Below are 121,896 nucleotides of genomic sequence, written 5' to 3'. Positions count from 1 at the left end.
ATAGTTGAATATGATGAACATCGACCCCCAGTAATGCTTGTGTACAAGACAGCGTTCAACATGGTTGGGGAGGGGTAGGGGGGCAGCTGGCACAGGTTACATGAAATAAAAACGGCACTTTACGTTTTTACAGGAAATAAAATGAAAGTTCCATTTACAGTAAAAAATAGGTTTTTACACTTTACAGACAAAGCAAATTTTTATTTACATTTTACATTTTTATCATTTTTTTTTTGATAATTTGAAATTGTGTACGAATTACGTCATTTAATTTGGAAAATGCTTTGTACGCTTACAAAAAATAATATCGTTGTACAAATTACGGACGAATAAAATAGCTGATTACATTTTACACCTTGCCCATATCTAGGAATTTACGTTTAGATGACCGGGTGTCTAAATTGGAAACGTCTGTGAACATATTGAAGGATGAAGTTGAAGAAATTTACGAAAATCGTAATATTCAAGATCTTGACTGTACAGTGATAAACGAAAAGCTGGACAAAATAATCAAACGTATAGATATTTTAGATGACGATGCTGATAGACAGACGTCATTCTCTCGAAGAGATAATGTAAAACTGTATGGGATCACTGAAGCACACGGCGAGTCGTTCGAAGACTGTAAGGTCAAAGTATTAAATCTATTAAATGAACATATCACTGGAAAAGTATGCCATTGGGTTAAACGGGATACTGTCCGTGCACATAGAGTGCCGAACACTCCGATTCAGGGCCGTACACGTCCAATTATTGTGAAATTTCACCATTCCGATGATAAGTTACTTGCACTTACTGGCCGCCCAGTGCTAAAAGAGCGGGGATTTGGAATTGGGAATGATTTGACAAGGCGCCAAAATAAAATACTGAGAAAATTGAAGTCTGATGGGGAAAAGGGATATTTTAAAAGAGGTAAATTGTTTATTGTTCAGGATTCTGATAAAACGCGGTCATCAAATCAGATCCAAAGAAAAGAAGACTAACGACCATCTAGTACTCGCCCTCGAACACGTCTTCAACACAAACAACAACCCTTGAACACTGGAGAAATTTTGCTGGTCGACAATATTGCCGAATAGGAATCCGGCCAATCCCGACGACAATAAACTTTATTTCATGGAATATCAGAGGATTAAAATATAAACGTCAGTCTCCCGAATTTATAAACTTTCTATCATATGATGTTATTTCTTTAACAGAAACCTGGGCTGAATATGTCGACCAGTTCTCTAATTTTTTCATTGGTTTAAAGTGTACAATCTTATTAGACCGCGAAGGTCAGTATTTGGTCGATTTTCTGGAGGTGTATTAACGCTAATTATATAGAAATAGTTTGATTCACCATGTAAAATGTATCAAAACTGACCTACATGATTGCTTATTTTTCCTTTTCCAGAAAGAATTGTTTGGCTTTGATAAAGATATCCTCTATTGTAATGTTTATATACCTCCTCAAAATGCAACACTCTATGGTAATCTTAAATCACGAAATGGAATTGAATTATTAGAAAATTGTTTGATCTCCATTTTATCTAAGTTTGATGACGCAAATTTGATTGAAAACGGTGATTGTAATGCCCGTACGGTGAGTTTTTGCCTAATAGTTATTTTTTTATCGGCGAAAAACTGCGAACTCGGCAAATTTGGTTGCACAACTTCCCTCTATCATATACACCCAGCGACAGCGATGCCAGCTTACTGTGGTTTTGTAATAGCAGTGTTCAAATGACCATGCTTTTTATTTTGGCTACGTTTCGCACTGGTAGGAGATCGCCGGCGCCGACATTGTTACACTGTATCAACGTAATCCCAACACAACTTTGAACTTTGAAAGAACTGTAAATGCTGCCTTCATTCTAGAAAATACTATCGCAAAACGGATGTAAATAATAAATGATGTAAACGAAGAATACGTCCTAGTAATAAACTAAGTGACTTCTAAATACTGAATGTTTTTGCAAACTTCGTATATGGGCCCATTTAGTTATAAACCGACGTTAGCTTCACGTTTATGTCATACTATGGAAACAACCAAAAACATGTTGCTTGTTTTTGAGCGGAGCGGATCGCCAACCAGCCTACCGGCTTGTATATAAATATATACTAGCTATATGTATCCACGGCATGTTCGGCGAAACAAGTACTGTGTTTTGTCTTTATTATTGTAATATATTACTAGCTATATTTATCCACGGCATGTTCGGCGAAACAAGTACTGTGTTTTGTCTTTATTATTGTAATATATTACTAGCTATATTTATCCACGGCATGTTCGGCGAAACAAGTACTGTGTTTTGTCTTTATTATTTTAATATATATTACTAGTAGCTTAGCGGTAAGTGGCTTTCGAGGTAAACTAGCTATATGTATGATGCGTGGTACATCGTGGCCATTTCACAATGTAATCTCATCCTTGCAATTAATTAAATACAAATTTAGTATATTAGCCTTATTTTGACTCGTTGTTAACATAACTCTGTACTATGGTATTGGTGATATATGAATTGGGTGCCATAGGATGGTACTTGATGGCCAACCAACCTAATCCAATATGTAGTTTGCATTGTACGAGTGCAAAATAAGTTATTAGGAAATTGGGATATTAGGATATTAGTACCAGCTGTTTTATACGCATGCGCATTGGCCGATCCTGTCAAATCTCGTCATCTGTTTTGGGGCGTGTCTAACGATGTGAAATTGCTTCAGCCATTGGGTAACGGAATTAACTGGTGTCGGTGTGAAAACCACTGTAAAGTGAATTTGCGCGGTTTTTGCGCTGCCATTTTTTGAATGAGTTGGAGCAGCAATGGAAGCCGATCATTCAATTGATAAAAATCTTGTCCAGAATATGATTTTAAATGGCCGAACTTATAGAGAAATCAGTCTCGTATTGGAAAGCATGTTTCCGGAAAGGAGAGGTGGCGTGGTGAGTAGATTTCCTCCCCGGGAGGGCTTCCGTGCCGAGAAAGAGTGTCGAGCGGCCAACACAGTAAACCAAACTTAGAACTCGCGATACTGGTGCAGACGATTATTCGAACAACCATGAAAAATAAATGGCGTGACTTTGGTGTTGCACATTTAGCACAGAAATAAAAGACACGCCCACAGTTGGACAACCAATCATTTTATTATTGGTCACGATGTTCCGCGGATCATCTCCACGTCATTTGTACACATCACATACACGATGTGCCGGCCATCCAATGGCGGGATGAGCGGCTTCCTTTGTGCACAATCATGAGAGAAACACGACGCACTTGCGAAGCCAAATGTTGTATTTGTCTGGTGGCGCCCTACTATTTCATCAATAACCAAATATACTATTATCCTGTTCCCGAATTGGACATTTTGGACATTTGGAGTAATTTCCAATTCTACGCCAGGTCCTTAGTATTTAATGATTCCACGTATTTATTTGGCCGTTATTTGACAGACGTAAAATGCCATAATGTTAATCCGCGAAAATTTAAACACACTGATACTGATAATGAATTACAAATTTGCCAAAAAATACTAAATTTACTATCCCATGGAAATAATTGAAATCAAAATATTTGACAATATATTAAGTTTTTTGTCGCATGCACACGATTGAAATATCATATAAAATGGGCTTAATATACTAATGTTGTATTTAGTTAAATGTAAGAACGAGTTTACATCCTGAAATGGCCACGATGTACCAAGGATCATGTATCCACGGCATGTTGGGCGAAACAAGTACTGTGTTTTGTCTTTATTATTTTAATATATTACTAGCTATATGTATCCACGGCATGTTGGGCGAAACAAGTACTGTGTTTTGTCTTTATTATTTTAATATATTACTAGCTATATGTATCCACGGCATGTTCGGCGAAACAAGTGCTGTGTTTTGTCTTTATTATTTTAATATATTACTAGCTATATTTGTCCACGGCATGTTTGGCGAAACAAGTACTGTGTTTTGTCTTTATTATTTTAATATATTACTAGCTATATGTATCCACGGCATGTTCGGCGAAACAAGTACTGTGTTTTGTCTTTATTATTTTAATATATTACTAGCTATATGTATCCACGGCATGTTCGGCGAAACAAGTGCTGTGTTTTGTCTTTATCATTTTAATATATTACTAGCTATATGTATCCACGGCATGTTCGGCGAAACAAGTACTGTGTTTTGTCTTTATTATTTTAATATATTACTAGCTATATGGATCCACGGCATGTTTGGCGAAACAAGTACTGTGTTTTGTTTTTAGTATTGTAATATATTACTAGCTATATGTATCCACGGCATGTTCGGCGAAACAAGTACTGTGTTTTGTCTTTATTATTATAATATATTATGATATGATATGAATTTTATTCAGTACAATAGCCTCAGGCCTATGGTACAATAAATAAAAAAAAAATAGAAAAATACATACAGAGGGATTCCTTTAAATAATTGTTGAATCTACTAGTCACAACTGGTTAAGCAGATTGTCTCTGTGTTTAGAAGCGTAGAATACAAATTTTGAAATTTGAAGTACAGATAAGTTGTCAAACTGCATTAAACGAAGAAATTTTTCGTAAGTCTGATTTGACAGATAAAATATAGGTAAATATTTTTTTCTAAGATTCACATAACGTGGACATACCAGGCAAAAATGGTATTCATCCTCAACCAACACTAAATTACATAATTTACAGATTCTCATATTCCTCGGTATGTTTAGTTTACGATCAGATTCAATCCGAAGGTTGTGGGATGATGTTCTAAGCTGACATAGCGCAGAACGTAACTTGTTGTCTTTTATTAAATGCAAATATTTTTCACATCCAAAATCAATCTTAAAATCTCTGTATTTATCGAGTTTAGGATAATTGTTGAGATCTGTAAACCAAGTTTGTTTGTACATATCATGAACTCTTTGGGTGAATAGAGACAAAAATGAACAGTTATCTTCCACGCCTTGGTTTAACCAAACAAAACCAAAACCGTGCGAAAATAGTAGTTCTTTGACTTGGAAAGCCCAACATTTACGGTTGTTTTCCGCTTCTTTATACTGGAAAAGGTAACATTGGTAAACATAACGCTGTGTTTGCATTTTTAAAATTTTCAACCAAAATTTAATAATACGTATGTAACGCAAATGAATTAGTGGTAGTCTGCCTAATTCTCTATAAATTACAGGATTTGCTGTGACTGTAAGCAAATTTAAAATAAATTTACAAAACTTGCGATGTGTTTCCTCAATATTTACCCCTTTGTCAAAACCCCAAACTTCACTGCCATACATCAATATTGGTAAAATTTTACAGTCAACAATCTTTAAATACATTTGTACATCAATATCACTGTATTTTGCTAGTATCTTTTTTAAAGCAAATATTGCTTTACTCGCCTGCTCGGCAATCACTTTTTGGGATATAAACCAGCGACCATTATTCGAAAAAGTAATACCCAGGTAACAAAAATGATGCACAACCGGAAGTTGTTCACCATTGTAGTGCCATTTCTCATAATGCCTTAATTTGCCGGCATTTCTAAAAACTACAATTTTTGTTTTACTAATATTGACTTTAAGTTTCCATTTGCCTGAATACTCTGATAAACCGTTCAGCAGTCTTTGTAAACCAACTGCATTCAAACTAAATAATATTAAATCGTCAGCAAATAGTAAGTAAAACAATTTAAGTAAACCAACATATACACCTGAATGTCTGTGCTCTAAATAATCATCAAGGTCGTTTATAAACAAAGCAAACAGAAGAGGTAACAAAATAGAGCCTTGTTGAACCCCACAAAGACATTTAAACGTTTCCGTCACCCCTTTTGGGCTTCGTACACGAGACTTTATATTGCTATACATAGACTGTACAATTTTGAAAAAGCGACCATGAAGACCATTTTTTAGCAATTTAAAGATTAACGTATAATAATTAATATGGTCGAACGCTTTTTCAAAATCGACAAACACACAATAAAGTCTGCTCTTAAGAGTGAAATATCTATTTATGATGGTGTCTAATATAAACATATTATCTAGCGTGCTATACGACTTACGAAATCTAGCTTGATTTTCGTTCAAGGGCAATTTCTTTCGACCCATTTGTTCAATCTGGTATAAATTATAGAAGCAAATACTTTACCCAGCAGTGATAATAATGTAATTCCCCTATAGTTATTAACATTTTGAATGTCACCCTTTTTTTGTAGCGGTACAATCAACCCCAATACCCAATCACTCGGAAAGTAACCAGCAGACTATAACTTATTAAATAATTTAACTAGTAAAACTGTAAATTTGGTGGGACATTTTTTTAATCAATTCTGCTGGAATGCCATCATACCCTGTAGCTTTACCCCTTTTTCATGTCATGAATTACTTTGTTAACTTCCTCGAGTGTAATTTCGCTCACAAGTTCGTCACAATTAATATGGTTACAATCCTGGTCACTTTCTTGAAAGTTAAAATTGTCCACAAACTGTTTAACCTCTTCGTAAAAAGGGTCCACATCAATTTCACCTTCATTATAACTGAACAGGTTTCGAAAATAACCAAACCATTCATAATATATTACTAGCTATATTTATCCATGCAATGGAACATAACATAACATAACATTTATGTTATGTAATGGGTACACCACCAGTGATGTGTAGTTACATGGGTATATAAACTTATTTAACTTTCGCTTAAAATGTTAATTGTATTGTTACTTATTTTAGCTTCATCGCAAAAATAAAAGAAACTGTTGGTTAACAGATATTTTCAATGGGGGGCAATATCCATAAAAGGTTGTGGGAAGTGGTGGCGACAAAAAACAATGGACAGACTTTCGATTATAGCGGAAGGCACTGTTTAAATGAAGAAGTGGGATGTAAAAACTAACATCTAACAACATACTCTCAACATTTAGAATGTCTTCAAATGTAATCGTAGACAACTGAATGTGAAGACGTGTCCTAAAACAATACACAGAATTATGTAATGCGTTCGTTAGCTGCTTCTGACCTCAGACTAGTAATTGGGTTGTATTACTAGTCTGAGTTTTGACCATGGAGCGACAACAGTGTAATTACATAATTTGGAATTTCACTTTTTTTTGGCTTAGCTTATATGGGTCATGTTTTCCCTTCGACCACCATGCCTTTGAAAACGCTATATCTAGCTAGAGTCGAAATTAAAAAAATCATCTCCGAGTCCGAGCAGAAACATGGAGTCCTTGCGTTTCTGAAGACAAATATTTAGTAATCGTGGTACGGCATTGTGTCGGGCGTAGTATGCGTCCGAGTGAATCCATCAGTTCATGGTTCCCTCCATGGCCAGTCAGAGCACATTAACTATCGCCAACTAATACACGCCGTGAGGTTCAGTGATATCACGTACTACCAGGATGCAACCCAACAAAATCTGAAAGATTTTCGCAACTGAGTGAATTAATAATACATAGTTGTACCATGGTTGTACAGATATACAACGATAATACAATACACCACAGTTCCTCTATTCACATTATGAATATAATCAATGCGAGATGCATACTATCCCGTGTAAAACATAACTTTAAAGGACGGCAGTCGTCGCGCCGCGTCCTGTTCGATATGGGACTCATAGCGACGTATACAACGCGTGTAAAATACATTTTTTTATTTACAGGAGATTCGAACACGCGCTGCGCGACGACCACCACGCTTTAAGGTTGCTGTAACCTCAGACTAGTAATATTACTGGTCTGAGCTGTAACTTCATAGTTACAGAGCTTTGTTGGCAAAACATGCATATGTAAATATGCATATGTAGTCTGCCAGGACACGTGCACTCTGCAATGCGCACATTCTGCTATGGATGCCATACAAACGAAATATAAGTGGTGCAAACATAATACTGTTTCACATTTACATCGTAGTTGTGGCGGTCACTATAAGTTCACTACGTAGTACATCAAAGGGCAAACAAAGGTAAGATTTTGATGGTAATGGTAGCAGAAGGGTCGCGATCATACAGTTTTATTGTTAATGGTCGTCGTTCAGTGTTTTAGATCACCATTGAGTTAAAGCGGGAGGGTCGTCACCTGCGCAGGCGCGGGAATTGAGTCCCAAACGACGATAACAACACACGCTAAAAACGCCAAGGCTCGTGGGTAGACGCTTGTCTGTAAACAATGACACGCAATGGCTATCTGACGCATGCGCAGGTGACGACTCCCCCGCTTTGAAAAAGCTCTACTAGTATTCACATCAATTATCTCCATGCATCAATAGATAAAACCCTGCTTTGTGTCGAAAACTGTTACGTAACTTACGATTCAACAATGGGCCTAATAAGGTGATTTTGTTGTTTTCACTCATTCCATGGAGGTAAAAGAGTCCATGGACATTGGCTATCACGAGGTCACGTGAAAGTTGTAATCAATGCGCATGCTCGTGACAGCGCCCGAGTAATCCCATAACCATTAAAACAGTATTATACGCGTACTGTCTATCTTTAACTATGGAGCCTGCTGCAGAAGAAAACCATTCACATTTTCTTACAAACGCGCTACTCTGTACCGTTGCATCACTGATAGTCTACCTGTTGTACTTGAGTTGGAGCCGTCCTAACAAGTTTCCACCGGGACCGTATGGTTGGCCATTGGTTGGTTCGCTGCCTTCGTTGTCACGGGACAAACCATATAAAGTCCTCACGAAATTGTCGAAACAGTATGATGATGTATTTAGTATCAAAATTGGCCAACGATTAGCAGTGGTGTTGAACGGCCAGAACGCACTCAGAGAGGCACTGGTGAGGAAAGCAGACTACTTCAGTGGACGTCCTACCTTTACTCCTGGTGCGATCGTAAGTGAAGGAAAAGGTAAATGACTGCATTTCATTTCAATTTCTTTGACTGTTACACAAATCTCCACCCTATTTTGTAAACTATAGTTCTAATGAATATTTTAGTGTTGTAGTGATTACTGTAGCTGACCTTCAGTTGCAGACAACTTTCAATGCACCCCCCCCCATTTCGATTATATAATGAACATAGAACAAAGGCGACCATAATGTCGCTACGGGCAACACCTCTGACGAGAGGTCCAGTAAACGCGCACATTTCATTGTTAGGCGATCGAAATTTGCAATTTTCAACTATGGGTGTCATACTACTAATCGTATGCCAATTGTTGACGATTACTTCAGTCGCAGCTTGTTTGATTCATGTTTGATTGTAGACTAAAGAAGCCCCTCCCACAACCACAACGACGACAATAGCTAAATTAGCTAAAACATGGTTAAAACAACATGCTAGCTAAAATTATTTGTGTTGCAGTACTAGTATCATGGAGGTGGAGGTAAAAGACTTTTACCTCCATGCTAGTATACTGAAGAAATCTGAAAAAGCCCAAAAGACTGTATTTTTGTGTTGATTTTGTTTATGTTTGGTCATAATGAAACATACTTGGAGCTTATACTCAAACAAACCATGGCTTAGTCTACGTACATTTTTACCTGTAAATGCCCATGAATATATTCCCTATTTATAGTCATGTCATGCTCGTTTTACCTTAAATTTTGTTTCTATTAAAAAAAAGAAAGCTGTTATTTAGGTTAAAGTGGCCTGACAACCGTCAATCTGATTAAAACAAGGTTCTAGTTTGGATTTTTTTTTTTTTTTTTTAATTTCTTATTTATTTGCTAACAGTTTCTTAAAAGTTTTGGTAATCGCGAAAGACACCAAGTATCTGATCCAATGTCCATAGAAATAACGTTCAAATTCATTTGATCACTGCTATCTTATATTGGCCGACGGAGTGCACACGGGAGTAAACAATTACAATGTACAAGAAAAAAGATCAAAAATTAGCTATGAAAATACCAGGAAAATGATTGTTAGATTCTCCACTCTGAGATTCTACAACATTTTACAATTCTTATCTTAACACTGATTTTTTTTATTTATAACAAATATGTACACTTCCTGCTGCATCTTCGCCAGTCAAGGTTGTTTCTTCAGCCATCGCTACACTGGTATTGAGGCTCCAACTTCACATCAAACACGTAACTTAACAAATAAAATAAGTAAATCATAAGAATTAGAAAACTGCAAACATCATACTATATGTTCCACAAAACAATGCAACAATCAAATCCCAAACTGATTTAATTCACGGGAGCACGTTGTCTACGCTGAACAATGAAGCTAAAATGGTAGGTCCCGGAAAGTACCGGTAGGCACCGGGCGGTGTTTAGTGGGACTGGTCCGGTTTAACTATGATTAACAGTAACCAGGAAGGTATACATGTTAGTTATATGGTTATAAAACAATAACAATGCAAATTCAGAAAATGCAGATTACAGAATAACAGAAAGTACTATTTTGTGCGGAATAATATGTCTGAATGTGCTCATTTTATTGTCATGTCGGAAAATGGTATATCGAAATAGTTATGAATATATTAGTAAATTTTCCAATCTAGAGCTAAGCTTTCGCACACACTTCGTTAGCCCGAGCTAAGGGTTTATACCGCGTCAGATTTATTTCCTATACTGTTTCTGAGTCCGTACTAAGTGTTCACATACGTTTTCTTAGCCCGTGCTAAGTAGCTGTGCGCGAACGCAGCTTATGTTTAACAATAATCGGTAAAACTGCAATGTGTTTCCACAGGAATAATAAATGCACAACACGACGAGAATGGTAGACATCTACGTCGATTCACTCTGAAGACTTTGAAGCACTTCGGAATGGGAAAATCGGTTCTGGAAGGAAGTATATTAAAAGAAGTTCGTCACATGACGGATGCGATCAACATACACAGTGGAATGCCAATAGATCTATCCATCCATCTTTCAAATGCAACGTATAATATCATCTGTTCTATGGTGTTTGGAAAAAGATATCGATACAATGATCAACGTTTCCAAAGACTTTTAACGATGGTGGCTGACTTTTTTAAACTGTCCGGTATAGCCGCAATGACCAAGTATCTGCCAATACTGCGACTTATTCCATGGAATAATATCCTGGAAAAAATTCACTGGAGAACGAATGAAATCAAGCAGTGGATTCAGCCTGATATTGATGAACACATCGAACACTTTGATTTGAGCTCTGAACCGAAAGATTTTGTAGATGTTTATTTAGCTGAGATGACGCGCGACGAATTGAAGGAACAGCCAACATCAATGAACAGCACAAACCTTGTCCGGACCATTATTGATCTATTCCTGGCGGGCACTGAAACCACGGCAACGACACTGCGATGGGCGATATTATACTTAGTATTGCATCCCGATATACAAAAGAAAGTACGCGATGAAATAATAGATGAAGTAGGACAAGACCGTGATGTATCAATGGCCGATAAACACAAGCTACCTTACACGGAGGCAGTTATACTTGAAGTCAATCGTATCAGTTGTATTGCGCCCTTGGCAGTGTTTCACACAACAACTGATGACGTCACAGTTGGTGGTTATTTAATTCCCAAACATACAATGGTTATCCCTAATTTATGGTCGGCTCACATGGATCCTGAAGTATGGGTTGAACCTGATGCGTTTATGCCTGAACGATTTCTTCACAATGGAAAAGTCGTGAATTCAGATAAAATCGTTTCATTTAGTCTCGGTGAGTACTTAATTATTGAATTATAGTGACGTCATTATCGCAATTATTCATAATTTAATTTGACATTTTTCGTCTCATGGATCGATTGTTCCCAGTGTCATAAGATCTACCAGTTCTAGGGATTGTGGGTGCACAACTGAATTTTTACATCATTCCAAAGATACTACTAGTATACTTACCGTATATGAAATGAGGTCCAATTCCCGGCGTTGTACATGTAATCATGCTGTTTAAACAACTAATCTTTGTCTTTATTTCTCACTAGTAATAAAAATAAACTAAAAAATAGTCTACTAGTAATTAACAATCATGCCTATTAAAATACATGTACTACAGTTTTTGATAAATTTTCTTTTATTTTGGAGACTGCATGTGTGTAAAAGGATGTGAGCAAATATTGAGAACGTAACTGTCACGATCTCAAATATGTTACTACAAATTACCTGATTTTAACACAGTGTAGCCTGACGAGGTCGCGTGCGTTGCGCCCTACCGCGGTGCTCCAATGATGCCGTTCGGCCGGAGAGCGCCTACATGTCAGGCTAAACCAATCTCTGTAGTCTGTGGCTAAACTTAATGTTGCGTATCCGTTTCTAACCTATTCATCGGAATTACCCACTATTAAATTAAATTTGTCCGTTTTTTTTCCAGGTCGTCGTGCTTGCGTTGGCAGACAACTTGCCGAAATGGAATTGTTTCTGATTTTGACAACACTGTTACAACACCATGAGTTTAGTATTCCCGAAGGCATGGAACCGCCAACCACGGAAAGGATAGTGGGAATAACAGTTTTTCCAAAACCGTACGAGGTGTGCGTCGTAAAACACTGATATCTTGGCTAGATAAATATGAAATAGATGTCATCAACATTTCTGATTTTTTTTATTGTCATTTGAATAGTGCGCAAAATGTGTGAGCTATGTACCAATGTAATGCATGAGTTGATCCTCGGACGTGTAATACTTACCGTGTTCACATCTATTTTCGTGTCCCTTTACGCCCCTTGAAGGAGTGTATAAGCACCGGCATTACGTAATAGTTACGTCGGCGCATGGAGCTAAAAATGAAAGATCCATGGTCGGCGTAAAAACAGATGAGAACATGTTACGCCGGCGTAAATGGTTTTAAATATGACGATCTTGTAAATACATTGGCGTCCTAAACTGAATGTGGAAGACACGGCCAACTAATTTTAAGTTCGTTTTATTCTAAATTAGGTTGGCTGGCAATGTGTTTCATGGTTACTATATTGACTTGTATACATTGTTGAACTCGAAATATGCCGGTGGCTCCAACCTCGGAACTATAAAACACGAAATTTGTAGTTCCGTGTTCCAACTCTGGCATAGGGATAAAAGAAAATTAATCCCATGTTTCAACAAATTTATATGAATGTATGTTTTTATGGCATTTTACTGCGCGAATGAAAAAGTACACAGAAGACATGAATATACGGTCAGTCAAAACACTGCCCTCTACGAGTCAGTGTCATTGTATGCCTTATCCAGTGGCTGCCATATTTACGTCTCTTGTAAGAATTGCTGGTATGAACGCAAGATCGTGAGTTCCGTATCTTTGTATTTTAAACTACTGAGCGCAAATTACGTTGGCGTCTCTACAGGCAATGCATCAGACGAGAGATCAAGCAAACCTGCATATTTCACTGTTACACGAGACGAAAACCCACCTATTTTCGACAAATTACGAATATCATGGTACTGATTTATAAAGATTACCTGGAGATTAGTGAAGACATTTTTGAAAACCTAGTTAGATTCGAGGGCCGGAAAAGTAAAATTCCCATGTGAATAAACTCACCGTTACACAGGATGTTGAAATGAATTGTGTCAATTTTTAATAAAGAATTTAAAAAAAAAAGTTAAAAATTTGTCTAATTCTTTCAAATTTCGTCTGTTATGTTGTAAGTCATATTTATCGGATCGGCTTACGACTTTATGCAAATGTTCACACATCGTGAATGGTCTATGTAACCACAGACCCTGGGGTTTATGATGTAACAAACGAAATTTTGTGGCCAAACACGTGTGTAATCAAGAATTAAAATTTGCGGTAAAGCCGAGAGTTGTAAATATATAACGTGAACACTAATAAAGCATTTCTGCATTCCGGATTTCGGTCGTGTATGAATGGATTTGAGCCCCGGATGTACGTCAGTAGTTTAAGTTACATTATAGGTACGACCATGAGGGCGCTGTTCATAGTTGGAAGTGATGATGAACAGCGCCCTCATGGTCGTCCCCATAATGTATCTGAGGTGGGAGCATATATTAGCATAAATGATGACGTCACAATAGGATTTCGTGCATAAATTAGCATAAATGAGGACCATGGCCGTAAAGGGGTTCATTTGAATGAGGATGACGTCACAATGGGATATTGTGAATATGCATAGATGAGCATAAATAATGACGTCACAATGGGAATTCGTGCATAAATTAGCATAAATGAGGATATGGCCGTAAAGGGGTTCATTTGAATGAGGATGACGTCACAATGGGATATTGTGAATACATTTGCATACATAAAATTGATGTGAATACGAGGTCGTGTCGAGGTCATCGTGAATACATTTGCATAAATTACCATCATTTTTTTAATTATTTTTTAATTATTTTTAATTATTTTTAATTATTTTTTAATTGGACAGGCGTGGACGAAAGATTTTTCAGAATGTTTCGTAGAGGGCGCTCACACACACGCACACACACACACACACTAATAAATACACATCATTTTGAAAACTAACAGAGTTTATTACACAAAGAAGGGAAATCTACTAATGAGTAAATAATCAAAAAGAATGGATTAAAAACTGAGTAATTGAAATTGAGTATATAGAAAGTATACATTTTGTTTTTGTTTTGTTTTTGTTTTTTGTTTTTTTTGTTTAAGTAAATAATCAAAAAGAATGGATTAAAAACTGAGTAATTGAAATTGAGTATATAGAAAGTATACATTTTGTTTTTGTTTTGTTTTTGTTTTTTGTTTTTTTTGTTTAAGTAAATAATCAAAAAGAATGGATTAAAAACTGAGTAATTGAAATTGAGTATATAGAAAGTATACATTTTGTTTTTGTTTTTTTTTGTTTAAGTAAATAATCAAAAAGAATGGATTAAAAACTGAGTAATTGAAATTGAGTATATAGAAAGTATACAATTTGTTTTTGTTTTGTTTTGTTTCTTGTTTGAGTAAATAAACAAAAAGAATGGATTAAAAACAGTAATATAAGAAATATTCGATTATAATAAAAACAAGAGAAAAACGAAAAACATCGAAAAGTCAATACACACTTTTTTCTAATCAGAATCGCTCATCTGTGATAAAAAGAAAAAAAATAATATGAAATCGATATATATATATACATGTGAAATTTCAAAAGCATAAGTCATCTAGTAAAACTGCGTGGGAAAAAATATTTGTCATAAATAGGGAGGTTGAGTCCGGTCACGTTTTCGATATATCTGTTCACATAAAGGTCATTCAAATGTCTATCACGCGTAAAAGAGTCGGCTACGGAGTTCACAGGTTTCCCCTCGTCATCTGCGCAACAAATAGGGTTAGGGATCAGTAGAAAACTCACCGAGTGTCTTTCACTGTACTACGGAGAATGATTGACATTCTTATTATTCTATATATGTTGTTGTATAATGTCAAGGAGTTGGGAATCCATTTCACGAGTTGATAGCGTAATTTCACAGGAATCTAAACACAGTTCAGGGTTAGATTTATACCTTTGAAACAGAATACGTGTATAACGCTTGGAAAATTTTCCAACCAAATCTGGGTAAATGCGTTGAAATGCGTCATAACACATGGAAATTTTACCAATATCAATCTCAGATAAAGCTTGGTCAATAAAAAACCGGATTTCATCGATCCGGCTATTTTTATCGACGAATCCATAGGATAGACACCAATGTTGACGTTGTGACGGGTGGTCTATTTCACATCCGAGACAATTAGTTTGGATGATGCTACGTACGTGTCTACAAATGAATTCAGCGATGAGTTTTTTGGAAACAAGTTTATCCAGTGGTTTCCTCAGACTGCTGGCTGTGAAAAAAACAAAACAAAAAACAAACTGTAAATGACTATTTCTCTGATTTACCATTTCAGGCATATTCAGTGGGTTTTAAATTCACGGTTTTATCGTTTTAATACATAAAATGTTCTATGCATTAGAAGTCGGGAAATGAGCAACGAATATTTGGATTTTTAAATGAAAACTAACATACCTGATAGCCCGGTTGATTTGCGGGATAATATCATTCAATATTCTGAACTGGTTCGCCCGTAAGGATACACCACGTTTTGTTGGGTGACCATTATAGTGCTCGCGAATGTGAACATTAGTTTGTCCGCGAAAAGTATTCACTGTGACAAACAATTGCTTGACTGGGCAAAGCAAATATGTAAAAATGTCTGTCTCACCTCTCGGTGGAGCTGGTGACGGACGCATTGTGCCACTTATAGCTAGTGCATTCGTGACTTTGCGTCGTTTAATACGGCGAGTTGAATTTTCAGAAACATCGGGCTGTGTTGTAACTGGAGTGGACATTCCAGGAGTGGACATTCCTGCATTCGTGACTTTGCGTCGATTAATACGGCGAGTTGAATTTTCAGAAACATCGGGCTGTGCTGTAACTGGAGTGGACATTCCAGGAGTGGACATTCCAGCAGTCGCGTCCTGTAGGAGACTGCCTGAGAATTCATTGAGGTAGGTGCTGAGCTGGTTCGAAGCCATGTTGCGAGTACGCTCGTCAGTGATAAAATGATTCGCAATACTATCGTCGCGTGTTAAAAAAATTCCCTTTCTGTTACCCCGGATGTTTACATCATGTCAGCATTTTTCCCAACCAAGTCAAATATATTTATAGATTCATCACACACTCACACACATGTTTATGGTAAAATAAACAGGTTTCTTCCGTTCAAAACAATTCATGAATCCAGGGGGGAAATCAAAGTCGAGTTCGCTATAGTGTTGAGCGATGAATGTCAGACCTATGTCGTCATAATCCATTTTTATCACACAAACCACGGTTACTAGTTTGTAACTGTGCACAAACTGACCACACAGACACAAAGATGTTTATAGTAAAATAAACAAATTCACATCTGTTCCTGAATCCAGGGGGTGGGGGTTTATGAATGTCTGTTATCTAGGGCATTTCAGGGTGTCAGATCTGATATCAAAACACAAATCGTTGGAGTGTATTATCCCAGTGACTTCATAGCTTAGCCAGTATTTTTAATCGAGCCACACTCGTTACACGGAATGAAATGGCGTCCACAGATAATATAAGGTAGGGAATTCATTGTTTACTTTTTGTTTTCATGTTGTAAACACTACCTAATAATTCGGGATATGTGAAAAACTGTCAGTTGAAACCAGGGGAAAGCTTCTACCATGAGTCTTTACGTCTTTAAAGAATACTTATCTTTTTATGCTATGAGAGACATTGTTATAAATTGGCACAGAAAATAGAAAGTCTGAGTAGGTAGAAAATGTATAATTAATGAAGACTTGTTTACTAAAAACGAAAACTACAATATTTTCAAATGATGTCATACCGCGGTCATTCGCAAAGAATGCCTTGACACAGCGAATCAAGACTTGCTTGGACTCATTCATCGAGCATACCCCTCAGCTTTAAAACAATGATTATGTGCGGTATTTTCCCAATTAGTTAGGGTGTCTTTTCACTAGACTTGACCTTTTATTTTGTCATGAAGGTCAACATAATGTATAGCGTTACCCGCCAACATGTTTGAACATACCGGTAGCAACGTTATTTTCCAACCTTAGCTCGTTCAAAATCTTTTGTTTTTAATCGGAGCATGAATGCACGCCCTCTATATCTGAGTAAGTTTTTTTTTTTTGAACTGACCACAAAGTTGTAGCTGATTCAAAACTCTTGTCATTTTCAGACAAACAGAAGAAAGCGACAATTCAGATGAAGGGTGATTTATTTATTTATTTATTTATTTATTTATTTATTTATTTATTTATTTATTTATTTATTTATTTCAAATTTTACCTGAGGAAAAAATAAAACAGGATAAAACATGTTTTTTAACTTTTTGAATTTACAGGGAAAGCAATTCACAGCTTAAAACTTTGTCAGACCTAGAACATGAATATGGTTTTATAAGCAGGTGTGTATTCGATATTATATAAATAACTCGTTCGATATGCGTGTGAAGATTTAGTAAACAATATGAATAATAACAATAATATAACTCTTATTTTTTCAGTGAAGACGACGCATCTGAGAAATCACCTACGAAAGATAGTGTTTCGTAAGTTATTTATTTATTTATTTATTTGTTTGTTTGTTTGTTTGTTTGTTTGTTTGTTTGTTTGTTTGTTTATTTATTTATTTATTTATTTATTTATTTATTTATTTATACATAGTTCATGGTCTCCAGCCAGCAGTATAGATACTCCAGATTTCAATCAGAAGTTGAAATGTCTTATTAAATCTGGTTCCTGCTCACATGTAACGTAAGTATACAAAAAACAAAAACAAAAAAAAACAAAAAACATGTGAGGTAAGTTGAAATTTGTTTTTTCGTCTTTAATCTTTGTTGTTGTTGTTGTTGTTGTTTTTATAGTTCTACAAGTACTGGATTTGCAACACCCAAGTCCGCTAAGAAAAATTTGTACTCTATATATGGAGAAACGAACACGCCTTCCCACCCTCCGAGTCCAATAGGGCCTGTTAACCATCCATCTACCTCGGGATATCAACGTGGGGGTCGTAAAGACTATGTAAGGTATGTTTATTTATTTATTTGTTTATTTATTTATTTGTTTATTTATATATTTGTTTGTTTGTTTGTTTATTTGATTATTTATTCATATATTTGTGTATTTATTTATTTAATTTGAAATTTTATTACAGTGATACTGACACAGATGATAGTGACGAGAATATCACCGACAAGATTAATTTCAATCTTGTCAGTAAGAGAAAACGTTTTGTCAAAAAGTTTAAGGTGAGTGGAACGGACTGGGTTGTAAAAGTTTCGCATCCAAATGCCAATACGTTTGATGAAGTGCATAGCGTATTACACGCTACTTTTCATCAACTGCTCGAGCTGGTCACCTCTGACCTTGACGGACGTGACCAAATTCGCATTTCCATAAACGTACCCAACTTGAACAACGAAATTTGGTTACCATTTATACCGGTTGAGGACATGAATGTTGACAAGGTGATGTCAAAAGTGGAGAGGATTCTACAATCTTACCAAGATATATCCCTTGAGGAAAACATCACCATCAGGACAGTATCTGTTGAAATGCCTCTTGGTGCCGGCAAAACACGTGGGAGGAAGCGACAGTTTGATACAAAGATCGCAGACAGGTTGAGAAAATCCAAATCTGTCATTGAAATCGTTTCCGATGACCAGATGTGTTGCGCCAGAGCGATCGTGGTCGCCATGGCACATACCACAAAAGAGGAAAATCCACCATCGGTGTGGAATTCTATAAAGAGGAAAAAAACGGCAAACTACTCTATGCAAACCGTCCGAGCTAGAGAACTTTTACGGAAGGCCAGAGTCGAACAGGGACCATGTGGCATCGAGGAGATTAAAAAATTCCAGAGCGTGTTACCCGATTTCAGAATACATGTATTGTCGCACGATCATTTTGACTCCATCATCTTTGTGGGCGATGCCGCAGAAGATTCCAAAGACATATATCTGTTTCTGAAAGATAAACACTACAACGTCATCACAAAAATGACTGGTTTTCTGGGAAAGGGCTACTATTGCACTAGGTGTGACAAGTCTTATTCCAACCGTTACGATCACGTGTGTCCGACGGGATGTTTGAGTTGTGGAAATCAACTGGACTGCGTGATTACACGATGGCAAAAATGCGGAAATTGTCACAGATTTTTCAAGAACGAAGAATGTTTCGAAAGGCATCAAAAGTCAGTTAATGGGAAAAAAACTCTTTGCCAGTCAGTTCAACGTTGCGAAAAATGTCACAAACTCCTCAAATATCGTGAAGGGTCTCACAAATGTAACGAAGTTTACTGCAAAACCTGCAAGTCTTTTCAGACATACGACCACCTGTGTTACATTCAACCACTCACCGATAGAAAAAAGAACCAAGAATCTGACGATTCGATGGAAGAATTTGAGGAGGATAACTCTGACAGCCATGGTAACTACGTCTTTTACGATTTTGAATGCACGACCGACGAACATTGCACTCATATTCCAGATCTGTGCGTAGCGCGAATTCCACCGAATACGGAGAAAGTGTTCAATGGTTCACGTACCTTGGAAGATTTCTGCGAGTGGGCATTAGAAAAAGAGCATAATGGGATGATTTTCATCGCGCATAATTCAAAGGGGTATGATGGAATTATGATTCTGAAATACTGTCACGATCACAAGATACTACCCGAAGTCATCATGAATGGTTCGAAAGTCATGCAACTATACATCCGTCGTGCAGATATCAAATTCATTGATAGCTTGAATTTCCTGCCCATGGCTCTATCTAAACTTCCTAAGACCTTCGGCATAGACGAGTTACACAAGGGTTTTTTTCCTCACCTGTTTCCGAGATCCACTGGAGACAATTAGAGAGGACCGATACCCGGGGCTCGTTATTTTGACCCAGATGGTATGAAGGAGGTGGCTAGAAAGACATTCTACACATGGTACAATGGAGAAGTAGAAAAGAATTCCGTTTATGATTTACGTAAAGAACTGCTCAAGTACTGTCGGAGCGACGTGCGCATACTCGAGGAGTGTTGTTTGGCATTTAGATCGATGATGATGGATCTCACCAAAGTTAACCCCTTCAGCCATTGCATCACGATCGCTTCCGTGTGCAACGTCATATTTCGAAAGCATTTCCTGACTCCTGACACAATCGGGGTTGTGCCTGAGAAAGGGTACCTCAGCGCCCAGAATCAATCTGCAGATGCTATAAGATGGATGGAATACGAGGCACACGTCAATAACACGCATATTCAACATGTTCGTAATTCCAGAAGGGAGATGAAAATTGGACCTTATTACGTAGACGGATATGATGCTTCTACCGAAACCTTGTATGAGTACTACGGTTGTTACTTCCACGGTTGTCCAAAGTGTTTTCCCAGAAGGAATGAGACGAATCGCAAGAATGAACTCAGTATGACATCCCTCTACGAAAGACTACTGGCGAGGGAAGAGTGGTTGAAATCGAAAGGATACTCGCTAGTCACCATGTGGGAATGCGATTTCAAAAACCTGATGAAGAACAATCACAAAGTCGAGAGGTTTGTCGGAAGCTTAGATATCTCAAATCCTATCAGAGGTAGGGAGGCTTTTCTCGGGGGTCGTACCAACGCCCTGAGTCTGTATTACGAGGTCAAGGAAGGCGAAAAGATAGAATATGTTGATTTTTGCAGCCTCTACCCGTACATCAATAAGACCTCGCGATATCCAGTTGGCCACCCGACAGTCGTAACTAAAGACTTTATCGCCAAACCCACAGACTATTTCGGTATTATCAAGTGCGACGTTTTACCTCCGAGGAGATTGTATATACCAGTTCTACCTTTCAGGGTGAACAACAAACTGATGTTCCCACTCTGTTCCAAATGCGCGGAAACCATGAATCAAGACGAATGTCACCATGGTGTCAATGAACGTCAGCTGACGGGTGTTTGGTGCACTCCAGAATTGGAAAAGGCTGAAGAAGTAGGATATCGCATCACCAAGGTATACGAAGTTTGGCATTATGATGAGTCGGCAACATACAACCCTGAAACTGGAGAAGGAGGGCTGTTCACCGATTACATCAACATGTTTCTGAAAATTAAACAAGAGTCTTCCGGTTTTCCAGAGTGGTGTCGCACCGAGGAAGACCGAACCATGTACATCCAAAGGTACCGCGAAAGAGAAGGTATCGTCTTGGACAGAAGCAAGATAACCACCAATCCAGGTCTCAGAGCTCTCGCCAAGCTAAATCTCAACTCGTTCTGGGGAAAGCTGGGACAGAGATCAAACTTTGGACAGAGCACGTATGTAGAAACGCCCGCCAAACTGTTGGAAATGTTGATGGATAATACAAAGGACGTCACAGATCTTTCTTTTGTCTCTGACGAAATGGTTCTTGTCCAGCACTGCGATAAAGAAGACAACATTACCGAAGCACCCAATACGAACGTTGTACTGGCTGCCATGACGACAAGCTATGCCCGACTTAAACTCTACAGTGTTCTGGAGAAATTAGGTAGTAGAGTCTTGTACTTTGACACAGATTCCATCATTTACATCCAACGAGCTGGAGAATGGGATCCACCGACAGGTGATTATCTCGGAGATTTGACGAGAGAAATAACTCCGATGGATAATTACATCACACATTTCGTATCGGGAGGACCGAAGAATTACGCGTACCGACTACACAAACCGGACAAAAGTGGGAACCAAACGGTGTGTAAAGTGAGAGGGTTCACCCTCAATTACAGAAATCAACTGGAAATTAATTTTGACTCCATGAATCGACTTGTTCGGAGAACAAGCGGTCCTCTACACGTCAAAGACCCTCGAAAAATAACACGCAAGGGAGATAGAATATTCAATAGAGAAGAAGTTAAAACGTACAGTTTAGTGTATGACAAACGGGTGATACAAGATGATTACTGTACCCTCCCATACGGCTTCTAAAAACAAAAAATATATAAATAGAAGCTAGATCGTCGGTTACCCATCATTCATCCATTTGAACCTTGAACAATCACATTGGCATGGGGTCTACCAAATCGGACTTGGTTCTATCACTCGTCTATTCTGGCTTATGTACACTACCTTATTTTGTTTTAAACTGGATGTTGAAAAAGTACATTGAAGAACGTAAAAGGAGACGCAATAACCAGCGAGGTCCTATGATATCGTCATGGATGCAAGTTTGAAACACCCATTTACCTCTCTCGTGTGCGGTCCCACGCAGTCTGGGAAGACGTTTTTAGTCAAACAGATATTAGAACAATGTGACAGCGTCATATCTCCACCACCAGATGTTATCTATTGGTGCTACGGCGAGTTTCAGCCAGCCTACTTGGAAATGATGAAGACAGTGCCTCAAATTCGCTTTATCGAAGGGATACCTCCAGATATTGGTAGAATAATCGACCCGGCTAAAAGAAACTTGTTGGTGATAGATGATCTGATGACAGAATCGGGTAACGATAAACAAATCGCCCAGTTCTTCACGAAGGGATCTCACCATCGAAATTTATCCGTGATACTGATTTTGCAAAATCTCTTTCATCAGGGCAGACAATCGAGAACCATCAGTCTCAACACGCACTACATTTTCCTGTTTAAAAATCCAAGGGACGCATCACAAGTCAACGTTCTGGCAAAGCAAATGTACCCCGGAAACATTAAGTTTCTTCAGGAGGCATTCACCGATGCCACCCAAGAACCTCACGGTTACCTCCTCGTGGATCTGATGCCAGACACCCCTGAGGAAATACGCATTCGAACGAACATACTTTCATCTCAAGTACCGATAGTGTATGTGAGAAAGGTATAAAAAAAAAGACAGTCTTTCATCGTCAGTCATTTCACCATGTCATCCCGCATGCGAAAGAACGCTGATTTTCTCTCTGTATTGCACAAGGCCAACTCGAAACAACAAAAGGGGATAATTGATGGAGCCTCTAGTGACTTGATACAGTGTCTGTGTGAATGCTCGCTCAATGTGTTGAAAGGGAACGTCCAGCTATCACCTAGTCAGAAAAGAAAATTGGCGTTGTACGTGAAACATCTCCGAGCACTGTCCAATAAGAAAACTCCAGTCAAGAAAAAGAAAAAAATTCTGGTTCAGAAAGGAGGTTTCCTGGCCGCCTTGATTGCTCCCTTAATTTCGAGCATACTCCCTCCCCTACTAGGTCTTAAATAGATGGAATCCGTGAAGAAGATGGCTTTAGTCCCTGCTGAGCTATTATCTACCATCCAAAGCCAGAATGCTCAAATGACGAGACCTGTGGTGAAATCATTGACTTCGCTGGATAGAGACATGAACGACATAACGCAAATGGAAGAGTTGCCTGAAGATGAAAAAGTCAAACTGTACCAACAGGTTCTACGCAAGTACTTGTTGTTGCGGGAGAAGAAAAACGAACCGATTCCAATCTCCGTTACGCAGCAATTACCCAACACTGATGCTGTAGCCGATCAGGAATCTCAACCCAACAAAGATGGTGTGCCAGATCAAATTACATCCGAAGTCTTACAAAGTGTTCCCAAGAGCATGCAGAGAAAAGCGAAGCTTCTACTACAGAAGGTTAAACAGAACCAACGGGTCGACTGGGGTGAAAATGGTGAATTAATCATTGATGGACAATCCGTACCAGGCACGCACATCATCGATTTAGTCAATGATTTCTTGCGTAAAAGGAAGAATTTCACCCCCACAGGTTGGAGAGAATTTGCCGAAGTTATGAAAATGTCAAATGTACCTCAAGACCTTGTTGGCAATACAGATCGGTGGTCTTACATGCATACCAACACACTCAAGGGGAGAGTTCCGAAGAGACGTGGACCCCATGTGGTTTCCACTCCCATTCATCCTCGACACACGTGGGTGACGTATTAAATAGAACCTCGTCGCAACCGCTAGATCTCACTTTGGTTCAGTCGGTCGTGATGGATCCACGCTGTCCTGCTTTGCTTTCGTTTATCGAACGTATCCACTGCCTCTGCGCGTGTGAAATAACCACACCCGTAAACAATGACGAAGAAGATGGACACCGTCCTAGACGAACTGTTTTACGATGTCCAAAGTCCTGGAAGTTACGGGGGTTTGAATTCCCTTTATGCTGCCGTAAAAAAAACAAAGAGAGGAAAAAAGATAACCAAGTCGGACGTGAAGAAGTGGTTGAGTAAACAGGATACATATACTCTGCACAAACCTTCTAGACGGTCCTTTAAAAGAAGGAGGGTGGTGGTTTTCCAAGTGGACGAGCAGTGGGAGGCTGATCTATGCGATCTCTCCTCGATATCCAGATACAACAGTGGATACAAGTTCTTATTGACGTGTATCGATGTTTTTTTCAAAATATGCTTTCGTCGTACCTCTGAAAGACAAGAGAGGGGCGAGTTTGGTCGAGGCATTTCGGAAAATACTCGGGAAGGGGCGTCGCCCTGACGTTTTGCACACGGACAGAGGAACTGAATTCACCAACAGACTTTTTCAGAACTACCTCAAGAGCGAAGACATTAAGTTCTTTACTACAGGCAATGAGACTAAAGCCAGCATTGTGGAGAGATACAACAGAACCATCAAGGGAAAAATGTTCAGATATTTCACGAAGAACAACACGTTGACTTATCTACCTGTATTAGACGACATGGTACGTTCTTACAACAATACCCATCACAGAAGTATAAATACCAAACCCTCACTCGTTACCTACGCGAACCAGAAAAAGGTCAGAGACATATTGTACGGTGATCTAAACACAGAGAAAAACGGGTTGAAGAAGAGGAAGATTTATAAACTCGGTGACAGAGTCAGAATCAGTAAAACCAAACACGTTTTCAAAAAAGGTTACTTACCCAATTGGACCGAAGAGGTATTCACGATTGTTGGACGTCTCAACACACAACCACCTGTTTACAAAATTTCAGATTACAACGGCGAAATGTTGGAAGGTACTTTCTACGAAGAAGAACTTCAGAAAATAGTAAAAGACGACGATGCATTGTACATTGTGGAGAATGTGCTGCGCAAGAGAAAACGTAAAGGTCACGTGGAATATTTCGTTAAGTGGCGTGGGTATGATGATTCGTTTAATTCTTGGATCAGGGACTTGCAACGTTTATAAATACCATTCACACACACGATGACCCGATTCATTTCAAAAGATCATCATGTCTGGAAAGGATTTCTTTTTGACGCTCCCTAGTAATGCCTCGCTCGATGTGTTCCCGAACAACACATTGACAAAATACACTGTCAAACTACCGAGAACGCTTTCGCTAGATGGCGATTGGGAAGTAGCATTGGCCGACATCCACTACCCAAATTCGTGGTACAACGTCGTACATGACGAAAATAGGATCTTTTACGATGCCTCACCCAATATGAGAGATCACGGAGAACTGAAATTGAATCCGGGCTACTACAACTCGATCGAAATGATTTTAGATGCGATTCGAGAAAAAGGTCTACCAGATGAAATACTGATGACATATAATTCGAGGTCAAGGAGAGTGACCGTGGCGGTTGAAGAAGGAGCTCGTGTAATCTTGATGGGTGGATTGGCTGAACTGTTAGGATTTCCCTCAAATACAACAATTACAAACGAAAGACGCACTAGTCCCTACCTTGCCGACATTAGAAGTTTGTATTCCCTCTACGTGTATTGCAATATAGTCGAACACCAAATGGTCGGTGACGTTTCCGTACCTCTCTTGAGAATAGTCAATGTTGAAGGAACCCATGGAGATAGCGTCAATCACACTTACAACAAACCATACTTCCTGCCGATTCGAACGTCAACATTTGAGACTGTGGAGATTGATATAAGGTCTGATACAGGGGAGAACGTGCCATTTCAACGCGGACGAGTGATCGTGACGCTGAGTTTTCGCAAAGCTCGTCCTTCGCTAGTGTGAAGAAAAAATGAACAGACATCGACCTTACACTCCTCACGTGGGGGTTTATAGAAATTACTACATGAATCAGATTGGACGAGGATCTGTATTTTCTGGCACGAGACTGCAACGCGGATATGGAATCGGAAGTATGTTTTCTGGATTGGCGAGATCGGCCGCACCTCTGTTAACACAAGGTCTGAAAGCAGTGGCAAAACCAGCGCTCGATGCCGGTTTGGGTATTCTAGGTGATGTTGTACAAGGGAAAAACTTTAAAAAAGCGGCTTCGAGTAGAGCAAAGACTGCGGGTCGTCAAATTACTTCTTCGGTATTGAGCAATTTATTTGGAAGACCCTCTCAAACGGGGCGAGGACGCACCATCAAAAGAAAGAAGACAACAACGAGACGTGTCATTTCTTCCAAGGCTAAGAAGAGGAGAAGATCTCCGGATATATTCGACTGAACATCATGGCTTTTGTACACGAACACTCCTGTGAATGCGCAAAGACGGAACTCGATCTCTTTACTATTCCTCCGACACAGACAAGTATCGAAAAAGGAAGTTACGAAGAGGTAAACCCACTCACGAATATAGCCGATGGTCCGATCGAATTTGTAATACCTTCGGCCGGAAGTGACTACATCGATATTGGTTCTACGCTTTTGCACATCAAGGCTAAAATCACGAATGCAAATGGAAGTAATTTGGCTGCGGACGCCACTGTAGGGCCTGCAAACTTGTGGTTGCATTCCCTCTTCAATCAAATCGACGTGTACCTAAATGGAAAGCAGATTTCGGATGCATCTCCCACCTATTCTTACAGAGCCATGATCGAAACGCTATTGAATTATGGAGGCGATGCCAAATCAACGCAGATTGGTGCTGCGATATTTGAGAAGGACACCGCTGGAAAAATGAATGTTGCAAACCCAAGGGCTGATGATGGTGACGCTAACATGGGACTCAAACGTCGATACGCATATACATCACTCAGTAAGACGGTCGACATGATCGGACGAATACACGGGGACATATTTTTTCAACCAAAGTATTTACTCAATGGGGTGGAAGTTAGACTGAAATTACATCGAAGTAAAAATCAGTTCTGCTTGATCAGTTCAACCGAAAATCCAGCATTCAAAGTAGTCATCACCGATGCTACCCTCCTAGTGAGAAAAGTCAAGTTGAGCCCCAGCGTACAACTGGGACACGTTGAAGCGTTGAAACAGGGTACTGCAAAATACCCCATCGATCGATGCGTTATGAAAATCGCTTCCATCCCCGCTGGTACAATGTCATTAAACAAAGATTTGATCTTCCTCGGTCAGCTGCCCAAAAGGATCATCCTGTGTCTGGTTTCTAATACGTCTTTCAACGGATCCTACGAAACAAATCCATTCAACTTCCAGAATTACGGTATCACATCACTGGTTCTCAATGTTAGAGGCGAGCAAGTTCCCGCAAAGCCATTGAAGACAGACTTCACGGCAGCTGGTGGCAGAAGTTGCATCATGGCTTATTACACTCTATTTACCGGTACAAATAAAATGGGTCAAGACCAAGGCAACGGCATCACTCGAGACGAATATCCCGAAGGGTACACAATCTTCGCATTTGACCTCACTCCCGACGAATCGGCCAGCGATTATCACCTCAATTTGATACAAGAAGGAAAGATTGGTCTTGAGATTCAGTTCAGACAAGCATTGACTGAGACTGTGTCCGTTTTGATTTATGCTGAATACGATAACGTTATCGAGATTGACAGAGACAGAAACGTATTGACTGATTTCTAGCTGCGATGGACACGAATCAACTGAATCGTATTCTGTCGACTAATCCGTACACTAGAAACGTGTTCTTTGGCGTTTATGCTAGAGATCAACTGCCTAAGGCTAAAGTGTTGGAGTATCCCGCAGCGTTCGTATCAAACACCGATGATAGTAGCGGAGGTGGGACACATTGGGTGGCTTTTTATCTGAAGGATCCCTACCGTGGAGAATATTTTGACTCGTATGGTAGTCAACCCTACTACGTGGAATTTAAGAGATTTCTCGATAAAAACGTTTGTACATGGGTCTACAATCATCAAATACTACAAGGTCCGTTCTCTACAGTGTGTGGTCAATACGTCCTGTATTACTTGCTGCGCAGATGTCGAGGGGAACCTATGAAGTCCGTAGCCGACTCTTTTACGCGTGATAGACATTTGAATGACCTTTATGTGAACAGATATATCGAAAACGTGACCGGACTCAACCTCCCTATTTATGACAAATATTTTTTCCCACGCAGTTTTACTAGATGACTTATGCTTTTGAAATTTCACATGTATATATATATATATATATATATATATATATATATATATATATATATATATATATATATATATATATCGATTTCATATTATTTCTCTTTTTTCTTTTTATCACAGATGAGCGATTCTGATTAGAAAAAAGTGTGTATTGACTTTTCGGTGTTACTCGTGTTTTCTTGTTTTTATCATAATCGAATACTTATCCGCATTTGAAAATGTATACTTTCTATATACTCAAAATGTCATTTTTATTCTTATATTACTCAGTTTTTTAATCTATTCTTTTTGTTTATTTACTCAAACAAGAAACAAAACAAAACAAAAACAAAATGTATACTTTCTATATACTCAATTTCAATTACTCAGTTTTTAATCCATTCTTTTTGATTATTTACTTAAACAAAAAAACAAAAAACAAAAACAAAACAAAAACAAAATGTATACTTTCTATATACTCAATTTCAATTACTCAGTTTTTAATCCATTCTTTTTGATTATTTACTCATTAGTAGATTTCCCTTCTTTGTGTAATAAACTCTGTTAGTTTTCAAAATGATGTGTATTTATTAGTGTGTGTGTGTGTGTGTGTGCGTGTGTGTGAGCGCCCTCTACGAAACATTCTGAAAAATCTTTCGTCCACGCCTGTCCAATTAAAAAATAATTAAAAATAATTAAAAAATAATTAAAAAAATGATGGTAATTTATGCAAATGTATTCACGATGACCTCGACACGACCTCGTATTCACATCAATTTTATGTATGCAAATGTATTCACAATATCCCATTGTGACGTCATCCTCATTCAAATGAACCCCTTTACGGCCATGGTCCTCATTTATGCTAATTTATGCACGAAATCCTATTGTGACGTCATCATTTATGCTAATATATGCTCCCACCTCAGATACATTATGGGGACGACCATGAGGGCGCTGTTCATCATCACTTCCAACTATGAACAGCGCCCTCATGGTCGTACCTATAATGTAACTTAAACTACTTACGTCATTATGTTTTTCAGATCGAAATAAAAATGGCCGACTGGTGGCAATTTTTTTAAGACAAATGATGTTTCGGACCCATATCTCTGACATGTCTTGATCAACCACTTTCAAACTTTGCAGATGCATCTTGCATCAATTCGTACATATATAGATGTTTGATATATAACGGTAATAATTTTATTATTCAGATCGGATTTAAAATGGCGGAATGCAAATGCCGTTCTTGTGCCATGTGTATGACTGATCTCAATCAAACTTTACAACTACATGACACAGAAAGAAAACAGAAATAGAAACATCTATTTCCCTTTCTTGGAAGGAAAATACTTTCTTACTTCCCTACTCTAATGTCTGACTCATTTCAGTTTTGTTTACCCTGCAATGTCATTACTTGTTTTATTGAAGGGCAGCTGTCGTCGCGCCACGCATGCGCGAGATATGGGTCTTATATGAACAATGTTTTGTTGTGCGGATCAACGGAAACAAACTGAGACGTCACCAAACTTTAAATATGTCATTTATTCGGTGATTGGAAGGAAAGTTTTAATTAGGTAATTATTATTGTGATTGGAATGTATCGAAGGAGTCACTGGTGGTGATTAGTGCACCACACGCATAGGTCAACACTCGAACCAGTGATTTCCATCAGAAGAGCGCATTGGATTGTTGGCATATACATGTTTATAAAACACAAATGTCCCAGATTTGCGGCGCGACGACCACCGCTCTTTCTAATTTTACTAAAGTTCCACCTCCATGTGTACTAATTTTTACTAATATCTCAGACGTCTGAGCTAATACTCTTGGTACATTAACAAACAGTCAATAAACTCAATTTCATTAAACACGCCCTCTTGTGGGAACAATAAACATATTTGAGTCGTATTGATAAATAATATACTAGTATGTGTGAACAGATTTGAATTGCGATAACCAATCAGTATACCGACTATAATGTCGATTTCATTCGTTTGTTGGCATTGATGAAATGAAGTTGATTGGATGTGATTTTATCAAGTAGAAACTATCTCTGTGTATCGCATGAACACTATGTATTCCTTTAACCGCCTGCATTTTCAAAGCAAACAACGCTAATCTAAAATGAATGAACTGAAAGAAGGCCTTTTAAAAGATGATTGGAACTATAATAGTAGATATGAATTCAGATTCAGAAAAAAATCGCCATGGTATTTTCGTTTCGCATTTATGTGCCCGCTGCGTATAGTTACCCCCAGTCCATGCACGTTAGGTCAATAGTATTCCTACAATGTAGTCATCTACAATTTGGTCAGATCACCCGAAAACATAATATTCATCGATGAACGTAGCTTTGAATGGATTTTGTGTTACAAATTTACGTCATAGAGTAGCTCAGTCGTTAGAGGGCGCGACTTTTAAAGGAAATGATGTATTATATAGAATTTTCAGTGTGTTCTAAAATGTCCTCAAATATTTGTGTAGGTTCGAATTAACTCGGCGTGAAATAGTGGTTAGCGTTTTCGTTTCTCTCCGGGAAGGTTACTGATTCCCCGATCCTCGATAACTACCCTTCTGACATTCTGTGCATAGGTTCCATAAATTTGCGGGAACGGCGATCTACTGGGTGAGAATGTTTCTGTTTCTATCATCATTGAACTCTAACCTTTTGAACACAAAGTCATTTTTTGTCACAGAACAAATCTACATTACAAATATTATGAGGGACCAATATTTTAGCGGGAAAACAGTTAAAAGAGCATACGTAAAGTGTAGTATGTCCACGATATCGCAGATCAATAAAGGGGTTCTTTTTCTGTTAATCTCACAAGTAAACTTTGGAAACCCTGGCGGAAAAGTCAAATTTATCATCAATTTATATAAGCAAGTATCACCGACTTACGTGATAGTAGACAAAATACCTAGCGCCATCTATCGATATTCTACGTATTACTTAAACGTAGTTAAATATTAATGTAGTAAGTTACTGTGTAATCAGCTTCTCACGCTGAGTCGCTCAAGCAATGACCGTCGTCACTGGCTTGAAATAAACACACCAAGACTATCCGTTTATGGAGATTTTATCAGTTTGCTGGCAAGATAAGCTGTTGGACACCGATGTTGCTGAGTTCTGCATAGAGGTATGCGTTGGGTCTCTTGTTAAGACAAATACGGCCGTGACCTTCTGGTCATGGTACTCTCGTGTCGTGTTGATAATGTTTACGGTTCCCTCCATTAGCATAAAACAGAGTATACTGTGTTTACTTTGTACCCGGACATTTTACACAAGAGTGTAGTGAAGATATCTGACGCATGTAACCTGCAAATTGCAGGTCTGGTCCGTATCGGACTTCGTTCACTTTGCTATATACTAGTACTTCCGCACATCATTGCGCCCTCTAATGCACCACCTGTGTTGACACAATGCTAGTTCGCAGCTTAATTCTAACTACGAGGGCGCACTATATAACGCAGATCCATGCGCTAAACATCGATGCGACTAAGTATGCAATCAGTTTTCTTATTTTTAACAATGTTTAATTTTTTATATTTCTTTTTCCGTTTGCAGAGTAAATTTCGTTTCGATGTGACGTCGTAATTTTAGCCAAAATGAACTTTAGTCTTAAACTTTGTCTAACTTTCCTCATATTAGTCGGGACTGCGTCGATGATAATATCGTTCGCTTATTTGAATCTCTACGTACCAACCTCCATCAAACGTATCGTTGAGGCCGCCACTAAAAGTGACGTCATATCCGGCAAGCGCTTGTCTTTCCTGGAAGAGCATTATCGAAAGACTATGTCGTTGGACGAGGCTAAATGCTCATGCAAAGAAGGTGGCGATGCTGACAGGATATATTTCGGCAGTTCCTTACAGGAATACGGCCAGCGAGGAAGTCTGGACAGGGAGGAATGGGAGAAAAAACAAGAAGAGGAGCGAGAACCGATCGTAGTTTGTCCATCCCTTTCCCCGCTTGAGTACGTTGGTGGCGGTATAACGGTAGAACCCAAGAAATATGTGCGATTGGTTGGCCTCAACGCCCATGAGAGTTTGATATCATCCACCATTGAGGGCGACATTGTCATCACGTTTACATCTCTGAAAGAATTCGGCAAGATTTTCATCGAAACTCCGGAATATTACAAGGATTTTGTTTCCACAGAAAACAACGTGCAAAAAAGCGCCACCATGCGGGTTAAACGAGATTTAACATTAATCAATATTATGTTGAAAAACGTCCAATATTACAGTTCATACTATGACGTCAACCACCGCGATGTTGTGGAAATCAAAGTGTTAAATTTTGTTCTTCACGTTCATGTTCATATTCAGCGAAAGAATCCACCGCGATTGTACGACCCCGGTCCTGATAACCACGTGAGCCGAAAGGTTACCGTGATCACAGCCATACACAATTACGTCAAAGTCCGAACACTTTTAGAAAGCGTGCGCAAATTCTATCACAACACCACGATCATTGTTGCTGATTACACGCCCCCTACCGAGACCCAGAAACTGAACATGTCCGGTGTCAAACAGTATTTTCTGCCGGAAAAACACAACAAGTTCGCCGCTATGAGTTTAGCCATTAGTCAGGTTCGTACCAAATACTTTCTCTACCTCGGTGACGACAACGTATTCACCGAACGCACGGAGCTTGAACTTTTCGTAGAAAAGCTCGACGATACCACCGAGAGATTGGACGTCGTCGGCGGGTTCTTCGTCGATGAGAACGGCGAAATTGTGGACGGCGACCGACTGTATATGCGCTTTGAGAGTGCGACTGGCGGTATGGATGGGGACTGCATGCACTTGAACTACGGCAGTTATCGAGCCTTAGTGACGTTCCCTCAGTGTGTTGTAGTCGACGCCGTCGGAGAATTCTTCATGGGAAAAACACTACCATGGTGGGACGTCAGCTTCGACCCGAACAACCTTTCGCTGGGTTTGACATCCGTGTTCATGGAAGCCCTAGGAAAGCTACGCATCGCTCTTTGTACCGACGCGACTGTTCAGAACACAGCGGTATATGACACTGAGGACCACGTCGATAGCGGCGTATCTGTGCACTCAGCTGCCAAGGATTTCATGTTTAAAACCAATTTACACTGTTTCACGATTTAGTACACGTATGAGCTAAAATATTTTACAATGACTGATAAAAAAAATGATCTGAAATAAAGAAATCGTTGATTTAGTGTCAAAAACTATAAAATACACAGGAATATATGGTCAGTAATCTGAAACGTCATAGATTTGACTTAAAATGGGGGAGTCGTCACCTGTGCATGCGTCAGATGGCCATAGCGTGTCATTGTTTACAAACAAGCGTCTACCCATGAGTCTTTGCGTTTGCTTTGCGTGTGTTGTTATCGTCTCTTGGGACTCAATTCCGGTGCGCGCGCAGGTGACGTCACACTAACATCCACTTGCAATTCATCGAAAAACAAGAACACACTATTATATATTAAAATAAAATAGCGTAGTAATCCTATTACCTTCTACGACTGAATGTACCCATTACGCTTGCTTCACAATAATGTTTATTGCGCTGTTATTAAAACTGTATTGCTTCTTGAACTGACATTTACATACAAAAAAATGAACCATGTAGTTAAAGTGTGAGGGTCATCACCTGCGCACGTGCGGGAATTGAGTCCCAAGAGACGATAACAACACGCTACAAACGCAAAGGCTCATGAGAGTTTGATATCATCCAAAGGCTCATGGGTAGACGCTTGTTTGTAAACATTGACACTTTATGGTCATCTGACGCATGCGCATGTGACGACCCCCCCCCCCCGCTTAATTTCGAATAATAACAGTTTTATGAGTTATCCGTGTTGGATCGTAATCGATTATGATAGTGTCTCTAATGGTCATTAATGTAGTTTCTAGCAACCATAAATCCCGGCATGCAAAGCTGTTTTTGAAATTCTGCTTTATGTGATCCGGACACAAGTGACTTCGGATCATGTATGTAATGTTCGACCTTCGAAGTTTGCTTGTGGGATATTTTCCCTGGCGAGGGGGTTACTTGTTTCGATAACTTATGCTAAAGTATGTCCTATAATGTATATATAAACAACGAAATTTTCACATAAAATGAATGATTCCAAATTCTACATTTCTTTACAATTTGCTGCCATACACAACAATTCAACTAGAACTACATAGTTACCATAAAGTGTGGGCTATTGTGTTGTGCTGTAAAAAAAGTCGCGGGAACACCAGCGTTGCCATGGAATGAGGGTAGGCGAGAAGGGAAGCGAAATATTTATTAGTTCGTCTGAACCTTTTTCAATTGACAACCTCAAAGAAGCGGGTGCAATTGAAGCGAGTCTTGGTAAAACACCCTAACCTATTTCATCTGTACGTATGACGTATGCCGGTGACTGTGGTGGAATTTGACATCATCATAGTTACAAGTTACTATCCAGTCTGCATTGTCACTTACAGACAATGTTACGCGATGTACAGGGCAAATACCATCATTTTTACTAATTTGCATATTAATTGTATATGTCTGTAAAAATAAGTACGTTTATACAGCCGTCACATATGATACGTCCCTTTGTCCTTGAATGCAAGGGTCATTAGCAAGAATCATCGCGCAATCCTCATCTCGCAATTCTTGGCAAAAGTAATAATTTTACATTATCAAATAAATTCTCGTATATAGCTCATGTCGTAACGTCTGTAATTGTTTCATATTTTATACACATTTTTAATAATTCACGCACGAAATTAGTTGAAAAACTATGTTTTCTGTTTAGTTCTTAGCGCCAGGCATCCACGAGATATGAGTCCACAGTCCCTCTGATAGAGGGACTGTGCTGAGTCACGTATAAACAAAGATGGCGACTTGATGACGTTACTGAGCTTTAACTAAGTATATTTTAGGTAACTGGAAGGTATCGAAGGATTCACCTGTGTCAATTAGTGTACGTTGCCCAGTGTAATACTCGTACTCGTGATTTCATTAGAAGAACGCACTGTAATGTGGGGAAATTAATGTTCATCAACACAAATGTCGCACACGCGGCTCGACGACTACCACCCTTTAAGAGACAGTGAAATAACAGTACTAATTTAGTACTGTACATTGCCAAGAAATACTTCAGCGAATACATATTTCTGATTATTTTTGATAAAAATCGTTGTTCTGAACTGCTACAATGGGTGATACAATTATCCCATGATCGAGTCGCCATTAACGCAAGGAACTTTACCAGGAATGTGGCAAACGTCAATTTCAGTGGCAGGCAACGTGATTGGCGAAAAATCGGTGGTCGTTGTCCGACAGCAAACTTTGAATGTATTTTTCGTCTATGGGACATGTACAGATATGTATATTGTAAATTGATTTAAAGCAGCAGGGTCTTCACCTGCGCACGCGCGGGTATGAGTCCTAAGTGTTCGCTGGTTCCCAGCGACCTTTGCGAATGGCAAGTAGAACGCAGGTAACTCGTAATCGCCACATTGTCCCATTGGGCCGGTTTTCCGGCCGGAAGGCACGTGACCGAATGACGTAATTTAACAACATTCCAAGTTCCGTTCTGCGTAAACGTGTCTGTAATACTACAATAAAACCATGCTCATACATTCTAACATTCCTCGCTGTTTCTGTGCAAATTTTCAAATTATTCGCCCAACTTTCGAAAGGAAACCCCTGAACGGCCACGAGCGTAAGCGCTGACGTTAGGTAACCAAGGAAAATAAAAAAAGCTACGAGAAAGTGATGGACCACAGAGGGACTGTGGATGGACCAATCAAAATGCCGTTACAAGTTACCGGTCTCTTGTGGCTTGGTACGCCATGACACTTGAGGCGATAACCAGCCAATCCTAAGCGACGATAAAAACGCAAAGACTCATGGGCAAACGTTTGTTTATAAACAATAATCGGTGGTTATTTTAACCAAATCAAGAACATTTCTTTTTAGCTACAAGTCTTGACAAAAAATATAAACTTATGCGGATTCTTTTTGTGTAAGATAAGAAAAGATGACGATTGAAGTGTCACGTGACGGATACCAGGTGTAGGCAGTCAAATTTGAAGTGAATACACTAGGCTTCGTGAAAGTAATAACGATGTTTACGTATCACGTCTTAGTCTTCTTTCCATATGCGACATAATTTATATGTAGCATTTTATTTTAAAATTCAGTTCAACAATAACCAAATTTTCTGCAAGATGCAGTCATCACGATGCAGATATAGTATGTAACCATTGAATAATTCGAATTCCTGTAATTTACAGTTGTTGCTATCGAATCCAATAAATAATTTCTGGGTTCAAATTGAGCGTCATACGACACACGATACGTAATTCTACAGGCTCGTTCCAGACGCACACTGTCAACGGCTCACGTATATTCACCCATATGAACAACGTGACTGCACATTTGCAGGAATTAATGGCACTATAAATCAAGCGTTTACCTGCAAACGATATCAAATAAATACTCATGAATATTCATAGATTGAAATGGATTGTTTTAGTTGTTTTATAACAACTATCTACGAACAAAGACGACAAAATGCCGTTCTCGGACAAAAACATCGTGTGATACAGAAACCCGCAAATGATTAATTGGTATACCTGGCTTCTATTTAGTCTAGTACTGTAACGTATCACTATTCTCCTCAATTGCTAAGAATAACAAAAGTATGAGTACAAAATAAAAGTACATTTTAAGTTTCGTAAAGATATGTTATTGAAATCATCGTTCCGAGTTGTACTTCCAAAGACGATAACATCTTGTCACTAAGACAGACGAAAATCACAAATCACGTGTGATTTTGAGCATGCGCATATCCGAAAATGTATATCTGATAACTAAACGTCACGTGTCATCCTCGTTCAAGGCACTGGTAACAGTTTATACCATCCATTTAATTCTTCACCCGATTGCGGCACAGATAGCTGTTCTAATCTTATTTGCACCATTCCAATGAAGTTTTTACGATCCAATAGCATATCATAGTTACCCCAAACTTTAACCTACGTAAAAAAGATACGAAGAAAAAAAGACGTTATCAATAAAAATCTCGAAATGATAAGAGTTTCGCCATTAATTAAAGGTGAAAATACGATAGCTTTTCACTGTGGATTTTGTTTCTTCGAAGACAGTGCAGATCAAGTGTCGTTAAAAATTAACAATTAATTAACACCTTCGATTGAAATGATAACAGCTGTGTAACAAATAAACAACTGGGTGGACCATGCAAATTACATTTCCCATGACGCACTGGTGCAATCCCTGCGGAGCCGCGCTTTAAGCAAGAAATATTATGCATTGGAATTCCTGCTTTCTGAGTTCTACACAGACGCGCCATGGCACTACAGAACAAAATACGACATTCGCGCGTATCGAGCAAACGACCTGGAAAGCGAAATGAATGATATTATTACCCCCTCGAACACTAAACGAACTAATCATGCTACCACAGCACAGCCTGTTCAAGCTGAGTCCCTGGTTCGCGGGAAAGACAATGACCGACTGTGGAAGGGCAGACAGACTGGCAGACAGCAACCACTTCCCCTTTCTAGCATGATACAACTATTGATGATGACAAGCGAGGTGACGACATCGGAATGGCTAATGATGATCCAAGTAACATTGGAAGCCGTGACAGGGCAGATCACGGTAGATGGCTGAGGTCTTTGATTGATTTGAAACGTGCATGAGTTTCTTGGTTAATTTACATGTACCTGGTGGACTACAGAATCGGGAAGTGGATACAGTATATCAAATGTCGATATTTAATATTTCTAGTCACTGCTACAAGTTGTTAAATTACAATAATATGTACTATCATAATAATATAATAATATTTTGAAGTCAAATTGTATTAAATTTGATATCAATAATGCCATTCTCTGTACATCAGTAGTACTGTTTCCATGGTATGAACAATTACTAATTTCGATATGTATTTACAATTTATTTGTCGATTAATTATATATTTAACGCGAATTCTTTCAAAATGTCGTATTTATGTTCATTTAGGAATTGTTATTTTTTATCTTCAGGGATAATAAAACAACATATGCTAGGTATACTGATGACGAGTAGGGGCAAATACAGACACTGATTTGAGTTGAGTTATCACAATGAATGGACCCAATACGCTATAAGTAACTTAACTCTATCACTCAACTCTATCTAACATCGTTAACAACAGCTACTCAGTTCTAACGTGAAGAAATTTATCATTTAGTGGTTTGTGTTGCTGGTAGGCATGTGCAGCACAATTCGACACTCGGTGTTGTTATTAGTTGCCAAAGCAACGCGAGTATACAGAAATATGAACAAAGTTGCATGAGGTAGGAGGTAGTCGCGGGGCCTTATACGCAGCCAATCAAATTCGAGATAATGAAGACAGACTATAAAACAGATCGCTATCGATGGAAGTTATTGTTTTATTTTGCATATATTTTCCAGCGGGTTGATTTGAATATCACATTGACCTATGACCTCTTTTCTTACCCACAATTACGTGCAGTCATATAAGAATTTCCTTCTGACAAAACATACGTCACATCCGATACAGCTGTATCCATTTGTTATTGGAAAGAAAAGCTATCACTTTCACACAATCATTACTTTTAAGGTGGGAAGTCTTACAATTCAGGTACTTTATACAATTCTGAAATTAAATTAGATTTAGTGACTCACATGTAAATAATATTGTCACTAAATCTAATCGCATCTTGGATCTTATTCAGAGGACGTGTCTCAGAGATTCTTCATACAAATAAAACATGCGCTAATCTAATCTGTCGTTCAGTGAACGAGAGTAATTTGATCCTGCTGAATCGTTTGCTGTTCATAGGGTAAACATCTAACAAGTAGAATGTCTGTTTTTGATTAAATGCATTCGTGGTGATTACGTGATGATTGCGACCTCGATACTCATAAATTTGTGCAATTTAACGAAAATAATAAGGTACTAATTTTTGTAGTGAAACATAAATAAATAAACAAATAAATAAATAAATAAATCGTCGTATCACAATGCATCATGGGAAACTACTAAATATTAAATAATGATTTACCTGTAATATCTTGCCTGTGTACTCCCAACTAAACGCAAACTGTTCTTGAAATACAGGCACAAAGCTGGGTTCGACTGTTCGCGTTTTCTTCTTTCCAATGCACACTCGACCCCACATTAAATACAGCTTGACATACGGAGCTGGAAAAGAGAATACATGTACGTAAGATAATCACATCTTAGTCGGCCCTTCTAATGTATCCTAATATGTCACGTGGTATTCTTGTCCGAAGACGTAACCATGCTCGTCATTTTTGTTCATCCTCGTTCGTGGAATGTACTAAAGTACGATAACTCGGCTTGGTCTGTGTAGTTCAACACATTGGTGGGCAATTACAAATCAAACCAATGCGTTAGTTAGTCATCGCTATATCATAGTTTGAGATAGAAGCGTATAGACCACTTTCCCAGAAGTAGCGAGACTGGGGTGCAGAAAGAAGCCTGCTTTTGTCATGGCGTCAGATACAAACATTTCAGTCCGTTAACAATCAGTAAAAGGGAATTGTATTTATGTGACGTTGACTGGTACAACCACAAGCACAATATCACGTGTGCAAGGGGAACGCCTAAACATGGGAGGAGGGGTCGTCCCCCGAAAGTCTTGCCCCTCGAAATGCAGGAAATAGCGTTTCAGAGGGTCTATATTTAATTTTTTTTTCTCGGAAGATCATGCTCTCGTCCCCCAGGTCGCGCCTTTGATGCGAGGGATGGCGAGCAGATCTCGCTCCATGCAAAATCTCGTGCCGTCGCCTTTGGTTGTACCCCATAATCGGTATGCGCGCGCATGTGAAACGTCGTATCTTCGACTTCCGGGAAAGTGTTCTTTCCCCCGTCCCGCGACCCCCATAACAAATAAGTGTTACTATGTTTGAACCGCACATTGTTGCCATGGAAACCGTGATGTTCATGATACTGATTAGTTGTGATTTATTACTTAAATTATACTATCTACAAAATCAAATTTGTGGTTTGTTGTATTCAAATACACGAACATGGTCGTAATTGATTGTATTCAAACAGGATGATTAGATGTGAGTCAATACCTAATTTATACTATCATTTTTGTGATTTGTTGTATTCAAACTCACAAACATGGTCGTGATTATGAATACATACACGTACACCAGGTTAGTTTTCCACGCAGCTGATTAAATTCATCGACTGAAGGTCACTACAACTGATCAGAATGAATATTGTATGACAGCCTTCGGGGTTTGTAAAGTTGTTTTGGTTTCTAAATGGTTTTATTGTGTCGATGAATATCCGTGTCCATGGAATCTAATTCGGATTTTCACATTATGTATTGTACACGTTTGTATTTACATATTTTGTAATCGCTGTATTCATTTTTCATTACGTGCTCATCTGTTTAACTTTTATAATTTCTTTGAACAGGGAAGAAATGTGTTAATTCCATATATTGGAATTTGCAAAGGATTCGGAGATAGACAATTGAACTATAGAGGGCGCCAAAACAGTAAAAAATCTGAAAACAATCTTCACAGTAATATTAATGGAAAGTCCAGCAACATAACCATACAATTTAAAAAAAACGCGTTGCTTGAAAACAGGAGTGGTTTACAGTCGATGTTAGCACAGGGCTGTATGGAAAAGATGTGAGTTTCCCCTCCAAACGCCCTCTATATTTCAATTCCCTATCCCACAATCCTTTGTAAAATCCAATATGGAGTTATTACATTTCTTTTCTATAAGAGACACTGTTTGAATAGTGTTACTTTTATGACGCATTTTCACGTGATTTCCCGTGAAATTTAACTTGCATTTTAAGGGAAACTGCGGCACCTTGCCAGTGCTTTGGTGAATATATGTGTTTTATTAAATGCATTTGTCGTATTTTCTATAAATTTTATAACGACACGCTGTCAAAAATTAACCCCTGTTGATAGTTTTATACACTGTGGGAAAATATAGAATTTGGAGCAAGTTATATTGCCTTTATTTAAAGCGGGCGAGTCGTCACCTGCGCATGCGTCAGATGGCCACAGCGTTTCATTGTTTAAACAAGCGTCTACCCATGAGCCTTTGCGTTTTTTGTATGTGTTGCTATCATCGCGTAGGACTTGATTTCCGCGCGTGCGCAGGAGACGACCCTCTCGCTTTAACTTGCCGCGAATCTTGCGTTGCTATGCCACTTCTTGGCGCATGACAAGTACCGTTGTCCGATGAATGAACATTCCTCTGGATACCTCGCAATGTAGGCAGCACACAATTGATTAGGCTCCGAGAGAAAAAAACAAAACTACTTATATGTTTATTAATAATTTTACAGTAGTTGAAATTCCCCGTCCGCAAGATTAACTATTTTGTCACGGGTTTTTTAAATATATAAATCTACCGAACGCACGCTGATGTATTTTTTCTATTGTTCATTTTACAAAAAAAAAGAAGAAAAATAACACAACACCTGACTGTAATTAATCGAGAGTTAACATATTAGAGGCACTAAACATATGAATGACGATCGATATTCCACTTTAACGCAGAAACTGATACTGTAAAATGACTAATATTGACTGGGTTTAAATTTCACTGATTTACCATTTCAGGCATATTCAGTGGGTTTTAAATTCACGGTTTCGTCATTTAGATAATGTGTTCTATGCTAAATTTTACATATTCACTGTGTTTTAATTTAGCGCATTTTTCCAGTCAGCGAAATAAGCTAAATTAAAACCCAGTGAATAATTACCCCCTTTACAGTACCCACACACTGCTGTGCTTTTGTAATCTGTTATGACCTTTGTTGACCCGAGCATGAATGTTTAACATCGTGTTGTGCTAATAAAACAAGCAAATGATTGGCCTTCAGGATATCACTGTACATGTTTTCTAAATGGCAGATACGTTTTTTTTTTAAATAACTGCATTATTATATTTTAAAAACAACAAATTGATTCCGACATAACCCACGTTGCCTTGTAATATTAAATTGAAAGCCCCGACTTCAACATTGTGCTACGTGCTGCTTGCTCAACAATAACGGTAAAACCATTTTCACTTATATGACCCCATTTAGACGAGATACGCCACCATTTACACACAAACCGTTTATTAACCCCTGCAGACGATTCCACTGTGCATTATGTCACGTATTTCACGTAAACTGAATTACAGAGTCATGAGCGGATTTAGAGGGGGCCGAGGGGGCCGCGGCCCCCTATTTTTAACAACCAACAGGACTTCGCGCCATCGGCGCTCGCGAACTTGGCCTTCGGCCAACTTATCGCCCCCCCATTCCAGAACCTTAGATCCGCCCCTACGAGTGTTATTTTGTTTTAAGTTGTGTTACACATTAGGAGTGTCCACGTGGATAGTGTCCGATATATATAGATATATACAAATAAATTGACATATAGACAAATTTGGGAAAAACAAAATCAATTGCCATAGCAACCATGACCGAATTATAATAAATTTATACCTTGCGATATTAACGAGTACCACGTGTGTAAGACCACTATAGATAATATATCGCATATTTTTTTTTTCAAACTTACCAGTTTAATTTTAAAGGACATAATGCGTACGTTCATTGACTTAATGGTACGTACTTATTGGTACGTACTAGATAGTCATTCATCAAACGATGACTACTTGGAACACGAGTTGAACGATAAATCACACCCCACTGTGCAGTCCTGCATACACCGTGCGACGGCTTAGTATCATAATACGTATAGACGACCCCCGACCACAGACATGTAGACGTAGGGCAAGCCAATATGCAGTTCAATATGTTGTCATATTATTCTTTTTTAGGCGCAAATTGAATCATAATAAAACGAAATTGCGCTCCGTACGAACAGACAGTAGCACTCTAAGCGCTATTTTATTAGTTCGAGCGCACGCAACATTCCAAAGAGTGAAGTTTTGAATGGTGGATTGTTGTCGGTTCAGTCAATTAAAATATCATGCAAATAGCTTACGCCATCGACGACGAACACTAATAAATTAGAGAAATATTTTTCTCCGCATGTTGTGGACACAATAGTTTTTTTTCTAGTATTATTCAAATAGCGTACAGGTGAGCCGAACTTGATGGCATCGTCTCAGATAAAAAAACAACAACACATACTGTCCTATTCACGTCCTACACAGCAAAGTAATTCACATACTTGAAAAACAAAAGCAAAACACAGGAACATCATCGTGAAATATAATGTAGCTCAGTATAAAGTGAATTGGAGAAGAGAAAATATGAGAAAAAAATGTAGGATTTTTTTCTTTTATTTTGAAACACAGTGATGTTTAGTGAAATGTTTTTTTTCATTTCTCAATACAATAGCAACGACATTGAACAGTGATAGAGAAAGCAATTGAAATTCTATTTGTTTGACGTTACATACAGGCATTACGTAGAAACCAATCTTTTCAACCCACAATGTCAATCATCATATCCATTGCAATCAAATACGTCACATCCTGTCAGGTCAAATATGTATTCATTCTGTGAATAGTTAAGGCGGGGGAGTCGTCACCTGCGCATGCGTTAGATGGCCATAGCGTGTTTTTAGCGTGTGTTGTTATCATCGCTTGAGACTCGATTCCCGCGCGTGCTCAGGTGACGACCCTCCCGCTTTAACGATGTGATGTGAAGCGTGTTTGATTTCCTAGAGTTGCAGAAAAAACGCAACAATTGCATCCACCTTATTTCGTAAAAACTAGTGACGTCATCATAACTCTAAAGATAATCATTTTTTTTAATTTTTTTTTGCTCAGGTGACGACCCTCCCGCTTTAACGATGTGATGTGAAGCGTGTTCGATTTCCTAGAGTTGCAGAAAAAACGCAACAATTGCATCCACCTTATTTCGTAAAAACTAGTGACGTCACCATAACTCTAAAGATAATCATTTTTTTTTTATTTTTTTTTTTGCTCAGGTGACGACCCTCCCGCTTTAACGATGTGATGTGAAGCGTGTTTGATTTCCTAGAGTTGCAGAAAAAACGCAACAATTTCATCCACCTTATTTCGTAAAAACTAGTGACGTCATTTTGTATTCCGTATGGCCACAGCATAATCATGTAATTATTTTGTGACGCGAATGGATAGAGAAGTCGTAATTTGATTTTCCCCATACTTAATACACCCGGGAGATTTCCTCGCAATAATATTCGCATGGGGATTTTTTTTGTTTACTTCGGGCTGCAGAAATAACACAACAATCGTCGCATGTTTTGTGAAAACCAGTGACGCTAGTTGGAGTCTGTTATAAACTCATGACAATCATGTATATATTTTTGACGTGAATGAGCCTGAAAGCTCATACTGTGATCCGGCCACTTCGTTGTAATTTCTGGGAGATTTTCAGGGAATGCGAGTCGCATGGTTTCAGTTCTTCGCGGAAATCAGGGCGCATTAAAATAATGCCAACTACTCCATCACTATTCGTCTCATTGAAGCACTGTGTGGTGTTTAGCAATTGAAAACTGCTGGTGTTATGTGACCTGACTTATTTTTGATTTACATTTCCATCAGCCGAAATGAACGCCCCGCGGGATCGTAGATATAATGACATAAGCCTTTTAAATCACAGTGCGATATTACCACGTTTGATACGATTAGAATAGTAAATGCGACGCACGGATTGCGTTGCCCTAATGTCACCATGCAACATGCAAGGTAGTGTTGACAACAAGATTATTAAATATACGCTAGAATGCTTGAATGAATATCCATTCAAACTCGCAATATAAATAAGTAGCGCCCTCAAGCCACGAAGCGTCACTGTGACGTCAACATGACGTAATAGATGTGTGTAATCATGTCATAAATAAAAGGGCGGTGGTCGTCGCGCAGCACGTGTTAGAATTTCAAGTAAACAATGTAATATACACGCGTTGTACACGGCGCTACGAGTTCCATATCGAACACGACGAGGCGCGACGACCACCGCCCTTTAACAAATGTTCGCCATTTAGAATATTGAAAATGCTTAAAGCAGGGGAGTCGTCACCTGCGCGTGCGTTAGATGGTCATAGCGTGTCAATACGGAATCTAAGACAAACGTATCGATTGCGACAAATATCCCGATTGCGGTCGCCATACCTTATGCATGCAACTGTGAAACACCAGTGTATGAACAGAACTGAATATAATTGATATTACATATTCACGAATTTGTATAACGTATATTTTGTCTCAACATTCATAAAATTGAAATTTTCCTTTCCAGTGTAAAACAACTTGTGCATGCATGTGAACCAGCAGCGACACGAGCGTTTCCGTCTTCTCCTGTGATCACATACCAGTATTATCGACGTATGTCATATTTATAGGAATGCTTAATCAGGAAGTGTTATCGTGATTATGATCGCGGATATTTCATATAACCGTCGCGGTGTTAATCTGAAAGCACCTTTATCGTCACAACGCGTCGTGTTCAATGTGGAACCCAAGCGACATTTTCATTCACGCAGTACATTTTGACGAATGTGACACTGAGAATTACTGAATGGTTCTAGTTTATGTTAAAGCGACTTTTATAGAGGGGGGGGGGGACAAGGGTTATTTTCGTTCAACGTAATTGCAATATTGTTTTGTTCGTACAACGTAAATAGAAAAAATAAATTCCGTAATTCTGTAATCACAGGCTAGACGTACAACGTAATCAATCAAATAATTTTTTCGTACACTGTAAAAATGTGTCATTTTTCTCGGTACGTACAAGAATTTACATCCAAATAAAAAAATCGTAAAAAATAATCCAGGGAAATTACATTTTAGAAACTGTAAAACGACTAGATGACATAATTCACTACAAAATTGAATGTCAAGACGTAAAAGGCCCTCTAACCGAATGAAGAGCATTACGAAGGTAATATGCGCATGCGTCTCTACACACGGCGCAGTAATGGCGGAGAATTTGAGTCTGAGAGCTCTTCGGACCATTCAATGTTCCATTTTTTAACACTGTAAACTGTAAAAACGTCTTTTTTCCTTGTAAATTGTAAAAAAAAAAACTTTTTATTTCCCGTAAAACCGTACCAGCTACCCCCTTGCCTCCCCTCTTTATAGACACTCCAACAACATTCAATATATTAGTTATGATTACCAATTCCATAATTAATATATATATATTACTTGAAAATTATCAGTTATCATTTTCAAGTATAGCGGGGAAAACATTGATCGGAACATATGACGAACGATCTTGACATATAATATTTTTTTTCAAGTATTTCATATATTCTATCACTATAATTATAATCCATTTTAATTCACGGTGTATGTATGATTGGTGCACGGTAGAGTTCAAGTTTACGAGAATATTTGCTCATCAAAATGAATCAGTTAATTAAATAGTAACGTTCAATGTTGGTTTCATATTTCATTACAGTGCTTGACCTTTTGCAGCCGATTCGCGTTGTTTGGTGATTTTGACTATCGCGTTGCATTTGTATGGTTAGTTGTTGTTATACATTTTCAATAGAAAGTCACTTTCCTTTCATGAGTAGAAGCTTATTTGTGAACAACGACATGCTATGATCGCCTGTCACGTGTGCAGACGACTCCCTCGCGCTTTAAAATTAAATGAAAAGGGAAAAAGTAGCTACTGTCAAATGCACCTTAGGCACAAACACTGTTCCTCTGGCCCCTTGGTAACCATGGTATCTCGAACAGTAGACGTGACGAGAAGAAAGAATAGAACATTATTTGCGAGGAGCAGATACAAGTCATGCGGTACTCTCGTTCTCAACGAAATCTCCGCTGCCATTTGCGTTTAAGGTAACTGTAGCTTATAAACGAGACTCATTTGAATGTCTCATAAAATGTATAAATTCCATCGTAGTCACATTTAAATCGGGGAGTCATCACCTGCGCATGCGTCAGATGGCCATAGAGTGTCATTGTTTACAAACAAGCGTCTAGCCAAGAGTCTTTGCGTTTTTAGCGCGTGTTGTTATCGTCGCTTTAGACTCACGCGTGCGCAGGTGACGACCCACCCCGCAAATTCAATTTCCAACCGATATTAGGGTTGGACCATTCTTTGCAGAGGTGGTGACGAAACTAAATTTGACGGTCAGCCAATTGGGATTTTTTTTTTATACGTTTACTGGTTAATGTGTCATTTTCCACAACATTATTCATTGTATTCAGGTCTCGTTTTGCCTTTCTCACAGTTCTTTGATTTCGATCGCTCCTGACTTCCTATTTTTAGTCCAGTAGCTAACCCTAAAAGAAGTATGTTACACACATTAAAAACGATAAAATGCTCCACAGGGAGCGATTCGTCTCTCGCGCGGCAGTAAATACTCTGTCGCACGTTTGATAGCGGTGTTCCATTATTGTTATGAGTGTGAACTGCTATAGGAATTACATTCATTGCCACCCGGTGTGTCACATCCATCACGATGGGTTAACGACCTCGATGAACTGCCGGGCATATAAACGCACCTTTATATATCTTTATGCAAAATAATAGTCATATTTATGTCGCCACAAAACGAAGACTCTCGAATCGCAGATCCTCAATAAATAGTATGAGGTACAGTCTTTATATCTCGAGCGTATTGTGAACGAAAACACGATGCGAATGAAAATATTTGTTGTTTTTCACGAATATCTGTAAATAAAGGTAACTGGATGAGATGGTATTTTCTTCATTGCTTAAAGGATGGCAGTCGTCGTTCCGCGTCTTGTTCGATATGGGACTCATAGCGACATATACTACGCGTGTAAAATACATTGTTTATTTAAATGAAATTCGAACACGCGCTGCGCGACGACCACCGCGCTTTAATAGTAATTAATATGAGCAAATCTTGAAAACTATATCTGATTGTTCTAATGTAATTTTGACAGTGAAACGAAAGCGGAAGTTAGTCGCCGTGTATTGAATAACGCCAAACAGGCCACGAATTAGTAATAAATATATAATTAACTAACGGTGAATAAACAATAATTTTCATAAATGTTAAAGTAAACATGCCCATTACTGAGCCCGCCAACAACACGTATTCAACTGACTGGGTGTAAACATACAGTCACATTTTTTTAAATAATCCGTTTTCAAATTATAAAACCTTTTCATTCTGCCACCTGTTACTAATCTGGTAAACGTGCAATGCATTGTTATTCTTCATCTCCAACACCGCGACATAACAGCGCCGTGTCGGATAAATCACATAAACATTTGACATAAGGGCACAGATTATAATTCAGACTATTTACATTTCCTTCTCGCCAGTGGCCAAAAGCGTCGCGGTCGTGAATTTTCTGAAGCGGGAAACGTTGAAGAGACTTCATCTCGCCAGTGTCCAAACGCGTTGCGTTCGTGAATTTTCTGAAACGGGAAATATTGAGGAGACTTCATCTCGCCAGTGGCCAAACGCGTCGCGTTCGTGAATTTTCTGAAACGGGAAATATTGAGGAGACTTCATCTCGCCAGTGGCCAAACGCGTCGCGTTCTTGAATTTTCTGAAACGGGAACTGCTGAGGAGGCAATTATCTGAAAAATTATGCAAATAGAGAGATGCTCCCCTTAGAAAGTGAACGAGAATATGAGTTTCCCGAGATTTAAAGCAAAATACGTCGTCAATCGGAGGGCATGCATGGGGTATAATTTGTGACTCCTTTGTTTTCCCTACGATAGGGTATGTCAGAATATCTCAATAATGCTTATTAGAAAGAGGGGGTAATTAGGCCTATTTTTACCTTCAGAGAATAATTTTATGTTTTGAAGTTTTGAAGCAAGCCTATCCTACCTCTAGGTTTAAGGTATACTAGTATTGTTAGACTGCGATGTTGTGGACGAGGTCAGGCCAAACGGGTAATGCTAGAACACGATCGCATATTCAATTGTACGAACTACTATGTAGTATTTATAAAATATAACAACGTGCACAGATGGTGTTATTTATATGCAATTATGTTTTCGTATTTCTCGGCAACGAAATGATGGGTGACATTGTCTAGTTCCAGCATGCCCAATCCCTCTTGAATTTTTGTTATTATTGTACAGAGTTGATGTTTAGATTATAGCCGAGTTGGAACGTTACAGGGTCAAAACATTTCGTTAATGATCTAGTATATATCACGGCCACCCATGTATTTGGATGTTCTCATCACGGTAACCTTGGTTACGATGAAGCTCATACGGAGGTTATTTTGGCATGACGTATTGGTGAGTTTAGGTGAGTGAATGACATTCACCGTGTGGGTTCGACGTATGTCATTTAGAACACATGCAAGCTGAGACACGAGCAAAACACTGTGTGATAGCAATACGATAGCAATAATGGAAAGTGAAAATCTGACAATATGCGCACCGGCGTTGCCATGATAACCGGTTTTGCTTATTCTCCGATTTCCACAATACAATAACGGCAACAATTAACGGGGAGAATGAAATATCTAACACGGTAACATAGCAGAATATAGCATTAGTAATTTTGATAAATTTGAAAAAAAAAATACGCATTGAAACTTTTTGTTTTCATTTTTTTTATTTGAAATGTTTATTATTCTATATGACATTGTTAATCCGGATTGAAAGAAAACGGTACGGTTCATTTTACTTGAAGAATCTGTTATTGATTTGCCAGGGCGTAATAGTCGCCGCACCGTATTCGATATGGACCCATGCGACGCGTGTAAAACTCGATGTTTGTTTATCTGAAATTTGAACGAGCTATTAGATATTTAGAAGACGGGCGTTGAATAGTCGAATTATAAATGCCCTCAGAACTCAACTCACTGTGATCGAATGGAAACACACGTCCAGTTACAGTGCAATTGAATTGATTTAAATTAAGTGAAACTGAATAACACACACGGTCAATGAATGAATGTATGATGCTAACTTGCTGTGTTCCTATTTGGTCGATGAGTTGGACTATATCTTCTTTTCAATCGACATTTGCAAATTTAAATGTATATAAATGGCACTTCATTGTCTTTAAATTTATCATAAAATCATTTTTTGAAATAAAGCAAACTTGATAAAATATATTAAAAAGTTGGGCTCACATTTAAGGATATAAAACGCAACAGTTTGAGACAAGCCGGTGTTTGATAATGGATATACAACTTCACACTGATCGCGGCTACGGGTACAGGCTACGCTGTATTTTGGAGAAGGGGGGGGGGTGATGCGTAACATGCATGGTCCCAAAATAGTCCGTACACATGCGTTTTACAATTTACCTAGAAAACCGAAAAAAATCTGTCTGAAAATGGAAATCTAAAAAAAAAAACAGTAGAATAAAAGACCCATTCCATTATCTGCAACTAATAACATAATGCCCTTGGACACGAACACTATAATCCGATTCGCGAATTGCTATACACCGTTTAACACAATTCACCTTCGTATCTTACCGCGTTATATTACAAGTTCGTGTATCAAAATGAGGACTGAAATCTCACGACCATTCAGTTGTTCGACAAGCAATCATTTTACATCCATAAAGAATCCAGAAACGCAGTTCGTTAACAATAACAGATTAAATACATTCAGTAATTACCTAGGCAATGCGTACTCCAATCCGGTAATATTGTCCACTATGATGTACATAACAAACATATCACATAAAACGGGCAATTAATTCGACGTGTGGCTGTGACGTGACACTAATAAGAGCGTCGATCGGCATGTTCCTATAGTGCGTCCAATAATACACGAGGAATAATTCCGAATACAAGGCCAACTGATTTAATATTCAATTAAATGTATCTACGGGGGCAACCAGAAATATGATTACACTCGTAATGCCTCTCTCTTTAATTAGAGATAACATATTAAGGCAATTGAGCGTTTTTGTCGCATCGCCGTGGATACTGTTCTCTATTTTATATCTCCATCGCACGCCGCTTGATTACCAGCCTGATAAAACCAACAAATATAATACGAAAAACGACAATGAAATACAAAAAAAAAAAAAAAAAAAAAAAATACACTTGCGTGAGATGTTATCTTACCAGCTGGGGTTATCCGTCCTGGTTTTGGTGTTAGCCCTCGCGCTCGGACCACTTCGATTATTAATTGACCTTTCCGTCGGCTAAAACTCAGCTGAATTTCACCAAGTTTATTTTCCGCCTCTCGTTGCCGCCCCTCGACAATCTGACCGGGTCCAAATGGGTTCTCTTCAGAGACCATATTACCCATGTTTCCCTGTGCGCTATAGTATGCTGGTTCTCCCGGTCAGCAGTACGGAGTTTTGATGGTACCGACGTTTCGCTTTCATCTAACGGTTCCCGAACACACTATTTTCCTCATTAACACAAGTAACGGCCTTTCTTCCAAAGCAGAAAACGTTCAAACGGTTCGAATTCTGTTACAATCCCGGTGTTGAGTCGAGGATAACATAAATATGGCAGCGCACTGACGGTCTTCTCAAGCGCATCACACGAAGTGATGCGCAGTACGCCGTGCACTGAACATACTGTTGAGCAAATTGCGCCCTCAAGGTACGATTATGCATTAGTAAAAAGGCCTACTGATTGGCGGCTATATTCAAATATATTACTCTTTAAGCCTTAGGCAGAATTTAATCCGGAATTTAATCCAAAACCCTTGGCATGCGATAAGCTAGTTGTCATTTAAAGAATTGAACAGAATCAATGGGTTTCTCTGATCTTGTTTCTCGCTGATTGTAACATTTTAGGATAATTGAAAACATTCCTATATCGTGAATACATCACGAGCACCGCATCTATAAACGTGAGGACACTATGAACGTTGATGGCGTACATGGATGTTTTTTCTGTTACATATCTTTGTTCTACCAATGTAATTCCGCCTCCGTTGGGCGCCTCCATAAAGAAGATATACATTATTATGTATATCCGATACGAGGAATATAGTTGGTTGCTTACAAAACATATTCCTTAAACTCATGATAGTAAATTGACAGTAATTAGTTATCTCATGCTGACTTACCCACTAGTGCCATCCCTGTATCATATACCGACCATATCCATCAGTGCCATGCCACACTGACTTTACCCACCAAGGCGTGGAGCAATGGAATGGATGGATACTGCTAGTATCGATAGTTTCAATATATTGATGTTCAAGTTTATTTGGAACGCGCTTGAAAATTAAAACTCTGTGATACATAAGAGTGTTTGTGACAGCAGAGTGTCACTTTCTGAGACTCATGGGATATCATCACCAAAGGACTGCCAATGAGAATTACACTGGTTTTACACGTGGTAACGTCAGCACCCAGTCACCCAGTCCAGGAAATCAATAATTTTATATAAACCGAGCTTGTCGGAATGAGTTTATAATCTTGCTGCTCAATACTCCCGGGAGTAACTTAAGGTAGAGATGCAGTTTATTTGGCTTGCTTTTTAATTGAGTAATTAGACAATGAAGATGGTATTATATATCCAACATGTTATATATTTTCTGAAAGCTTATTATACAAACTTTGTAAAACTTGTCTTTATTTTAAATATCCAGAATGCGTTTTTGATTTTGGGTCAAAAATATGCTTTTTTGGACAAAAGTGGTTTTAAAAAAAATAGCTTAAAAACTTCAAGTCCGTTTGTGGGTAAAATTACATCACTGGATACCTTGGTATACTACTAATTCAAATGCGTCCACTCATCTCTCTAACGACTTTCAAAGTCGCACAGCATGACCTCAAAGTTCACTCTTTTCTATTTTCGCATAATTTATATATCCATGTTAATTGCGGACTTGTTATTTTTGTTCCACTCGCCGTAATAAACTGTCCGGACGCATTTTGAAGGGGGAACACCTTGTCAATAATATGTGAAAATTTCGAGGCAAATGGCCAAAGCGTCTATCAGCTATTTTAATTTAAAACCCAAGAATTCACCAAAAATAGAAGACGAGAAAAAGGCTAATTTGCATATTTGCGCGTTAAACCGGGAATTACTGCTTTGTCATACTTTGTCATACTTTCTAGACTATTGAAATTGAAAGTTGACGTATAGACATAGACATAGACATTTTATGTAAAATCGTTGGACCAGAACAACTGCTCTTGAATATATAAATCAGAAACACGTCATTCATACCAGTGTTTTGATGGGGTCGGTATACTATAAATATTTCCTTGCTTGTTACGCCAGCCAAGCTCCGGTAAAAACGCGTTTTCTCGAACCATAGACCCTTAGAGGGTCTATGCTCGAACTTACAAGTCTATTATGTCATGCCAAAGTGGATGCATGTGACTATGAATATCACAGCAGTGACTGTGTGCAGTATTTATGACAATAAATAATGTACGAGCTGAGATTTTGGCGGTTAAAGTAAAAAAACATGAACCGGGGAAAGGAACGCGCGACAAATCTTGAATAATTACTACTGTCAATCAAAGTCACGTGATGTTGGACCGCTGAAACAGAATACGTCATAATCTATGCAAGTGATTAACACCACTCATTACCATAGCCACACCTCCAATTCACACTTGCCCGGGGCAAGTGAATTGGGCCTTTAACTTACTAATATACTAGCCGGTAGGTTTGTTGGCGATTCGACAGAGAACACAAACAATCCTTTTGTGAATTTGTATTTTTTTCAAGTTGTCCATTTAACTAGAGTGCAGTTGTGATCAGCCTTTCAAGTTTTTACAAAGTCAGTCCAGACATTAAAGTCACCAACAATTTAAAAAGCTGTTACTGGCAAAAAAACGTTACTCCCACTTTTAGGTATTTTTTTGTTTGACAACAAAAAATGATATCAAAGAATGAAATAGTAACTTTATGCACACAATCAAGCTGAGGAAAATGAAATATATCAAATAGTTTTACTCCAAGGTATGTAGGAGGAGATACATATGGCGCCAAGGTAGATAATTAGATGGCAAGATGGGGACCGCGGAAAGAAAGAGAGAGAGAGAAAGAGAGAGAGAGTCGCGTATTAGAAATAAAACTATAAAATAAAATATGTTTTATATTCCCGCAAAACAATGTCACAATTTCTTCTTGGTCCGTCGGTTACATTGTTCATTGTGGATGATAATACAAAACATGGTCCCACAACGTTTTTCTTTTGTAACAATATTTCGAAACCGAAGTTAACGGTTTTTCAGTAATCTAAACTTTAACGCTACGATTACCATCTTGCCAGCTGAGAGCACTGCGATGCAATATGCAATCACCGCTGCTATTGCGTTTATTTGCACTTAACTTTCCAGTGTCAAAATACGCACAAGTGAAATCCTCGATTAACGAAAAATAGAAAATAAATATAACAGAAATAACACCAAATTCGTCAACAAGATGTTGTTCTTAAACGTCATGCATTCTGGGCTACCATCTTGGTTACCTCGATCAGAATCGTCTTTGTAACCGGCATGCATCAGAGTATGTCCAAGGTCTAGTACTAAGGGTTCGGCTACTTTTTATCGGGATTTTTTGATTTACAGTAGTTTTCTTCTAAAACGACTTCATTTAGAATTTTTTTATGTCTTTGATAATTTGTGTCACCAGCGATTGAGAATTGAATACTGCATAAATCCGTTGTTGGGAAAATCGAAATAGATCTTCATGACGTAAATTGCGTTGTTTTTGTCACGTTGTTGTACTTATTGTGTACTCAGTAACTCCTTGCCTACTTCCATTTGATTATTGTTTTTGTATTACTCACAAAAGCGGTTTATCATCCGATCAGCACATTTTATTATTTTAAATTCGTGCCAGGTGAGAATGACATTTATAAACAAAGCAATTTAGCATGATTGGTTAAAATTCAAACGTCACAGACAGATGGCGACCATGAGCACGGACGAGCGTCCAAGCGTGAAGAGCTCGTTTTAATATTTATTTCTCTCTTTCCCCGACAACTGCGGGAGTAGGATCGTGCAAAAAATAAAGTAGTTTACGGTATGACGTCGCTATTTAGCGTATACGCAATGCTTTCAGTGTTAAAGCGCAGTGGTTGTCGCGCAGCGCGTGCTCGAATTTCATGTAAACAATGTATTTTACACGCGTTGCCCGGTATGCGTCGCTATGAGTCCCATATCGAACATAACGCGGCACGATGTTGGCAATAAACACTACAAATTGACAGTAATGACACAGGAAATGGTTTATTCGATTGTCGCTTTAAGTTAAATGACTGGTAATCGATGAAAATTATGAAAAGAATATACTATGTACAAGACAATGCATTTCTCTTTTGGCACAGCCTGGATAAAATAGATCACCAGAGGGCGCACTGCAGTCTGTTCAAATTGATCTCAAGGAGGCGCAATGTATACAATCAATGGTTGTATTGAAGACAGTTATAACTCCTTTATGTGTTTGTTAATTGTTTTCGTTTTCCTGTTGGCTGGAAAATAATTTTAAGAAACATCGTCTATTCGAGCGTCGATTATCTACATAAATTTTCATTATATTATATGAAATCCTAAACAAGAATCTTAAAAGTCTTTAAAAAAATATATCGATATATAAAGGCGAGATTTCATATAAACACAAGACTTAATACAGTAAACTGATCATGCATGAACTGTTAAAAAATATTAATATGCTATTAGCTGAGATGAAACATATGACAAAAAACGTTTTCATTATTTAGTGAAAGTAAATGTGAAGGTGCATTTACACGAGTAGGTAAAGTGAGTACGAGATTCACACATGGCACAAGTGATCGGATTTGGTATTATAAACAGCGATGAAACTTAGAATAACTTCGTGCATACTTTGAGGTATCCTCGTAATAACCTCATATTATCAGATGGTATTCAGAAAACGTCTGTAAAACTATTTAGTTCATGCCATTAATCCCAAACTACTATATAACATTTTGAAATGCTTGATTACTTAAACATTTTAATCCTAATCCCCCCCCCAATAATTTGTCACGTTTTAGTACGAACACGTATAAATACAGCGTGAAATGGAATAATTAAATTAAAATATTGAAGGAAATAGTTGGTAATACCACGTCAAGTTAAATGTGCGTCTAGTGATTTCAAGGGATTTACCATGTGAAAACCGTTTTATCATACATGGTTCTGTAACAGATGTCTACATTTTCTTTGTAAAGTGCATGTATGCTAAAGGGAAAATTATATACAAATCTAATACGCACGTGTGATTTATATTAGTTTAGTAAGTCTGTCTTTTGTTCACACATCGATTCCGATATGGATCATCACTATCACAGTCGTGAACCATGGAATACTGTTATTCTACCAATTGTTCTGGGAATAGTTATTCTCACCTTCCACAGTGTGTATATACTTAAATTTAGGAGAACAGGCAAGTATGATGTATACGAATAGGATACGGACAACATACAATTATACATATTGAAATGTCTCCATATTCTGCCTTTTGTTATAGACACAATTTTCTATGGCACCAAACAACAGTGATAGAACTAGTAGCTATCTTGTTTGGTGTGATAATGAGAGTTTTAAAACATTTTAAACTGCTCTTGAAAACACTAAAATCTAAAATACTGAAAGGTTTTATGTGATGCAAAATATTAATAATAATTGTAAATTTTTACCGCAGGAAATTAAAATTTATGTGTGCAATCTGTTCAATAATTTAAATATTACTTTTTACTTTCGTATTGTAATGGCTTTAATTGGGTGTGTCCATTTAGCTGTTAACCATAGGTGAATGATTTCAAATGCTCCCGCAGACATATTATTTTTATCTACAATTATATATAATGTAGGAGATATATTGTTGGTTCCCAATAATTTTCACTGAGAGAGTGCTAACTTACACAAGATTTCCAAACCATGCTTTTTTCACGCATGCATGCATGCAGACATGTACTTGTATTTATAATTTTCAAACAAGTACCATTCTATAATGTTTACGTCTAGTAACGGTCAAATTAGATAAATATGACTTTTAAAGCTAGTGATATATATATAGTTAGTTAGTTTAGATAAGTTGTTGAAACGATACTAAAGACTATTTGTACTGTCGTAGAATTGTTGCAAGATATTAGGGCTGTATGTGCCTTTGATACCATCTGAGTTATAGCTGTTTCGAATGAGGGTATATGTTACAAACACACTTATTTGAATTACTTCTTAGTGTTCTGTCAACAAATATATTGCGAATTGTGTTTTTGTAAATTATCTATAGTCCGGCACTGTAGTTTTATTTATTAATAAAGCGATTGATTAGAGATTCAGCTGTCCATCGACAAGTTTAGCTTTGCTTTACATATTCGTAATACAATTCATACCACGTGTAGTGAATTACATGCATCAATATGAACGTTTTTTTTATTATATCCCTGGAATAAAACCCTAACCCATTACAGCTGGCCGGCAGCCCGTTTGCAAATGAGGTTTAATTATTTTTTATCTTGAATTTAACGACCGTTACGCAAGAGCCAACTCAACGAAAAAGTGAAATTCGGATCACGATAACTCGATGAATAAAAGTTTAATCGCTACAAATATTTCAGAACCGCGCTACTTTTTATGAGTCTCCACGGGACTGAATTTTTGAAAAGATTTGTGGGATAAAAGTGTAGATTTCGTGTTTTGGGTATGTTTTGGGAAATTATATCTCCTGACTTATGTATCAAGGTTTGACTGTTATCTTCCTATTCAGCACATTGCATTAACAGTTTACTTGTTGTTGTATATTATATTTCTTTGTAGACTGTAGAGGTATCTCACGAGAAAAGATTTCATTTGCGTATGACAACGTTCGAACTGCTAACTCAACCATTTTGCCGTCTCCGCAAACCAGAATCACTAGAACAGAGACAAAATCAGCGGTTGCTGCGATCCTAAGCTCATCATTTCCAGACATACTCAGCACGGTTTCTCAACATGAATTGGAGGCAAATTTGCCAACTACGATGTTAACTCACGCACAGAAGGAAGACACAACGGTCCTCACATCAATGGTACATTCAACTGAACAGGGCAAAAGAACGAACCTAACCCAGTCTACGTGTAAGTGAATGCTTACCTAAACATTTTCAATTTGGTGACCCAGTTGCCAGCAACATGAATAAATTTGCATCAATATTTTTGATTATGCGAATCATAAAGAAATTGAAAACGAAAGTTTCCCAAAATATTTTATCCGTCTGATTATGCAATGTATTGCAATCTATTTGCAGAGTGTCCTTAAACACCACAGACACGAATTACTGTTATGTTATTAGGTGACAAATTTGCTAAGATTTGAATGATAGCGTAAATACATTTTGTTATTTTTTGTTTTCCTTTTTTTATGAAATGAAATGTACATGATATAAGTTCTCTACTTATGTCTATTTCATGACATTTTGATTTTAGTTCCCAGTCATTGCTCCTACAATTGTGAGCACAGTTGTGAAAACGTCAATGGGTCATTCCAATGCGTGTGTGACCTTGGCTTTGTATTGGATGAAAATAAGGAAACATGTACAGTTGAGTATCAGCAATAATTTAATGAAAGTCAGTTTCAAATGGAGTAAACAAATATTGTACTTTCTTTACAAATGTTTTGAAAAGAGTAGCAGATAATTTATGATTTTATACTTTTACTAACAAGAGAATGCTACGTCAGCGTAATGCCGTTACACCGTGCTATTATTTGACCGTATTAACCGGTCTATCAGCATCATATCCTATTCATAAGCAAACGTTGCAAATAGCGGTCAATTTCGAAGTGTTATCGCATATTTCGTGGATTGTAAACTAATTATAAATACAAATTAGGATGTCATTAGCACATACATGGTCTTACAGGTATGTTCAATATCAATATCATCTATAATCATGGAACGTTGTCTACAACTAGTCTGAATTTAATAGTTCCTGATGGTCGCAATCCAATTGGTCGAAGATGTAACGTTACTCAATTAAACGTTCTGATTATAATTAGCCCATTTCAAACCTAGTTAAATAATATAGCTGATGTAATTTTATTTGCAGATTTTGGGTGTAATATGCATATAGGCATGAAGTTTCCAGCTATGTCTAGAAATATAACCAAGCTAATCGCCGCAGATACAGCAATTGACTGTTGCATTGGATGTACAGAAGAACCGTTGTGTACGTTTTGGACATGGCATTCTAACACCAACGTATGTAACATTAAGAGTGGGGATCTTTCACCAGACGCAGGTCCTATGACAACGATTTCAGGTCGCCCATCTTTGTTAAACGAGCTACCTTAAATATGCTAGTCAATATTCAGTCACAGAGCAAGAAACATAATCTCATATATAAGTTAGTTCATTTGTATAACTGACACGCACTGCTTTTATATGCGGGGTTTACGTGGTCCATATCGTATAAGAAAAAAATCAATTTAGATTAGCAATTTATCACAATTTATCATCACATGATTTGGAAATGATGATAGACAAAAAACACGCGTTTGAAAAAAACACATACGTTCGTTCACAATATCCACAACGATTGATGAACAAAAGTGGGAACTTGAGCTGAAAGAAATATTTTCTTATTTGGTGATGTACTACTGCATTGGGGGCACTGGCCTGTCTATATTATGTTAGTGTAAATTACCCTCAAAGAAACATACTATTGCAATTTGTTAGCATGACTACTTCTCCAGAGAAAAAAAACATTACATCTAATGTTGTGCTCAAGAAAGGTTGTCTTATAGTAATAGTTATAATTTAACTTATTTTACATGTGTATGCGAACAAAGATGTAATTGCTTTGTACTCGAAATTGTTTTGTAACTGTTTGTTGGTAATTCTCTGGAATATAATAGATATGTTAGTGAATTATATGCCGATTCACGTAATGTTCATTCCATTTTTACACTGCTAATGAAAGAGAATAAGATACAGCCGAGTACTAATTCATGTCGTAATATGAGATGTGATATATTCTAATTATAATTCAGTAAATGCTGAAATTGTATACTTATATTGAACATAATTTGTTTTTACGCGGTTTTATTTTCTTTTTCGTGGTTAATGTATATTCATATATAATGTACTAGTAGTATACAGTTTGTTTTTGAATCGAGCTATGAAGACAGGACAGCAGAACTTAGACAGAGTAGGATTGTAAATATATTTAAAGCTGTATTAAAATGCTACAATATTAACACTTTATATGAAAAACATATATCTAATGGTTGTCATTGGCGTATATATATCTAATCACATATTTAAACACAACATATTACTACAACTGTATCGTGCTATAGCTTTGACACCTCTGAGTTACATGTGACATAACTTATGTGTCAACTGTGTTCACATAATAACATGTGTTATTTGGTGCCACACCATACATCAGAGCTTGTATTAATTTGAGCATTTCTATCTAACAACGATTATGTTATGTAATGTAATGTATACACAATTAGACAACTTTGTGGCATGTCACTTTTTAGACTATGCCGCGAGTATCACTTGAGGCGCATCACACATCACACGACGGCAATACGATCACACCAAGCCCCGACATTTAGCGATAACCGATTTATCATATGATCATTGAGATTGTTTTAATTAATAAAATTAATTTCAGTGGCAATTTTTTAAGTTTAAAATATTCCGCAATTGCGCGCTTTTATACGACTTTAAAGTTCAATGTCAAGATTCAATGTGGATACGTGCCATCTCGGTTTGTAACGCTCAGTGGCAGGAAAATCATTGCCATACTGCAGTGATATTCCATGTTAAACGTCGCGTAATGATACAACATTTACATGGCCATATGAGAAAGCCATATATACCCAGATGACAAACATGTGAGCAAAATAACTGATTCAACATGTTCGAGGGACTTCTACATCTTTGCACCCAAGTTCTCGTGAGAGAAGGATTGTAAAAGCTGGATGGTTTACAAATGTTACTTGATGATAAGTCTAGGTTAGTGTGTTGTTAAGACTATCCTAATCTCATATATCATAATTTGAAATGTGGTCACCTTAAATCTCTCGTTGATCTTGATATATCTTTGGAATATGTCACTAATTTAATATATGATTGTTGACAAAAAAAATACACAGCAAATCAAATGTGAACGTGACATTCAGTGATTGGCTTCATTTTACGTTTATTTTTTAACAGATTTCTGTAGAAATTTAGATTTATATAATATTTATATAAATGGAACATCAAACGATTTTTTTGTAGTTGAATGCTCATACACTGCTAAGAAATATACCCTTCAAGCACTTTCCCCGATTTTAGGTGGTGAGAGTGCCTTACACCTAATTGAAAACTGAACCCAATAAAGGACAAACATTTCGACTCGACCGAGAAAACAGTGGCGCATACACTTCTTACTTTTTCAATCAGATGGAGGTATATTGTAAACATATATTCGAATTTTTATTCCAGTTGAATAAATGAATCAAACACGAGCCGATGACAAAATATACATTAGTAGTTGTTCGCTGTCAAAGACGAGCTTTTGCATACACACATACGTATGTAGATATACAAATTCCATTCTCCAAAGAAAATGTTATAGCCTGGACATATTTCTATAAAAGCCAATAACCTGTACACTATTTGTGTGCCGGGTTAGTTTATGCTCTGATTCACATTGAATTGTATTGTCTCCCTGATGGAAGCTTCATTTCTTAATTTCCAAGAGTGCAGGGATAAGTTTATTTAAAAAAAAAGATTTGTTTATAAACAAATAATCTGTCTATTACTTCTATAAACGTCTAAAAATATAATTATCTGAAGATGCAAACATCATGATTTACACAAAAGCTATGTTCCCAAATGAAATAACATTTTGAAATGAGTAGTTACCAACACTTCCTAATCATAATTTCACTCTCAACTTTGATTCCATAATATTTTGTACAGCATAAAGTGCAATAATTACAGTCATTGATTAAATTAATGTATTGAGTGGAAATAACCGGTATGATTTAAATTAGTAATTAATATGATACCAAGAGGCTTACCGTATAACAAACACTTTATCATAAATGGTTTCGCAGATTTCGCAGCAGATGTGATATTTTTCTTTATAAGGTGCGTGTATACTAAAGTTGAAATTATGTATGCACAATGATAATAATAATAGTAAGTCTGTCCTTTGTTTACACATCGACTTCTGACATGTATCATCATTATCACAGTCGTGAACCGCGCAATACTGTTATTCTACCAATTGTAGTGGGAATCCTTATTCTCACCTTCCCCAGTGTGTATATACTTAAATTTAGCAGTTCAGAAAAGTATGATGTATACGAATGGAATATGATCACGATGGTACATGTTAAAATTTCTGCATATTCTGCTATTTTGATGTTTCCTAAAAACACAATATTGTATCTGTGTGTTTTTAAAACATGTTGGGCCAAGATTACTAGTATACTTCAAGTTAGTCGTGAACATCCTAAAATCCTAAATACCGAAAAGTGTCATTCATGCAAATGATTAATAATAATTATAATTTTGTCCACACGAGGTTAAATCTGATGTATGCAACCACTTGAATAACAAACGGATGTGTCCATCTGTTAATAATATGTGTGATGAATAATTTCAAATCCGCCCTGCAGACACACGCTTTTATTCTTCAATTGTTTATATAAGTTTTTTATATTAACAAAGTTTAGATTAGTCGTTGGAACGATACTATAGACTAAGTTAGGGTCGTAGGATTGTCTCGAGATATTAGAAATGAATGAGCCTTTAACACACCATTTAAGCAATTGCTGTTTTGAATGGCGGTATGTTGCAAATACACTTATTTGAATTGCTTTTGTTTAATGACCCACCAAGGATTATAAAATATTAATTGAAAATGACATACAACTGACCTGCGTGCTGTGTTTTTGTCAATTATCCGTAATTTGGCTTTGTATATTTTTTTAAGCAATTGATCGGAGATTGAATCGTTCATCGACATGTATAGGTTTTCTTATCATTTTTGTAATTCAATTCAAAACATGGGTGATCTATTATATGTATCAATAACAACATTTTTCTTATATCCCTAGAATTATCTTTAACAGTTTAGATTGTATGTAGTGTATTGCATGGAGAATGAAAAACTTCTATTCAGCACATTTAATTATGTATGTAGGTAGTCGTTAACAGTTCTGTTGCGCTTGTATATAATGTGTTTATGCAGGATGTAGAGATATCTCACAAGCGGTGATTTCGTACGTATATGACAACGATCGCACTGCCAATGCAGCCATTTAGAAGAACCCAGCAACCAGACATGCTGTGATTCTAACCTCGTTATTTTCAGACATAGGCAGCACGGTTTTTCAAAGTACATTGAAGGCGAATTTCCCAACTACAATGATAACTTATACACAGAGGGAAGATACAACTGACTTCACATCAATGGTACATTCCACTGAACAGGTCAAACCAACGAGTAAACGTGAGCCTACGAATAAGTGAATAGTACCTAAACATGTTTTTCAATTTTATGTTATCAATTCAATTTGGTGTCAATAACATGATTACAGTGGCATTTGCCCATTATGAGACCTTGTCAAAAGTTTGTGTAAAAATGCAAGACCATCAAAGTTTCCCTATAAATATTTCATAGGTGTAGCATTGCATGTTATCTTTGTAATATATTTTGAAGGTCTTTTTAAACAACGCAAATCTGAATGGTTGTTATATTTTTAGATTGTAAAAAGAGCGGGGGGCAAATGTGCAAAATTGTTAACGATAGCGTTTATACATTTTGTTCAGTTCTTTTCTTTTTCAAGAAAACCATGCACTGATTTAGATTGAATTGTATTGAAATGAAATTTACATAATTCCCTACTCATTATAGTTTTTATTTTAGTTAACAATCATTGCTCCTGCAATTGTGAACACAGTTGTGAAAACGTCAGTGGGTCATTCCAATGCGTGTGTAATCTTGTAATATTGTACTTTCTTTACAAATTATATCGTATTTTATCGACGGTAAGATTATTTCGTCCGTTCTGAAACTAACTATGCACAGATCGGCAACTACACATCTAGTTACCGCGATACACCATGAAGAGTAGTTAGCACAGCAGCGATTATCGAAGTGACTGGATTTTACAGCAAACATTTAATATTGAGCCCAGAATACTGAAATATGTTTCTAAATAATTTACCATGATGTACACCTTGTTTTTATAAACGCCAAACATACACTATAATTGGAGGAGGGGTATTTTCGTTCAACGTAATTGCAATATTTTTTTGTTCGTACAACGTAAATTGAAAAAAATAAATTCCGTAATTCTGTAATCACAGGCTAGACGTACAACGTAATCAATCAAATATTTTTTCGTACACAGTAAATATGTGTCATTTTTCTCGGTACGTACAAGAATTTACATCCAAATAAAAAATCGTAAAGAATAATCCAGGGAAATTACATTTTCGAAACTGTAAAACGACTAGATGACACAATTCATTGCAAAATTTTCACTGTAAACTGTAAAAACGTCTTTTTTTCCTTGTAAATTGTAAAAAGCCCTTTTTATTTCCCGTAAAACTGTACAAGCTACCCCTTGCCCCCCTGTATAATGCTATGAAAAGCATGGTACACGTACAAAATGATAGGAGCATTGGACGAGAAATTGATGATCACATGTTCTATATGGCGAACACCTATTGGCCAGCTTGAGACGCGTCATACTCCATCTATTTATTATGAAGTGCGCGTTAAAAACGTCCCACGTTCTCTAAAAGTGGGCGTCCATGTCTTGTACGCGCTAGATGTACGTATTCTAAAACCGAGGAAGGCACAAAACAAAAACATGTCATCACCGCACTGTGTGTAGTACTGCTTTTTCATTTCTAACTCCAATGTTATTAGTCCCCGTTCGGACGTAGTCCAAAAACGGGGACTTATGTTTTGCCCTGTGTGCGTCCGTGCGTGCGTCCGTGCGTGCGTCCGTGATCACCTGTATCTCGAACATGCATGGACCGATTAAGTTCAAACTTCACTCATACATCACACCTTATATGGGACATATGCACATGCATTTTTATCATGATCCGATTAACGATAGCCGAATAGCGGCCATTTTAAGGCCGAAAATGCATCAAAATCGCACATTTTCACCATTCCGGACCCGGATCTCAGTTATGCATGGACAGATTTTGTTCAAATTTGGTACATACATTAAACATAATAGGACCTTGATGCACGTCATTTTTTTTTGGATCGGGTTTGAAATGGCCGACTGGCGGCCATTTTGTTTTAAAGAATTCAGTTCTGGATCCGTATCCGAGACATGTCTGGATTGATCAAGTTCAAACTTCACACACACAAGGTACATCATGTCACAAATATGTATGTGCATTTGTTTCATGATCTCATTAACGATAGCCAAATGGCGGCCGCTTTAAGGCCGAAAATGCATTGAAATCGCACATTTTCACCATTCCGGACCCGGATCTCAGTTATGCATGGACGGATTTTGTTCAAATTTGGTACATACATTAAACATAATAGGACCTTGATGCACGTCATTTTTTTTTGGATCGGGTTTGAAATGGCCGACTGGCGGCCATTTTGTTTTAAAGATTTCAGTTCTGGATCCGTATCTGAGACATGCCTGGATTGATCGAGTTCAAACTTCACACACACAAGGTACATCATGTCACAAATATGTATGTGCATTTGTTTCATGATCTCATTAACGATAGCCAAATGGCGGCCGCTTTAAGGCCAAAAATGCATTGAAATCGCACATTTTCACCATTCCGGAACCGGATCTCAGTCATGCATGGATGGATTTTGTTCAGATTTAGTACAATGTGTTGTACATATGCAGGTGCATTTCGGTCATGATCTGCTTTGAATGTATATGTCACTCAAATATGAACGGAACGGGGACGTGTCATTGACAATGACTTGTTAATACATAATTTAGCCAGAAAGGAACATATTCATGTATTATTTTTTTTTATCTCTAGTATTGTACAAACCCAAGCACTTTAGCCTACCGCCCTTGTTTGAAAAGTGTCGAGATAATGAACACTATTCAATACGTGCTTCTGGTGCAAACACATTTTATTTGCAAAAACATCTTTCAGTTTAAAAAATACTCATTTGCGACTTTAAGTAAAACACTCCACGTTTTTAGTTATAAAACATTTGCAGTGATTTCAAAGTTGGGGCAAGAATGTGCCAAATTTATTTGCCAACTGTACATCATGCAATCACGACAATGTGCGTGAAGGGTATGTACCTCGTGTTTGTGGCTGTTTTAGTTTTCGAACGGTTTCGAAATGACCGATCGCTATACCACCTGTATAGGCTTTAGTGTCGAAAATTGTGGATTAGGTTTCATCGAGAGACCTTATTTACCTAACAATAATACTTTTTATATTTCCCGTTAGAAAATCTCGAAAGTCTATTAAAAACTGTGATATATTTGATACAATTTCTAGATTTGCTAACAAATCCGAATTTTGAAATTACAAGTTCGATTTTTTGCGATTGTGTTGTATTTGTTGTATTGTGCATTTCACAATACCTAAATGATGATGACATTATTTAATTTACCAAATAATGATTCTCCAGAAGTATCATCTGTACTTTTCAGTGCTAGTCTCGGTAGGGGTGAGAGTCGGGGTAGGTGTTCTCAGATCAAGACGAAAAGTAGGAATAGGCTCCGGGATAGTTTTTTAATAAAGTTCTATTATATATGATGTTGGTATTAGAGAATCTTAATTCTAAATTTAGACTTAAATGTGAAATCAAACTATCACAAGGGAAATCAAAGTTCATCATGAGGGTGATAAAGAAGGTCAAATCCCCACATAATTAAAAAAGGACTCTCGGATCCCACTTTTTTTTTACCGCGGATCCTACATACAGACTCCCAGAAAGTATTTACACGTCTGTCATTTGATCGTTTTCGTAATAAAAATAACAAATCCGGTTTAATAACATAACGTAATGTCTTCTAATGTCCTAGTGCATTTTAGTTCAAATAAATAGGTTTATTTATTTTTTTAGTTTTTTTGTGTATGTATGTAGATGTTTATTTCAGTAAACAAGTATCGTAGTTAACTCTATGAGAACACACTCATTTGCATATCATTTGCATATCATTTGCATATCATTTGCATTGCAATTTTGCGCAATAAATAGTCATGTCATTTCCCATGCAAATTTTAACCAATCTAGAGCGGAAATTATTTCAAAACGCGCTTCCTGGGGAATACCAGTCAGTGGAAGTTTATGAATATTCTTATCGAGGTCACAGTATCAGATGCATAATTTTTATTTTAAAACATTGAATCATAGAGTAAATTTAGTTAGGGAATTATCTGAATATACCAAAAGGATCATTGACCAATCGCTGACACCGAGAATTTATATGTGAGTAAAATAGAAGCTTGTGGACAGTTCCAAATGAATATGTGTCGGAACTCGACGATACTATGCCAAAACGACTCAGTGAAGTAAGTCACTCGCCGAGGTCTATTACTTCATGAATATCCATGAGCTTGCGTTTACAGGTACAAGTACTCTCCATAGAGAATTCGAACGTTTTTTCCCACTGTTTAGTTCGGACTGTCCTTTTTTATTCAATCTTGCGTGACAATTACAATTTCTATATTTTTATTGTGTGTAAAAATACATTTTATTTGATATTTGAATATATTTATTCGAACCGTTATTGAGTTTATTTTATTGAATGATACCGTAGGTACTGCGTGTAGTAAATATATTTGAGTACCCCTAAATTTAGAAAAATAGCATGACTAATTCCCTCGTTACACTTGGTCTCATTTCCCGCCAAATATGATAATTGTTATTAGAAAGGGCTCATACACACTACTAAATACCATGAATACCACGCTTTTTATAACGAGCATTACATCACCGTGTTTTTACAAGTACCACTTTTTGTGACCGTAGATTTTACTCCCGCTGTCGGGCCAACTATTGTTGTTGAATACATGACAAATACAGTGTTACTGAGAATATGGTTATCGGGGATACGAGGTCAAAATAAGGTCGCTGTTTGTACAAGCTGAAAGTTGTTTATGATTCACGTGACCGATTTGCAGTTATTTATAGCCCTTGTGGAAAAACCCATAATGCGGGGATTTCCAAAATAAACATTTAAAAACACTTTCATTTTGCGTACCGCGCTGCATTTAGTTAACTGCTTGCCAACGCATTCATTCCGCGTACCGAGTTGTATCCCGACACTTTTTCATCTGACGTTAGTGATACAGAGTTCGACAGTCCGTGGCGCAATCATAGGACGTGAAACAGAAACATTTCAAAATGGCGTGTATACATCCTTTGTCAAAGCTTTACAACGAATTGAATGGGAAACTAGGAGATGATGATGAAAGTAAATTGAGGAATTTACTGACGGATAAGCAAATATCCATAAGAGACATGCAGGGTCTGAAAGATCCAGCGGCGATCTTTCAAAAGTTAGAAAAGGCTGGTTTTATTAGCGAAGATAACTTGCAGTTTTTGAAGACTATATTGCGATCAATAGAACGAAGTCCACTTATAACTAATGTGCTGGAATGTGAAATGGAACTGCAAAAAATGAAACAATTACAGGAAACTCAAAAGAAATTACAAGAGCATCGAGAATTGGAAGAACAGTTAGTGGACGGAGGTAAGAACATAAACGAACGTCTTCCAATGACATGCTGGGAAAACCCCAGTCAATGAACTTTAGCGCATGCGTAATTGAGTATTTTCTGACCTTACGTGTATTCTTTCACTTCACAAGGCAGTTTTAACACTTGGACCTTGATGGTCCTTCTAATTTTCAAATCAGTTTTCAAGATAAATATGAATTTAACAGGAACGTGGAATGCACGGAGTGTTGATAAACCTGGTTGGTACAATTAGTTATTACTTGTATCGTTTTATTTTCTACAGGACAAACGAAAACACTCAGCACAGATGGCGGAATCACGTCATCCCTCGGTGCGACCAGTATGCTAGACTATTTATTGCTTTCTTTGAAAGGATCGAAAGGACAGGTAAACAATGTGCAAAATAGTCACTTGCAACACACCACACCACAGAGGTTAAAGCGGGAGGGGGGGGGGTATCAACTACGCATGCGTCAATTGGCTATTCTCGGGGCCGGTGATACGTCACAAGGTGTTCCATGTTTCTAAAACGCGCACCACTGAACCATGCATTTATATGGGCTTTGCGCAAGCTGGTGTGAAACGCTGGTCGAAGAGCCGGTGAAAACAGCTAAATTCTAGAAAACAGTATGAACTCAACTTCAAAGTAACCCTGAACAACCAAATTTATATATGTTGCAGACGCAGGGGTAATCTTGTTACACTGTCCAGGGAAGTATCGTTTTCTGAGAGTTTTCACCGTGATGGTTGCCAGGCGGTGATAATACCCGGAAAACAGCGTGTAATTGTTACAAACAAGCGTCTACCCATGAGCTTATAAGCAGGGCGTTGTTATCGTCGGTTGGGACTCAATTCCCGCACGTGCACAGGTGACGACCCCTCAGCTTTAATTGTCTCGAATGTAAGCGAATCTATTGTCTACCGCTAAAGTCTCAGGTTAAATAAACACAATTTTTTTTATTAAAGCGGGCGAGTCGTCACTTGCGCATGCCATAGCGTGTCATTGTTTACAAACTCATGAGCCTTTGCGTTCTTAGCGTGTGTTGTTAGCGTCACCTGGGCCTCAATTTCCGCGCGTGCGCAGATGACGACCCTCCCGCTTTAAATAAATTATCAGATTCAACAGTTTAATATTATTCCCTGTTTATTTATATTTCATTTATTTCAGATTGAGTACATGGGTCGTACAATCGAGTATGACACAAAGGGGAGATTCCATAGCCTGAGTGAACCTTTAGTGTTCGATTGTGTAGCAACTGATGTTGCAAGTAATACTTCCAAGAAGAAAAATCACTTCCAAACTGCAGATGAAGCTGCCAAGGCCACAATTCGTCTACTCATAGAGGATTTGAAATCGCAAAACATCATATCGCAATAGAATCGGAGTTAACGGTGGCTGCAGAGTTGAGTTTACCTTACCAGTATCATATCGTTAACGAATGTCAATATATATGACTGTCCGCGTTGCGGTCGTCGACTTCGTCATAAACTTTTCCTGAGACTAACAATATATTTTTATTTGATTTTTTGTATTTTATATTAACCAGTTTGGAGCCTCGGCCAGGTTCGATTTTGTTATGTGTTCTTTATATATATATTTTTTTAAATATTGGTCAATTTTTCATCTTATATATATTCTTTTGTTATAAGATCATCTTCAGTTTTGGGGTGAATCACTAGGAAATGTCAACCAAATTCAATTTTGGTAAAAGTAGGGAGTGAATTTTCCAAGATAAGGGGTAAACTTTAGCTGAAAATAAAACATTGATTAGACGTAGAAATTAGTGGAGTCATTTCTACTGCTGATAATGGGAACTGAAGTGTAACCAATAGTGCTGTCAATCGGTTAAGTGTAGTAAAACGATATGTGGGTTTCATCGTGAGTATAAATAAAAAAGTTGCAGTATTTTTTTTTTATTTTGGGAACAATTCATGTTATATTCTATGAAATACATTGAACTAATTACAGTACAAGTAGTATTATTTGAGGAACATGCTGGCTAATATTTGTATTGACAAACTTTCGTAGATAAGTGGCTGCACTATATATTTTTTATACAACCCGTGTTTATTACTCTATACGAAACAATGAGATTAATATAGTACATGTAGTGTTATTTAAGAAAGATCAATATTAACGAAATAATGACGACTTTATTGTTTTTAAACATTTTTATCAGAATTTTCCTCACCTTAATTTTAGCCAGTAAAAAGTGTTTATACAATTTTAGAATAATTCAGAATTGTTATACTAATTTTTGGGCACATGTTCTCATTATGACAATTACTCAGTTCAATTTATCTGATGTCTAAGCCAATCACAACTGAACTTGACGACCAGATCACCATATTGATTGGCTGTTCTTTCTGGGCTATAACATATCCCGGATGTTGATATTCTAAACTATGTATCACATTTGCGTGCAAGGGAATGCGTATAATAAAGAATATTGCATGACGTCATTCTCAAAGAAATATATTTACTCACATCTCACAATTTTAAAAACGATTTGTCTATTCAATCTTGGGAAAGGATCTACAGACAACAGGATGTTATCTTGGCATACAACACATTCTACGCCAGTTTTAATGAGATATGTAATAAATATGCACCCATTGTGAGTAAAAATGTAAAGTATAACAATTTGAAGAAGGAAAAATCTTGGATTACATCAGCAATTAAAAAATCAATTAAGAAAAAACATAAACTGTACATCAAAGTTTTAAATAGTAATCACGCCTCTCATGAATTTGCCACCTATAAGATATATCGCAACATGCTTACCCGTGTATTAAGAAAAGCAGAGAAAAGTTATTATTCGGATCTATTCACTAACTTAAAGTATCATAATAATTCTGGTAAAACTTCGGAAATTATCAATGACTTACTTGGTTCCACTGAAAACATAAAACAAACTTTACCCAAAGAACTAAAAATTAATGTTGATAACACCGATAAAATCCCACTGACATTGCAGAAGCTTTCAATAACTACTTTGTTAATATTGGACCCAACCTTGCCTCAAATATTACCAATCCCCCAAACAATTTTGATCACTATCTTAATGACCCCAATGTGAATTCATTCTTTCTTGTACCAACCACAGAACAGGAGGTAGCTTTGACATTAAGGCATCTTGATAAGAAAAAATCGTCAGGCTATGACTGTTTCCTGGCACGACTTCTTGTAGATGGAGCTGATATCATTTGTAAACCACTTTGTTTTATTTTTAATTTATCATTTTTACAGGGACATTTTCCAAATGCATTAAAAATGGCAAAGATAACGCCCATCTACAAAAAAGGCCCAAACAATATCCCTGGAAACTATAGGCCAATCTCAGTGTTACCCCTTATTAGCAAGGTTCTAGAAAAAATAGTTAACAAACAACTACTGCATTATTTGGAGAAAGAGAAAATTCTTTACAAGCATCAATACGGGTTTCGTAATAAATTCAGCACTAAGCTTTCCCTAATCTATTTAATAAACACACTACTCCTTCAAATTGACGAGGGCAAGCCAACTATTGGAATATTTATCGATTTTACAAAAGCTTTTGATACTATTAATCATACAATTTTGCTGGAAAAAATGAGTCATTATGGTATACGCGGGCTTCCAAATAAGTGGTTTAAAAGTTATCTAGAAGATATATCACAATTCATTTTTTCAAATGGTGTTTCATCTGGGCAACTTCCTATATCATGTGGTGTACCACAAGGTTCAGTACTTGGCCCTACCTTATTTCTTTTCTACATTAATGATTTCCCAAACTCTACCATTTTTTTAACTTTAGACTCTTTGCTGATGACTCCAATTTGTTTCATTCTTTTTCACCAGGGGCAGTTATTGATTTGTGTATTATTAACAGACATTTAAACAGTGTTGTACACTGGTGTGATGCAAATAAGTTTACTATCAATTGTTCAAAAACAAAATATATGATCATCAGTGGTAGGCGTGTGTGTGTGACAGTAAGAGGCGCCCTGTCCATAAAAAACAACGTAGTATATGAGACTGAATCAGCAACTTTCGTAGGGGTGGAAATTGATAAATATCTGACCTGGGATAACCACATTTCAAAGATCAATAAAACTATTAGGAAAAAGACGGGTATCCTTTTAAAATTAAGACATTATGTCCCTCGGCATATTCTCCTTTTGTTATACAAAACGTTGATTCAGCCTCATATCACCTATGGATTAGAAGTTTGGGGGTAGTACATACCCGTCACATCTTAAAGTTATACACACCACACAAAAAATGATAGCCAGAATTATATAAGTGAAACACAATTCCGGCAGCCAAATGGGATTTTTGAGCTGAAGTTTAATTTAGAGTCTATACAATATTGTTTGAACCTGCTCGATGAATTTCCATTTTGAGAGTTTGACGATAAATATTTTGTACATGATATTTACAACTATTTGGATCCTTTGTCCCATAATTATCAAACCCGTTTAGCATGTAGCTTAAACTACTATACTCCAAAGCTGAATCTTACACTCAACCAACACAGTTTTAAATACTCTGCAACAAAACATTGGAACTCTTTGCCTGATGCATTTAAAACCATCACTAAGAGACATATATTTAAAGCAAAATTAAAAAACTATCTCTTAAATATTTGATTTGTAATATTTTTTCTCTTTCTTTCTTTATTTGGAGATTTGTGTGATTAAACTATGAAATTATATACACAGGGGTTACGGACTCGACTAGTTCTGATGAACTATATCTGTAATCCCCACCAAAAAAAGAAAAGTTATCTAAGTAGAATTCGTTATTTATTTTATTTATTTATTTATTTATTTATTTATTTATTTATTTATTTATTTATTTATTTATTTATTTATTTATTTATTTATTTATTTATTTATTTATTTATTTATTTATTTATTTATTTATTTATTTATTTATTTATTTATTTATTTATATGTATTTACTACCTGTGCAACTTTACCTTTACCGTTACGTTGTTTTTGTTTTTTTGGTGAAATAAACTTTATTCATTCATTCATTCATTCAAAGCAATATTACTGTGTAATTGTACTGAAATTTAAGAAAGTATCATACTATTAATATATCGGCAAAAGTTTAATTTAGTTGAAAGTTAGAATAGAAATTTTCAGGCACTAGAAGGTTCTTATGATGAATGTATGTACAATTTCCGAATGATTTCGTATTTATATTGATCCAAAATGGCGGCCATGAATACATATTGTAACATTTACATGTCCTTTTGTGCGTATAGGGAAATCACTAAAGCAATGTTTTTTTTGAAAGAATCATAACAATTTGCATAGATCATATTATTAGTAAGCTTTGTGTAAATATCATATATATCATATATATCATATATATATTCCGGGACGTCATATGTGAAGACCTCATCACACATCCAGCAATGACGTATCAGCACTAAGCAAAAAGAGCAGGCTCAGCACTGAACTAAAAGCATTTTCTTCATGTGTTAAAGGGCGGTAGTCGTCGTGCCGCGTTCTGTTCGATAAGGGACTTATAGCGACGTACACAACGCGTGTAAAATACATTGTTTATTTACATGAAATTCAAACACGCGCTGCGCGACGACCACCGCGCTTTAAACTGACCACCCAATCGGAGTGGCTATATGCATCACATAAATATACAAAATATACATGGAATTGAGACCATACTATATTTAATGAGTAGTGGCGGCGTCCAGGAGGCTGCAACCAAGACATGCTTGCTGGAATCAGATCTGCATACCTATTAGTAGCTCGGTGAAACAGGCTTCCCAAATGCGCCAGCACGCGGCAAATCGGTGCAGCGACTTCGCAGATCAATTAAATGACTATTTGCAAAAGGCCAACCGGAGGTTCCAGCTGACAACCAGTCCAAACCTCTGTAAAGCATAATCGTGATTGGTTGGTTGGTACTTGTAATGACCAAGATGATTTATAGCATTATATTGAACTGTTACATCCCCTCACGCTGATATTTGATCTTAGTTAAGCTCGTTTGAATTTACACGAACTTTTAATGGTATGTGTGTGTCAGTACCCCTCCCCAACCAAACTACGTTCAGATATATTGCAGTTTGATATGATTATTGTATCAGATATAGAGGGCGCTCCCGAACATCCGTTGCAAAAATCTGAGAGTGATCAGTAAGATAACAATTTGTCTACAATCACTCTCTTAACAGTAGTCAGATTAATATCGCGACAACAAAATTATTGTTCAATTATTGGCACTCACTTTGGTCCAGCAGAGAATGACATAAACGCATGAAGAGCTCTGTCTAGGGTCTAGAAATATTTTTTTTTTATTACGGGGAGCTTGCCCGGACCCCCCAGTAAGGTCGCGCCTTTGGCGTGACAACTCGCGTCTTCGGCGCAATGAACGGTGACCCGATCACCCCCCCGCAAAATTTTGTACCGCCGCCTTTGATAAATGAAGTTAAATAATGAGTCAAATGCCACCTTTATTATATTCACGGTAACCGTGTTATATTCAAATTATATTCAAATACATCTGTGATCCATACAAAATGTTACAGAGCGGTGCCTTGTCAATGAGTCTGCCAGGCGAGATGTTGAATTGTTCGAGTTACAGACATCGAGTTACGAAAACATGGAGTGACAGAAAAAACCACGCCCATATTTTTGAAACCACGCCCACTTTTGTGAACCACGCCCAAATTGTAACTTGAATAGTTAACAGAACTTCGAGTTACAGGCAACATGCATTTTGGTTCTTGTTGAACGTCCACATTCAGTAACTCGAATTTTAAATAACAGTTAACCAAACTTCGAGTTACGGATAACATATTTGTTTTGTTTTGTTTAATTTTGTAACTCGAACTTTAATTAACAGTTATTCAATTCGACGTATTAGTAAAGGTTGGTATGACGGTTTGAATGGGTTTGTAGATTCAGAGGGCGCCACCAATATTCGTATTCTCACACGCCCTTCGATAGAGGGCGACATAATCTGCGACTAGAAAATGGCCGTATTCTGAAATACCGATTTTATTATTACTATTCAGTGGAATATATTGTGAGTATTTGCATATCCTCGTTATATTGTCAAAATGTTGTAACTAGCCGCGTCAATTTTGATTTGTACCTGCGAGATCGTCAGATTCGTCACTCCGGCAAACGCAGCAACCGACATGCACTCGGAACAATGAGAGTCACCCGTCTGTAGCCAACATACTTGGGACGAAAACGTTCGATAGAGTTCATTTTGCGTCCATCTAAGTATTTAACAGATATACAGCTCATCTCATTACACGTCTGGTGTCCGCGCATTTATGATAACTAACGACTCACACTAACCTTTGACCTGCCCAGGATATATCACTGCATGTACGTGATAACCCGGGGACCAAGGTTACTGTAAAATTATTTATTTTAGCAGGAATTACTATGCACATAAACAAGAGATTAGCGCAGACGTCGACTATCTGCATTCAATGAACGATTGACAGTTGTTGTCATTGAATAATCAGTCAAATTAGAATACTAAGCTCCGCCCAGGCCATGAGTAAAAAATGTAGGCTTTGTAGGTACTGTAAAATACTTTATTTTCGCTGGAATTAATTTTCGTTGAAAAGACATTTTGTATGGAATTTATTTTCACTGATTTTTGACGAGTTGAATGTAAAATATAAGAAAATAGGTATATTCGCTGGATTTTATTTTCACTGAATCATTCCTTCAGCGAAAATAGCAAAAATTAATTCCAAGCGAAAATAAAGTATTCTACAGTAATTTATTGTTACTAATTTTTGACTAGTTGAATGTCAAATCAAGGGAAAAAGGTATATTCGCTGGAATTTATTTTCACTGAATTATCTCTTCAGCAAAAATAGAGAAAATAAACTCCAAGCAAAAATAAAGTATTTTACAGTATTTCAACACTAGTTATCTGATTGACCCTGGGGTTGGAATTAGTCTTGGAAATCGTAAAAATAGAATATAATAATAAATGAGTTGAAATAAAAGAGCCTATTTTTATTAATTATGCATTTCATCCACAGTTAGCTGGTATGTCTATCACTCAGCCCTGGATCCACAGCGTTGTCAGAGTGAGTAGATTCGGCTATAGCAAAATGAGGTGAATACACAGGAAATTGATGCGCAATGCTTAGGATTCAAACTCAAACTCATGACTGTCATAAGACTACCTTGATCTATCAGTATGCTAGCCCTTTGTACAGTGCTGTGTGTACAGGGAAGTGTTTGACTGATAGATGTCCCCCACCACACTGCGTACCTCCATAGACAAAGTCTGTGACTTTGAAAAATATACCTTTTTAATGAGATAGCATGCCCAGGTACCAAAAACTATGATCGTTTAACACATATATCCAGCACCCCAGTTTGGAGTCCAAGTGTGGATCAAATCTACTTTGCCCTAAAAACAAATGCATTCTTTCATGTGAATTAAATTAAAAATGGCAGTGTTTGGTGGATGATTCCTTGGTACATAGGCATTTACAATTTTTCCGTCTTTACTAGTCGTATTTTTTAAGACATTTCAGTTTCAGATTGTATTGGTTGTTACAAACAACTATATCGTCATTTCAACCGATTTCGGCTGGGAAACTACTATCTATCAACCGAACGTGTCCCCGTAAACACTGCACTGTATGCTGGGCTATCAGTATGCATGTGTATTCTGTCTTAAATCATCTATTTCATTTTGCTAAAGCAAGATCATTTGAGATGTTTGAGTGGGCAGCCGATGACTGAATGTAAATAATGCCCACTCTGACAATGCTCTGTCATTGAGGGATTTTGCTATGCATGAAAGTTTCCCAACATGGTTTTCAACATTTCCAAATTTCTCAAAAGCAAAATCTTTTTCACCACTGATGTGTTAGACAAAATCAGTAAAACCTGTTCCATACGTGTTATTTTGGGCTTTTTTTTGAGATTAGGAGTGAACAGGTCACTTTCCCAGTGCACAGCTTACAGTTTTAATGTATAGCGTCTTGAAACTGTAAGTGCTGTGCCATTGGCTGAATAGGAAAGTAACTTTGCTAATGAGAATCAGCGAAGATGTTTCCTGACAAAATTTTATTCTCAGTCCACTGTATTTCATAAATTATATCATAATTTGTTCAACAATAATTTTATTCGCAGGTTTTCACTATGTAAACCAGGAGCTGAAAGTACAGAGATGTAATTACATTCAAGCATTCGATTATGATAAATAAATAAACTGCAGGTATGTAAAATATGTGTTTAAAGACTTCTAAGTAATAAAATGTATACTGTGAAATACTGTAAAAGGGTTAATTATTCACTGGGTTTTAATTTTGCTTATTTCGCAGACTGGAAAATGTGCTAAATTAAAACCCAGTGAATATGTAAAATTTAGCATAGAACACATTATCTAAATGATAAAACCATGAATTTAAAACCCACTGAATATGCCTGAAATAGTAAATCAGCAAAATTTAAAACCAGTGAAAATTAGTCATTTTACAGTAACTTATTTTTGTTATTTTCACTGAATAAATGATACAATGAAATAAAATGTACCATTTTCCCAATATTTTACAATCAACTCGTCAAAAATCAGTGAAAATAAATTTCATACAAAATAAGTCTTTTTTTAGTGAAAATCAATTCCAGCTAAAATAAAGTATTTTACAGTATATATCTATGATGCCTCATATTAACCCAAGTGGTTCTAGTTTCTCAGAACGTAGTAAGCCATAGACATGGTATTTGAGTATAGATAGTACACTGGGATGTTGATTGGAGGTGATTTTATAATAATTTTGACAAATTTTTACTGAGGTAGGTTTGCTGAGTAAAATATTGTACATTTAGCAGGAAGATTATTTAAAAAATATTTTTTTAAATGAATTAATTTTTGTGTGCAAAAATTTATATACTGAGGGTGTGATGCATGTTATAACTTATTATACCAATGCATCAAAACAACCTCGAGTGTGTTAGTCAACAATATAAAAGTTTCGAACATACAAGGCTTTGACAGATGAACTCAAACGTGCAAGTCAATAATGCCCCACATGGGAAAAGTTCAGTATAGCAAAAAGTACAAATACATAAATTAAGTTTCATTGACTGTACAAGCATTTGGTTTTCTTCAAACATTGGCCAATTTACTCCCATGAACACAAAAGATAGATCCCATCAAAGCACTTGAAATGACATTAAGTCATATAAGGAATTGCAAATACAAGTACAACCATTATCGTTGAATTGCAAAAGCATCATAGAAAAGGTAAATTCACTAAATTTTAACATGTTATCAACTCTAGAATGCCAGAGTGTGCTGATTTCATTCAAACTTGGTATGAACATCACTCATGGTGGGTTTCTGATGCACGTCAGTTGGTTTTATGATTTGATTTTAAATTCCTGACTTTGTTCAAAAAAACACGCATGCGTCAGATGACCATAGCGTGTCACTGTTTACAAACAAGCGTCTACCCATGAGCCTTAGCGTTTTTAGCATGTGTTGTTATCATCGATTGGGAATCAATTCCCGCACATGCGCAGGTGACGACCCTCTCGCTTTAAAACCAATCTTTGAGCATGTCATTACAGATTCTCCGGTATGTCTTGATCGATTTCAATCAAACTTGGCATCGAAATCACTCATGCACAGACTTGAAAAAATGTCATAAGCCATCTCTCGGGCATGTCTAGGCCAATTTTACTCTGTTACTGCTGTACGTGAGTTTGTTTTGTGATTTTATTCAAACTGGCAGACTGGTGGTCATGTTGGTTATTACTAGTATGTTATTTTCACATGTCCTTAACCATTTCTCAGACATCCTTTAAGGATGTAGTAGATGTTTTCAGGAAGTAAAATTCACGCTACTGTAAAACACTTTATTTTAGCCGGAATTAATTTTCACTGAAAAAGACTGGAATTGTATGGAATTTATTTTTTAACTGATTTTTGACGAGTTGAATATAGGAATAATATAGGAACAAAAGTTTATTCACTGGATTTTATTTTTACTGAATCATCCCTTAAAAGTATTTTACAGTAATTATTCTCATAGAATTGTGTTAAACCATATCAAACTGTATTTTATGAAAGCTCACAATTCATACTAACTAAAAATTGATGCTACATTAGATACAACCTTCATGTGGCCATGTGACTGCTAAATAAATAAATTATTTATTGAAGATTCAAATGGGTACTGTGAAGAAATAGAAAGGGACAACACAATGACAATCAGTCACAGTGATGGATAACTTTCCTTTTTCTTTCAAATTTATATTTTTGCAATTTCACAAAACAATAGAGAAATCTTTAGAACATGTGAACTTAAAAAAAAATGCTATGACTGTTATTTTTATAAATACATCCATTTTTATGTCTAAATTAAAACAAAAATATTTGCTCATTTGCATATCAATAGATGAATAATGAAGTTGCTGCATTACATTGTATTTTTTTTAACTGGTCATGAAATCTTCTGTGACTAAAGCTTTGATGCCTGTTAAATTATAGATAACTGGTAAACATCTAAAGATGTTCTAACACTATTTCATACTTGACTGTGTGATTAATTATTTAAAATACATAGGAATGTGCAAATTTAGTCATCGCAACAATGTGGGTTGTGAAGTTTGACCACGGTTTTAAGTATGTTCCATTTATGATATAGGTCTGAAATTTTCGTAGAATAATTAGATTAACTTATAAAATATGAAAAGTTTATTTTGATTTACATGTTCCAAAAAAAAACTACTACCATGAAATTCCTATTTGAGGCCGCTGCTTTAATTAAAATTCATTTTTTCAATGGGCAAATTCAGATGCGTGAAGTCTTGGTGCGACTTTAATTAGAGCATTCACTTCGGTAACAGTGGGAAATTTTTCTCAGAAAACAAAGGCCAGAAGGGATAATGATATGCTAATGAGATGCACGACACTCGATTGCAACTTTGTTGCAATTCTAAGCGCACTTTCGGATTTTTACACACAGACAAACTTGTACACAAACGAAATTTCACACTGTATAACATAGTGCACAATAAATAATATCTACATATAGATTTGTACGCATTTGCAGATTACGGTACTGTATACTATAATCTCTTGACGTCACTCTAATTTGTTAGTGCTCACAATTGAGAGACAGTTGTCTGACACAGTCAATTGTGTCCGACTACTGGCATGTTGTGACTGTACCTTCCATTTTCTAATTTAGACATTTGGGGAAAATTACAGTCAATCAAAAAAAAAATGTTCACATGATAACAAATAAATATTTAATGTAATATGTATTTATTTCCTTATTTTTTTTAAGTATATTCTAAAAGAAGTAAAAAAAAACGAATGCATTCTTAGTAGCAAATGATCACGGTACGGTATCGCAATCCAGCCGGTCATGCTGCTTTCACACAAGTGAATATCTTACTTGTTTTCGAAGTGATTACAATAACATACAAAAAATAAATTCGTTGAATTGTCGTGAAAATTCAACTTAGCTTCACCGCAAACGAATGATTTCGGTCACAAGAAAATGCTCGATCCGATACGATATCCGCCATGTTCAGTGACTTGAAACTGTTTTTTGACCTGATAGGTCAAGTCGCTAATTAACCACTTGAAACGCTGGATGGTGCCAACGTGTTTAAATTACCATAGCTCATTTAAATATGTATTCAACTTCATGGTGAATGCACACAGAAGAGATTTACCATTGTTGTAGTGCCATCGTTTGGCTTTGATTTTGATGGGAAAATGGCATGATTTTTTTTTAAATTAAGAAATTAGTTGTTTTTGAAAGATAAGCTGAGCATTGAAGAAGAATTTAACACTTTTGACGATATTAACAGCTCATTGTCGAAACACACTTTACCCATTCACGCTACCCATAATAAACACTGTACTCTCGAATAGGCGTCAATGACTACAGAAAACCTAAATTAGACTCTAATCTAGGCGTCAAGAAGATTGAAATGTTTGAAAAATTATGCCTTAATTTAAAATTAAATGGTATATCTTTTTCTGAAATATGTGGTGTCTGTTCGGTTTGTGAAAGTTTGGGGTGCGGCTTGTATTGCAGACTTTTTCCTGGGATCAAAACTTAAACATGAAACATTATCTCAAGTTAGGGGTGCGGCTTCTATTAAAGCTGCGGCCTCAAATATGATTTCTACGGTACATCCTTAACTGATTTTGGTATGTTTCATTTTATTATTTGATTCAATATGTCCAACTGATTTATGTGTGATTTATTTTATACAACATGAGAATGTTCAGCTATACAGAATAGAATAGAATAGAATAATGCTTTATTAATACCGTAAAGAAAGAGTTAACATTTCCTTTTAGGTTTTCAGATTAATAAAGTAAATAATAAAAGTACATGAAATATAAAAATTGATTGATACATGTATGTGCGTATTTGACATTTACATGTAGCCTAAAAAGCATATTTTATATATTTGCTGTCTGATTCTGTTAAAACTTAGAATATTGGTAACACCTGGTTGCTCACTGAGGAACATTCATTATTGCTTTAATAGACTGGCAGCCATTTTGTATGTCAAAACAAAATTATTTTCGATCAATTTTGTTCATAACTAAGTTTATTCAGACTGCTTACAGAGTCAATGTGGTCTTTCACAAAGATGCATTTTTTGTCTATTTTTCATTTTTTTTGCCAAATTGTACTTGATAAAAGCTGTTCAATTAGGTCCAAATTCACACATACATGTACATGTATAATCCACCTTTTTTTTGTGTGTGTGTGGGGGAGGAGGGGTGTATCTAGCTCATAAAAGACCAGCACCAACAGGGACTGTGTCATGTTCACTGACTTGTTTACCAGATGTGTATTTAGAAATAACTAGTACTGGGAATTCACTTGTATGTATTTCAAGGTGGTAGTTGTCGCGTGTTCAAATTTCATGTAAACAAATAATGTATTTCACGCGCGTTGTGTACGTCATTGAGTCCCATATCAAACAGGATGCGGCATGACGACCACCGCCCTTCCACCTACTAGTACAAGTATTAAAAATGTGTATGAAATTTCTGTCTCTCTTGGCAAGGTCCCTTAAATTGCAATGCAAGCAGCTTTATCTGCCATATTGTCTCATTTTCATTTATATTTCATTGGATTAATGGATCAAGGTATGAGTTGACAAAAACTGGTTTGTTGTTCTTCAAAATGAAATTTTTCAAATTTTCTCAAAGCTGGTTTAGACTGAAAATTACATTTTTTGGAATTTTTCATTTTTGACAGTAGTGTTCAATTTTTTTGTAAATTATCACCAAATCATCTGCTTAATATAAAGCGCTTTATAATATGGCGTAATATCCTGCATGTTTCTCAGGCATGCCTGGGCCTGGGCAGGGACTAAAAAACCTAACAGGGACTATGTCATCAACAATGACAATACATGTCAACAACATGGATAATAATTGTTTGTATTCATATCATAGCAATCATGCCCATAGTAACCAAAAGAATTTACCTTAAATTTGTTGTTCCACTGTCATCTGAAGTTTGTCAGTCTACAACATTATTCAAAAGACTGTGGCTAAAGGGGTGGGGTACGGTGGGGTGGGAGCGTCATGTAATTCTAAGCATGCTAACATACAGTTGTACTAAAAATAGATGCCAACTACTTCAACTAATAGCTAGCACCATTCCCTTGATATTATTAGCTCCGCTGTCGACTTTGTCGAGCGGAGCTTATCGTATGAGTGATTGTCCGTCGGCGTCCGTCGACCGTGTCAATGTTTTACTCTTTCGACTTCTTCTTGAAAACTACAAGCCTGAATGCTTTGATACTCGGTGTATATGTGCCTTGGGTAGACCTCTCTTAGATTTGTTCATTTCATGTTGATATCTTCAATTCTCTAATTTTGGTGAATATTTTTGTAATTTTGGGTAAAAAGTGATATTTTCGACTTCTTGTTGAAAACTGCAGTCCAATTGATTTGATATTACATATATAGGTACTACATGTGGACCTCTCTCAGATTTGTTCATTTTGTGATGATATCTTTAATTCTCTAATTTTGATGAATATTTTTGGTAAAAAGTGATATTTTCGACTTCTTGTTGAAAACCGCAAGTCCAATTGCTTTGATATTAAATGTATAGGTACTACATGTGGACCTCTCTCAGATTTGTTCATTTTGTGGTGATATCTTCAATTATCTAATTTCGATGAATATTTTGTCATTTTTGGTGAAAAGTGATAGTTTTGAGTTCTTGTTGAAAACAGCAAGTTTGATTGCTTTGATACTATACATATTGTTCATCATTTTCTAATGATATCTTCTGTTCTTTAATTGCAATGTGCATTGCTAACAGTGGAGGTATCTCAGCCGACAGGCTGCTTGTATTTGTAAGTTGGTATAATCCAACTTTCTCTGAGCAGGGGATTAAAATAATTGCTTTCAAATACCGGTATAGCGGATCTATATAAGAGGGCAAGCTACTCGTTTGTTGCATGCTTTGAAATGATAAAGTTTTCTGTTTGAAAATCATATATTGTTCTTTTTTCTTTTTCTACAATGCACACAGGATAACGAGATAACTGTCAACATCTGGAAAACAAATAACACTTGTGAACGGCATTGGAGGTCTGGAATATTTCTTCATGCAATATAGCATCCATGTTTGATTGCTACAAAGATCAAAGAAACATGACCAGTAGTAGTTTATTTCAACATTGAACATTTTAGATGAGATTTTAAAACAGAATGAGCTTGTCAAAGAAAACATTAGACTGTCTTGAAGATGGAAGGTTGTGTGATATGCATGAAAATGCAAGTGCTTACCATGATGAAAAGTCTTACCAACATAGAGAGGGAAGCCAGTGTTTAGATGGGACTGGAATTGCTGATATATGTGTAATAGAAATGCCTGACCAGTGTGAAGATAACAGACACAGCTACACAGAGAGTTGTGGCAGTAGTACAGAAGGTCATAGCTCTACTAAATCGAAAGCACCTCTTTATTTTGGCATGAATACAAATATAGATGAAAAAGCTCATGTACACCAAGATATTAGCGAAGACCTGGACATTCAGAAAAATGTGAACACAATTGTCCAAACAGGAACCGTATACAGTGAAAAAGTAGATTCGTGCATAACTGATCATAATGATTTTGATAAAAATGTCGGTAGCACTTGCATTGATGGAAAGAAAATCAATAGTTTCAACATGGAAACACATACTGCAGGCCAAGGTAATGAGTGTCCATTCGAGAAGAAATGGAATATAATTGTTCCTGCTGGAACAGGTAAAGAGCTGGATGAGGAAAAAGAAGGTCAATGCTTTGATGAGAAAACTAATGCAGCAACATGTACACGACGAAAAGCTAGAACACCTAAAAAATATGATGAGGGTTTCGGACATCTTCCTTCAAGAATACATGAATGTACAATTTGTTGTAAAACTTATTTCAGGAAAGATGACTTGGAAAAACATATAAGAACACATTCTGAAAAGAAACTCTATGTTTGTAAAGAATGTGATGAAAGATTTGCTGATGAATTCAACCTGAATATGCATAGGAAGATGCACATGGAAGTAGAACAATACATCTGCACAGAATGTGGGGCAACTTTTAGTGAGAACCATTTATTTAATGAGCATCTCAAGACACATACCAGTGAAGAACCAGTCCCATGTGTTAAGTATAACTCTGGGTTTTCAGAGGAGCCCAAGCTTGCCGCCCACATGAGAATATATGGAAGGGAAAAAGCACACGCATGTGAAATATGCAATCGAAAGTTCATGCAAAAAAGTGTCCTTGAATGTCACATGAGAACTCATAGTGATGAAAGACCGTATGTTTGTGAGGTATGTGGTAAAGGGTGTACAACACAAGGAAACTTGACAAAGCATTCAAGATCCCACACTGGTGAGAAGCCATTCCAGTGTAACAAATGCGGCAAGAAGTATCAAGATAAAAGTAGCTTAACACATCACATACGATTACACACTGGTGAGAAGCCATTTGAATGTGATATTTGCCACAGGTGCTTTGCTTTACGAAAAGCCCTTGTTGAACACAAGACAGTACACACTGGGGAGAAACCTTTCCAATGTAACGAGTGTGGTTATGTTTGTAGAGTAAAAAGTCGGCTCCAACAACATATGTTGATACATAGAAAAGACACAAACTATCAGTGTGCAGAATGTCACAAGATTTTCACCCTCAAAAGTACTCTCAAGAAACATAGGCGTGTTCACACTGGTGAGAAACCACACCGATGTAGTGAATGTGATAAATCATTCAGCTGGATCGACAACCTTGTAAAACACAGGAGAATACATACTGGTGAGAAGCCTTACCAGTGCGATCGATGTGGTAACTGTTACACACAAAAAACTGGTCTGGATTCACATATGAAAACACATGCAAAGGATACATGAAAAAAAGTGTATACAGTGTAATTTATATAAGAAATAAGATCATCTTATACAGAAATGGTACGATAGTGATAGCCATGTACCATTTCCAGCTTTTCCGATTTGAATATGCCTTTGTTGTCTTTGTCGCTATATTGCTAACTTTATCTTTTACAATAATATTTGTCTGATCTTCCTGACAACTAAATACCCATGAAACAGCCAATAATGTACAAGATGTTTCCTTCATACACCATTCATGAGATATTGTTAATAATGTGGCTATGAAAGTGCCACTTGTCTTGTAGGAATTATTTAATATTCGCATGTAAGTTGTTTACCCTTTGTCTATTGTAGAGAATAATAAAACCTGTAGTTATTTTCTTGGCATAGTTTTTGCTGTTTTTCACAATCTAACCTAAATGCATGACTACTATCTGCTGATGTGTTGCGTCCTTTCAACACATTGTTAAAGGGCGGCGGTTGTCGTGCCGCGTCCAGTTCGATATGGGACTCATAGCGACGTATACAACGCGTGTAAAATACATTGTTTATTTACATGAAATTCGAACACGCGCTGCGCGACGACCACCGCGCTTTAATTTATAATGTATGTCATCAGATTATATTGAAACTTTGTGAAGTAGATGTGGTTAATTGCAGATTTACTCTATCAGGGCATTTCTTGATATTTGTAGTGTAATATATAATGTACTGTTTACCATAACAGATTGACACAAATTGATTGTTACATTTTACTGTGTTCTACGCTTCACATAGCTTATTTGTATACTAGTATATCTATATCTTCGGCACAGCCTACCTCCGGTTTAACCAATTCTTCATCAACCAATTGCATTTTTGTGGATCTGTCTTATGTTGCGTCTCTAAAATGTACCCATGCTACGTGGCTTGGCATGGCAGGTCAATACATTTTATGTTTTATTATCTTGTCTTTAATCATAACTGGTGTTGCAATATATAGTATATTATAGTATATATTTTAGTGTATTTATTATTCAAACTTTCTGAAATGTGGATAAATATGTGTATAATCTTACCAAGTGTGACTCTATTCTGTCTACATTGCATGTTATGTAATATTGACAATACAGCATCAATATTGATACACATTGGTATGATGTACTCTTGATTTTAGTTTGTGTTAGATTCTTACAAATTCTTGTGTTCGTATTCTTACAGGTAATAGTTGAAATAAAGATTACTAAATACAAAAGTTAGAATATTGTATTCATGACGAGAGAGTAACATTATTTGTGATATATGGTTTAATAGATACATTTGGGTTTATTCGCCCGTCATAAATTTTAATTAAGTTTAAATTTGTTTCCCAACCTTACCCAAACATGCTATTTAGATGCGAGGAAAGGCCAGGTGTCTTCTAGGTAACAGCTGATTAAATAATCAGTTTGCTCCTTGCCCGAGGCCGAGCTGACCACATATTTTAAGCCACTGTATAAATCCTAGTTTCTTCATTGATGTTACTCTGTTAAATCTTACATCTCGGGTGAGCAGTTTTGTGTTTTCGTAAAAAAATCTGTTGTCAATTTGGTTGATATAAATATGCTATCCCGAATTGTTCAGACGAAGCTATGGAATAGCAATGTAAAAATGTGTACCATAAACTGTATACAGTGCTAAATTATCCTGTATTGTCTTGAGAGTGAACACAAATATGTGTTTTGGTCATTGTATACGGGTCACAATGATTATGAATATAAACCTTTATACTAATAATGTATGGTATGCTTTAGACGTGTGTTTCCTTGCTATAAACTTAATACCATTCATTGTCACATGCATAACACGTGTGTCTCCATAGTGAAAAAACCGTGAGATACAGGTTTTCACTCTGATGTTAATTTCTGACTCGCGCATAGGTACACAATGGGGACTGTGCATTGGAAAGGGGTTGTTTTATGTGTTTTGCCTAACTAATTGTTATTATTAATAGTTTGTGTGATGAACCTACTAGCTGTCATAGCGGAAGCTCGTGAGAATTATTTGAGTTGAGGATTGAAACATTTCCAGATGGAAAGTTCTCTTTCATCGTAATATTGATAAAACTAATGAAAGACAAGACCCGATAAAGTGCGACAGGTTTTAGTACTCATAGTGATGTAGTTAACAGTCTATAATGATGTATGCTGGTTCATTTCAGAAATTTAACAAATTAATAGAGAGATTGATCAAACTACCAATAGATTAGTAATACACGCTCCCAAAATAGAAAAGAACACTGAAGGGTACCCCATACCAAAATGGTGTCTCAAAATCAAAAGTGTCAGTTATACTTTTGTGGTATACTGTACCCTAATACTGACCTGGGCAAACCTAACCAGTACATCATAGCAGACAGTTTGATTAGAAAACCAGCTTTTGTGAACTGCTACGAACAATCTGATTACTTTGTATTCATACCATAGCAACACATTCATCCAGCGAAATTAAATCTGACGGTGCTGACAACCGTAAACAGTTACTATCTTGCGCTTTCTGAATATCAAAAGAGATAGTTTTCTTGGGTATGGTGTTCAACAAGCTACATGATCTAATTAGGCTACCACCTGGACTATGTACTTCATGCCGAATCAACAATCAAACTGAGAACTCGTGAGTTTTGTGGGAATGATAACTGCCATGTAGGGAATTGTTTCCCAAATAGCTTACCGAGTATGCCTGATTCATGAACTAGTGTTAGAGGCAAATTAAGAACGAGTAATCGCTTGGGTCTTAAACATACGATGAAATGCGCTCTTGCAATGAATGAAAGGATCGTAGATCGACCTATCACCTCCATCCATAACCCTGCTAATGGATACCTCGAGGAAGAAGGACAGGGGACTCGTGGATACAGGTCAGTCTACTTCTTGAGCGTTAAGGTTCAGTACAAGTTTTCAATGATAGTGAATGGTAGCGCCACTGTACCGTGCTGTGGAATGCCGGTGAAAACAGATAAAGTCGAGAAAACAGCACAAACTCAACTTTGAAGTAATCATGAACAATCAAATTTACATATGATGCATATATAGGCGTAATCTGTTTACACTATTCGGGGGAGTCTGAACAACTATTCCAAAGTACCATTTTCTGATAGTTTTCGGCCTTTGTTTTCATCGCAATGGTTGCCAGGCGGTGAAAATGCCCGGATATCCGCGCATGAGAATACTCGAACAACGATTGGCATACACGGTTGTCAAGTCTCCCATGGACTTGCAAAGATGGTTACCCTTTACTGAAATTGGCTACACCATAATGTCACTTACTCCTGTCACTTCTAGTAGGAAAGCGGTCACAAGACCACAGGGTACTCTCTATAAGTCCAGTGTTGTCCCAATTATACATTGGAAGTTATTCAGTAAGTATATCTCTGTACAAATGAAATTCAGTTTGGATACACAAAATGCATGAATAGCATACCCTGTTTAATTTCTGGCTATATATTTTTATTTTGGAAAAGTAATTTAATAAATCTAATTTCTAGACCTATCAATTATTCACTCTTAAGGTAGAGATGCAGGTTCGTGGGCATTTTTCGTGATTTTTTATTTTTTTTTGCTTTTTCTCACCCAGACAGTCTTGGCTAGATAGTGTTAAAATTTCGGAGCATTGTCATTGTTGGAACATACTCAAAAATCAATTTTAAAATATAGGAAACCGAGGCACGCGTATGTGATTAAAAGTCCCGAAAGTTTGTTTGCGTTGCTCTTTGATTGACAAGTCACTGTTGATGTTATATGCAAATGATTGCTGGCCCCAGTTATGGAGCAGCCGGTGTGCGACTTCCTGTCCTGGCTCTCTGTTTACTTACCTCAAGCGCGATCAACTAGCAAACTACAAAAAACAGACAAGACGTAGACGCTTCCAGCATGCAAGCGGAATGAAACAAAACATACACTTGTAACTGATAAGTAAACTTTTTCACCCTTAAATAAATTGGTTTTTCATTTATTTTCATGTAGGAGGTAGCGTCGATATGGCGATTTAATTTTCGCGCAAAACAAGGCCACAATTTTTTTTTGTTTTCTTGGTGCATAGATTTCAAGCTTTTTCGCATTGTGGGCGAAACTAAAAAATGTTTCCACAAATTTTTACTCCAACGGCATTTTAAAACTGAAGTAAACATTTCTCGTTTCGATGTAATGATTATCGTGCTGAAAGAATTGTTATGCAGCTGACCACCGTCCCTCAACACCGTGTTGAGGGACGGTGAGCTGACAAACAACACAGCTGCTGCTGTCATCGATAACTAACTTTTCAGTGCCAAAATACACAAACATAAAATGCTCGGTTAATTAAAAATAAAAAAAAATACCCTGGAAATTACCGAAAAATCGGCAATGAGATGCTGTTTTTAAACACCGCGGAAAAATCATGCACTCTGCGATGCCATCGATGCAAACTATGTTGTATGTCTGTGCCCGGCGACCTCTGGTACTAAGGAACTCTATGAATGAGGTATTTCCAGGGGTCAGAGTTCGTTTAATTTGCATCGATCTGTCTCGTCTGCAGTTGAATGAAACCTGCATCGATTTACAATAGTTCCCTTTCCAATGTGACTTTATTTCGAATTTGTTTCACCGGCGTTTGCGAATAGTCGTTGTGTAGTAAAATATTAGGGCCCTTTTCAACCTGGTCGTCTAACTTCGCACGGTCCACGGAAACTGCGTCATACAAAGTATTTTTTAAAGGTTTGAGGGAAGGTAAATTTAGACTCAACCCACCCAATGGCGATCGCTATGTTTCTATAACTGTATGAATAAGTCATCGGCTTTACGTAATCCATTGTGTCCCTCCCTCAGTGGAATTGATAACACAACGCCATGACAGTTTTCACGCTAGGTTGAGACTTCGCGGACGATTTTTTGTCCGTTTCCCTCGAATTGTAAATGTTTCTATTTTATTTTTTTTACCTGACGATTTAACATCGGCAAATTACGGTGTATGGTGTATTTCTAACTATTCTTTTGGTCCATCGAAAACATTTTTCCTAATTCAATTCCAACGGGGACTTTGTCATTAACAATGAATTGTTAATAAGTATAATTAATATGTCATTGTTTTATTTGAATGTTAAGGATATGAGAAGATGCTGACAAAATGACTGGTGCCTTATATCCATAGCGTCATAGTGGTCAAGATTTCTGGCCATCTTGATTTTCTTCAATAGGTGCATGAATGTTAAAGCGCCATCTACGTCGTAAAATGCTTCGATGACATACCTTGATCAGCAAACAAGTGAATGAAAGATGACATTCAGCGATATTTAATATATTTGATATATTCGAAAGCATGATTTACGGAATTTGTCACTATTATATAACCAATCTTTATTTAATATTCATAACACCTTACCATTACGTCAATCAGGTTCGTTCATCCCAAGACATGCAGTAGAGAACCGGTCCGTTCCACCTATTATATGCAGTAGAGAGCCCAAAACACTTTTGCCATTATGAGCGCCATAGTTACACATATTTAACTACAATTTGTTGTCAATATAACATAAACAAAACGACAAAACAGTAACTTGAATACTTTTAGTTATGTGAACATTTTTTAGCATTCTCCCCTAAAAAATTATATTGTATATTGTATTTCTTACTGTGGTTCACTTGTGCTACCTTCGAAGACTTCTGCTTTACAATAGTTCCTCTGTGACTATAGACGAATGGTATAATATATATATGACTATTGACACTAGCGGGCGCTGCAGTTGCGACTGAAAACAAGTACATCATTATGTTAGTTGAAATCTACATATGTTTCAGCTGGCGTGTTGTGGATTATTAGACATATTACCGCAGATGTGTGTTTTTTTCTGAAATAGTATGTAGTATATACATGTGCCGTATATGCTGTAAAACATGTCTTTTTTAGCTAGCATGTTATTTTAGCTATTTTAGCTAATCTGTAATTTCGCTAATTCAAGATGCAGCTAATTTAATAGAAAGTATATTCTCACAGGGAGATAGTCGACACTTTAGCTAAATTAAGATTCTGTTAATTCGTGCCAAGAATCAAATCCGCTAATTTAAAAATTGCATGCAGCTATTTCAACGTGTTCTACAGTATGTTGTAAACGCCCCACACCATGCACCACTAAAACCTATGGGTGTGTTTGATGATCACACTGTGTGACCATATTTTGTTTGCAGCGGAGAGAGACGGTGATATATGTGAGTGAGATTCTGACCAAAGTCTTTCACCTGTCGCTGTATACTCTTTGCATTTGTGACAGATATAGAAACTGTAACTTGTCAATTGTCAGTCGTTGAACGGTGTTTCCAACCCGCCAACAACGGTCAATAACGAGATCTTAGCTCATTTGCATATCTACGATTGTGTCGGTTCATGTAACAAATGGAGTGGGGAGTGTGCCAGGTAACTGCAATGTAGGAGGCTCAAAAAACGCATCGATAGATTTAATTGTATTCAGGATCACCAGAAAACCACCACAGTGTACAGTGCATGCAGGAACACAGGTATTTTTTTATTTATGACGAGTTGACTTGATCACCTTTATCGCTGTTGTACATTTCTCCTGAGATATCTATGGTCATGGGTAAATACATTTCATTACACCGATCACCGCGTTAACAGGAATTCAGTGTACAACACCGTGTACCAATCAAAGGTCGAATTGTTTGTTTGTATTCGGGTGCTGTCATGACAACGTCGGGAAATGTCTGAAATGTGTCGACTGAGTTTAACCATGAGGTATATGGATAATGAAATTAGTACTAATTAGGCAATGATGACAACAATACTACTAATAATAATCACATAAACACAAATATTACCGTGTTTTATCACTCAACACGTGTCATTTTCGTGATAAAAATAATAATCGTTCTACATAAATATAATTTTGTTTCATGTTCTGTATATTGTGTGAACTATGTGTTTGATTTGACACACTTTTTAATGTTTTCCGGGACTGTAAAAAAAGGCAACGCCGGTCGTCGCGGAAATTACATCCAACGAACAGGTGTTCAGCTCAATATAATTAATAACAACACACATGAATTACGCACAGCGAGAATAATGCTGTATGTGACCGGTTCGATAATAAATATGGCGACTTTTATCACACACTTCCGAGTGATCTTATCGTATGCCAAACCCGCTAGTTCTGCACCGACGTCGGATGCGTGAGTCAGAAAACATATGTTTTTCTGTGTAGAATCTGTTACCATTTTTTCTCGTACGGCGAAATGGAAACTATTGTCATAGGTTTTACTAATTTCACTATGAATACGAGTTAAGAAGCAGGTATTATTTTTCTCTTCCTTAAAAAAGACTCCTAGAGCGTGGATAAAATGTATCATTGAAATGTGCGCGATCAGTCCCCAGGCATGTACATTATATGTTTTGTAATATGGCGACCAGTGTATCGTCTGTTCCGGCAACTCCAAATGCACCATTGTTGAGAGTAACTATGTGCATTACACGGCTGACCTGCTATGCCATGTTTTACTGCAACCCTTTTATATTATCACATTTTCAATTAGATCATTACAATGACGGCAACAACCAGGCAATGTGCACTGTGTGAGGGCGTGAGACGGGTCACACCCATGTCCAATACCTCAACGTCACAACGTACACGATGTGTTTCCTCTGGGATTGTTTGTTGTTGTCAGGTTGTGTTCGATCATAAGTCATCATGACCGAGCCCTTGATAAGCCACGTAGGAATGCTGCAAACTTATGCCTGGCGACTCAATAATGCACACGGTGAATTAAACAGTCGGTGTTTATCGAAGTGAACACATTAAATTCCGTTAAATATGCAATGTACATTTGAAACACTCGCAGTGTATGATATTGGCCGCTCATTGGAATTCTTGAATTCAATCTTGGTCAAATGTCACGAACTTGGTAATCAGATTTTTACTTAAATATACACGTTTAGTGAAAAAATAAAAACAATAAATGGATATGTAAACTGTAACTTTAGTTATAAATTTAGCATTTGACAAGTTTACTCACAGACAATGAGCTTTGTGGTTTGGCTCTGGACCTACACATATAACGATGAAAGAAGTCCGGCATGGCTTCTAGTTTTAGTTTATTTAATGCTAAGAAACAATTACACAAAGGTCAGGTGCGTATATAGCATTCTCGCCGTGTTCCCACAATGCAACTAATTGCTTACGGTCATTGTATATAACACTATAAAATTTAATCAATAGTTCAATAACACGTGTTCTAATTGCAGGATGGACAATCGATTAGTATTGATTTAGGTTTTGGACATAACAATTGCATTTATATTTGAAACCATTAAAGGTAAATCATTGCAGAGTATATATTTTCAAGAAAAGATAGGCAATTTGAACACGAAACGCGCTTGTGCGTTCGAATTTCGTCTGAACAAATAAATGTATTTTACAAGCGTTGTAGACGCGTAACGAACACGAGGCGATACAACCACTATGCAGCTTAACGTTACAGGTTTGAATAATTTACATAAAAATTTAATAAAAAAACTAAAAAAAAAATTAGAATTGAGAATTAAACATATGTTCGTTACAAAAGACAATTGACGGATGACGGGTTGACCGAAGCCATAAGGTAACACACCCATGGAATGCGATGTGGTTGTGTTTAATGACTAAACTTCATATCGTACGTGGCACGAACAATACAAATCCATCAACTGTTAGTCAATAAATTTCTGCATTTAAATGACTAACAGTTATTCGTAAGAAAAGAAACAGATTTATTGGGTACTGTAGTGTATTTTATATAACAACTTGTCGAGACCACCTTTACACCTTCAAACAAAGACCAAGCCATGTAGACATTTAGTTGCTATACTGGAAAACAATTACGATTCGGACGTGGTATCACGTACGTATGCTTCGTCGCGGTAAATTAAACTACATCAATGCTGTGCCAGAAGTGAATTAATTCGCATTGTTTCTATTTTTAGACAGCCACCCGCTTTGAAAACAAGCAATAATCGATCGTTTTCAAACAGTACACCGTGACTTACCCAATATGGCAAATAACTAAACACGTGCGTGCGTGTGACGCTATGTGAGTGCAAACTATTATTAACGATGTCTCGTTTCACTGTTTATTACAACAACATAAAGTCAAGCCACTCAACACTCATCCATCACTCCCCCGCTGTTGTTAAAGTCTTATGCGCCCGAGTACATCCCGAACAATATCCCGAACGTGCCCCAAACTTGTCGGAGGTGGAGGTTGATTTTACTTCTAAAATATCAATACGTATAGTCCAATGTCCAATACATAAGTCGATAACAGTTACCAATAGTAACATGAAACATAGGTCAAGAGGTCAATCCATTTGACAATTAGATTATAACATTTATGCTGAGGGTTTTCTGACTTGTCCAGACAAATGGGCGACCACAGATCGACGCGCGCATGCGTCACAATTTATATACACATATACGATATTTATCATTGTTGTCCTAGGCTTTCGTACACGACTCGAACTTTACTGTGATGATACTGGTCGAATTCATGCTATTTTCTGGAAATCAATTGCCACACTTCTCATCTGCAGCCATTTCATCTAAGCTATGTGTCCTGCAGAAACATTTAAAGGGTGGTGGTCGTCGCCCAACGCATGCGTGAGATATGGGACTCATATGAACAAAGATGCGACGACTACGCTAAGGTCGTCCAATACACGGAAAATGTTCGATATAGATCACTTACGAAATACATAACAACGAGGTATATGACTGCGCGATTTAACTTTAACTTTTGCTTATTAACTCCCCCAAAAATTGTTGACAAAATCGTGTTAATTAGTCCCGGTGCCGGTTGTTTGCGTAAAATTAAGGCATGAGATACTGACACTCTGGTCCAAAGATGTGATTGGGCTTCGTAAGCGAGCATATGACACATCACATTTAAGAAACATCCGGTTCATTTTTTTCAGGGTGAATTGTCAGATTGCATTTACGTTCAAATTTGAGTAATTTTCACATGATCTAGATGAATCATATGTTCAATATAAACTTGACCTTAAAGGGCGGTGGTCGAATTTCATGTAAACAAACAATGTATTTTACAAGTACATGTTGTGTACGTCGCTATTAGTATCATATCGAACACGATGCGACGCGACAAGACCACCCCTTTAAACTACAGGTTATTTCAGATTCCACTAATGTTGTTCATCAAAATGGCAGTTACTTTGTAGTTTGTTTTGTGGGGATAATAAAGTACAGTGATAGTATTGTACATGTCTGAAACTTTCAACTTTAACAAGACAACATGCCTGATAACGAAAAACACAAAACAGTAATATTTTCGCATTTAGCGATATTGTAGTTGACATATAGTTTTAATACCACATCGTTTCTGTTTCAAATAGGCATGGAAAACTCTACAAAAGTACTGAACATTACTATTGTCCAGCAATGTCACAACATCCAGAGACTTTTGGAACATTTGAAGAAGAGATGGAATTGTTTTCTACCCAAAGTTATCGCGTTTACTCAAGCTATTGACAGAGCCTTGGAAGAATACCGTCCTCGTCGTATAGTTGGGGACCAGATTGTAGACCTCAAAGAAGTCGCCTTGTGTCGAGACAGTCTGGCAGTCAGTGAAAGAGATGCTGATTCTGAATTGGTCGGCGAATTTCATGACCTTCTTAGAAGATCATTAGACTTAAGAAAAATAAACAGCAAACTGGCGGAAATTCTGCGTGAAAATTTAGAAGATAGAGGGAAAGAAGAAAAGTCGCGATGTCTACGAATGATATTAAGACGTTTGCTAGACTGGAAAGACTGTGCGCCGAAAATGGCGTTTAAAATACATGTTCACTCGGATTTGAGTAAACGGTTAACACTCCGAGCCAAAGGTCAATGTGGACTGCTCATCAGTCTCGTTCCATGTAGCATCGACCACTGCAGTTTTATTGTTGAATATGTTGAACGTGGCTGGCTTTCTGGAGATGCCGCGGACAGAGCACCGAGGATCGTGTGTAGCCGTGAGAGGCGAAGGAGCATGTCATCAGACAGATGTTCTGCCTGTAGCACCGCTGATATTGAGGGAACACTCTCCGAACGCAGTGTTTCAGAACGTAAGTGTTATTTAATAATTGACGCACTATATATTTGACAAGATGTTAAAACCTTCGATACGTCACAATATACGAACTCTTAGTCTAATAGTGTGTCATAATGTAATGGATGCACCCACGGTCGTTACAGGAACACTGAATAATGTGGTCAAATTGAGTATAGATTAAAGCCAAGGGGTCGTCACCTGCGCACGCGACGATAACAACACACGCTAAAGACGCAAAGGATCATGGGAAGACGCTTATTTGTAAACAATGACACGCTATGGCCATCTGACGCATGCGCAGATGACGACTCTTCCGCTTTAATATTTGTGTCTCTAAACGTTGATATACATTGAAATAATGGATGAAAGAATGAAAAAATACTCCGTGGCTGCACTTGGATTAATTGTATGAACCAGTGATCCAAAGAGCCAAGATAATAGACAAGTCTCGAATTCCGCTGTCACTTTGGAAACTTGCGCGATCTGGTGTAAAAAACGCCCCAATTTCGTCTGCTCGCGCGGGGGGGGGGGGGTCGCTGCGTAAACGTTCGAAAGCTCATCAGAACGCCGGCAAACAAATGCGCGAGCTAGACCCCTCCTCACAATCTCGCACGGAGACCGACTGATGGCGCTTTAACTCGAAACTTGTCTATTACTACATCTTGACTAATAATTTAGTTAGATGTGAATAAGAAAAATAAACAACGCTTGTCTAGATGTCATGTGTGGAGATAACAACGATTTAACATTTATTATTTCTTTTCAGTGTCTATTGGAACGTCAACAGAGAGAACCATTTCATCAGCTTCTAGTTATAAAAGTTTAGAATTCAATAGTTCGGATTACCTACAAAGCTGTTTAAACGAGTATCGCGCTAGAGTTGCCAAAACGGAATGCAGTTGGACCAGAAAGGATGTTAATTTCACAACTTCTATATTTGGAGTGGGTATTCTAGGCCCCGAAGGAGGAATCGTATCTATACCATTGTCAGATGTCTACTTTATTTTGCCGAGAATCGGACCACGTGGTTGCACTGAAGTGGATCAATCCTCTGGTGAATTTGAGGTATCGTTACTCCTCGATGCTAACCGTCATGCATCGCGTCTGCCAACACTGTCAAGCAAACAGACTTACGTTAGTCCTTTAATACGATGCGGCCCTCTGGGAACCAAATTAGACAGAACTGCTATTTTGTGCTTTCCGCACTGTGTACAGGAAGCGCGCAAATGGCACTTCCAGGCTTTCTTTCGAGATGGGGATCGATCACCATGGAAACACATCACCGAAGAGCGTGGCTTCCATTTTTTAGTACGGGAAAAGGATTATCTCCTGTTCGTGGACCGTCTTGTAGAAGTTCAGGTTATTGCAGAAGTTGTGCACGTGATCGATACACCGAAGCTAGTCCGGGTAGGGGCGTTCTCGGTTGAAGATGACGTCAGCTGTGATACATTTCATTTCCGGTTAAGGATATGGAATGATACTAAAGCAGACACACAGGTAATAATGGACATATTTCAATACAATTCCTATTTTACTGTTATAACTCGCAACTTCCTTGCACAATGAGTTTTCATTCACTTAGGTGTGACTTCATTGGAGAAATTGCATAAAACGCTTTGGTTGTTACACCTAGTCGAGCTATTTTAATATGAGATTGCACATGGACGATGACGCTCGCGTCGACGCACACACGTTCTTTTTTTTTAATATTAAAGGGCGGCAGTCGTCGTGCCGCGTCCTGTTCGATATTGGACTCGGAGCGACTTATGAACGCGTGTAAAATACATTGTTTATTTACATGAAATTCGAACACGCGCTGCGGGCTTTAATATCACAATGCAGTGCAAATCCCATTTGCTGTATGCACCGAAGTTCATGCATAATTTTTTTTCATCTTTGCAACAAATTAAATTCTGGATCCAAACAAATCGATGTTGAGCACATTTTAGCTCAAAAAGGTGTGAAAACTGTCGTTTTTGCGGCGCCGAATTACCAACATTTTAATACGGAGATCCGAAAAAAGGTGTCCAAATAGTTGGCCAAGCTTCAAAAACAGGGATCAAAACCGCGGTGCATACTTATACACTTTTTCAATGGGAGTAAACTACGCCCCTACTCCAGGGATGTCTTGATCTATTACATACAGTGTATTTATCCATGCGTCACTTTTATCTTTGGTAGATCGTAAATACAATGGAGCAAGGTCATAGGTTATGTCCCGATCAGTTGCTGCAGCTTCATCCAAAAGGAAAAGAAGTCATCGTAAGAACTGACGGTGTGCAGCCCGACGGATGGCGAATAAACGAGACACAGCAAGTGCAGGTACATCCTGGGGGCTCATACCACTAAATGGAACTCCATAGACGACAATGTTAAAGCGGTAAAGTCGTCACCTGCTCATGCGGCAAACGGCCATAACGTGTCGTTGTTTACAAACAGACGTCTGCGCATGAGCCTTTGTGTCTTTAGCATCGTCGCTCGGGAATCAATTATCGCGCATGCGCAGGTGACGACCCCTCCGCTTTAACGATATGAGGAGATTGCTATATGAAAATGATAGACAAAGTTGCAAACATGGCTCAAAAATAGGAAATCAACATGCCAGTAATCAATCTTATGAAAAAAAAAACATGCTGGCCAGCTCAAACTCTTGCAAATCCAAGGTAAACAGGACACGCCTACTGTACCTTTAGAAATTACTGGAAAAACACCAAGATTAGAACATCCAATTACACACATAATAAACCCACAGATACACAGCCGCTAAGTAATAAACAAAAGACCACATGTTAGTTTCACCTTTGACCCAGGTGATGCAAGCCCTCAATCAGGGCGCGCGCGAGGAAAACATATTTTAAAAAATCATTGGGACTTGCAAGGCATTTAAATTGTGATTGGTTGATTAGTGACATGACCCCTGGGTTGATGTGTGTCCAATCAAATTGGTTTACACATACATGTACGTGTTCATTAATCAAATCAAAACATTTCAGTCTAATATATTGAATACTTTATTAGCAAATATAAAGCATATACAAAGAAATAAGACGATCTATATAATGATGTTAAAACGATGAATGTCTTTATATATCTGGAACTGGATTTGGGGGAAATCTTAGCGGTAATACGGCAATAGGGATATAGCAGTTTTCTTTTGGGTTTCCTTTGTACACCGACATCGTCGCTCGCTTTAAATCAAATAATACTGTGAATATAAGAATACATGATGTACACATAAGATACTATTGTGGATGTAAGTACACATGGTTTTCAAATGACAACATTGTTGTCATAGACTACTGCGAATACAAGAACATGGCATACACTACTGTAGATAAAAGAACACGTGATGTAGATGTAATGCATTACTTTGAATGTAAGAACAGGTGATGTTGCAATACCAGGCATTACTCCGTAAAACAAGTTAAAGGGCGGCAGTCGTCGCGCCGCGTCCTGTTCGATAAGGGACTCATAGCGACGTATACAACGCGTGTAAAATACGTTGTTTATTTACATGAAATTCGAACACGCGCTGCGCGACGACCACCGCGCTTTAACCAATTCCAGCATCAGAATTGAAAAGTACACCATCACGTGATAAATTGATAGTGTAATGATGCAAATATACCTAGTATAAGATACTGCTATATTCTCACCTACTGCCGCTGTCTCCACGACTCCAGGGGGCGTTGTCGATCTATATATCGGGTATTCGGCATCTGCTGTGTCACTCATTATCTCCAGTAGATCACGTGCATTCTTTGGAGTTGCTAGTTGTGTGATTCTCGCTTCCCGACGTTCTGGGCCGAGTGCCGAATTACACTCGACAGTCAAACGCTTCATACTGCCGAAAAGGATCAAGAGGAACACTATGTTGGCATTTTTATATATTAACTTTGATGATCGCTAACAAATCATATTGAGTGGTACGAAATTACAATTGAAGTGAGCGCAATGAATGAGATCTAACTTTATGTAACTTTTACACGCCCTCAACGTTCGGTTCTCAAGTGTCATTTTGTTGAACTTTGACAGCCCCAGGAAAAGGTGACTCGGGTACAGAAAAAAAAGTCCATTGCTATAACATGCTTTGAAGTAATATTTTGTAATAGTGTGTTTCATATTGTAAACACGTCATCATAGCGTAATAATGCAATTACATCTTGACTCACGTGTTTGACCTGTAATTATAGCCTCCGAATTTCTGCACGTCAATAAGTGTACCGTCATCTCCGTTGGCAAATTCAATACTGTATATTTCAGGATCTGATCCATCCGATCCTAGACATCCTAAGTTAAGATTGAATGCCGCGCCAACGCCTGGTTCTCTGGCGAGGATATCACAGACTTCCTGTAAACTGCTCGCACCAAGTACCGCTCGATTTACCAGCCTACGAGCTGAAAGGTGGAATTAGCGTATGTATGAATGTATGCAGGTTGAAACGCATGCTGTTTCAAGACATACATGATATTTCTTTTAGAGGGGACGACAGTGTTAAAAACGTATGCTTTACAACGCATATTCATAAAAAACTGAAATCTTCGCATACGACTGAGTATTCGTTTGATGAAAAACTTAACTCTTTCAATTAATCGCATTAAGCACATCACATTGCATCACAGCAATACATCGCATTGCATCACAGCAACACATTGTATTGCATCACAGCAGCACATCGCATTGCATCACAGCAACACATCGCATTGCATCACAGCAACACATCGCATTGCATCACAGCAACACATCGCGTTGCATCACAGCAACACATCGCATTGCATCACAGCAACACATCGCATTGCATCACAGCAACACATCGCATTACATCACAGCAACACATCGCATTGCATCACACCAATGCATCGTATTGCATCACAGCAACACATCGCATTGCATCATAGCAATACATCGCATTTCATCACAGCAACACATCGCTTTGCATCACAGCAACACATTACATAACAGCATTACATCGCATTGCATCATAGCAACACATCGCATTACATCACAGCAACACATCGCATTGCATCACACCAATGCATCGTATTGCATCACTGCAACACATCGAATTGCATCATAGCAATACATCGCATTGCATCACAGCAACACATCGCTTTGCATCACAGCAACACATCGCATTACATCACAGCAATACATCGCACTGCATCACAGCAACACATCGCATTGCATCACAGCAATACATCGCATTGCATCACAGCAATACATCGCATTGCATCACAGCAATACATCGCATTGCATCACAGCAATACATCGCATTGCATCACAGCAACACATCGCATTGCATCACAGCAACACATCGCATTGCATCATAGCAACACATCGCATTGCATCACAGCAATACATCGCATTGCATTCCACCAATACATCGCATTGCATCACACCAATACATCGCATTACATCACACCAATACATCGCATTTCATCACAGCAACACATCGCATTACATCACAACAACACATCGCATTACATAGAACACAGTACAATTCAGCCTAAACACAACATATCATAATATCACTTGACTTATTCATTCAACGCTGTGGCCTTTTCAATACTGACCAATTCTATCGCATGGGAGATAACGTTGATAAATAGTGTTTCCCGTCATTACCAATCCATGTATGTTAAACCCGAACGTATCGGAGGGTAGTACACCGGGGTCGCAGTAAGACACAAAATGTTCCTCTGTAAGGTGCGTGATTGGGTTAACAATCTGACAGTTCACCAGAAATCCTTCTTTTATTTTCCCAAAAGTGTCCTCTGTGTGCGTCATCAAAACCTGTAATGAGGTGAATGTGAAATAAAAACAGACACATTTTTGGGGAAAAAACATCGAAGATTACAAAAAATACATTTCCACTGACCTCGGCGTCTGTCTGAATTGAAAGATCGGTGCAACCTTCAGATGTTGTATCCCTGGTAACGTCTACTGATGCAGAGTGTGCCATATTGTACAATTCCACGGAAATCAGATTGAGAAACAACTGCATGAACGACACAATATAATATGAATAATGATTCGTTTTGTTTATTATTCATAAGTTTTGTTAGTCGCCGCCATCACTGTTGCTGACGCTATTTTTACGTGAACACTGAGGTTTAACTTGAATAGTTGCTAGTTGATAAAAAAAGCATTAGTAGGTGTCACTAGACCACACACATGCTTCTGAATTCACATATCCATATAGATGGAGCGTTCTGAAGTATGAGCGACTTGATTACCTTATCAAACGTTACCCCGGACCCGTCTGCCATGCCCTGTAATTCTTCAACGTATTGTGGGTAAACTTGCTTTGCTGTACTAAGGTATCTGTCGTACAGCTGCTGGCCTCCAAATTTCTGAAGAATATCTTGAACCTCGTCAATAACATCAGATGTACCAGCTTGTATTTTCTCTTTGAACACGCTCCCCTAGGGAAGTCATAATGCTTGTATGTTGGCATTATAATTATAAAAGACAATATAGAGAAGTGATGTTTTACGTTGAGATTGTTTTTCACTATCCGAACCACGTCTAAATGAAAACAACTGTGAATGAAATATACAGTTAATGTAATCACAAAACATTCGGACATGGATTGCGTGATGTCGGCGATGAAAGGTCAAAGTTACGATAGTCACGACTTACGATTTGAAAACCGACTTCGTAGTTGGTGCCTCTTGCGAACAGCATAGGGATCGACATAATGCTCACTATAGATTCGTTATAGATCGCGATGACAGTGTCCAAATCTACAATGATTTCACGTGTGAAAAATACACACGCAATGAAAACATTCCCCATCTAGCATATTTATCTCCAGGTAGATAACGTCACGGTTAATAAATTACTCGTGGGTAGGTCGAGGGGTCATCATTGAATAAAGAGTTTATCCCGAGCACATATAGATGATGAATTAATAATACCATTTTAAGCACCATATTTTTCGCCAAAGCTTTGATCAAACATTCTGATAATTCTTGGCTAAAGGACATAATTTTCCATTGCCTTCTTATACTCATCAATGTGGGAAAAATTGTGCGTTTATTTTTGTGATACCGAACAGAAGTTGACGTTAGCGCTTAAAGAGTTTACCCTATAACCTATAGTAGTTATAATCACGTAAACATTACATGGCAGAGGAGCGTAAGCGTCTCGTGGCAGAAGAGCGTTAAAGTCACCTGGCAGAGATGTGTAAATGTCACCTTGCAGAGGAGCGTAAAAGTCACCTGGCAGATGTGTGTAAATGTCACTTTGCAAAGGGACGTAAAAGTCACCTGGCAGAGGTGTGTAAATGTCACCTTGCAAAGGAACGTAAAAGTCATCTGGCAGAGGTGTGTAAATGTCACCTTGCAAAGGAACGTAAAAGTCACCTGGCAGATGTGTGTAAATGTCACCTTGCAAAGGAACGTAAATGTCACCTGGCAGAGGTGTGTAAATGTCACTTTGCAAAGGAACGTAATTGTCACCTGGCAGAGGTGTGTAAATGTCATCTTGCAAAGGAACGTAAAAGTCACCCGGCAGAGGTGTGTAAATGTCACCTTGCAAAAGAACGTAAAAGTCACCTGGCAGAGGTGTGTAAATGTCACCTTGCAAAGGAACGTAAAAGTCACCTGGCAGAGGTGTGTAAATGTCACCTTGCAAAAGAACGTAAAAGTCACCTGGCAGAGGTGTGTAAATGTCACCTTGCAAAGGGACGTAAAAGTCACCTGGTAGAGGTGTGTAAATGTCACCTTGCAAAGGAACGTAAAAGTCACCTGGTAGAGGTGTGTAAATGTCACCTTGCAAAGGAACGTAAAAGTCACCTGGCAGAGATGTGTAAATGTCACCTTGCACAGAATGTAAAAGTCACCTGACAGAAGCGTGTATATGTCACCTTGCAAAAGAACGTAAAAGTCACCTGGCAGAGGTGTGTAAATGTCACCTTGCAAAGGAACGTAAATGTCACCTGGCAGAGGTGTGTAAATGTCACCTTGCAAAAGAACGTAAAAGTCACCTGGCAGAGGTGTGTAAATGTCACCTTGCAAAGGAATGTAAATGTCATCTGGCAGAGGTGTGTAAATGTCACCTTGCAAAAGAACGTAAAAGTCACCTGGCAGAGGTGTGTAAATGTCACCTTGCAAAGGAACGTAAATGTCACCTGGCAGAGGTGTGTAAATTTCACCTTGCAAAAGAACGTAAAAGTCACATGGCAGAGGTGTGTAAATGTCACCTTGCAAAGGAACGTAAAAGTCACATGGCAGAGGTGTGTAAATGTCACCTTGCAAAGGAACGTAAAAGTCACCTGGCAGAGGTGTGTAAATGTCACCTTGCAAAGGAACGTAAATGTCACCTGGCAGAGGTGTGTAAATTTCACCTTGCAAAAGAACGTAAAAGTCACATGGCAGAGGTGTGTAAATGTCACCTTGCAAAGGAACGTAAAAGTCACATGGCAGAGGTGTGTAAATGTCACCTTGCAAAAGAACGTAAAAGTTACCTGGCAGAGGTGTGTAAATGTCACCTTGCAAATGGACGTAAAAGTCATCTGGCAGAGGTGTGTAAATGTCACCTTGCAAAGGAACGTAAAAGTCACCTGGCAGATGTGTGTAAATGTCATCTTGCAAAGGGACGTAAAAGTCACCTGGCAGAGGTGTGTAAATGTCACCTTGCAAAGGAACGTAAATGTCACCTGGCAGAGGTGTGTAAATGTCACCTTGCAAAAGAACGTAAAAGTCACCTGGCAGAGGTGTGTATATGTCACCTTGCAAAGGGACGTAAAAGTCACCTGGCAGTAAAGCGTAAACGTCTTCTGGCAAAAGAGCGTAAAATTGACTTGACAAAAGAGCGTAAAAGCCATCTGGTGGAGGAGCGCTTTGAGGCCCTAATCAAGTTTTGCAATATTTATATTGTCTTGTAAAATGGAATATATATTTATACCCGCAACAACCTTAATCATTTTAGGATAGCGACCCACAGCAAAAGATTTGGACAGTGACGGGTCCATATCATAAGATTAGGTCATTTCGGAGCCTAAAACAGACAAAATGAACCTTTAACAACAGACTGGGGCAGTGACGGGCCCACCACAACATACGTTAACATTCCGGGACGAACAACAACGGACCTGAACAGTGAGGGCCCCACAACAACAGATTGGGTCATTGGGGGACCCACATCAACAGACTGGGTCATTGGGGGACCCACAACAACAGACTAAGGACAGTTTTGGACCCACGACAACATACTGAGACCGTTCGGGAGCCGCAACAACAGACTTAAACTGACTGGGACCCGCTACAAAACACTGGGACAGTTCGGGACCCACAAAAATGACTGGGCCCGCAACAACAGACTGAGACAGTAGACTGCTCACGCATAAAGAAATTATACTTTGAATAACGATTATTAAATGAAGCATTCACTGCTATAATTTTTGCTTGAAGTCTACAAGCTATTGAGCTGCTACAGACTGCGCCACGGTATAATGAAGTATATTTAGTACACACTATGCGATAAAGATATACACTGGCTCAACCAACAAAATCTATAATTATGATAAACTATCTTGTATATCCTCTATCCATACAGAGGTTTGCATTGCAAGATTTATGGCACTCCGTGTTGATGTCACGTTCGTTCCAATTCGAGTATTATGGAAGACAGCTAACTCCGTCCATTGCAATGACAGTGGAAGTCAAACAGGCGAATTCAATAGTCAAGTCATTGCAAATGAACATCACAAGGAAAACAAGTGGGGCGTCAGAGGTAATCAATAAATTCTATTCACACTCTTGTTTGTATGGTAACACAGCCTAGCTGAAGTCTCATGTGTCGGTGTTGTCTTGAATATTCGACTTTCAGTGTCGGGGTTGCCATGGCAGAGACATTCGCGGAGAAAATGTGACTTGTAATTAAGCATGGGTACATATATCGTGACGTTTTCAATTATAATAGCCCAAGCAGTATACCTATATTTGAATGGACAATATGGATGTTATTTTAATACAGTATATATGGTTGTATCCATTCAGCTCATACATTAAACTGGTGCAGGCGTTGTGTGTAAAGAACACACAGTAGTTTTCGTTTTAAATTTGCAATTACATGCACTTTGAATTAATAGTACGTACCAGTAATTCAACGCGCATGTACCTTGAATTAATAATACGTACCAGTAATTCAACGCGCATGTACCTTGAATTAATAGTGCGTACTAGTAATTAATAGTGCGTACTAGTAGTTAATAGTACATACTAGTAATTCAAACACATGTACCTTGAATTAATAATACGTACCAGTAATTCAACGCGTATGTACCTTGAATTAATAATACGTACCAGTAATTCAACGCGCATGTACCTTGAATTAATAATACGTACCAGTAATTCAACTCGTATGTGCCTTGAATTAATAATACGTACCAGTAATTCAACGCGCATGTACCTTGAATTAATAATACGTACCAGTAATTCAATACGTAATTTTTCATGTTAATTTCAGTTTGTTTTTAAAATGTTTTTTTTAGTGCTCTAATATTATCTTGCAGATGGTAGATGACGTAACTGTGGATTACGACACCTACGATGTACCGACTGAAAACGCTGAGACCTACTGTCATAATAAGGAATGGACAAGTTCATTTGAAGATGACCCGGATGATGACCATCAAACGCTTCTCACTGAAATGGCTAAACCCGCACTACTTTTGCAGCCAGATATCCACGACCGCATGTGTGCCTTGTTGGCGATGAGAAGGCACTCTCTTTCCAACAAAGCTAAAATATTTCTACCACAGCCTCAGCACGTTCGTAATTCTCGGTCCGGTTCGTATTCAAGAACTAGCAGACCCCGAAACCTTGCATTGATGAGACACTCTGCTCTCAAATGTACGGAACTTGTTGGTGGGAATTCTAATAACACTTCCGAGAGATATCTGGATCAATGGCAATCGTGTAATCAAGAAACGTTTTCAGATTTCCGTGGTTTAGCGACCCGACTGGGGCTCTCGGCGTTAACCATATATTGGCTCACTAAACAACGGAACCCCGAAGCTCTACTTGTCGCGTTTTATTCAATTATTTGTAAAATAGACAAAAAACCGCTTAGTCGGTCCTTAAATGAGCTGCACCATCATTTCGATATGATCGGTCATCAGGCTGCACAGATGCTTTTAACTGGTTCCATTGAGAAAGCACTAGAAAGTGAAGTCGAGGAAGAACGAAAAGGTAGGTAGAAGGCGCTATCTCGTATGGGATGGCTTTCTGTCACGATCTTGTTTACACTGTTCAGGGGAGTCTCAACAACCATCCCAAAGTACCGTTTTCTGAGAGTTTTCGGCCTTTGCTTTCACCGCGATGGTTGCTATGCGGTGAAAATACCCGGATGTCCGCCTTCAGGCGAGTTCACAAGAATCTGATAGAAGAGTCATCTCCGGTGCCTAACTTTATCCAAGAAAAAAGACACAATTTCAAATTTTACCCTGCTAGTAATTTATTGTCAGATAAAATTGCGACTATTTCGATAGATACACTATATTAATCCATAATAGCGGGTGAGAAGGGCTAAAGTCTGCGAGTCACATGACCAAACTGAACTGCTGCCCTTTCTCATCCTCGTCACCTCAATACTGTATTAATATTTGTTTGATTGAATATGTTTCTAACTTAATCATTCTCATTTAATTGTTTCTTTATTAGAACACAAAAACATGTTCGAGGAATTTCTCGAGGACGAAAAAACAATCGAGCGCAGGTCATCGCTCACTACTATGAGTGATTATCTGGTGGACAGAGTTCGAAGAGAATCTATCCATTTGGAAGAAGATGAAGTGAAGGAAGAGCTCAACAGAGCTGCTATTAGACTGACTGATGGGTGTCAGCGAGCGGGATATGTACCAACAAAGTTAACCAGAATGGAAGCTAAGGCGCGAGATTTACAGGATAAATTAGACGGTTAGTACACATAGTTTTACATCGGTTGCAGTGACTGTAAATGCATTTTTTAATTACGCTGTTTTTTAATTACGTGATTTTTGTGGATAAGTGAATTTTATTAAATTAAATCCACATGAACTTGTAGAATAAAAATAAATCTCATTGAACTTAAAACCCATTGAAATTGCTCAAAACATCAAAATATTGAAATTAGATGCGGGTGAAAATAAATGGTCATGCAGTAAATTGGCCACAAGAGGGCGCTCGATAAACGTGTGCAGGGTACGTCGTCCCTTTACAGCACGACAAACGTGGAAATGTGTTTTACGGTTTATTGTTATAGCTAGATGTCAATGTTAACCAATGAAATACTAAAAAGTTAGATTGGAGTCCACATTATACAAATTCTCGCTTGTTGGGAGTTACGTTTTTAACTTACAAATTCTTACATAGTTGAGATTGAAAGTAAAAAAATCCCAGTAATATGTTATAGTCTGACATATTTCCTTTTCAGGAGAGATTGGTAGATTTACTGAGGCCACACTGTCTACTGTCGAAACACGACTATCTTTACTACGGCGCCATGTTCAGCAAGTCTTCATTACGGACACCATATTGGCGGAGAAATTCTTAAACGAAATCACTGATATTGAACTCCAATCGTCAATAGAGGGGGCTGTTCAAGATGTCGTGGAACTGGTGGGAGAAATAGACGCGCTGGAGGCAGAAATACAAGGTAAAAAAATAATCACGGGAAATAATTTTAAAATATATCTCACGATTTAGTAAACACTCAAAAAACAACGACTTTCAATATCGTTGCAGCCGAATCCCATTCACTGTGGAGGACATTGTCTGTATCCATCCGCGCTGCAATAACAGAATTGAGACACGTGATGAAGCGGGAAACTAAATATTGTCCGGAAGTGTCCGAACCTTGTAAAGATTCTCTGAAGATAATAGAATATGAGATACCGGCAGCCAGAACTTCGACACCAGACTTGGTGCAACTACAGAGGGCGTTTAATGACGTTGAGTCCCGATATAGAGGCAAGTAAAAATCATTGTTATTTGTGACAGATGATCACAAATTGTGTGAAGAGGGAAGCTGGCAACTTATAGTTCCGTTGCAATAATTAATTTTGATGAATGACCTTGAGATTGGATGCCGTCCAACTTGATTGAAAGAAAAACTGGTGCAATTGGCCCCAGACCAGCCATCATGCAAAATGCAATTTCGGAAAATGCCCCGAGTCACTCCCGGTCTACATTTTAAGCGGGAGAGTCGTCACTTGCGCACGCGCGGGAATTGAGTCCCAAGCAACGATAACAACACACACTAATAACGCAAAGGCTCATAGGTAGACGCGAGTTTATAAACAATGACACGCTATGGCCACCTGACGCATACGCAGGTGACGACTCCCCCTCTTTTACCTAGAGATGGGGCTAACTGTCCGTCTGCATGGTACAGTGTGTTTCTGCTCTTAAAAATGTGAGACGGCATCTTGGCTGAGTTAAAGATAACATCTGTGTTGATTACATTTATACCAGATCGCAGTGTGCACAAAGCAAAGAGCATTTACCAAAGTATTATGAATAAATTACGGTGGATTAGTGAGAGAGTTGACGAAGATTTGTCAAACGACCCATCAGCGAATGACCTAAGGTCAACTGTACAAAGACAACAACGAGAGGCAAATGAGTCGTTTGGATTCTTGGTTCAATTACAAGAACTACTGTGGCAAGTAGAGAATACGGAAGATATTGTCAAAGGTAAGGGGTCCATATACCATAAAGAGAAACATTTCCTAATTTACGCAAATGAAGTGTTTACAAGGTTCACACCAAACTAGTCCCATAATTTACCATTGAATTATAAAAAAAATTGTATAAATATAATTGCGAACCATACAACTAACAAACAAAATCAGAGATGGTTTCTTTATCAAAGTGGGAAGAAGATAACTGTGATATTTGTCTTATCATTTGTTATAAATAAATAAAATTACAAAGCTATCAAGTACTGAATAATATGATTATCTTGTCGGGGTGTTGGATTGGACAGTCGAACTCGAAGTACCCTGAAATAACTTTTGAAAATGTATTCGATCTGTTGGATCTTCGTTTGTTGAGTCAGTGAACAAAGTAGACATGAAACGTTTAAAACCAATCTATTTCGATATCTATCTAATCTTAACAGGCTACCGAATGTTTTTCCACAAAATTGTAGCCGCTTTAGAGCATTTTTGAATTACCTATTGTATTTTTCAAAATTGAAACTCAATTAGTACAATCTGTATTATGTAAATAAATAAAAACAACTTTATGTTCAGAGAGTCTTTTTATGAGCTATGGATTCATTACTTAAAAACTTTCACTTTGTTTAAAAGATGGTAATTGTAATATGCAATGTAGATCGGATGAGGATACGGCGTTTTGTTGACCCCTTGCTGCAGGGTTGCTTAACAAATCTACGGCGTGGTTACTACCAATAATATTGTTTAAAATACGTGTCAATGCACTTTCCTCGTAACAATACTTATCATTTGTGTTTGTACAAGTGTGTGGTACCATAGACCCTCCAGTATGGTGGTACTAACAATACATTTACAAATATTTGCATGTTTTCAGCAAAACTGGAAATGACATCACAGTCGCTCAAACAGTCACTTCAGTCGCACGTGAACATACTGCAACAGACAATGGGTGACACATTAGGAATCAGTGAAACGACTTCCGAAGTGAAGTTATCTCTGGAACGAGTTGGACGTGAGTGTACTCGTAAAAGTACTTCGCTTACACGGTTGAGAAAACTAACCTCAGACGTCGTTTCCATGGAAACTAAGATCCATGGTAAGTACAAGGTGATCGAACACCCATTGCTGCCAACTAGGTTACAATAAGTTTCTATCTTATACTTTTTATTTTATCCCAATTTTTTTATTAAAATTTAATTATAAATATTTACATATATTATATTTTGATTGACTGTTTGCAGGTAGTTTTTGTATATTTTGGTAATCTCGGAAAAATGTGACAATAGATAAAAAAATATATGAAATAAATATTATATAAAATAAATAAACAACTGCAAGACACGTGTGTGTTCGGTACTTAACCTTGATATGGTTAGCTACAATGATGTCATGTTGTCATGGTTATGTACCGCGCAGTTTTGTTTGTTTTCAGACGCCAAAAAGAATGAGTCCAGATTGAGATCTAAACTAGAAAACAAAATACTGGCAATAGGCCAAAAACTGCCATCAGTCTCGTCTTACCAGGATATAGAGATGTTTAAGAAAGAATTGAATGATATTGCAGAGGAGACGAGAATCAATAAACTTTGTAGCACAAAGTTGAAAGATATGTACCATACAGCATTAGACATAGAGAAGAGAATGGAAGGTAAAGTCATACATTATTCAACATAATGTCGATGCATTTCTCTACTTGTACACACCATAGCCGCATAATTATTATTAGTCAAGTCTGTCTTATATTTTCTTGTAAAATAATTCTGATGGAGAAATTCACATCTTTTCAATATAACGCGCCCTCTAGAGTCCGATCACTTGCGACGTGTATGGTGAACCTGAAGTGTTGTCAAAGAAAAAAAAAGACAAATAGAGCTTCACGATAAAAATGAAAAAAATAAGCATTGTGTGATATAATGTCGACAGCCGTGTTTCCTGGAAATTGGTCCGTCTTTAATAATACCATTCATCTCTTGAGGTGTAATTGCACTCTAGGTTTGACATGTTACCCCGAATCTATCTTATCACTTTTTTTTCTATTTGTTCGCGCAGAACAAGCAGCATTGAATAAAATTAGGAATGCAGTTGATTCTAAAATGAAGAAAATTGATAAGTCTGTACGCTCCATCTATCCACCAAATGTTGGTAAAGATCTGCAGGTACAGCTGGAGAAGTACAAAAAAGAGTTATCAGACCCCAAGAAAACTGTTATACAAGTAAAACGTTTAGAAAGAGACACGACGAAACTGGAAGTTAAAGTTAAAGGTAACGATTTGAATAAATATTGTGAAAGATGTTTTGATGGACGAGCTGCTCAATGATCTCGACAAATCACGTGGTGTGGTGTCACGTGCCTGAACGGCGCGAGCTGACACCCGAAACTTATAACGTACATCATGATAGTATACAGAACACAAAGTGAAATATGGTCGATGTCACATTATATCGATTATTTATTTTTTTATTTGTTCCATATGAAGTTTTTATAAGGCTATTTTTTTGTTTCCAAGAAAAAGTCGAACATATATCATTTTACCCAAAATGTAAAAACTACTAGAAATGGCGATGTTCTCACTAAATGATAGAATATCAACGTATTAAATGTCAAAGCATTGACATTCTAGAAGACTCAAACAGTAGAACATTTGCCGACAACCGACCTTGGACAATGAGTAATATACAAAGCTTAACTCGGTCAACGTCGACCGTAATATACCATTAAATGCAGCGTGTGTAGTTATATCTTCGTTTTCATGATATACCAGTCTCAGATTTCATGACAATATTTGTTTATGATCCTATGACAATGCGTTTTTGATTTGGTGACAATATCCGTTTCTTAATGTGTGACGAAGTCCATCTTTGACCTCATGACGATATCCGTCACTGATTTCCGAACAATATCTTAATTTGATTTTGGTGACAATATTCGTCCTTAATTTAGTGGCAATACCCGTTTTTCGACAAAGTCCTACTGATTTCATGACAATAATCATCTCAGATCTCGTGACAATATCCGTCACTAATTTAATAACAATATTCTAATTCGATTTTGGTGACAATATCCGTCCTTAAGTTGGTGGCAATACCCGTTTTATGACAAAGTCCTTTCTGATTTCATGATAATAACCATCCCAGATCTCGTGGCAATATCCGTCCCCCATCTCGTGTTTTGATGTTTATTGCAATTATTTTTTGCTTATTATTATAAAATCCTGTATTTTCGAAGTTTTATTCTTTTTATTTCAACAGATTTTCTTGAGAAAATCAAGCCGTTATACGTGGATTATGATATACTTTGCCAAATAGCAGAAATAGTACAACCAGTGTGGATACCGACAAATGCCGGACTGGAAATGCCGAAATTGAAGCACATTTCATTGGTACGAGACTCCGGACTCCGCGGTGATGCCAAAACGATGCTCCATGCACTCTACGAGAAACACGACAGCAAATTTAAATGGAATACTCTATTGATGATTGTTCGACGGCTTGACAACACTGGAGATGTTTACAGAAAACTGAAGGAAATTCGAGCACTTTCTGGTGAGTGTATGCATCATGCATTCAATGGCGTCCTCTCGTGACATGGCGTACATGGGTGTTAGTAACGTCGTTCAAATGAACAACTCTGATTGGATGTAAATTCGTTCATCATTTGGAAGAAATACTATCAGTAAATGCAGTATTTATAATTAAAGGAAGGCCACAGATAAAAAAAACAAAAACACGAACGCTGTGAACTAAAGTGTTCGATTGATATAAACGGTGTTTTAGTACTCAACGATTCACTATATATACGCACCGCAAAGTAACATTTTAGTAATATATATATCCAGTGTGTATATACTCAACAGCCAACGGGAGACTGTCGGAACAAAATTCAATTTCACGTATGTGCTTTTGTTACAGGGCTACAGAAAATATGAGCACGAGTCGATTTGTTTGAAATGGTAATTATATATGGCCGTCTTCAAGTTGGTTGCTATCTGTGACATCATTGACGTATATTTCATCGCCTTGTACGTTATAAGCACGCCTGTACGGGAAATGTACAATATCAAATGACCAGCGGAGTCACAGAAACCCAGTATGTAACAACGCTGCCAGTCAGCACTCACAGGAGATTCCGGCCTGCGATAGATTTCTTCAATACGGGGCCACAGTTTAGACTTGAGAACACATGAAAAATATGTGTACCAAGTTTGAAGGCAATGGCCACATGTCTTAATACGAAAATACATAAACTATATATCATGACCTTGGCCTTTGACATGAAATTGTACAGGACATTCGTGTATTATGTTTAAGTTCCTAGTCATCCCTCATGTACCTAATACTGGAAACACACAAACGTATAGTGTGAACTTGACCCCTCAAGTGCTTGTAAATCGCATGGGAAATATATGTGCCAATTTTGATGGCGCTGTTTATTCATCCCATGCGTAGAGTATGATACGAAACACATCGATACATATTGTGACTTTTGTCTATAAAATTCATCATGTCCTGTGGATTACATGGTGAACATGTGTTTGAAGTTTGAAATTCCTACCTATTCCCCTTGTAGCTCAATTGTGAAAATACGTAAACACGGGTGATGTGAGTCGAATCGCAAACATGTTGCAAATCTGAAGGCCCTGGCTATTTCTATCTGTAGTTATAACACACATACCTAAACTCATGATGTAACCTTGACCATTTACACCACAATAACAATGTGTGCCAATTTTAATGACACTTGCAATTGTTATTTTCCACATATATTGATTTTATTATTTAGCACAACAAAACATAAACACAAACTTTGACTTTGTCCTTTAACTCCATGTTAAGGAAAAAGGGGAACATTTGGGCCAAGTTTGATTTATTTTCATTTTTTCATCACTTTCATTCATATATACAAACATACAACCTACCTGCGTGCGGCTTTGCGCTGTCGCAGATAACTACGAAGGATTTATCAAAAAAATGTTGTATTCTGATTCGGGCTTAATAAAAATAATGGGGTTAGCTTACAATATTTAGAGGCATTTGAGGTTCCCAGATTGTCAATTTTATTCGGTTATTATAATTCGTTTATTGAGTAAATAAATATATATATTCCCCAACTAAGATAAACTATATGGCATGACTATCATTAATTTTGTTAGTAATAATCATAACACTATTTTCAAATCTGGGTTATAAAAAGCTGGCTTCTTTATTGTTTTGGGGGCAATTTAATAGACCATTTTCCGTTCACTGCGAGAATCACGCGTTATGCGTGAAATCGAACGTAAAAACAGGACAAACAAAGGTCATAGCGTCGTAGTCGCGTCAAACATCGCGTGGGATTCGACAAACGCGAAAATATTTCGGGGACATTTCCATGCTTAATAATGTGCTGTTCACATTTGATGATAGGCAATTTTGATGAAGTAAGGGTATTCGGAAGCAATATTCCTCTGTCGAAGATCGGCCGGTCAATGTAAGCTACGAAATAAAGAAATTCTAGTTCAAAATCAAATCGTTCGATTTTTGCGGCAGACGTTCGACGCGCGTCTTTCATGCATCCCGCGAGATCTCGCAATTGTACGGAAAATCACCTATTGTATATTATGTTCACAAACCATCGATGCGTATGCCGCAATGTTCTGTTTATATTACTTACGTTTTCTGCCGATCTCGGGTATTGGTTGAATTGTTTACAACCAGAATCAGTGTAAAATCAAGACTCGTTTGACCCATATTTCTCAAATCGCGACAGACTTTCAAATGTAATATGATAATCTTTTGCTTAGTCGTCTTTTTATTTAAATTTTGAAACCATACATGTGATATGAATACTTATAGTTCTGAAAATGTTTCTTCCCCTGCTATGCACTGTACGGACTGTATAGTGACAAATGTGTAATATATAGTGACATTTGCACGTCATGTTAATCGTTTCTAGAATACGAAGACCCCAAATATATGTATATATATGTGTGTGATTAAGCTGTGTAACGATTGTTGATAACTTGATACCTTGTTAATTAAAATAATTAAAATTCCAGTAATTTTATTGTCATTGTTTGAAGTAGTTTCAACATTTAATGTCATCGGCAAAAACTCGCCAAAAGCAGGGATCGTTTATTATTTCTTGAAGAATTGTTGCTACGATACACCTGATAATCTTTTAAGATATCAAATGTTGTCTTATTAGCTTATCCGTAATGATAATTGAGTGACGATCTATATTGGTTTCAATGAATGTCGGCGTCGTTGTCGTTGTCGTTGTCATCACTGACACTTCTCGTTGCCAGGAGAACTCGAGTATTTTTCTCAAACCTCAAATTATTATCGATAAAATATATAACTCAAATATGCAATTCATGTTTGGTACAACTGGCTTATGTATTTTTTGGAGACATTGATGAAAATGTGACTCATTAGCTTAAGCAGAAAGAGAAAGTTGAATGATTGAATGTATGTTTCCGAGTTATTGAGTATTAAGTATAAAAAAAGAAAACAACTTGAATACTAAGAATTTAGAGGATAATCACTTTTATTTTTACATTGCCTGTATCATTTAATTTAAGGTTTATGAGGAAATGTCTGTATTCAACATTTTTTTGTGTTAGCTATATTAGCTATATAGTATAATTTTCTTGGTGTTTGAAAATTGAGCTAAAATAAATAAAAAAAAAATGACACAAGATATATGTGAAGAAATGAAGACATATAACTGCTGATTATGAGATGTAAGTAATATATACGTCTATGTTTTTCTTACCAAAATATTGATATACTTTGAGAACTTGTATGCCGTTAATGTCACATTTATGTACATTATTTTGAAGATTTAATTCAAGATGGTCGAACGATGTATCGTGTTTCAAGGATTATTAGAGAGCTTGCAGTTATTTAGGGAATATAAATAAATCATGACAATGGCGTGCGATATTATATCCTTAGCCCACACATCTCTACTTATTTAAAAATGAAAATCCAGTAAACACCCACGACAATTCCAGCTCCCCCTCCCGAGAACTATACTCATGTTTCTCATAATTTGTAAGTCATTTTTTGTGTTTGTAACCATTATGACACAAATTGCATCATAAGTTACAGCATAGTTCACGATCCTCTACAGGTTAGGTGTTCAATAGTTTTACTATGGTTAACTGTAACTTTTTAGCGAACGTATATATTCCTGCACAATACGCACTTGTTTCCCCTCTTTGTGAAAACTGTGAAAATATCATTTTCGAATATTTCGCCCTCAACCAAGGAAATGGGGCATTCATGACTCTTGACAAGGGTCAGTTGAAAACCATGAAGTTAGCAGTCAGACAATACAAATTAAATAAAACACTTGTTTATGTAAATATAATAGTATCATCACGTTTCTTGGCCCCAAACAATCACGATGATAATGACAACCTGACACGACTTATTCGCTACTTACCGTACATTGAATTAGTCCGCCAATTGTATGATCTCCAAAATTGTTGATTTCCGATAAAATTGTATTTTATAACCCAAGACATCTGAGTCGTTGTTTTTTCTGGTTTTATCATGAAGTAAAATAAAGTACTAATTTTACATATATTACTGTTTGAAATAACAAATAGGGGATACACAATTACACAATTGATTATTAGATAAGCAAACGCGTGAAATATATAAAATATTTTGGTCGGAATGTCAAGTTTTTGAAAATGTGATCGCCTGAATAGAGTTTGTGGAGTTATGCATCTCCGATACACACGTTCAAATTTATCTTTTGGTGTCCAAGTTTGGTTTGTAAAACGCATTTGCTACAGAGAATATAATCCGTGACTAATTGCCGCCATCGCATAATACGAACGATAACAAAGTGATATAGATTTGAAGTGTCGTTCAGAATTTGATAATAGTTAATACCCGTTGTATCCCTAAACCATTTCGACCACTCCTGTGACAGTGATCAGTGTTTGGGCGACCGGTCGGTGTTTTCAATGAGCCAGCGAGAAGAAAAAAACGATAAAAATGCGGTCGTTTTCCGGTCGGAAAATACCGTGCGGTCGGAAATTAAGCGATAAGCGATCGATTAAAAAGTGGGAAGTTGGGCGAAATGAGTACTGTAGTGTATCTTCACTTTCAGGTTAGTTCTTCTGCCGATTTCTCGCAACCAACAATGTGAATTTTTATTTGGGGTTTCGAGAAACATAACATGAATCGTTATGGCATTCATAACACAACATTTCGCCATGTTTCAACTTTTAAGTAGTCAGTTAACAAGGTTTTTCATAGTAGCATTTCTATGGGATTGACGTACTAGCATGAATGGGTTCAATTATCAGTGTTCACTGATGACATCATTTGACTGGCCCTCTAGAGGCCAAATGACACCAGGAAAAGCGGACGTTTGTCGTCTGCTTCACAGCCCGTTTTATACCCGATATTTAGGGCATTTCGCAGCACATACAAGTTGTTTTTATTGCCAGAATTCATTCATTGATCTCAAATTTCATGTACAGAGTGACTAAAGCCAGAGCTCTTCTCCCCTTGAACGGTCAAGAAGCAAATATAACAACCCCAAATTTATCTTTGCATAAACCAACGCGTTTGCTATTTCTTATATGATTTTATGCAAGCTATTCTCCCAAAAATCCTAATAAATTACGTATACGTACAGTGATAAATTACGTATATGATTCAGTCACAAGTGTTGTCCTAATACCGTTCATTCCCGGCTGTCGCGTTCGAGTTACCGACATGCGCAGTTTAATTATCTTAGAGCAAGTTACGCGAATGCGATGTCTTGTTGCACCGAACATTATTTCGTAATCTCCTTTCGAACTTATTCTTAACTAATAGCATCACAGAAGTTCTTTTCATCAGCAATGACGTAACTGCATCTCATATTCTAACTTATGACGTCACTATTCGGCAATTTACACATGCGCAGTCAGTGGAATACAAGTATAGTTATATTATAATTCGGAAAGAAGATTGTGGCAGTGAATCGCTACTCAGAAATAATCCCAGATTGGAATTGTTATAGTATTTTTCTTTATAGGCATCAGTTTGTGGGGAACGGCCTACCTTAAAGCCAGGGAGTCGTCACCTGCGCATGCGTCAGATGGCCATAGCGTATCATTGTTTACAAACAATCATGATCCTTTGCGTTTTTTGCATGAAGTGTACATCATGTCATCGCCGTTTGGGACTCAATTCACGCGCATGCGCAGGTAACAACCCTCCCGCTTTAACGTTCGGCATTACATATGCAAAACTTGGTTGAAATAAATAAATACAAAATTAACAGAATTTATTGGAGTCGGTTTCGTCACAATTTCACAACGGCCACGGAGTGTTAAATGCGTTCATAGGGGTATCAGTTACTAACACTGGAATTAATTTCTTTTTAATTGTCTGTTCATCCATATCTCCCGATCAATCAAATCTGTGCTTGTTTGATTGAATGTCGCAGCTTTGGCATCCGAGTTGAAAGATTTAATTTAGTCCTAGCTCGAAAAAAGTACACGCGATACAGTAACTAGTCTTCTAATCATGACGCAAGTACCTTTATGTTAAAACTTTTAAGTGTTTTTCAATCCGGGCACGTAGGTAACAAAATATTCTTCACGACCTAATTAACGATTATCACGGAGGCCACCGCAATTTTATTCATATAATCAGATCACGCCAAATATGATTTGATAGCCAATTGAGGACGCATTCAACGTGGCGTTGTTACTAGGCTAATGAACATAATGTCACCACAGCCCCCGCCCCTCCATCCGACAGTCACGTGTCTTAGCGAATTGCTGTGATATGATATACAGCGCCATAAACGTGACGTAGAATGTATGACTTTTGACCCCGTATAAGAACATATGCTGAAATACTATGCCGTGCGTGACAGGCCCAGGCGTGGCTTTAAAGTCGTAAAACCGGGACATATTTATCCACTAAAAAGCCACTCCCCGGGTCAGTAGCGACCAGGTACGAGTGCACCTAACAAACTGTCACAGGTGAATGAACACCGATTGACGGATCTCGGTAAGTAGTAGTTCACCTACGTAGAACTTACACGTACGTATTGCTATGTGTGTTTATATATTGACATAAGCACGTGTTATCTTAATCGTATATGTTTGTCTGCCTAGTGTCTTTCCGTACAACCACCTGATGAGCATGTATCGGGGTGGAACAAATAGTTTGGCTAAATCACCGGCCTTGGAAAACCAATTGTTTTGCGATAGATAAGGCGTGGTGTTCGTCACGACGCGACGTGTTCGATGTATGTCCCATACATCGCGTGTCTAGCGAATGTTTGCGTGATATTAGAACGCGCTCTAAACGCTAATTACCACCGCCTTAAAATAAATAAATAACAACGCCGTGTTCCACGAGTAGAAACTGCATGATTTTAAAATAAAATTTCGTTCAAATTTGGCGTGTGGTAGAATATATGCATGTATTTGTCTACAGTGTTATCACACCCCGTACCACTTCAGTTCTACTCGTATTTGTTAAGGTATGTGTAAAAGGTTTGAGTTCAAGTACTTATACAGCAATATATTAAACTGTGTAATGTTGTTTATTGGTAGCGGAGATGGAATGACAATTAAACCTAGTTCACCGTGCATATTGTTACACAGTCACTTGCTAAAATACTGTTGTATCTAGAATGGCACTCACAGACCCAAGCTAAGCTTCTACCCATTATATATTGCGCCAGGATA

The 121,896-nt window shown here is 37.5% G+C and overlaps 9 protein-coding genes across 9 annotated transcripts; 8 read left to right on the top strand and 1 right to left on the bottom strand.

Moving 5' to 3' along the window:
* Window positions 1-8,465: 8,465 nt before the first annotated feature.
* On the top strand, window positions 8,466-12,639 carry LOC100370125 (cytochrome P450 2U1-like). Its single transcript, XM_006821713.3, has 3 exons — window positions 8,466-8,826; window positions 10,618-11,580; window positions 12,232-12,639. Exons 1-3 carry the CDS (start codon window positions 8,466-8,468, stop codon window positions 12,408-12,410), a joined length of 1,503 nt encoding a protein of 500 aa, XP_006821776.1. The 3' UTR covers window positions 12,411-12,639.
* A 7,614-nt stretch (window positions 12,640-20,253) lies between these two features.
* On the top strand, window positions 20,254-22,290 carry LOC146734469 (uncharacterized). The gene has a single exon (XM_085507469.1). It carries the CDS (start codon window positions 20,254-20,256, stop codon window positions 22,288-22,290), a length of 2,037 nt encoding a protein of 678 aa, XP_085363595.1.
* Window positions 22,291-24,980: 2,690 nt separating this feature from the next.
* LOC146734468 (uncharacterized) lies at window positions 24,981-25,457 on the top strand. The gene has a single exon (XM_085507468.1). It carries the CDS (start codon window positions 24,981-24,983, stop codon window positions 25,455-25,457), a length of 477 nt encoding a protein of 158 aa, XP_085363594.1.
* A 1,240-nt stretch (window positions 25,458-26,697) lies between these two features.
* On the top strand, window positions 26,698-28,026 carry LOC146734467 (uncharacterized protein F54H12.2-like). Its single transcript, XM_085507467.1, has one exon. The coding sequence runs from the start codon at window positions 26,698-26,700 to the stop codon at window positions 28,024-28,026; it is 1,329 nt and encodes a 442-aa protein (XP_085363593.1).
* A 4,115-nt stretch (window positions 28,027-32,141) lies between these two features.
* Window positions 32,142-33,747, top strand: LOC102806872 (beta-1,4 N-acetylgalactosaminyltransferase 1-like). Its single transcript, XM_006821712.2, has one exon. The coding sequence runs from the start codon at window positions 32,142-32,144 to the stop codon at window positions 33,654-33,656; it is 1,515 nt and encodes a 504-aa protein (XP_006821775.1). The 3' UTR covers window positions 33,657-33,747.
* A 3,266-nt stretch (window positions 33,748-37,013) lies between these two features.
* Window positions 37,014-51,959, bottom strand: LOC100369980 (regulating synaptic membrane exocytosis protein 3-like). Its single transcript, XM_002738925.4, has 3 exons — window positions 51,539-51,959; window positions 39,597-39,736; window positions 37,014-37,538 (listed from the first exon to the last, which is right to left on the bottom strand). Exons 1-3 carry the CDS (start codon window positions 51,723-51,725, stop codon window positions 37,398-37,400), a joined length of 468 nt encoding a protein of 155 aa, XP_002738971.1. The 5' UTR covers window positions 51,726-51,959; the 3' UTR covers window positions 37,014-37,397.
* Window positions 51,960-68,602: 16,643 nt separating this feature from the next.
* LOC100369834 (uncharacterized) lies at window positions 68,603-70,849 on the top strand. The gene is made up of 3 exons (XM_002738924.4): window positions 68,603-69,082; window positions 69,352-69,455; window positions 70,237-70,849. Exons 1-3 carry the CDS (start codon window positions 68,734-68,736, stop codon window positions 70,444-70,446), a joined length of 663 nt encoding a protein of 220 aa, XP_002738970.1. The 5' UTR covers window positions 68,603-68,733; the 3' UTR covers window positions 70,447-70,849.
* Window positions 70,850-84,789: 13,940 nt separating this feature from the next.
* Window positions 84,790-86,541, top strand: LOC102806645 (uncharacterized). Its single transcript, XM_006821711.3, has one exon. It carries the CDS (start codon window positions 84,790-84,792, stop codon window positions 86,470-86,472), a length of 1,683 nt encoding a protein of 560 aa, XP_006821774.2. The 3' UTR covers window positions 86,473-86,541.
* Window positions 86,542-92,819: 6,278 nt separating this feature from the next.
* LOC100369683 (uncharacterized) lies at window positions 92,820-114,881 on the top strand. The gene is made up of 17 exons (XM_085507466.1): window positions 92,820-92,954; window positions 96,835-97,533; window positions 98,299-99,029; window positions 99,714-99,854; window positions 101,726-101,903; window positions 104,740-105,273; window positions 105,366-106,384; window positions 107,095-107,271; window positions 108,053-108,731; window positions 109,203-109,457; window positions 109,954-110,175; window positions 110,265-110,489; window positions 110,994-111,215; window positions 112,074-112,295; window positions 112,632-112,847; window positions 113,249-113,461; window positions 114,449-114,881. The coding sequence occupies exons 2-17, from the start codon at window positions 96,837-96,839 to the stop codon at window positions 114,781-114,783; spliced, it is 6,066 nt and encodes a 2,021-aa protein (XP_085363592.1). The 5' UTR covers window positions 92,820-92,954; window positions 96,835-96,836; the 3' UTR covers window positions 114,784-114,881.
* Window positions 114,882-121,896: the final 7,015 nt, after the last annotated feature.

The sequence above is a fragment of the Saccoglossus kowalevskii genome, chromosome 14 (assembly GCF_978046115.1).
Source record: "Saccoglossus kowalevskii chromosome 14, keSacKowa6.1, whole genome shotgun sequence".
In the NCBI taxonomy this organism is placed as follows: domain Eukaryota; kingdom Metazoa; phylum Hemichordata; class Enteropneusta; family Harrimaniidae; genus Saccoglossus; species Saccoglossus kowalevskii.
Note: the sequence above shows the minus strand (reverse complement) of the source record. Positions and strands in the feature narration are given on the sequence as shown.

What these genes read in the sequence shown, in the direction of transcription:
- LOC102806872 (XM_006821712.2), top strand. Translation starts at nt 32,142, where the DNA reads ATGAACTTTAGTCTTAAACTTTGTCTAACTTTCCTCATATTAGTCGGG.
- LOC100369683 (XM_085507466.1), top strand. Translation starts at nt 96,837, where the DNA reads ATGGAAAACTCTACAAAAGTACTGAACATTACTATTGTCCAGCAATGT. An exon ending in TGGTGGAGGAGCGCTTTGAG is followed by an intron (nt 106,385 to 107,094) that starts GCCCTAATCAAG and finishes CTATCCATACAG; the next exon opens with AGGTTTGCATTGCAAGATTT. An exon ending in AGTCGAGGAAGAACGAAAAG is followed by an intron (nt 108,732 to 109,202) that starts GTAGGTAGAAGG and finishes TTTCTTTATTAG; the next exon opens with AACACAAAAACATGTTCGAG.
- LOC100370125 (XM_006821713.3), top strand. Translation starts at nt 8,466, where the DNA reads ATGGAGCCTGCTGCAGAAGAAAACCATTCACATTTTCTTACAAACGCG. An exon ending in GATCGTAAGTGAAGGAAAAG is followed by an intron (nt 8,827 to 10,617) that starts GTAAATGACTGC and finishes GTGTTTCCACAG; the next exon opens with GAATAATAAATGCACAACAC. An exon ending in AATCGTTTCATTTAGTCTCG is followed by an intron (nt 11,581 to 12,231) that starts GTGAGTACTTAA and finishes TTTTTTTTCCAG; the next exon opens with GTCGTCGTGCTTGCGTTGGC.
- LOC100369980 (XM_002738925.4), bottom strand. Translation starts at nt 51,725, where the DNA reads ATGGGTAATATGGTCTCTGAAGAGAACCCATTTGGACCCGGTCAGATT. An exon ending in AGGACGGATAACCCCAGCTG is followed by an intron (nt 39,737 to 51,538) that starts GTAAGATAACAT and finishes TCTCTTTTCCAG; the next exon opens with CTCCGTATGTCAAGCTGTAT. An exon ending in ACACAGGCAAGATATTACAG is followed by an intron (nt 37,539 to 39,596) that starts GTAAATCATTAT and finishes TTTTTTACGTAG; the next exon opens with GTTAAAGTTTGGGGTAACTA.
- LOC146734468 (XM_085507468.1), top strand. Translation starts at nt 24,981, where the DNA reads ATGGTACGTTCTTACAACAATACCCATCACAGAAGTATAAATACCAAA.
- LOC146734467 (XM_085507467.1), top strand. Translation starts at nt 26,698, where the DNA reads ATGGCTTTTGTACACGAACACTCCTGTGAATGCGCAAAGACGGAACTC.
- LOC102806645 (XM_006821711.3), top strand. Translation starts at nt 84,790, where the DNA reads ATGAGCTTGTCAAAGAAAACATTAGACTGTCTTGAAGATGGAAGGTTG.
- LOC146734469 (XM_085507469.1), top strand. Translation starts at nt 20,254, where the DNA reads ATGAAGGAGGTGGCTAGAAAGACATTCTACACATGGTACAATGGAGAA.
- LOC100369834 (XM_002738924.4), top strand. Translation starts at nt 68,734, where the DNA reads ATGGCGTGTATACATCCTTTGTCAAAGCTTTACAACGAATTGAATGGG. An exon ending in AGAACAGTTAGTGGACGGAG is followed by an intron (nt 69,083 to 69,351) that starts GTAAGAACATAA and finishes TATTTTCTACAG; the next exon opens with GACAAACGAAAACACTCAGC. An exon ending in TGAAAGGATCGAAAGGACAG is followed by an intron (nt 69,456 to 70,236) that starts GTAAACAATGTG and finishes CATTTATTTCAG; the next exon opens with ATTGAGTACATGGGTCGTAC.